This window comes from Rhamphochromis sp. 'chilingali', assembly GCF_963969265.1.
Source record: "Rhamphochromis sp. 'chilingali' genome assembly, chromosome: 4".
Lineage (NCBI taxonomy): Eukaryota > Metazoa > Chordata > Actinopteri > Cichliformes > Cichlidae > Rhamphochromis > Rhamphochromis sp. 'chilingali'.
In genome coordinates, this window is record NC_137948.1 from 23,325,276 (window position 1) to 23,460,918 (window position 135,643).

Sequence of the window (135,643 nt, forward strand, 5' to 3'; positions counted from 1 at the left end):
AAGGGATCCCACTCCCACACTGAGCTTCTGTTGGGCGATATACTTCAAAAAAAAAAATAGCGTGTCTGTTTCCCAAAAAATGAAAATAAGTTTAAAAAAGAACGCTCCAGGGTTCATAACAGATTTTGACAGGTTTCATTTTTGTTACTGAAGATAATTTGCATGCATGTATAGAGGAGTTCAGGAGAGTGGGCAACAGAGTCGACAGCCATCTGTTAAACACTACTCTGTTATGGTTTGGGCAGCATTTCAGCCAGTGGTGTTGGGGATCTTGTAAAAATTTATTTATTTACAAGCACAGAAAAGTGCTGTCAGATTTTTGATCTACCATCCAGTACAATCTGGTTCATTTGTCAGCAAATGATCCCAAAAGCACTACTGCAGTAAAAGCATATCTGTATAGAAAAACATGCTGTAGAACACTGGACATATGGATTGTTCTCCCCAGAACCCAGACCTCAACATTACTGAAGCAGTGTGAGCTCATCCTGACAGAGAACAGAACAAAAGGCAGCCAACATCAAATAAAGAGCTTTGAATGTTCTTCATGAAGCCTGGAGTACTATTCCCAAAGACTGCTTAAAGAAATGACAAGAAAGGTTGTCTAAGAGAGTTTAGGCTCTTTTGAGGAATAAAGAGGGTCAAACCAAATATTGACTTTAAAGCTTTTTAGAATTGTACAGACTCTGTTTTTGCAATGATTTTATCATCTACTGAAAAGCAGCACCAGTACAGGGCTTGGCATGATGCTGATCCTGAGAGAAGGGCTTCATATTCATATGTGTCCTGTCAGTAATGTTTCTTTGTTTGTCAGCTGTATTCATCCTTGATGACATCAGCCAACAGAAAACTCATTATCAAACTCAAACTTCAGATTTCCATATCAGTTAGACAGAAAACCTCAAATCCCTGGTGAATAGACTCAATTAACCAGGGGTGGGGAACTCCAGGCCTTGAGGGCCGATGACCTGCAGGTTTTAGATGTGTCCTTGATCCAACACAGCTGATTTAAACGGCTAAATGACCTCCTCAGCATGTCTTAAAGTTCTCCAGAGGCCTGGTAATAAATTAATCATTTGATTCAGGTGTCTTGACCCAGGGTGATATCTAAAACCTGCAGGACACCGGCCCTTGAGGCCTAGAATCCCCCACCCCTGCAATAAACAAACACGCTTGTTCAGATGTGTAGTATTTCTTCGTTGACACATTTTTGTGTATTACACCGCTATAAAAATAATGAATTCAATTTTATTTATATAGATGTAAATCAAATCAAATGTTTACTTTCAGTTGAATATTTCAGCAATTATTGGAGCATTCATTGTGCTTTCTATTGAATGGATTTTGCACACTTTTGGGTATGCTGTGGAAACAATTGGATTATTTAACAAACAAGTATAAGTGTAACAAAAAATGTACCCCTGATAATGGATGGATAAGCGTCATAATGAACATAATTTCTGGTTACTGTTGTTTGTGAAAATTTGAAAAAGTACTATGGGCAGGTTGTTTATGGCAGAATGAACCCAGTCCAAACCAAAATGACCACATTGTTTTAGGACAGAAACAATACATACTTTTGGCCACTAGATGTCACAAAAACTAAAGTCTGTACTCTTAAAGCGGCTAAGAAACTGCAGTATAATGAGGGTAAATGATGAGAGTAGCAAGGACATGACAAAATCGCTCAAAAACTGCCGTTTTACCTTAATTGATTGATATTCAAAGAATCAACACACCAGCTTTAAACACAAGCCTCTTGATTGAAAAAATACACTGCTTTGTAACACTGTTCATCAAAGCTGGGAAGTACAAGCTTTGATTTATATTACACAATGTTGTAAATCAATCAGTCAATTCCACAAGGCATTGATGGAAATATGCTATCTTATTTTATACAATGCAGAGTAAAAAAAATACACGATGTGGCATCAATCATGGTGTTGGTTTTGGTAAAATCATATTTCACTATTCATCACTAACTTGTATTGTTTTCCCTTAATTAGCAACTAATTCAAACATATTTAGGCAAAAAAAAAATAGAAGAAAATGATTACACTGCACGCAGTCTCAAGGATCACACTGGTGATGCACCAGTCTGACAAATGCCTAGTTTCATTAAGAATATTAATACCACAGATGCATCCAACGCCTGTCTGACAAAGATAATTACATTATTAAACCTTAAGTAACGTTAAGGTGAACGTGCAGACACTGTTGACTGTCTGCGTATCACAACAAGCATCAATCATCTCCTCCTCCACTCCTACCCTGTGGTTTTGGTTGAGAGCGCTGGACTGGTGAACATTCAGTCTAATTACAGGTTTCTTTTGCTTAGCTGAAATCCAAAGTGAGGTTAAACAAGGAATTCTGTAAGCTTATTTTGGGCCTGGCCATATAAGTATATCCAGGAAGCGATTATATACCACAGGATGGAAATATATATAGAAGCCTTTACTTGTACATACTGTACATGCTTAATGTTCCAAAAACACAATTTCCAATAACATCGTTTAGCAGTGAAGGCAAAATATGGTTTGTTTTTGTTTTAATAGACTGAATTAATATTGTACTTTGTCACAGTGTGCGTGTATATGTGTGGGCGTGTGTGTGTATCTGAAGTTAATCCATTTATGTGAAGTTTTTATAAAAGGCAGTGTTTAATTTTCTCAATTTAAACCAACCTTATATTGAAAACTTTATAGCCCTCGCACTTGTACTACTTGTAACCTGTTCCATGTAATCCATCATCTGACAAAAACAAAATTCCAAATAGAAAGGGAAGGAGGGGAAAAGGAAAAGAAAAAAAAGTTTCACCGGAAACAAGCATGAAACTGTCTAGCCCTCTTTTCCTCTCTGAGTGGGTGAGTTTATTTTTTCAACAGGCCACAAACCCTATAGTTTAGCGAGCTAAATTATATTTCACTAAAGACGTGAGAGGGGGTGTAGGAAATTTTGTGACTGGATAAAAGAGCACACAGTATCTATGTGTGTGTGTGTGTGTGTGTGTACAATCATCATCACGCCACTGTGTGTTTTCTGAACTCCCTCTCCGGAACAAATACACCTTCGCATGATGACAAAAAAGACACATCCGGAAGGAAGTGATGCAATCACCTTAAATGAGAATACTTATATACAGTAGTCCTGGGAGTTCCCTCCAGCATATCCACACATCGTGATTTTACTTCAACTGCAAGCTTCCATTCGAGGTTCAGGACAGACTCTGGATTCTCCTGTTTGCTGCCTTATAGACTAAACGAGGAGCACCAGCTGCATCTTTTTTTATTATCTCTGAAACTGAGGTAGAGTAAATGATTATGTAGTATTATTATTATTACTTTTGATCACAACTCTTACTTTAGTGATCACAACTTTGAAAGTTTTGAATTGTCAGTTTGGTTTGTAGTAACTTAACATCTAGAAGTTTAAACCCAAGAGCAAATGGATGTGACCCTATTTTGGGGGGAGTTTCTTTTGCTAATGCACCATAGTAGTTACTCTTACACTGAACTGAACTTAATGAGAATAATAATTACATACTTTTTTTTTTTTTTTTTTTTACAGAATGAAGGTTCCCATCATTACATTTTGCCTGATTGGAGCAGTCTTTTCCAACCCGGTGAGTATGAAAGCAGAAAACAAAAATCAATTATTAAAAAGGTCTCAATTTTGAAAGATTTTTTCACCGTAATTTTTTTTTTACATAACTTTCAGATAGACGAAATATTCTCCCATCTTCCATGCTGTGTATTTTTGTTTATTTGAAAGTATTACTGGGTTCAAGGACACAGTTACAACAAAAATAATAATAATACTAGGTACAAATAAGCATAATATTACTTGCTATTAGTAAAATAACAGGTGACATGGAACTAAAGCATGTCATAACCATATGTATTTTTAGAAATAATAATAATAATAATAATAATAATAATAATAATAATAATAATAATAATAATAATAAAGTGTCCATTAAATAACCATCTGTTCCATTTTCATTCTGACAGATTTTACACACTGTTGTTTCAGTATCAAGCGAGGTTGCATCAAACTCAGTAAGTAGCATTTTCAAAACACAAATCATTTTTTAATATTTTTTCCCAAATGCTAAATCACAGTTGTATTAGACCTTGTTTCTGGTACTAGGAAAGAGAGAGAAAAAAGAAAGCAAATAATTCCATAATAATTCAAAGTTTAACTTAATAATTTAAAATTTCAAGTTTTGTTTTTATTTATAGATGTTTAAATTAGCAAGTTTAAATTTGGCAATGATTTTCTTTTCATATATTTGAGCTTCTGTACGTTTGAGTATATTTCAGGAACTATACATAAACTACTAAACTATATAGTCTGCCTGCAGTAAAGCTGAATTCCTTGAAGACAGTCAGCAGGAAAAGCTAACAATGGGCGTGGGTACTGGAAGTCTCTCTAGACCTCAAGATGATTCCCATTTCAGAAACTATTGTTTACTATACTTTATGTCTGCTTCCATTCCGGCAGTAATAGCTTGCCCAAGCAAGGGTTGACAAGAATGAAATCTAAATGAATGATGATTGTTGATGCGGCAGTTAAAGCATATAATTAAAATACATTTTTCTCTGTGCTTACTTTGTTTTGTTTACCCAGACTGAAAGTGTGTCTGTTTCACAATCGTCTGAAAATGACACCTCAGAGCTTCAGGTAATGTGTACATTTATTTCAGTAATGAGTAAATGGTTATTTTTCCTGACTCTTTCCATCACATTTGATTGCTGAGTTTCATCCACATGACTCTTTGTTCCTGTCTGTGTTGCAGAGCACAGAGGAAAACACCTCAAATCAGGTGAGTTATTTTGGTTCTGAAATGTCTTCAGAAAACCTTCATCCTAACACACAGATCAAAATCATTTTTCTGTTTACTGAAAATGTCTCTGTTTTTTTTTATATACAGAGCTCAGAGTCAGAATCATTAGAATCCACAGACAACACATTGGAGGACACATCAGAGGACACTTCAGAGGACACTTCAGAGGACACTTCAGAGGACACATCAGAGGACACGGTGGGTCCTATTAGCAATCCGTGTAATATTTTACTGTTATCCTTCAACAAGGTTGCTATTTCCATTTCATAATCTTTAAAGCATTAGCAAATTGTTAGGATTTCTGGGTGTAACCTTGGATATCAGATGATACAAATGAATAAACCTGGAATAAATCTGATATTTGCATCCTTAAATGGGTTTCATTTCCACAAACAGACTTCAGAAGAGAGTGACAGTCAGTCGGATGAGGTAAGATGAAGTAAAACAACTTCTTTTACTTAGTGTATTATGTGTAGTACAGAATTACACTGTTTCTTCACCTCTGTTCCACAGATGGACTCCATGCTTGACACCAAAGATGATAGTATGGGCAGTGAAGAGAATGTCAGAAAGGTGCAATAAATCTTTTACGTTATCAAATTATTTCATTTAACCTGCTTAAGTAGAGGTTACAGTTAGTTAACACAGTGCTCTCTTTATTCACCGCTTTAGAGCTGGGTGCGAGTGTTTACAAATACAGTGAAAGCCCTTAGCGCAGAGGACAGCAATGAGCTGCCCGACACAAACCTGCTGGTGAACCCCACAGACAGCAGTGACAGCACCAGTGACAGCATAGAAACCACAACTGCCACCAATGACAGCAATGAAAGCAAAGACAGCTCCAGCAGCGAGAGCAGTGAGAGCAACGAGAGCAACGAGACCAAAGACAGCAGCGACAGCAGTGACACCAGCATGAGTACAGAGGACAGCAATGCCAGCGACAGCACCGAGCTGAAACAACTGAAAGCCAGGGACTGTGTGAATGGCACTCAGAGCTGCGAAAGTGAGGAGCGTTTCTTCCAGAGTGTAGGAGATGATGCTCATTTCTCAGTGGATAATCTGATGGTGCCAGATGAGGATGACAGGGAGTTAATGCTGCGAAGATGATGATGACATGCTCTTGTGCAGCCTCTCATTTCCCTCTATGAACTCTAGCACTATGACTAGCCTGAACACTTCAGGATGATAGATTTTGTTTTATAGATTGCTTTATGTTTATAATGACATAATGCTACATGCAGCTGATTTTTGTGTGAAAATTATCGAGGTGATATTATCCCAAGTGTTTACTTTGTTTTTATAATAATAAATAAATAATATAATCATGGATTTGGGGCTTGTGGTGTGTTGGCATACCATTTTAATCAAGGATTTATCCATCATGCAATTTTATAACAGGCCAATACATAAAACTGTACTCTCTACTTTTTAAAATATTTAGAAAATTATAGTAAAATACATATAATAACTGCCTTGCAAATTCATATTTTGCATGCACATTATGTAGCTTTTAAAATTACTAGAGATGGCACGATACCACTTTTTAATGTCCGATACCGATTCCGATATCATAAATTTGGATATCTGCCGATACCAATATGAATCCGATATAGCATATTTTGTAATCAATAAAATTGTTTTTTATAAATATCTTGCTGCATTTTGTATAAGTTCATACTCAAGTTTTAAAAAATGAGACTGAAGCTATTCTGTTATACCTGTATGCAAAGAATACACTCCACCCAAAACATTTTATAGTTCAGCAACACAGATCAATCTAATAAATTTTAACCTACACCATCCTCCCTATTCTGGTATTTTAAAGTACTTACCTACCTAACTAATAGGGTTGCCAACTCCCAGCAAAAACATTAGGGAACCACCCCCCACCCCCCGCCCTTAATCGATGTAATCAACTTTAATTTAATGCAAGTGTAAAACAAATGCACAGAAATCAATTATTTTTCTACAATAATTAAATAGATTCAACATCTTTCTTCAACAGAATTGCAGACTGCACAGATGGTACCTTCCCAAAGGAAAAAATACTATAGCTTACTAGGGTGTATATTAGACTTATTAGTTACTATATACAATAATGGATTTCTATACATTTAATCAGATGGCCAGTTTTGTTGTAAGATTCAGATAATTATTTATTCAAAGTTTTTAAATGACATAACAAAGAAAAATATTTCTTTGTGCCCCCCTTTCCCTGTTAATGCCCTACCTGGCCCCGACAAAACTTTGCTAGATCCGCCCCTGCACAGTTACCAGCTGTCAGCTACTTAGAAAAGGATCCTGGTCATGCATAGGGCAGTGAAAACCATATGGGCGATATTCTTTTCTGAAGTGACATTATCTAAGCTGCCCAACAAACACACTAAGGGGGAAGTTGGAATGTTACATTTCAGACACTTCGATAAGTCTTCACATATCTCGCGCCAAAACTTCTGAACTGGTGGACAGAACCAAAGAGCGTGGATATAATTGTCCGGTGAATTGGTTCGGCAGTGTGAGCAGTTGTTGGTAGACGTAAAGCCCATCTTGAACATCCGATGACCTGTATAGTGCACTCTATGTAATATTTTGTATTGAATTAATTGAAGACTGGGATTTCTAATTAGATGAAAGGTTTTTAAGCAAATCTGAGACCAGAAGTTTAGGTCTAAGTTAACTGATAAATCCGCTTCCCATTTTGCAATAGGAAGTGATATTGATTCATCTGTTTTAGAAAGCATTCTGTATATTTTGGATAGTAATTTGGGGGTTTTAAGAGTAAGAAATTGAACCACACTTGGTGGTGTTTGTAGTTCAACTTGACCCGGTTTAAATTTCTTTTTTACTATGGATTTAATTTGTTGATATTCTAAAAATCTTTTCTTGTTGATCCCATATTGTGTAACTAGTCTGTCAAATGAAATAAATTCTGTTCCTTCTAGTATATGTTCTAAATATTTGATTCCTTTACCACTCCAATCTGAAAAGTTTATCATATTATTGTTTTGTAATATGTCAGGGTTGTTCCAGATAGGTGTACGTTTGCATGGGATTAATGAAGACGCTGTCAATTTTAGAAACTCCCACCATGCTGTCAGAGAAGCGCTGATGTTGATGCTTTTAAAGCATTCATGTCGTTGGATGTCTGAGCTGATAAATGGTAGGTCTGAGATCTCTAGATTATTGCAGAGTGCTTGTTCTACATCTAGCCAAGGTTCATCTAAGAGGGTGTGTTTTAGCCATCCTGAGATAAACTGAAGCCTGTTGGCTAAGAAGTAGTGCTGAAAGTTAGGCAGTTCTAGTCCTCCTTTATCCTTGGTCTTTTGTAGTGTTTTTAAGCTTATACGTGGGGGTTTATTTTTCCAAAGGAATTTGGACATACATGAATCTAGAGATCTGAACCAATCTTGTGGCGGTTTAGTTGGGATCATTGAGAATAAATAATTTATTTTTGGTAAGACCATCATTTTTATAGCAGCAACCCTTCCCATGAGTGATATGGGTAGACATTTCCATCTAGCCAGATCATCTTCTACCTTCTTTAAAAGTGGGATATGGTTTAATTTAGTTAGATCTGCAAGCTTGGGAGAAACATTAATACCTAAATATTTTATATTTCCCGATTGCAGTGGTGTAGAAGAGGAATTCTGGAGGGAGCAATTAATCGGTAGAACTGTAGATTTTGACCAGTTAATTGAGTAATCTGATATTCTTGCAAAAGAGTTTATCAATTCAATCACCCCAGAGATATTGGTTTGTGAATTTTGGAGAAAGAGTAACACATCATCCGCATAAAGGCTGATTTTATGTTCCACGTTCTTGCATTTTATGCCCTTAATTACTGAATTCTGTCTAATTGCTGCTGCTAGTGGTTCAATAAAAATTGCAAACAGTGAAGGGGAGAGTGGGCATCCCTGCCTGGTGCCCCTCAAGAGACAGAAGCTGGAGGATGTCTGGTCATTTGTTCTAACACAAGCTGTTGGGGAATTATATAATATTTTTAACCAGTTTATGAAAGAGGATCCAAAACCAAATTTGTGTAAAGTTGCAAATAGAAATTTCCAGTTAACTCTGTCGAATGCTTTTTCTGCATCTAAAGAGAATATTGTAGTTTCTAGGTTTTTACTGTATGAGTAGTCTATCAAATTAAGTAAACTACGTGTATTTGTTGATGAGTGCCTACCTTTTATGAAACCAGTTTGGTCAGGATGAATTAAGAGGGGGGTTATTTTCTCTAGTCTCTTTGAGAGAGCTTTGCAGATTATTTTAAGGTCTACATTTATAAGGGATATTGGACGATAGCTTGAGGGATATACAGGGTCTTTGCCTGGTTTTAGCAGGAGATTAATGTTTGCAGAATTCATATTTGATGGAAGTCTGCCCTTTTCTTTAATTTCCAACAACGTTCTGTAGAAAACTGGTGCTAGAATCGACCAGAATTCTTTGTAGAATTCTGCAGGAAAGCCGTCTGGACCTGGAGCCTTATTATTGGGCATACTTATCAGAGCTTCCTGGAGTTCACCTGGTGTCAGTGGTGAATCCAGTGCCATTGCTCGAGTGTCCAATAATTTTGGAAGAGTTATGTTGTCCAAAAACTGATCAATTTCTTTTTTAGATGGGTTTATTTGTGGTGAATACAACGTTTTATAGAAATCCCTGAAAATGTTGTTTATTTGTATCGGTTCATATATTGTGTTCCCAGATGAATCTTGAACAGCACATATAGTTGTTTTTTATTTATTTATTTTTAGCTGGTTTGCTAGAAATTGACCGGATTTATTACCATGTTCATAATTTTGTAGGCGTAGTCTTTGTACTAAGAATTTTGTTTTTTTATCAATTATCTCATTTAATTCTAGTTTTGTTTTGCGTATTTTGTTCAATGTTTCCTGATCTTGGTGGGACGCGTAGGCTTCTTCTAGTGATTTGATGTTTTTTTCTAATTCCTGAATATTTTTGTTTTCTTTTTTCTTTTTATGTGATGAGAAAGAAATTATTTTACCTCTCATCACAGCTTTCCCTGCTTCCCATAGAACAGAAGCTGATGTTTCGGGAGTGTCATTATAGTCCAAATATGAAGTCCACTCTTTTTTAAAATATTTAATAAAGTCTTCATCTTTAAGTAGTGATATATTAAATCTCCAGTTTTTTCTTGGCGTAGTATTATTCTTGTGCATTAGTGTTAAAGATACAGGACCATGATCGCTGACAGCTATAGGGTGAATCTCAGTGTCTGAAATGTCGTTCAGCAGTGAGCTGCTGACCAAAAAATAATCCAGACGAGAGTAGGAGTGATGGACATGTGAGAAAAAAGTATATTCCTTACTGGTGGGGTGAAGGGAGCGCCATGCATTGCAAAGACCAAAGTCGCTCATATACTGTTTGATTATATTTGTGGACTGCCAATTACGCTGAGTTCCCGCTGTATTGAGCCTATCCATGTCTTCATTTAGTCCAAGGTTGAGGTCGCCTCCAAGAACAAGTGTGCCATCTAAGTGTTCAGAGAGTGCACTGAAAAAACCGTGAAAGAATGAGGGATCATCAACATTTGGACCATATACACTTGCAATACATAGCTTTTTATCAAGTATAGATAGTTTAATGATTAAGAATCTGCCCTCTGGATCTATAACTGTATCGAGTACTGTGAAATTAATATTTTTATGTATTAAAATTGCTACTCCCCTTTGTCTAGAATTATAACAAGCTGAGAACACATTAGGAAACTCAGGTGTTTTAAGTTCATTCAAACCTCTAAGAGGTCTGTGGGTCTCTTGTAAAAGGACAACATCTGCCTGTAGTTTTTTGAGTTGGTTAAATATTTTTAACCTCTTTACTCTGGAGCCAGCTCCATTTATATTCCATGTAATGAACCTCAGTGTACCCATAGATGTTTGTGTATAACTAGGGATGTATGCTGTGTGCGTCGCTTAGCCAGGTGGAGAGAATACGTCACTTGTTCATAAATAAAGAGAAGGAGAGAGAGAAAAAATGTGTGGCGAGATGCTCCCTGAGTCTGACTTTGTGTATGCATAGTTACTAATATGAGTAGGCTTGGCTTAAGTGTGTGTATCCTAAACGACTGTGTGCGCTGTCTGACTGATGTAAATGTGCTGCCGTTGAGCGCATGGTGCGTATGTGTCGAAATAAAGGATGTTTGTGGATGAGTGTCGAAGCAGGTGATCGAGGCAGTGAAAGGAATAAAGAAAGAAACCAAGGACAGGGGTGAGCAGCATAAAACCAAGAGGGGGGGAAAGAGAGGGAAAAAAAACGAGAAGAAAAAAAACAAAACAAAACGTAAACATTCCAATTAAATCACTGACGGAGAGTGACGGTGTTAATTCTGCTATGAAATCACACTTTAAGATGCGATTTGATGCTGGTAAGTTAAACAGATGTTAATGCAAGTTAGTGTGAGTGGATAGGGAAATGGTGTGGCTGATTCTTATCTGGTGTGAGGTTAATACAGCCACGGAGTGATGTTGGGGTCGCGGTGGAGCTGTCCGTCCACGTACAGTCGGTCCACAGCGATGACAGCGCGGGAACCCTTCTGGATGAAGCCGCGTCGGATTGGAAAGAGGACCCTGCGTCGTTCCAAGATCTCTTTGGGGAACTGGTCGTTCACGCTGAAGTCCGTTCCTTTTAATTCCCTGCCGCGGCTTTTCACATGTTTCAACAGTCCTCATGAACTGGAAAAATAAAAATAATCTTAATTCTAACCAATATAGAAATTATCTATTAGATTACATTAGCCTTGATACAGCCTCTGCCACCACATCAGATCAATTGCTCTGGGCTCCTTTGATCAGCTCCATCACCTAGTGGGGGTGGGGGGTCATAGTTTGGTCCCGCCTTCACTGTTGTGATTGGTGTGGGGGTAGGGACAGGCTTAGGGCGTCGGGGGGTTCCCCGGAGGCATTTTCCTTGGGGGGCTCAACCCGGGGTAGCGGTCATGTCCGGTTAGGGGCTCTGTTGGCTCTCAGGTGACTGTTTCCTCGCGGCTGCGTGCAGCGGGACTAGGGGAGGGTCTGTGCTGACGGACGTGGGTTACTGACCTGGTAGCCTGGCTGCCCCTGGGTGGGTCCGGGATGGGCGTGAGGTTCTGGGGGCGCTCCGTCTCTGGGCTGGGGCCCGGGCCGGGCCTCGGGGGCTTGGGTCCTGGTTGGTGTGTTGCCGGGGTTGTGGGCGGGTGGGTGCATGGGGGCCCAGCCCTGGAGCAGGGTGCCGCCGGTGCATCGAGCCACCTGGGGGGCTCTTCAACTGGTGGGGAAGATTGTCACATCTTGCAGGAGCTTTCCTCTCCTCAGGGGCTCTCTCTACAGGAGGGGGAGATACAGGAGAGGTGGAGGAAGATCTCAGCCTGGGTGTTTATTGTCTTATGTAGTCTGGAAGAAGAGTGGATGGTGGGGTGGGTGCAGTTTTCTCTGTGGTGGGGTTGGGTGGACTGTCCTGGGCTCTGTGGGGCCGGGAGGCGCTGCTGCACTGGGCCCCGGTCTGGATGGGCCCCCTTTCCCTGGTGGGTCGCGGAGTATGGGGGTGCCTACTGGGGTCAGCGGGGGAGCTGGCCCCAGGGAGGGGTCACTTGCCCCTCCCTTCCTTCCCTCCCCATCTCCAGCTGCCTCCCTCTTCCCGCTCCACCACAACCACCCACACATGCAGGACCTTGGAGTAGGGGTATGTCACCAGGGTGCAGAGGAGGCCCCCCCCCCCCCGTCCGGCTGCCTCTACCTCAATTTTATCCCACAACTTAGACATTCACATTACTCACACTCTCATTACACATACATATAGGATCTTGGGGGTGGGCACGATACACGGAATCCAAAGTACCATCAGGGTGTACACCCCACCCCTGGCGTCGTTGCCCACCTCTCAATGTTAAATACACGTAGACATTGAGGGCCAGCAGGAGGGACCATGCGCTTACCTGCTGCTCTCTGGCAGGTAGCTCCATGCCCTCCTGGGTTTTAAATGCACCTTAGAACACACATGCATCAACACTACAATGAGCGGGTGGAGGGAGGTTTGGAGTCTTCTCTCACCCCCATTCTCTGCGACCTGCTGGAGCGGGGGGGCTAGGAGGAGGAGTGCGGTCTGGAGTGTGGGGCCTCCCTGCTGCTGCAGAGTCGGGGCGGTCTGCCTCCCCCCACCGCAGGGAAAAGGGTAACACCACCTGGGTCTGGGGGCAGTTCCCCCCCTCCAGGAGCAAGGGTACCTAGACCCGGTTTGTAGAGTACGCTTGGGGAGTGTGATCGTGTGTACAGCGTCTCTTTATGTCTGTCTCCACGTTGGTTGAGTGTGGAGTAAGTGTATATGAGAGCATGAGGGTGGGAATGGATGTTTGTATATGTGTGTGCCTGTATTTCTGTGTCTATATGTCAGGTTGGGTGTCAGGCGCCACCTCTCTGGGGACATCTTAGGCCCTCCAAGGTATGGAGGCCTATCTCCCCCTACCACCACTTCCCCTGCCAGTGGCGGACTCCCTCAGACATCGGTGCGTTGGAGGTTCTTTGTGTCCGGGGATGGGCGTCCAGGTACACACCGGCTCACTCCTTGGCGGCCGCTTATCGGGGCCTGGAGCCTGGGGCTTGCTCGGGCCACTTCGGCGGTGGGGTGCCCCCGGCCTCTCGGCCTGGGGCTCGGTCACTCAGGCACGGCTGGCTGCCGGCGGAGCTCACGGGCGCGTCACTGCAACTCCCCCTGGCTTCTGCTCCGCGGCTGCTGAGTGAGCCCTCATCTGGGACTCTCCTCAGCTCTTTCTGGGACAGTGGCGCGGCTGCCCCTCTGTTGGTCTTCCTTGGTCTCTTGTGTTCTGGGGGCCTCTGGATGTCTGGAGTTTTGATCTCCTCCACACCTGCTTCACGCCCTGGAGGACGGGGCTGTGGCCCCCCCACACCCTCTAGCAGATTATTACATGAAGGAACCTTTTAAAAAACAAAAAACAAGCGCGTCCATGCTCACAGATGTACACACGGGTGATCACACCCACAAACTACACCCTTTTTGGCTCCTACCTCAAAGCACACTGTGTTCTGTTGATCTTACGTGCTGCACAATAATGTTTAATATTTAGTATTTACTGTCATATTCCCATATATCATTGTGATGTTGCTTATTCTATTACTCTTGTTCTCTTCTGCTTGTTTTCTTTTTTCTTTCTCAGCAGGTGACCCAGGTGATTGATATATGCATTTTTTTTTCTCTGCCCGTTCTGTTGGTTTTTGTCTTTTGCCCTTCTCCCCCGTCCCTCTTCTCAGCTGTTTCTCTTTCCCTCTTTCTTTCTCCCCTTCTTTCCCCCAGTCAAGTCTGTCCCATATTCAGTAAGTGAAAATAAAATAAACAATAAAAGGTGAATCAAATGGACCATTATGGCAAGGCTGGGATGGTCAATTTGGTAAAGTAAATCCGTTGGGCATCTTTCTTTGCCTTTAGACAACAATTCTGATGGCAAAAGAGCCAAACGGGACAGACAAAAAAAAAAAAAAAAAAAAAAAAGGATCCTGGTGTTATTTGTCTCTCAGAAACAGTTCATAACTTCCCTTCAACTCATTCATGTAACCTCAAAGGTAAGCCTGTTTCTCCATCACCTGCTCAGCTCTGATGATTCAGTAAGGACATCTCGTGGTTTCATCTTCATGTTTCCCTCTCACCGCAAACGGATATCATGACCAGCAGCTTTTACAGCCATGGCTCCAGCAAACCTCAGCTGATACTAGAAAGTAATATTAAATACATTCTAACAACAGCTTATCAGGCAGCGGATAAACAACGTGCTGTTGTTGTTTATCCGCTGGTCTCCTCTTTCTAGCGCAAAGTGGGCGATAAAAAACAAACAAGATGGGACTTGCTGCAGAAAAGCCGATCAGCTGATCATTGATCAGTTTCATGTTTGAAGTAATAACAGGAGAGGAAGGGGGAGTGAATGAGAGAAGTAGATGCAACTGCGCTGCAAAGACAGAATAACTCCAGCTTTGTGTCTATTTTTTAATTCTAGCTGAGGTAAGGGACAAATCGCTTCCTTTTCACCTCAAACTGGAACTCAAATGACCAGTCCAGCTGTGGCTCAATATATCAGTTGTTAAGCTTAACGTGGAAATACTATGCAAACATTCAGGGATGAACTTACATACTTGCTTTACTTCTCTGGGATAGTTTTCGCAGAGATGAAATGCTGCTGTTAGGAAGCATGTAGCAGCTCCAAATGCTCCAACTGACGCTGGCAGGGCATACTGCTCCGATGCGCCGAGCTGGGTTACGCCAAGTAGCGCGTTTTGTGATACTTCGGATGGGATTACATTTTTGATTTCTCTCTGATATCCGATCCAGTAATTTAAGTCAGTATCGGACAGATACCGATAGGTAATATCAGATCGGTCCATCTCTAAAAATTACAATTAGCTACTGAAAAATAGTGGCAGGACAGCTGAATAAACAAAGAATAAAAATTTTAAGCTGAGTGCACCTCTACAATAATACATTTTTAAGCAAAATGCTGTCCTGCATATTAGAGGGGGGGAATTGATCCAAATATTGATAGTATGAAAACAACTTTTTGTGTTTACTATCACGTCTCTTTAATTAATGGTCTATAACACATTTAAACCACAGGATTGTTACAGCCATTTAGAGGTCATTAAAATATGTTCCAAATTTGGCTAATGGATGCTGGTTAGGCTAATCTCACAGCCTAAATCACGAGGTACTGTTCTCCCCTACATAAACTCCCTTTATAGGTTAAAAGTAGGCTATTGTTATTGGTATCGGATCACTAGCAAAGACAGCATTGTCGCAGAGTATTGCTGTTTATTACTGATACTTCTTAAATGAAATACTAGCACATAATACCTGCCTTGTAGTCGAATGTGAAACTACGACGTGTGATATGTATGACTCTCTATATAAATGGTACTTTCTCATTCGCAGACGTGGCCGGTTAGCTCAGTTGGTTAGAGCGTGGTGCTAATAACGCCAAGGTCGCGGGTTCGATCCCCGTACGGGCCAGTCGAGCCTTTTTGTTTAATTTATTTTTACATTTCTGTTGTACTGGTTGATGACGATATTACCCTAAAAATACTGAATATCGTGTGGAGAAGTAGTTCGTCAATAGACAAATCTCGAAAACTGTCGCGGCTTATATGAAAAGTCCCCACTAGATGGTACCAAATCTTCATGTTGTATTGTGTACTAATGCAAATTACGTTTTTATAATCTTTCTTGAGGAAAAGGGCGAAACCGTATACAACAATCTGGAAAAACGCCAGGAAAAACAAATACAATATAAAAGTTGATATACTGCACAGAATCAGTCACAAAGCATAGTGGAGACTAAAGGAAATTTCCAGTTGATTCACATTGTCCACCAGCAAAATATGTCTGCCAATGTCCAGGAGACAATTCACCCATATTTATGGTCTAAATATGTTCTCTCCACCGAGAAGGTCACCAATAATCTGTTTAATGACCATGTCAACATAACTGTCTGATTCAATATCATAGTACACCTGGTTTTCCATAATTTACTGAGATTTATGACAAACTGTGAGGCAAAAAGCGCTTTTGGGTTTTCTGGCAGACAGTTTAATTACAAATTTTATAAGATGGTAGTGAGACCTGCTATTATGTGTGGTTTGGGGGGGAAAAGACAAGAGGTGGAGCTGAAGATGCTGAGATCATCGGACCAGGATGGGTGGGATTAGAAATGATCATCAGAGGGACAGCTCAGGTCGAACAGTCCAGAGAATCAAGGATCAGATGGTTTGGACATGTGCAGAGGAGGGAGATGTATTGTACAAAGCATGTTGAATATGGAGCTTCAAGGCAGGAGAACACGAAGGAAGGCCACAGAAGAGGTTCTTGAATGTAGTGAAGGAGGATATGCAAATGATTGGTGTGACTAGAGATACTGCGAGTGTGTGGGTGTAAAGAGGCTGTGCTCTGGTAATGGTTTAAACAGATTTCTCAATCACATAATTAGAATGAGAATCAAAATACTGAGACGTAGGTATTAGCAGTAGGTGGCTGAGCAAGCTTTAACTGTTATTTGCTAAAGGAGTACTGTAATAGCAGCAAAGAAAAAGTACAAAAAGTTCTCCCAAGTACCAATGTGTTATTTGACTGTCTGCTACTATTTCAACACATCAAAGCAGTACAGTTTTTTTCCAGCAAGCTATTTTTCCTTATATAAAAACCTGTAAGTTCGAAAGGTTTCTTTTATACTTTTTGAAACAAATGTTGATTTCTGTGGCAGCTGTGCCAGCTCTGAAAGCGAGTTAATGCATTCCCAGTACAATACATCGACAGCTTCCTTTGTTTTCTGTAAATCTGCATTAAAAATCAGTCTAAACTTGATGCACTGCAGGACTTAAAAGAGGCAACTTTAATTGAAAAGATATAGGCAGCATTTAGTTCTTAGAAAATATTTATTGCAAAATATTTTAACATGTTTGAAATGGTATTAACACTAAATGAAATCCATGACCTTGCATTACACTGATGGCATTTACCTTGAACGTTTTGTAGCTTGACACTCAATTTCCTATTAAACTGGAAAACCCTAAAAAGCTGAAAAGCAACAAACATTGAAGACCTTTGGAATTTGTAATCAGGCCAATAATTATGGAAGCTACAGGAACTTAACATTGTACAAAAGAATGAATCTATACTATAAAAAAAAGTTAACATGAGATATGTGATCAATGAAAACCCAGAGCATGAGCATGAGTTACAGTCACATTGTTATCTCAGAAATGAGACTTCAGGTGTTCCTTCAGTGCCGGTATAGTGGGAAGCTCATTGCGACACACGTGGCAGCGGAGAGGTAGCTTCAACAACTCACTGGTGCCTTCTTTCACAGTGACTTTTCCATCAGTTTCAAGCATCTGAATGACATCTGCAGGAAGAAAAACACAAAGTATTTTGAGTCCACAGTATAAATGATTTGCTCTAAAGCCAAATTATTTCTAAGCAGGTGTTAAAAATAAACTAGAACTGTTCTTACCCTTAGACTCAATGAAGTAATCTGTTGTAAATGAGTTCCAATGCTTTTTGTTCTTTAAACAAGGTGAGTCAAAGTCTTGGCTGATCACGTGGAGGTGAACATGGCTGAAAGAGAGAAAATTTCAAAGCCACATTAAAAACCTGTTTAAGATTAGAAAGTAAAGTCTGAAGCGTTTACATTTCAGATCTTAGCCACAAGATGGCAGCAGATGTCCAAAACAGCTTCTAGCTTCAAGTTTCGTGGCACTTTTATTCCAAAATAATGTGGGAAGAATCTAGACCTGGGGTCCCCAATCTCAGTCCACGAGGGCCGGTGTCCCTGCAGGTTTTAGGTCTCACCCTGGGTCAACACACCTGAATCACATGATTAGCTCATTACCAGGCCTCTGGAGAACTTCAAGACATGTTGAGGAGGTAATTTATCCATTTAAATCAGCTGTGATGGATCAAGGACACATCTAAAACCTGCAGGGACACCGGCCCTCGTGGACTGGGATTGGGGACCCCTGATCTAGACACTCACACAGTATGTAGTAGTTATTTTAAGGTAATGATTGTTGTTTATGTGTCAGACGTTGGGACCACACCACAATTTATTAGATTCATTTTTCAAATACAATAATACATCTGCATCACATTTCTCTTTAATGGTTTTAAAGATGTTTTACATGTTCATATGAAAAATTAAAGCCAGATCAGAAGAACAGGATGAAACATTAAAAACGCAAATTTGAAAAATCAGAGCCTTTGTAAATGAAAACATAAAAAACAGACAAATAAAAGTAAAGGTTCAATGCGGAAATGATGAGCAATTAAGGTTCATTTAAACTAAGCGTAAACATGAAATGTACTTATTTTAAGCATAGAGAAGTCTGCACAGTTTTTTTTAAATTAACATTTATTCCCAGAAAGTTAGGATTCCCTTTCAAAATTGCTTCCAAATGTATTCTGTTGACGCTTTTGTTTTTTAGCTTTTAACGACCACGTGATTGATTTCACAAGCTTTTGAGTCAGAATGAAAATCCTTAACCCTAACCTCTTAAAAGTCATTAACTTCAGAGCTTCTTTAACCTTGAGTACCACATTAACTGGAGTGTCTACCTGGTAAACAAACAAACAAACAAACAAAAATGCTTACTTTGATTTTTAATTGACTTCGAACTGTCTTTCATTTCCTGAATTTCTCTCTACAATTTATTGGTCTTAATTTTTAGTTTATTCTGCCCTGTACTTCTTTATTTCATTCAGTCTTTGTTTTATTTTGCTGATCTCTGAAGCACTTTTTAAGGTAGATTCTGAAAAATTCTCTATAAAACCAACAATTATTATCATTATTATCACTATTCTTATTCTAATTTAAAACTGTTTTTTGTTGTTTTTAATTGTTTGTTATAGCAGTCTCAATAAACACATCCACTAAAGCCTCATCAGTCAAATTGTAGTAAAAGGACTAAGTCTAAGCATATTACCTCCATATTTTTAGTTTAGTTTAGTTACTCTCCCAAGTTCACAAAATCATTTCATATAGTCTAAATTTTTACCTCATGCTTGGGATGGCGTGGTATCCCGTGCGGAACTGCACCGAACTACAATCTGGGCGCTGTTGAATCATTTGGTCAGCAACTTTCTGCATGTGTTTCACCAGATCACAGTGCTCAGTGCGCAAAGCCTTCAGGCTGGGAATTGACTGCCACGGGAGCACAAGCCAGTGGTGGCGAGCTTTGGGGTATTTATCTTTAATAACGACCACTTTATCATCCTTGTACACCTAGTTTAAAAAAGTTAAAAATTGGATATTAGAGACAAAATCCAGTTCTCCAGTCAACATCACATCGTGAGTCTCTTTTATAGAACGGCTACCTGCATCTTGGGGTCTTGCATTGATGTCTTAAGGCCTTGACTCCAGTGTCCAGCATTTTCCTGCAACCGATATTAGGGGACATGTTTCTTCTGGATAATGTATTCCTTCAAACTCAAAACATGAAAACAATCGAAACATTTTTTTTCTTACATTTGTTTTTGGGGAATCAGCGTGACTGACTGACACTGAGATCCTTTCTGTTTGTTTGTCTGCTTTCATACTCTGAGCGTCCCTCTGGCTCTCTCGGTCCTCTGAAGTGGACTCTCGCTGCCTTTTTGTTCCACTTTGGCTGCCAGTGGGATCCTCTTTGAACTGTACAGTGTAGGGGTAAAGCTGATTGACAATATGAAGGCGCTGTCCAGGCTTTATTTTGACCTCACTGTCTTTACCAACCACCACGGAGTCTACAGAGGTGGGGTTTAAGCCCAGCTTTGGAATAAAAATGGGGATATAAAAGACAGATTGTAAGATTATATAGTAAAAAGTGGAAGATGGGAAAAAGTTTAACCTCTTTATAGATATTCAAATTATGAATGTGTAAGTATCTTACCTGTTTAACTTTGACATAACCTTTGTTGCATTCTGCTTTCAGCTCCACTGGTTGGAAAAGGATAACATTTGCAAAAGTCACACTTTCCACATATTAATGATAAAATCTTTGGGAAATTTATAATAGTTTAGAAAGTCAATTAAAAATGTTGTAAATGGGTTTGGGCTTCCTATGGGTCCTCCAGCTTCCTCCCACAGTCCAAAGATATACATGTTAGTGGTGATTCTAATATACCCATGGATGTGAGGCAGATACACTGTTTGTAGTGTATAGTTTAATGTATGGTTTTGGCTTTGTGTGCTCAGTAAGACGCTTAATAAGTGCTTAACCTCAATATTACAGAAATGCATTCGGCCCTTCAGTTGATCCATCAACTATTAATCAAAGCCTCATCAGAAATGGTCTCACTGGAGAGGTGACAGTCGTGAAAGAAAGAAGGGAAATGGGGAGAAAGGGTTTCAGTTCAGGTTGAGAACTGGAATGAAAAATCAAGGGCGACGGGTATTATGGCGTGTCAAATCCAAATTTAAACATTTTGGTTCAATGTGTTACTAATATGTAAGAAGGAGGTCAGGAGAAACACAACAGTAAATGTCTACAGGCATATGTAAAACACAGTGGAGGCTCGGTCTGCGTTTCAGCCAGTGTTGCTGAGATCTTATCAAAATTGATGGAATTATGAATGCAGAGAAGTACCATCACATTTTGATTCACCTTGCATCTGGAAAGCACCTGATTGGCAACAGCTAAATTTTTCAGCATCAGCTATCATCCTTGTTAAAGCAGTCTGTGATCACCTTGATTGAGAACGAAACAAAAGGCGGCCAACATCTAAAGAAGCGATTTGAATGTCATTCAAGAAGCCTGGAGTTCTCCAGGCTTCTTGAAGATCGCTTAAACAGATTACAAGAACACCTGCCTAAGAGAGCTCAGGCTGTGTTGACGTGGCCATAACCTTAGCGGTCATACAATACATCTCTTTTTTTAATCTTTCTTTTTTATTTTGATAAAAAAAAATACTTCAATAGTTGATCTAATTGTTAACACTGCTAGTGTTTCAGACTGAGATGCTGTTACCTTGCTGCCGAGAGCATTTTTTGTCTTTGATGGTTGTTTCTGGCCCTCGCCCCAACACAACAGTCTGTAAATGAGGGAGCTGGATGGGTTTATGATTCCCCTCCTCGCTAATAAGCCAACAGAGTGGCATTTTATCATCGTTTGCCTTCGGCCTCGCAACCAGGGTTTCTGTTTCCAACAGTTCACGCTTGTTTGGGTGACTGGGGGCTCCGTCGCAGGAAATAAACGTCACCGGACGCGACTTTCATTTACGATAGAGGCGGGTTAGAAGAACCTTCTAGAAGAGTTGCTGTGAACGGAGGTTGTGAGGCGACATCATTGTCTTCATATAAGGTTGGAAAACAGTAATTATCTGTTCACACGGTGTTTATCACAAGTGTCATGTGTATTTTTTGGTCGGTGTTTAAGTTGAGAAAACAACAAAGCTAATCTTTTTTTTTTTCCTTAGCCGGGCTAAGTAGCTCAAATAGCCTCGTAGGGCCCGAGCAGCCCCAGTTTGTGCCCCTCATGTAACAGCATACATTTAACCACTGGATTATGTAAAACCTAAGTAACTGGACATGTCTGAAAAGTACCAAAAGGAGCGTTCGACAACAGTATTGAGTTGTTTTTATTGATTCATAAACACCTCTGAAACCAACTGGATACAAACATCTTGTTCAAATATACTGTGATCTTTTATTCCCACTAATAAAAGATTACAAATAGTTGAGTCGCCAAGTTTTACTATCGCTTCTAAAACAAATATGGCAGCGTTGAGTAAACAAATTACTCAACGCCGGACAGAAAGCGAAGGCACTACTGGTCTTTGCTCCTTTTTACAACGGAAAAGGTCTTGTGTAGGACTTGCTAGTTATCTGTTTTTAAAAGGGCTGGATTGAGGCTGTATTTGTGTGGTGCTGGTAACTGGTAGCTAATTCTTTGAATCCCCACCCACCCCCCGTGAAGGGATTTAGCGACTCTGTTATGATAATGAGGAATAAGTTGCTGGTTTGGATCTACTTCACCCTTTAGAGTAGGGATGCCAGACTCGATTCACATTGTGAACTCCAGTTTGAGCTTGAGTGGGCCAGATTGGTGAAAGTAAAATAATAAAAATGCTGCTGTAGTGAAATGAATCTGTCAGCAGGTCTCTTTAGGCTTAAAGAAATGTGTCAAATTAACAGAAAAGGTAAGTCATTGAGTGTCTGGCAATTATTTTGTTAACAGAAACTGTATTAGATGGTGAAAAAACAGGAACGTTTTTGTCATTTAGTTCGTTACTTACTACTCTGACGTACTATAAATGGCCATGAACGTATGAAAATACAATTAGAAGTCCAAAATTAACGTCTGTGTGCACATTTTCTAAAGCTCTCCGGAGGGCTAGGTTGAAGTCTTTGCTGGGCTGATTGTGGCCCACAAGCTTTATGTTTCAGTCATCACCTCCCATCTAATCACAAAGTATTTCCAGGTTGATAGTTTAGGGTGACAGTGTCCATGCAGATCACATGCAATGTCCTCTATGGTCACAAGATCTGAGCTCAGATTCACAAGAAGCTGAACATTTATGAACTTTATTTTATTTATGAATATTTGATTTATTTATTTCAGTTTCTCAAGGCAAACATGGTCAAAGAAACAGGTTTTTACGACACTTTGGGTGTGCCACCCAGCGCAACTCCAGATGAGCTGAAAAAGGCCTATCGCAAACTGGCTTTGAAATATCACCCCGATAAAAATCCCACAGAAGGAGAGAAGGTGTGTAGTATTTTCTTACTGTCATTAACATCAACAGGTGAGGCACACGTCTTCTGACACGGTCTGTCTTCTCTTTTTTCTTTTCTTCAAGTTCAAGCAGATCTCACAGGCCTATGAGATTTTGTCAGATCCGAAGAAGAGAGAGATTTATGACCGGGGAGGTGAAAAGGCTATAAAAGAAGGAGGAACTGGCGGTGGAGGTGGTGGGGGCTTTGCATCACCCATGGATATCTTTGACTTGTTTTTTGGTGGAGGCAGCCGGATGCATAGAGAGCGAAAAGGTAGGCAAATGTTGAGAGGATATAGCTGTGAAATAATATGTAAAGCCATTTAGTTTGCCTGTGTTAAATATGTTCTCTGATGCAATGCGATATGAAAGAAAACTGGTTCTAAAGACTCAGACACAAAGAGTTTGAATCTGTTAAATCATACTGTGGCTTGGTGCTGTATGATCTTTAATACACCCCCACCCCTAATCGTGATGTAGAGTTTTTGTTTTTTTTTTACAAGTACACTATTTTACACTAGAGGTCAGTCATGAAACAGATAACACAGGTCTGCAACCTAAAAACTGCACGGGATTCTTTGACTGTTTCTTATAGATTTTTACTCACTGAAACCGGGGAAAATATTTTTAAAATTCAATCTCGTCATGTTTTCTTGCAAAACTCGTGTTTTTTAGTGTAATTAAGCATACAATTTCCCTTTTTAAACTGAAATCTGGTATCCTATACTTGAGTCAAAAAAGCGTATCTAATAATGATTTCTTACATTCATTTAATATTACTAAGAGTGAGACTCAAGAGAAATACAAATAGAAAATACAAGGAATTGAGTGAGGTAAGTGGAGGGTTATTTTCTTCATGGCGAAAGGTAGGGAATCTTAAAAAAATATGTTTGGTTAATTGTAATAAAACATTGTTAATTGTTTGTTTGTTTTTTTTTATCACTGTTGTGCTTTTTTTATGTAAACTCCTCATGTTTTGCAAAAAATCTGTACGTGATGGAGGGAAATGGAGATCGTTTTTGGATTCAGCACTCTAAAAACAATAACATTTACCAAAAATATCACATGCAGCTGAAAAATCTTTTTTGTTTTTTTGCAGACTTGTGTAATTGGCAGAGCCAGAGAATGCCAAGCAAACAAAGATTATCTCTGTACTCATAGTTTTAGCTGAAATAAAGTAGAACAGTCTTTAAAGGCTTGAAAGTTCATGCTCATACCGTAAGAGACTTGTTACTCACGGGTACACGTGCCCCTAAAGCATGCCTGATTTATGCTCTGTTTTGCGCTAGATGGCTTTAGAATTTGCTTTAGAATTACAAAGAGACAGTGTGAGAAATGCTTTCTGAAAAAATGTCTCACTCTTCGAACGTAGAGAGTTTGAATGTTTGAGTTTGGGTTTTTTTTTTTCTACTTATTACTGCATTTCAAATGTACAGCAAAATGATTGAATTATTGAAAGCTTGTCTTAGTGGTTTCTCTGGGAGACCTCTCAGGCTTAAGTGTTACTGCTGAAATCTGTGATATAACTAACTGTGCAATATTGTTGCCCCCCAGGGAAGAATATTGTTCATCAGATTACAGTGACGCTAGAAGAGCTTTATAATGGAGCAACAAGAAAACTTGCTGTCCCAAAGAATACCATTTGTGACAGATGTGAAGGTATGTTTCTCTTAAAAAGTTGCTTAGATGTTAGTGAGATGTGCGTCACATCAGTCTGGTGCAAGTTATCTAACCAAACTGTTTCTCCTGCATTATTCATTTGGCAGGTCGTGGAGGTCGTAAAGGAGCGGTACAGGTGTGCATGTCTTGTCATGGCACAGGGATGCAAGTCCGCGTACACCAGTTACTTCCAGGTATGGTACAGCAGATGTCCACAGTGTGCCACAGCTGCCAAGGACAAGGAAAAAGAATCAGCCAAAAGGACCGCTGCAAAGCATGCGGAGGCCGGAAGATCCTACGACAGAAGAAGATCTTGGAGGTCCACATTGACAAAGGTGAGAGAAATGTAAAACTTTTTTTTTGCGTCTGTTTGTGTGCAAACAAGGAAAACGGTAAACCTGTACATATGTTACCCGGTGACATTTACACAGGAATGAGAGATGGCCAGAAAATTGTTTTACATGGAGAGGGAGACCAGGAGCCGGGACTCGAGCCAGGCGACATCATCATTGTTTTAGATCAGCGAGACCATGCACAATTCACCAGGTAAAAAGAAGCTGCTCTTAAGTGTCTTTTTGTTGTTTTGAATGTTAACTAGGATGATAAACCAAGGTTGGTGCTTTACCATCACCCTCTCATCCTTTTGTGCAATAAAAATAAAATTAATTTCCATGTCCATGCTGTAGGCTGACGTTTGACTTTCTTTTTGCTTTTCTTTTTGTTTGTTTTTTTTGGTCTTCATTTTTGTCTAACTAGGAAAGGAGAGGACCTCATCATGTCCATGGAGTTGCAGCTGGTTGAGGCTTTATGTGGTTTCAAGAACCCCATTCAGACACTGGACAACAGAACTCTCCTCATCACATCACATCCAGGTAAATCAAAGTGGGAAATGCTTTTTGGGAGTTACTTTGATTGGCAACCAGATTGGTGTATGAAAATATTCTTATGTATAATGAGGTAGCATCAGCAGGCTCAGGTCCATTTTTGTTTTTTGTTTTTTTTTTATTGTTCTGCTTTAGAGGATATGAATGTATTATTGAAAAATGCATCCAATGAATAACACATATTGAATTTAGAAACTGTCATAGCGCTTTTTAAAATAATTCCAGGTGATTGATGTTTGAAAGATTTCTCTGTGAGATGTGAACCGTGTTTTAGATGTGTTGTGTCATTGTGATGTCCTCCTTTTCCAGAACAGTTAAAATCATTTTTTTTGAAAAATATGAATAAACAGTGATGATTTTATTTTTTTTTTGTTTAGATTGACTTAATGGGCCTAATGTTATTGTCAGCCAAGCAAGCCACATTTGGTGTGGCTTGTACTTCACAGTGAAACTAGGCCACCTTGTCAAGACCACTGGACCTCTACCGTACAGTAGTTAAAATAAACTACAAACTCATTCTTACTCAGTTAATTTATTTTGATGTTGTATATATTTGTTTTTTAAATTACAGGGGAGTTGATCAGGCCTGGCGACACTAAGTGTGTCCTGAATGAAGGGATGCCCACGTATCGCAGGCCGTTTGAGAAGGGGCGTCTCATTATTCACTTCTCGGTAAGAATCTCTTTGGCATTTATTGGGGTTTTTTGTTTTGTTTTTTTTAATGCCTTTGTCTTTTATATTTTTATGACTAAATTACGCATAAGTAAGCAAAGCAGCTGATGAGGCCCATATTTGCAAACATTGACACCATTAAAATAACATAAAGTGTTAGCATTTTTCTGCATTATAATATGCGTGTATGGTCTATTGTGGAGCTGCAACTGAATCTATTTACGGATGTTTCATTAGGTGGTGTTCCCAAAAGCTAATTTCCTCCCCGAACATAAGCTGAAGGAGCTGGAGCGCTATCTCCCAGAAAAGATGGATGCAGAGCAGCCAGACAGTATGGACGATGACCTCTACATCTATGCTGACCTGGAGGACTGTGACTTTGAGAACAGGAGAAGATACAGAAATGAGTGCTACTACATGGACGAAGACGACTACGCCACCACTGGTGGTGTTCAGTGCCAGACGTCTTAAGCAACAGCTGGCCTTTGTCTATTCCAGAAGCTTAGATCCTCATCTCCAATGCAAAGCACCTTTTTTTTTTTTGGTTACCTGTGCACTTTTAACTTTATTTTCCTTAAAAATCAATTCGTCTCTTTAGTTTGTTTGAAGTTGGTTCATAAAACTGTTTCCCAATGCCCTGTGAATGTTAAAATTGCAGGATTTGAACTTAGATGCAGTTCAGTGGAATTCCTTTTCATCTAGGACCCCCTTTTTTTTTCTTTTTTCTTTTTTTTTTTTTTTTTCCTTCTTCTTCTGTCATTCACACTGTGATTAAAGATGAGGGCTGGTATAACAGGCTTCAGGGAAAAGCATGACGGCCTGCTTTTTGTGCAGTTACACTAAAACTGATGACAATAATAGGTAAATAACCTATATATATATAGAGAGAGAGAGAGAAATCTAAATCAGGCGTTGAAAACCACTTTTTGTAGTCTCATCCATTTTTGGTGTCTGTAGCTCTTTCAGACATGAAACTTGTAACGGCGCTGAATCTGTCAGTCTCTTAAAGTAACAACATTCTGTCTTTCAGTCAGTGTTCCTCATGCCTTCATTCAGACATCCCTGTGACTGTGACAGAGATCCACGGTATGTGCACAATATCAGCTTTATTTGTAAAAGTCTTTGTATTTACCGGGACGTGCATTGTCAGTATTGACTCTAGCAAAGTCTAATGACAATTGTCATTAAGAGCAAGGACATCATCCCCAACCCTTTTCACAGAGGCTAGAAAACTTCATCACAGAAGAAATTTTTCTCTCTGAGCAGTTTAGAAACTGAGCTGGTGTTTTGCGTTCTATAGTGAGCTGATCGGCCCACAGAGCTACAACAGAGACGTGCACGCTTGTAATAGTGTGGGTGTCTCTCTGTTGTGACTGCATGCAGTCAGCCAAATACACATATTTTCTGACCTAGTGCGTTTGCTGCTGTAACTTTAACTCTTTACCCTTTAAAGCCTACTAGGAGTAACCCTTGGAGTTCTTTTGTGAAGAGTGGTCACATTTCTGGTTACAGTACAGAATCACAGCGACACTTCAGAAAAACAGGAAACTATTTTAATGGTTGTAAAACCACATCTTAATTGATATACAGTGAGATGTCAAAACTCGTTAAGGGAACATGTGAGGTCATCAGATGTCGTCTTTATGGGGGAAAGAGTTAATGAAAAAGCGATCAGAGTGCTGATTTATACAGCTCAGGCGTGTTTGTCTGAAAGGGGCCCACGAGGACCAGATGGTGGTGGAGGTGCTTGGAAACTTGATTTAAAACATTAAAGCTGTTGTACCCTTTCAAGGGCTATTTTTTCAGACTTTTTATGAAAAAACATGTGACAGGTTTGAAATCAGTGTAGTCATGATTAAAACAGGGAAACGGGAAGTTCAAGCCACTTAATTTCCAACTAATGTTTGAGTTTAGCGTTTTGTTTAGTTTTTTCCTGAGCTGCAGTCAGTTGTCTGTGACGATGCCGCGCACGTCTAGTATAGTGTAAGTGTGAGAGTGTGCAAAGGTATGTGCAATCACCTTATATTTTGAAAGGCTATTTATGATTCTTGTTATACTCATTTACATTTCATAATTCTTTTTTTTTTTTTTTTAATTAGAATAGGTTTACATGCTAATATTAAAAAAACTAAACACAACGTATTCTTCCGTGCCCCGCTCCATATTGCCGCTATGCCACAGTTCATCCTCTTCCTGAAATGCTCATCCTGAAAGGTCCAGCCTGCTCTGATTGGTCAGAAAAAGCTGTCTGTGGATTAAGTCTCAAGTTTCTCAGGAGCTGGGAGTGCATGAAGACTCCTACATTCAATCATTGTGACAGTAACAGAACATTTTGTGTGCTTTGCCTATGGCTGAGACATTTTAGAGACATTTCTTTCTGTGGAAAGAAGAGAATAACTTCCTTTTTGTCCTTCTCTTTCTTACCCATGTGTGTTCCCTGACATTTTTTCCCTATCACTGGACCCGTTTTCATTTTATAAAACAAAGCATAAGCAGGGCTATTTTGAATAGGTATGATTTTTCTTTGGAAACAATGGCATGGTTGTGGCAACATTGTACTCGAAAAGGTTTCTAATGTCTGCCTGTTTAGTTTTGTTGTGAGTTTAAAATCATTGGAAGACAATGAGATCAGACTCCAAAATCTAGAGTTTAAATGACAAATGAAACCAGATATTAATATTTTTCCATATTCCTTGTGAACCTTGTAAAAGCCAAAATGAGTAATGGGAGTTTATGGGTGGGCTTTTAAAATAGATAAACCTGCAAACTTTATACCTCATTAAAGTGTCTGCCTGTTTGAAAGCCTTTTCATAACTTAACTTGAAGTTACTTGATAATGCAGTTTTATTTTTCTTTCTTTTATCTCAATGGTGTTTGCCTTGGATGTTGTAAAACGGTCATGCTCACAGAAGCAAGGGTCTCCTTAAATAATGTAAGTAGTTCTTGAATGCAGATGTGAATTTGAGCGCTCATAATGTAAGGGGATTTCAATGCAAAGAGTAATTCAAGTAAATGTTGCCAAGGTTTTAAATTAACTTGATGCATGTTTGGACCAGTGGTCTACTTGTTTGTGTTCATGTTTTCTAAATAAATGTGATTTAATGGTCTTTCTAAGTTTCTGTGTAACAGTGCTTGATATCTTTTAGAAAATCTGTCTCTGCTGTTTTTCATTAAACTGGATTTTTATACCCAGATATTAAAATTCAGACACCCTGTTACAATCTAAACCACTGGCTCAAAGTATTTTTTTTTCCCTCTTTCTCTGTACATCTCACACTCTAGTCATTATTCAGTTGGATGGGAATTAATATAAAAATAGGTTTGTTTGTTTCTTCTAAAATTGAATATTTGCTGTGTTTTAATCTACAGTGACCACATATCGGGTACAGTTGCGATAGCATGCCCTTTTTTTTTTTTTTTTTCTCCCCATTTGAAGATTTTACATATGAGGGTTTTTTGTTTGTTTTTTTTAATCTCCTGGTCCTTAACGGGTTCTGAAATTAGGTAAATACAACCTTAAAATTCCAAAATATTTAACAAAAACTAAGACAAAACACAAAAATGGTGTGTGAAAGATGAGGTATACGCCATGATTCAGTAGTTTGTACAACCACATGTTGCAGCTTTGAGTCATTTGTTTATGCACAGCAGTCTCAATCAGGTTTTTATCCCTTCTGTTGTAGATTTGCTGCTGTGTTTAGGATCATTGTCCTGTTGCATGAAGTAATCTGAGGCAAGTTTGAGCTGCCTCACATTTGAATCTAGATATACAGAGGAGTTTATGGTTGACTCATTGACTGCAAGGTCCTGTACCATTATGTTGTTCATCATTTGTAGTTAATGTTAGAATGATTGTTATTATGTTTTGATATGCAAAACATTAGAACTGAAAGAGAATGTACTCTCTTTTTACTATATATATATATATAATTAAACAGGGGAAAAAATGGATGATATTCTTTTGGGCTTTGAAAATATTTTTTTCATCCGTTTCACAAAAATTTTGACTACAAGAACATGGCAACAAAAAGTGGCTTAGGAAGATATAATAGTTCATACTTTGTAATACAACTTACAAACCCGTTGGGTTCGATAACCAATCCTGTTACTTCCAGTTTTATTAATTCTTCCACATCTGGAAACTTGTTAGTGCCGAGCAGCAAAAGATTCAAATTGACTGTCCTTTTAAAAAAAAAAAAATGTTGCACATACAGTACTTGGATAAATTGCCACGTTGGGAACAAATCTAGCACTAAAGCGTATTATTATGAAATAACACAAACACCAGGTTTTTAATTTTATTATCATTTGTCATGTGGTTGGAGATGTTATGTACAGCATAATGAATATACCAAAAATAAATAATTCAGTTGCTAAACAATATCTCGCAGTGATAAATGACGACAGTACCAGGTAGTACGAACAGTTACCGCTAGAGGAAGTCTGTTGCAGGTACATGTACCTTATCTATGCACAGGAACATCAGACACAGGACAATAAATGTGTAAAATACATTTGTTGTTTACGCACAGGATACAGAATGTGTCACTGGAGCTCTGTACAGGGTTATCAGTCATCATGCATATTTTAAAGGACTACAAAAATTACTGTAGTGCACTGAGGTAGCATGCAGGGAACGCAGAGAACAAATAAATCATGACATCAGAATCGTTATTTGGATAAAATCTAAAAATTAAGAATAAAAAAACATTATTATAAACCAAAGCAAATCAATCATATACCTGATATTGTTTGTTTATGCCCAAACAAGAGGCGATCTCTATTATAACTATTTTCACAACAGTTCACCATCATGCATTTTCATGTCTAATAAAGACAGAAGAGATGAAAATGGGGATTCAAACTGGTGAAGTTGGATTCATGAGGAAGAAGGTGTAAGGTATGGAGGACCTAAACAGCGTTGCAAATGCTAATGAATTACAAATAAATTACTCAAAATCAAAATATGGAAGGAAAAAACATGTTTAAAGTGCAGCTACTTTAGATTATTTTTTTGTTGAGAATTTGCTGACTTAAAGAAAACATAAATATTGGCATTCTTACCTTAAATTTTCCACAAGGAATTTAAAAAAAAAAAAGAAACCAACATACAGAATCTTTTAAAGTGGGGGGTAAAACTTTGATTGGTAAATTTATTTATAATTTAAAGGTGGTTTTTCATATTCATTGATTGTTTTTTCAAAGCATTTTCATGGCACAAATAGATTTTAATACACCATGTCAACAGCTGTGTAGGTCCTCCACAATATAATGCAGGTGACACTTTAAGGCTTCCATAGCCTCAGCAGACCGTCTTCACTGTACGTGGCAATCAGATTCTCATGTGGGTGGTGAGTGATGCCAATTACGTCTTTCTCGTGAACCTGTGAGTGCAGGGAAGACAGATCAGTACACATTCTCCATCACCCATCAGTTGCTCCCACCCACCCCTTACCCTGTTATTGTTACTCAGCAGCAGTGACATAGCTAAACAATAACAACACTTAAAAAAAAATGCTGCGAAGATCGTGGAAATCATTTACAGTAATATAATGTCACTTTGATGCTACAGATGGGCAATTTTACACATTACTAGGTGATTTCTAGACATCAGTGTGCCAGGCCTGGTTGGAAACTAACAGAGATTTTGTGTATTAAGGTAAGATTGTGTGTTTAGACTGTGATTGATATGGATGTGTAATGGGTTTTTTCCTCTAGTGGATTGCCTAGGAACACCTTTAAAGTTTAGCCAGCATGGTGATTTATTACATCTGGCCAGCATTCACCTTAGACTAGTTGTGAAAATCCATTTCTCTAAATGTGCAGTAAGAAGAGTAAGTAATATGCAACAGAGCTGAATGCTTGTAACACCTCAAGAAAGGCAAAAAATATTTGTTAACAACTTGCAACAAGATGCATTGGCAAAGATATGCAGCTATAATTTACGGTGATAAACTGTTTTAGGAGGTCACAGTAGAAACACTGAAATAACAGTGATAACTGGTTGAGACCAACAGCTGACAGTAGAGCAGGGCGATATGACCAAAAATATTTATCACGATATACATTTGAAAATTTGCGATAACGATATAACTGAGCCACCATCAATGTATTTTCACTTAAACAAGCAGCTGTTTTTTATGTGCATTAAAGTTATATAAAAATGTAACAGTGCAAATGCAAAATCCTTGCTGACAGTTTAACCAAAAGGCATTTCCAGTGGAAATTGGCCGGCATGTCCTCAGCATAACCATGTATAATATCCACAAAACTTAAAAAGAGGTTATACACACACAATACGGTAATATTATGTTGAAGCACAGTACGTATCACCCCGCGAGGCTCCTGCCTACGATAGCCGTAATGCTCCGACAATCCATCAAGCGGTGCGGGTTCGTAGCTTAGCAAAGTGGTACTGAAACATTTGACAGATTTTCGAGCGTCGTGTATGACATAAAATCGTTTCGAGGTCAGTAAACACAACCAGAATTCATACATAAGGCACACGGGATCATAAGGGGCGCTGACGATTTTCAGAAAAATCAAAGGATTGATTTTAAGTGTGCCGTATTTTCCAAAAAACACGGTAATAACGACGGCCTGCTAGCATGCTCTACCAAAAATAGTGCTTTGTTGTGTATCTGACGGCCAAAAACTAAACCAGTTCCACACCACTGAAGTTGCAGCATTTTTACAAACCAATTCTGATTCATCCTTTTCATTCAATGTTCCAATTTCGACCTTCTCATTCTCTGTCGCCGCCATGCTTTTTCCGCCATGTGCGTATGAAAACAAAGGCACTGCGCATGCGCGTTTTACCCATATTCTATGGCGATATTTCATTTTCTTATCGTTGCCCAACAATATACCGGTATTACCGTGAAAGGTATGATATGGCCCAGCCCTAGCTGACAGTATGCAGTAAAGCTCATTTTCTACACAGCATGTTTTGGACAGTAAGTAAATAAAAGTTTCAAGCTGCCAAATCTACTTTTTTGTAACCTAACATGGAAGCTTATTAGAATGTAGACGAAAACACTAGCAGCCCAAATTTTAATAGATGCAAAACAGTTTTAATAATAAGTGAATATTAGCAGCAGCACTTACAGTCAGCGTTTTCTCCAGCCTTCCTGTTGTATAGCTGAAGCAGTAGAGCACTAAGTCCTCCCCCACACAGTAAATCCACTCCCCGCGGGGTGACAGGGTGCAACACACAAAGTCTGCTCTTTTTCTGTCTGAACTGAAGGTCTTCACAGTCTGAGGAGATGAGAGAGAGAGAGATGTTAAGCTTCCACAAATATATTCAAGTGTGAATCTAAAACACCAATAAAAGGTTGAGATAAACAATACATTGTAAGTAACTTTGAAAATGCATTGTCTTTTCAGTTCAAAGAACCATTTGGGGGTGATTGTTTTTGGGGGAACAAAACAATCACCTTCAACTTTACCTTCAATTCAGATTTGCTCATTCATTTTAAGGAGCTAATATGCAGGTTTTGTTACATTTTGACAAAGACTAGAGAGTTTTTCTTGCATTTCCTGTCATAGACTAGTGGATTTGTCCACTAGCGATGTTATTCACTTTTTGCAAACTACTTTTCTGAAGTCTTCAATTGAGTGTGTAAGCCATCATCTGCTGTTTTATAGTATATTTTACAGCTAAAAGTACCACAAATTACAAAATGAGATGTATTTGAAGCAAACTTAAAACTGCTAACGAAGATCATAAACGGATTAGGAAAGTGTTTACTGAGACCGAATAAGTCACCCCACACTGGCCATTAGAGAAAATGTAGGTTTATGACATCTCCACAGAGGAGCAGCATTTTTGTACTGTAAGTCAAACAACTATTGATAAGTCATCACCTTTAGTCATACAATTTTTTTTTACAATTTTCTGATGACTAATTGAAAATTAATTAGTAGATGAAACAGTAATAATAACACTGTGTAATGCAGCTGTAATTGCATTAATAATAGCATAGCAAAGTCTCGTTCTTTAGATTTAAATGAGGTTCTATGAGAAGAGTAAGTTGCTCTCACCTGGCCACGCATGCTCATGACGACCACAGCGTTGGAGTGGTTACAAACCACAAAGTGCTCTGGATTCTGGGGGAGAGGGATCACGTTGTTGACGGGGACATCCAGTGTCCTCGACAGACATTTAAAAGTGTGGATGCACTCACAGGATTTTGTGTTCCAAATCTGAACAATACAGGAGAAAAATCTCAGATTTTAGAGTAGCTCAGCACTTTCTCAGCTGTCGTGTGTAATGACACCAATCAGAACAGATCTGAATGACTTTCTAGAGTCTTCTGATGTGGCGCCACGCTGTTAATGCAAATTGTACCTTCACAGTGCCATCTGATGAGGCGCTGATGATGTGAAATCCATCTTGAGTGAAGAACACATCGTTTACAAATGATGAATGGCCATTTAACTCCTTTAGCGTCTTGCCTGACTTCAGCTCATGGACTCTGGAGATGACATTGTTGAGGAATTGATTGAGATAAAGGACACTGAAATGAATTAAAAGGGCATTGCTGAGTCATTTTAACAATCCCCTCTTCAACTCAAAGAGGGGATTTTACTCGACAGCGGATGAAATGTGCCACTGAGCTGCTGATGTGCTATTTTTAGCTCCTCTGTGTGGCTGGGTGCAGATTTACTTAAACCGTGACAAAACCCATAATGCCTACTGATTCGCTTCCTGTCCTGCAGGACGATATATCATTTGTAAACAATCCACCCCGCGTGTGGAATTTCAAGCAGAGGAACACGTTGCAGCTTTGTGCCTGAGCACATGGTTCCTCGGCTACACCCACACAGCACATGTGCTTCCAACACTGCGGAGAGGCTCAGCCCACACCCCCAGGAGTCAGAAATAACATTCAGCTCCACAACGGTGATGAGGATTCAGTGCGTGCATGAGGGTGGGAGCGAAAGGAAGACATCTTTGTGCTTTGTAGGCACTGCGTATTTACAGGTGCACAATGTATGTGAACAACTGGCATCTTGCACTTTTAGTTGAGCATGTTTTTTATGGCTTTTGGGGGGAAAAGTATGATTTCCAAACCCAGATTTTGCAGCTAAAGTGGAAAAATGCAGAGTCACTGTAGGCACAATTTCCAAAATGTGCTCTAGCAGACAGTTTAGAAAGCATTAAAGGATTTAAACTGCCAAATCTACTTTTCAGTTTTTTGCTAATCAGCTGTGGGATGCAGAAAGAGACCGCTGCTTTCCTCCTGCTGAAGCGACGCCCATGTGTGCACCTTCAAAACTTTTGTGAATCATGTCTGAGGGCAGTCAGATCTCTCGCTTGCCTCCCACGGTAGACGAGGCAACTCTTGTCACAAGGCTCTCAATTTAAATGGTTTCCTCTTTGCTTTTGATATGTCTCTAAATGTTTTTTTGTTAATGAGAGCAGATTTTCTTTTTCATTTCATTTTTAAATTAGTACAATTTTAAGCTATTTGTGTGGAGGGCTTTACATCAACCGCAAATATATTTTTAAATGTGAATATATTACTTATGTGAATACAGTCAGTGTTAACCCTGCAAATTTAAACTTATAATTTTAACAATGTTACATGTAAGTTATGTTAATAATGTAATAAAATATAAACACACACACACACAAATTCTCTACATTATGTTGTGCAAGAGGAATAGCTGCAGTCTGCAGCGTGTTCACTACACAGAAACCATGACAACATCGAATCCCACCTGATGGTGTGGTCGAAGGAGGCACTGAGGATCTGGTTGCCGTCTTTGGAAAAGCCCAGACAGGCCACGCCTTTGTTGTGAGCATGCTCAAACCTACGCATACACAAGCCGCTCTGGATCTTCCACACCTTCCCCAACAACACACACATTTCAAAAGAAAAATCAAAAGATAGATTACGTCAGCAATATATTCATAAATCGTATGGATACAGTTATTGATCGTTTATTTTATCTGGAAAGTACACACACAAATATGAACCCATCCAACCTTTATTTTGCCATTCTGCGCTCCAGTAGCCAGTAGATCTGTATCCTGACTGAAGCACATGCACAGCACAGCATCATCCATCATCATGAAGCTGTCTTGGGCCTGATATTTTAAATCCTGGTTCATTCATTCAGCAATGAAAACACAAAATTAGGAAAATGTGGTATTACACAGTATGTAGGAGGTGATGTGTTTAAAAATAAATCTTAGTATTTTTAGTTTCCTGATATGAAATATATTCACCTTGCTAATTTTTCCACTGTTGAAGTTCCAGACCTCAATAAAGCCATCTACTGACCCCGTAATTAAATACTTTCCATCGGGTGAGAAACGGGCACATTCCACGTGTGACCGCCGCCCAAACTGCACACACAGAAAAGCTTATTAATGCTTGCAGCACACGTGCTTTCCTGTTTGATTTGCAGCCTGAGATTCACACTCAGACAAGGAAATAAGGCACTAATTAATATTAGGAGACTCCAGGGAGACGTAAAGTTTTTCAATAGCCTGCTGTTGTGTGGGCTGACTATTCTCACTTAATGACCTTGGGCAGAGAATAAGCATGGATGAGCAACTCAGGCTGCTCCATCTGGATAGAAGTGATGAGAGCACAGCTAGAGACTAGATGAAGTGCCTTCAGGTGCACAAAGTAATTAGTTTGCAGTGTTTTTGTGTGTATGTATTGGGATAATAACCAAGGAAATAACAACCTCTTCTTTAACCTTCAAATGATGGACAATAATTTGATATATTCAATCATACAATCATACAAATGTGTCCTGTTATTCATTTTTCTGCCTACTTCTCCAACCACTTGTTGTGAAGCTGTTTTTTTTATTATAGGTGTTAATTTTATTTGAATTCTCCATTTTTAATCAGTATATTGTAATGTTTTGCAGTGAAAGATCCAATTCAGTTAGTACACGTTGTTTAACAACAGCCAAATAGACAAGTAGGTTTCAGGGATATTTGGACAATGTCTGTAGGCTTGTTGCCCAGATAATATATTGCTGGAGGTGATCTTTGTGTGGATAAACAGCTGCGTGCAGAGGCAGGTGCACTTTCATGCAGTACATCCCCTCTAAACCAACCAAGCATAAAGATCTGGTGAAGCTGTGATGCCAAAATTCCTTTGGAATGGATGATTAGGAGTAATGAGTTTTGGTGTCTTTTAGAATTCTGAAAAAAGTCACATTTCTGGCAAAATCAGTCAGTATTCTGAAAAAAGAATTCAGCTTTTGAGAACAATTTGAAATTATCAGAAGAAAGTCTGTATTTTGATTTTAAAAAAGTCAGAATTTGGGTGCAGAGGGGGTTTCAGAATTCTGAGAAAAAAGTCCAAATTATGATTCTCCCCTCCCCCCAGAATTAAAAAAAGCCATGACCTCACGTTTTTTTTTTCCAGTGGCCCTAATCAACTTCCATGATTTTTGCCTAGAAAATACTGAAAATTGTCACTAATTATAGTATAACATGTTAGAGTATCTGCACATAAAGGATGATAAACACAAAAAGAGCCATAAAAAAGTTCTCCTGTATAAAATGTAACAGTGTGATAAATCACCCCAATGGATCATTTAGTTGTTAAAATAAATTTGGTCACTTGAGTGCTCTGCTAGAAAACAAAATCATTTTCCAAGTGCCATTACAGACCTTGATGTGGCGGTACAGCTGGTTTGGAAAGGTCTCTTTCTCCACATATTTCTCTTTGCAGGCAGATGTATCAATGGTCATATCAGGGGAGAGGTGATCTGTATACTGCTGTAGTTTCATAGACTGCAAGACAGTGAAAAAGAGTCAGCAGAAAAAATAAAACAGTGAAAATCTCAATAAAATCAAGAATACTAAGAACTACCAAATTATTTTTTTTATTTTCATGCTGTGTACAATAATGTAATGCAACTTCTGGCAGCAAGAACACAAGTTTCCCACTTTGAAATATTGTCCAAGTCCAGTTTCTTTCTTGTTTTTTCCCTTATTTTTAACATGACTGTTATTAGCCTCCTGGATTAGACAAGTTATAACTTAAAGTGAATGAAGGCTATTCAGAACTTTGCTGTAGCTGGCAGCACTTGTGTAACAGCTCACTAACAAAAATAGCATCTTGCACAGGAGGATGTACAGTACAGTATGTCTCTGAGAATGTAGAAATTCAGTCTTGAGAAACTCACTATGTTGCCACGTCAATCATTCAAATTAAAGAATATAACTGAGCTTGTTAACATGTCAGGGATGAAATTGCTAAAGAAAATGTAAAAGAAAAAAATGTTAAATATAAATACAAATGAGGGTCTTGCTCTTGTTTTATGATTGGTGTACTGTTCTTTTGTTGTTGTTTTTGTAGCTTACCTGCATCCTTTAAACTTTAAATCTCTCAAAAAATGGTTTCAAATTTACATTACTTTTTGACTAAATGTGCAGAATTTGGAGGTATAAAAACGTTAATACATTTTTCAGTATTTCACACAGAAAGAACTCTGTTAAAGGTCCTGATCAAAAGACACAAAAGTGTGTGTGAGATCTATTTCACCTGGAAAGCAAACAGCCCAGTGACTGTTATGTTTTACTGGGATTTAACCAAAACTGTCTGTTTAAAGTGAAATTCTGTGTCCAAGTAAGACACTCAGAAAGTTGGAAGGACTGCAGAAAAGTGTTTGTTGCCCTCAGGAAACCCTAATTAAAGTGGTGCTGTTGTATAAAAAAATACATAAAACTGAGGTATTTGTTTGGTATCTTTGACAAACTATCGCACAGTGTTGTCTCCATCGATTAAGAAGTGTTACTTGCCCTGTAATTAGAGCGGGTTTTTCAGAAGGATATCGATCAGTGCACTTACACCAACTTGTTCCAGGAGTCCTATGAGGCGGGAGGGGGGCACCACACTGACCTCCCTCACCAGAGCCTCAGCTATGGCTCTGCGCCGCTTCTCCTTGCTGCTTCCTTTTGGGTACGCCTGCAGTGGGATTGAAAGGATGTTAGCTATACCTATGAAGCGCTCTCTGACGCAGCTGTCCGAGCACTTTGCTTTCTTACCTCACGAGGGTCAAAGTAGGAACAGGTTAGCAGGTTCTCCAGGTGGCTGTACCTTTCTGGCTGGGTCTGCTTCAGCATGATCATCGGGTCGGTTTGCCTGAGGAGCGAGCGAGCTGCGCCCACCTCCCTCATTTCAATGAGCTCCATAACAACCTGTTGAAGAGAACGTGATCAATTACAAATAAACAAATGAAGCCAAGGAAAGCATTAGCTGAACATCCAAAGACTTACCTGCTCATAAAGGTCAATAAGTATGTTGTCAGGCAACTTGAGAGATTCAATAGCCAGCAGGACAGAGTCCCAGTGACCCTTGTTTATATCTGCAATAAAGCTTTCGATGCTTTCCACTGTGTTGAGGGAGACGGTGGTTTCCTCCTGTAATGTGGTCAGCGTCCGGTAGAGGTTGTTCTCTTTGAGGTACTGCATTATCAGACGGATCACACTACGGAGACAAAGGGGAAATGTTCAACAATATCTGATTTGGGATGGTGCCACACGTGGGCACAGCCTTAAAAGGAAAAGGTCGCAGCACAAAAGGCCTGTCTCATGTGGACTTTTGTTCCACTTTAGAGCCACCTGCTGGGCATAAAGCTGTCCTATCCACAATCAGAATCAGGATATTTGATCAATCCCAGAGGAAACTATGTGGTCACAGTTGCTCCAAGACAGTAAGAACAGTAACTAAGTAAACTAAATTAATTAATACAATATACAACAAAGCTACAAAACAAATATACTAACTACAAATAACTCTAATTATAAATATGCCAGTATATTACAAATTTAAATTTATACAATTGACAGTCAAGGTGCCCCTTTTATCTTCCTCTCTGCTGGACGTTCATTTTTATGGTTTCACGTGCACCAGTGGCACCTGCAGATTAAACGAACCTCACCCACTGATTCTACGAGCCAGTGCTTTCGTACTAAATTAACTCCACTTTAAGCAACACAAAAATGTGACATTCCTGCAGTTGTCTATTCCTGCACTCCCCACAGGAATGACTAACCACCACCACCACCACCAACAACAACAACAAAAAGCACACCCACGCCTTTACCAGGGGGGCGGAGATCGTCTTAGATCAACAGGCACATGTGGAGGAAGGAGCCCCTGACTGCAAAACAGTCCGAACCCCCCTCACACACACACACGCCTCACACACACACACGCACACAGCACGACTACAACCATTTGAGCAGCCTCACGTGTCAAATTAACCATACTGGTCGCATTAAACTGGGTATCAATAACACAGGAGGTTTCACAGCAGACAGGACAGCAAAAACAGCGCAGTTTCGAACACAAACTGTAAAGGCTCCGTTTACGCGGCTTATTTTAAAAGGGGAATATGCAACGATCCCACACACCGACGCAAAGATATGTCACCTAATAAGCGATGGAGCGCATGACAGCAGATAAACCTTATTATTTTCTCTTAAAGTCAAACAGGTGGCAGAGTCCGATCACTTTTTTGTGCACACAAACAAAGGCAAACAGAGAGCGCACTTACTCCGCGGGCTCCATCTCCAAAGCCATACTGATGCTGATGTTGTCTCTCTGCTGCTGCAGCACCGGACTGACTGTTGTGACGGCTCAGCTCTCCCCTGTAAGCCACGTGAAAGCTGTGTGCTGAGGACCACCCACTCCACGTGCTTCTCCTGTGTCTCCCAGTATTTTATTTTATTATTATTTATTTTTGCGTTAGGGTAGGCACCATTCCCAAACCCTGTGATACCCCCCCCCCACACACACACTCCCTCCCTAGGAGTTGGGGGGACTGAAAAAAAAACGGTTTCGGAGCACGTCGCGTGCAGGAGACGCGTCTGCCGCAGCCACAGCAGCAGCAGCGCTACAGACAGAGCCTCGTGGCTCAGAGCGTGCTCCTCTGTGGGGGCCAAAACATCACTCTTCATCACTCTGGCCGTCCTCTAACGGAAACCGCCTTTTTGTCCTCAACTCATCGGTATGCGCGCACAGACCTGAGTGCGCATACGAGCATCTTTACAGTACCAGTACCAATGATTAACTTGCCTTCCCTATAATTAGGCGCTACGGTTATAAAGCTTTTCCCTGGCAGTGGGTGTAAATCAACCGCGACATTTTCTTTGTTTAAACGTTTAGTTTTTTACAGCCTGCTTTTCGGCATATAGGCACACATTGCACAGATCTGCGAAACAAACTCGTCGGAAAGCCTCGTTAATCCATAATTGGGTGTTTACCCTCATTAATTCAGCGGCGCATTGGGAAAACTAATAACCTCCCAGAGCTCGATTATCAAACAAGCAATCTGTGGCAGCTCACAAGTAAAGAAAAATACCTAATTCTTCTCACATTTACGTAATATTGTAAGTATTTAGGCCTTTATTTCACTCTCTTATTTTGACAGCAGGCCTGAGGTGATTAAAGCAATAAATGAATCCCATAATATGATTGTTGGCTAATATTTAGAGTTAGGTATGAACATGCGGCTACTGCTGACTCCTGTTGTCTGCCCCATGTGGTATTCTTCTTCTTCCTGTTAATTGGTTGACGTTTTTGCTGACACATAGCTGTGATGGCCGAGTGGTTAAGGCGTTGGACTCGAAATCCAATGGGGTTTCCCCGCGCAGGTTCAAATCCTGCTCACAGCGTTCGGGTCCTCCACCGGACAGGTGAAGTATTGCAAAGTCAACCTTTAATGTCGGAGATCAATGAAAAAGAAGCGGCATTTAAAAAAAGCGTCTGTATTATTATTATCTGTATTCTCTGTAACAACATTAATTAAAAGTCCTGCGGGTGATTCTCACAATTGTGGAGCTTACGCCAGTATGGCTATCGTGAGCAGACGTTTAATTTGTGACCTTATTCTTGCTATGAAATCACGCGAGATTACAAGGAGAGTTAAGAACAGGTGGGCCACTAATTGACTCTCCCAAGCTATTTGAGCGGAGGTTTTCGCTCTGGTTGCTTTATTTCATTTTAGCCTTTACACTGAATATGTGAAGTTTCCGAAAAAGATTTACATTTTAAATTGTTTTTGTTCTTGTTTTCTCAAAGTGTACAAAGGATGACTGTAAACACCAACCAGGTGAGTACAATCAAACACCCTAAGTCCCTTAGTCCTATACTTTTACCGAAACTCCAAGTGTTTTTTATGCTCATTTGGCATTTAAACGCGAAAGAAATGAAAACACTTCTTTCACCATGGCTTTCACACCAACTTGGCTTTCCAACGCTCTTCTGTCTCTTTTGCAGAAAGCACCCAGTGCAGCTGCCAGGCTGGCGAATCTGCCCGTCGTTCGTTCGGCTTGTGCCAGACTATCGGTCTTGTACACGGGCACAAAATCCAGGCATCCCGGCCTGAAGTCTGCGTGTGAAGTGCTGGAGAGCAGCGTGACAGCTGTAGGCAGAGCAGCCTGTTACAGAGCGTCACCTGTCATTGTTAAACTGGAGCCCCAGAGTAAGTAGCTACTGTTAGGGCTCTTCCATAAAGATGTAGGAAATGACATTAGAGCATCTGGTTTTCTCCATCTTTCAACTACCTTAATCTGTACAGAAAATGGTGTAAACACCCAGATCCTTCTGCAATGCAAAGGGTTTTTGTGAACATTTTAAAAAAGTTTTATTCGGATTTTCTCGCACAACGAGCTGTCTAAAGTCGGGATTGGAGTTGGAGAAATTTTAACCAGCACTCACTGCCACTTTATTAAGTACTGCTGTGGCCCAGCTGCTTCAAGGTCCAAGGTAGTGTATTTCAGATGATCGTTTGCATATTTTGATTGTAACAAGCGGTTATTTGTGTTACTGTCCTCTTCCTGTGGCATTAACAAGGCATTTTCATCCAGAGTTTTCTTTTTTCTATTCACTGTTGTGTGGGGAAAAAATCCCAGTAGTTCAGCAGTTTCTGAAATACTCAGACCAGCCCGCCAGGCACTACCATCATGCCATGTTCAAAGTAATTTCAATCATCTCTTGTGCTGGGTTTGAACTTCAGCAGATCGTACTGACATCCCTACATGCTTGAATTTGTTTTGCTGCCATGTTGGGCAGCAAAACAAATCAATCAATAAAGATTGATTAATTAGGTATTTGTTTACAAGCAGTTGAACAAGTTAACCTGACAGATTGCAGCATCAGGATACAATGCATTACATTAGAGATGAGACTGAAATGACATTTTTCATTGACCATCAGGTCAAAGTTGCTTTCTGGATAAACACCAACACTGTTCATGGGTATGTTTCAGTTTCCTATGCAAATGATGTTGCCTGCAAGAGTCTCGACTGGCTGGAGGCTTCATTCTCTGTAATTGTGTCATCCACAGAACAGGTAACATTTCCTTTCCTCGTTTAAGTCCTTATAACTCACAACAGGTCTATAAAGTCTGGATTAATAAATAAAATATTTTATGTTGCGATTTAATGTTCTTTGCTCAGATTGTTATCCCTGCCAAAACCAAAATGAATGAGATTCAGGCTGGGATGAGCATTGCAGCCAATCAAACCATTGACTGGGTGATGAGGAGGATGAATGATGGCATTAACCGATCACCTCTGAAGACGGTCGTTGGTATGACAACTGTGGGACTGGACACAGCTCTGAGCTTGTCAGAGGCTCTGGTGGACCAAATGCTTCCCCCAACACAAGAAGGTAACCTAAAATTCATTTATTAGCTTTCTATGTGATTTTTGCCATTTGGTTCAATTTAGATGCCTTTCTTTTCTTTGTATCTCTAGAAGAAGCTCGCTTGATGCAAGGTTTTGAAGTGGTCATGCTCAGGGGCCATTACCCTGAGCGACTGTGCTCACTCACTGCTAAAATGTGTAGAAGGCTTTACCATGAAGCTGGGTCCAAGATTCAAGCTGTTCAGGTGTGCTGTGAGCTGTTCTTGATGTGTTTAGCACAGAAAATGCAAATAAAACATTAACCCAAGTATCTGTACCTCCCACTCTGGGAAGTAAAAACATACATGCAATGTCTCCAAAGTGCTTGCTCGTAGGGGGTTGTCTGATTGTTAGGGTTTTCTCTCTATTATTGTAGGGCCTCTACCTTACAATATAAAGTGCCTTGAGGCGACTGTTATTGTGATGTGGCTCTGTACAAATAAAATCTAATTGAACTTGTTGAAATTTGTTTCTTACTCAGGAGATAATGAGGAGTTCACCTGGGCCTTCAGCTCTGGTTCAGAACTTGCAGACCAGCTGGCTGAGTGTCCAACGGCTGCCTCAGTACCTGCAGAATCAGGCGTTCTCTGGGTTTTTCTTCGTCATTCAGATGTACAACTTAAACTCCTTGCCAACCCAGAAGAAGCAATCTAATCAAGGCAGAGGTTATCTTCGTACCTCCATGCCTCAAAGGGGTGTAGCCCAGAAGGGGAGGGCTACCAAGAGGTCTGGATTTGACAGCTAATGTAACATTAAGTAATGCATGTGTCATTGATGTCATTTACTGTAACTTTTTGATATATGTGAGCTGAATTTGTCATCTTACTGGTCTAAAATAAATATCTGAAGATTCATAGACTTTGATCTTGTCCTTTCAGTTGGATAGCTGCTCTGCAAACAATCACTGTGGCAGCTTCTCCAGCTAAGCTTATAAATGACTCTGTTCTTGGCATTTAATGTGCTTATAAACTAAGGCACCTTAATTGGCACAGACTGAGACCATAATTAACTGGAGGACATCCTCCCAAAGCCCTGTTCATACAAACCAGCTGACTACCAATTTGGGAGGCAGTCGGATATATTTCTAATCTTTCCAACTTTCTTGCTGAGTAAAGACAATAATAGTAAAAGGAAGCTGAAGTTTGTTATTATGGCTGCACGCAATAGTCCTTATATACTCATGTAGTCTGTTATTTCTGCTGCTGTTCTGTCTGGTAGCAGTCTTTGGGTTTCAGTAGGGATGCATCCATAGACTGGCACACTTGATTTAGCCCATATCTGACAATTCCAGCTTTTTTTTTTTTTTTTTTTTTTTTTTTTTTAAAAGCAAGTTATGACACTTGCTGTGTCACTTCATTTTCTCTTGTGCAATATTTTTTTTTTTTTTTTAAAAACAAATAGCTGGCGACCCTCCCCCCTTTCTCAAAACATACTGAAGTTTCATTTTCTTTGTAGTTTTGATGATCACCAAAATCTGAAATGTTTTGACAGGGTGTAACTTTTACTGATGGAGACATACTAACCTCATTTGACTATATTGAAAAGCTTTCCTTCACATACACTGAATAAAACCAGACTCCAGAAAAGAGTGTCTCCTGCAGAGCCAGTGAAAATGTGGGACAGTTGGTAAGGAATATGAATTGTGTGCAGAACACACCATCGCAGCATGTGCAAATGTACTAAGCCAGGCATAGACATTAAATCTGTTGTCTATGCCTATACTCATTAAAGAGATGTAAAATAAACTACACACTAAAAGTGATTGTGAGCAACAATAATGATACAGTTGTTGTTTACTGACACCTCTCAGCATTTGGCTGATTGTTTTGTTTTTTTTTCTGTCCCTCTCTGCTACACATTTACTTTTTATCTGGTCTGCGTGTCTGATAATACTGCTTTCCTGTCAAAAGAGAAGGGCTACATGGCTGCTTCTTTACTCGCCATGGAGACTGGAGAGGCAGGAAGTAGCCTGTGATGAGTCGTGCCAGGCTCAGGTCCTTTGGGGTGTGGAGAACCTTACATGTCACAGTGATGGCGTGAGCAATCTTTTGTTTGTGTCCACTGTAAAGGTGGTAACACAGAGAGAGACAAAAAGCAGTTTTAATAGAAGGTGAAGAAGGCCAGCTCTCCCCCTACACCCATAGAAGAGTTTAGTGAGAGGGGGATGTTAGCCAAGCACATGTCCATTATGGACAGTACCGCTCACCCACTGCATGAAACTGTAGAGCAGGGGTGGGCAACTCCAGGCCTCAAGAGCCAGTATCCTGCAGGTTTTAGATGTGTCCTTGAACCAACACAGCTGATTTAAATGGCTAAATTAGCTCCTCAACATGTCCTGAAGTTCTCCAGAGGCCTGGTAACGAACTAATCATGTGATTCAGGTGTGTTGACCCAAGGTGAGATCTAAAACCTGCAGGACACCGGCCCTCGAGGCCTGGAATTGCCCACCCCTGCCATAGAGGCTGGGAGCAGCTCCTTCAGCATTACTGTCCTTCATCCAGACTGTATGTATGTATTATCAGTCCCACTGAACTTTATGTGCACAGAGAAAAAAAATCATAACTGGAATTTCCCCAGTGAGAGATTAATAAAGTCTACATCAGGGCTGCCCAATCCCAGTCCTCGAGAGCTACTATCCTGCAGCTTTTAGATGCATCCCTACTCCAACACAGCTGAATCAAATGGTTTGATTACCTCTTCAGCATGCCATCGTGTTTGGCAAAGGCCTGATAACAAGCCATTCATTTGATTCGGGTGTGTGGGAACAAGGATGCATTTAAAAGCTGCAGGACAGTAGCTCTCGAGGACCGGGATTGGGCACCCCTGGTCTACATCATGTCGTAAGTGACAATTTAGCACATGACCCAGTTTAATTATTGAAGAGGTTAAACTTTTTCTACCCAGCATGAAACAAAACATTACTGGCAGTAACATTACTTATTTTGATCCAGCTTGTTAAAACACAAGACAGCGTTGCAGACAGCCTAATTTCAATCCAGCCCCTACACACCTTTACCCTGTTTGCAGGCAGTCTCTAGTGGGGGTAGGGTATGAAGCCCTCCACCACAGTGAGCCTGCATCAGTGTAAACTTTACCCACAGTCAATGAGGGTTCAGCACTGACACACACACTGCAGATATTCTGAAAATATTGTTTATTCATTTGAGATTCTTAAGTTTAGATATTTAAGATACACAATTCTTCCCCTGATTTACAGAATGAGCTTTCAATATTCATTCAGATGTGTTCTAGTTCTAATTGTTTTTATTATTAGACAGTTTTTCTTATGTAACTTTTCAAGATGTTCAGTATCTTGAATATCTGAGAAAAATATTAGAGATTTGCAGACATTCAGAAGTAGGTTCTTCATTGCGAGGATCAAACAATGATGAAGGTTCTTCATTTGGAAGAACATCTGACATTGGCAGACTTGAAGATCTTATATATGTGGTTCTTTGCTACATCAGAAACTGTCTTGAGCAGCACTGGTGCAAAGTTTGCAATGTTGTTAAGTAGAATTTCTTGAGGATATTTCCCTCTGATTTCTGTCAGGATGCTCTGGACTATATCATCTCTGATGGAACGGAAGAAGACAGCCTGAAATTTCCATCACTGAGTTTTGGAGACGCAAAAGTGGCCTTGGTAACACTTTTTGGAGAGTATGCTCAAACTCTGGGAGGGCATGTTCAAGACCAGTGGGGTCAGGAGTAAATTTACTACCAGAAAAAGACAAATGGTAGTAATACTTTTTAAAACACCTAATGACCAAAATCAGGTCACTTAGGTACCTGCTTAACTTCAACTTAAAGTGGGTCACGAAATGGCCTCTGTGCGATGAAGTATTAAGTTCTAATAGTGACTAGCAGAAAACCACCACACTCACACTGAAAATAGGGTACACAAGATTTGGTTTACCTCCAAAGCAGACTAGAGGCAGAAGACATTTCTGTCCTGCAATCCAAGGCCCAAAGCCACCACATTCAGAACTGTTAGTCTCGTCAGGCCTCGTGTTGTTAGGGAGTGGGTTTCCACACCAGATCCTAGGACTTAAATTTCTCAAGCTCTTCCTCTTGAAGTTGAGAGCAATTTCCTCTCATTGATTACCTCCTTTTTTGTTTCGGGAGTTGTCAAGCAATGATGGTGCATTACTACCAACTGGCTTGGGGTGTGGACAATTCACTCACACCAAATAATACTTTTGCAGTACAGTATAATAGCAACCACTAAACTGAGGCTGTATCATGCACGACTGTAGACTCAGTGTTGACCAATTTCTAATTTCCACACAGTTCATTCATCAAACTTTAAGCATGGTAAACTCCTCTCCCCATAGTTGTCACACTGCTAAATCAAGGCCTTGATAGTTGTTTGATCTCCAGTGAGGGCAGTAACACAAATAACCACAGTGTTTGAGCTCCAGTGTCTACTTTTCTAAATTGTTCCATTTAAATTGTTTCGTACTTTCATATACTTTTGTTAGTACTTCTGTGTAGTTTCCTTGACTAAAAAACAAAACAGGTATTTATACATTTGACTTCCATATAGTCTAACTCAAGAGTTAAAACTCTTCAGGCCAGATTATCCACCACTAACTTAAATTTCTTGTTGCATCCGCATGCATGTAGGTACGCAAGGGACTGACAAAAATAGTCTAATGCGTCACTTCATAGGCAGATATCTGGAAGAGAAAATAAGTGACAACTGCACAACACCGTTTCAGCAAAACATGACTTTATTTGATTCCATTTTACTTCTGGCTGGACTCTGACTTGGATGTGGATGCCCTCAGAGAGGAAAGACGGCGCCTCTTGGCAATCTGTTCCTGGCGCTTCTCCTTGGCCTCCTGTTTACAACAAATGTGTGTCAATTTCCACATGTCCTACTTTATGTCTTTTTAACATTTCACCATCACATGCTCGAATGTTTTTCAGAGGCAAACCATAATCTGCTGAATGCCATTACAGCTATATCATGTAAGGCAACTCAAAATGATAACGATAAAAAACAAACACAATCCTATACTTTAAATTTCAAGTGAATAAAGATTCAATCATAACTTAAAGTGTATTTAAGGAAATTTATTACAATATGTTGTTAAGGCACAATGTAGCTGATGTAATACAGCCACTCCAACACTAGTGGAAATATCACACCTGCCAGAAATTATTTGTCACATTATATTCATTGATCTAAACCACTAGAACATTATTTTGTGTTCAGCTACACGACAAAAGCAGAGTAGTGTGATCTTTGATGCTGGTTAAGGATAATAAAGGCCTAGATTAACGCATACCTTCATCCTCTTGGCCAGCAGCTTTGCGTACTCTGAGGCCTCCTCCTTGTTCTTCTGGGTGCGCTGTCTCTTCAGTGCAATGCGGCGGCGCTTGTGCTGCAGCACACGAGGAGTCACCAGTCTCTGGATCTTGGGAGCCTTAGTTCTGGGCTTCTTACCTACCAAAGCGAGAGGATTGAAAGAGTCAGTGCTGACACAGTTCAAGGTCAAGTGTGGTAATGAGAAAGAAGCTTAATGTACCTAATTTCTATGTCTGTACACACAACTCGTACTGTACTACCTCAAAGGAAGCACATTCCTTACTTTCCAACTGTACAAAAAACAGTAACTTTGATCTGTCTGCATGCTGGCACCCTGCATTAATCAAAGCCTTGCTGATGATTCATTACTAGGCAGAACACAATTCACACAAACAGCACACCTGGGACTTACCTGCAGTCTCCACTTCTGCTGAATCAAGTTTATTATCATAAAATTCATTTTTCATCTTGTTCCTGATCTCAGCTCTTTCACCCTAAATTTGAATAACCATGTGCTCATCAAGAAGACTATATTTAACGGCACTCTCTTTTTAGTGATGAGTTGAAATGGCTTTACCACAAACACAATCTTACAAGCACAGACATCACACAAACTCCAGAACAAACAAATGCTTACACAAGGAAATTAATGTTTATTACTTCTTTACATACACCGGTCAGAATCCATACAGAAACTTCCACAACTCAGTTTTAATCTGCCTCACGCTTATTACATACAACATGTCTATCTTCTTCATCTCACCAAGGTTGTGTTTACATAATGGAGTCCTAAAAAAGTCTACAGATGCCCTCACTGGCAGATGAGCATCAAAGATCTGTTGTAACTATTCCCGCTCTTAAACTTCAAAAAAAGGAAGGAATTAAAAAGGACCTCCTACTGCACAACTGTCGAGTTTGTCCAGAGTTAAACCAACTCTACAAGAAAACAAGACATTGTACTGACCACCCTAGTTAAACCCCACCTCCATAAATTTTAGTCAAAAGACATTTATGTGGGACCTTAAGCCCACTTTTAGTTTATTCTGAATGCTACAGTAATCGCCAAAATAGACGTGCCGTTGCAATTTTCTGGAAAACCTTTAACATTCAAGATGTGCTCCATACTATCATTATCATTAGACTGGTCAATATTTACATACACAGTCAGCATTATAGTGCCACCTGCTGCTCTGGCATGCTTCTGACAGCGCTTTACATCATAATTTTCTTTCCACATGGAGGGAGACATTTCTCAAAATGAAAAAAGTGTCTTACCTTCTTTAGTCAGGGGTCTCCTCACAACATACTGCCTAACATCATCCTCCTTGGACAAGTTGAAGAGCTTGCGGATCTTGCTGGCCCTCTTGGGACCAAGGCGGCGAGGGACAGTGCTGTCGGTCAGCCCGGGAATGTCCTTCTCACCTGTGAGTAACAAAGACGAGGATGGTCAATCAAGTCTGAAGAATTCTTAAAAGTATTTCTAGCACCAACAGAACAGGATTGTAACAGTCCTAAATACTACGAGTGTCAAATGGCTGAACTTACTATCCAGTTCACCGTTTAACAAACTAATACTTGAAAAGCAGTGAAGCTTAGTTTTAACAGAACGAGAGAAAAGCCACAACAATTTGGGCAGTGTTGAGGCATAAAATGCTCAAAGTAAACACGTCAGATTTTCCTACCATGTACCAGAATTTGGGTGTCTTAGCAGTTACAGGAAGATATGAGGTTTTATCAAAATAAATGACAAATGATTTGTCCACCAATACAGAAGAACAGAGACAGCAAACCTTGTCAGTCAGATTATGGAAAACCCTCCTGGCCAAATTTAATGAAGCTTAATGTAGCATTGGTGAAAAAAAACAACCCACTTAAATTGAATTACTTTAAAATGATCACTTGAAGTTTATGCATTTGTTTAGTTTTGTCTTGTCTTCTGAGCATCACACCAAACCAAAAGTTAACTTATGACAGTTAAAGAGACTCAAATAGATAAAGCTTAAAATACTATATCTGTATATGTTCTCAGTCATCAAGGTCATGGTAGTCTAAGAAGCTTGGAAAGGAAGTGACAGGAGTTCTTTATGCTTCACCTCATCCAAGACACTTGTAATTCTGCATTTTAAGAAACCTCTTTAAGTCAAGTCGCTTTCTTTCCAAGCTTTAAAAATACAAGTTTCATTTTTACCATATTATTATGGCAGCAGTTAAAACAATGGGAGAGCATTGCAGTTCAACCATCCACTGTTACTAGGACTGGTCGCATCTGGTGAGCAGCTTCACAGTTACTCTGGCAACACACACTGTCCCCCCTTAATGAATACAGGAAAATCCAAAAGGGTCTGCTGGCGTGCCATCATGCATCATTTACACGTGACTCCAAAGAGATAATCAAAATTATGTGACATATAATGCGCGCACACTAAGCATGTTACCTTTCTTGACGATGACCAAGTTGAGAACGCTGAGGTTGGCATCAACAATGCAGCCACGCACAGACTTGCGCTTGCGTTCACCAGTCCTGCGGGGACGGTAGCAGGAGTGGCCCTTGCTGAGGAGCAGGCGCACACGGCCGGTGGTCAGCACACCTTGCTTCATGGGGAAACCCTGCTTGTCGTTTCCTCCGCTGATGCGCACTACATAGCCCTGCAAAAGCACAGATATGTTGCTTCACATCCTTTCTAGGAATTTCATTTCATTGCAAATCTGCCAGGATGATTAAGGTCAAATTCTCATTGACTACACAAGCAAACTACACTTTTGGCAGGGTCATATCTTGCTTTTCTTTCCACATAATCACTCACATATAATCCAAGTTATCTTCATTAAAAATTGAGGGAGCACAGCTGTTTCAATCAGCCATGGTTATATGGGCTGGTTGCATCTGAAAGCAGCTCCACTGTTCCTCTGGCAACACGCCGTCCCCCCTTAACGACTACGGGTCAGTCAGAAAGGGTCTGCTGGTGTGCCACGCCACGTATTTACCAAACGTCACACAAAAACTCACCTTCCACTCATCTCCCAGAGGGTCAGCAGACACCTCAGTGGCCATTCGCTTCTCATAGAAGGTACGCAGCTTTCGCTCATCATCAACTTCAAGCAGCTTCTGGCAGCCAGTAGCGGGAAATGAGATGTTCAGCTGAAAAAGAGGAGCAGTTACCACGTTACTGGATGTGCACACAGGTAACAGCGAGTCAAGGTGCATCTGCATGTTGCGAACTGAGCTGCTAAAGCTTTTAATTATTTTAATGTCGCTAAAAACAAAACAAACAAAAACATTGCTGACTAGAAGCAGCGGTTACCAACATCGTGAGCCTGTCTGCCGTGAGCTAATGTTTGAATCAGGGGGTAGTTAGAAGGTGGCTCGGGGGCCTGTTAGCTTCTCTGCCGGCTCAAAGCTCAGAAAACTCCGGCTTTAACTATTTGACACAGCCGGCTCAGTTGGTAACATTATCACAGTGCAGGGGAGAGGACTCAAAGGTATAACTACGTTTCATTTGAGTAAAACGAGACTTAAACTGCACCCACATTTCGCTCAGAGTGCGGCCATGTTTCCACAGCGTTCTCCGACAAACTCGTCAGCTAGCTCCCATTTTCATAATCAAAGCTCATCCTGAGCGGCCGAGCCACCATTCCTGCTTTAAATCAGCCCGCATTAAAGTTTACATGGTCAGCTTTCACCATATCGTAATATTTAACAGAAAGCAACAACACGACGAGAAACACAGTTAAAGGATTACGTTACCTTCATTTTGCCAAACCGACCCTCCGACGGTCCGCCACGAAAAAGAGACCGGATATCCGCCTCGTGGTCTCACATAGACCTGAAATGCTATCGCGATAACTGGTTCGCTGAAAAATTTAGGGTTATTAAAATGTCCTACTATTAACTTATGTTATACAAGAATTTATATGTTATACTATAACATATAATTTATATGTTATACTATAAAGTATAACACATATATATATATATGTTATACTATAAAGTATAACACACACACACACACATATATATATATATATATATATATATATATATATATATATATATATATATATATATATATATATATATATATAAAAACACATAAATGACAAAGAATAGAATATGTATTAATCCTAGTTACAGTGGAGGTGTTGTGGATTTAAAACAATCTGCATTGGGGATTATTATTGAGCCACGGAGCATGCGTCGGCCAGAGGGTGCCAGAGAGTGCATAAGGAGCTGAGATATTAAGATCATTCCCATCCCAGTCTGGTGAGAGATACATTCTTTGAATACTGGCCTAATCAGCTTCAAAATAAACACACTGTATCTCTTTGAAAAACACGTAGCCAGTTTGATAAAAATTAACTGCTCACTTGTACAACACCCTTAGAAAAATACTGATAAAAATAGGCATTAAGCTATGTTAGCTGTTCATGCAGCTTCTGAACAAAGTTACTCATTTTTATTGTGCGATGACAGGCCTTTATTACCCTTTACTGAAAACTTGATATTATCAATTAATACAGCAAAGGTGTTTTTTTTTTTTTTTTTTTTAAAGAAGTGCAATCTAAAGGCAAGTCAAGATAGTCCTCCACAATGTCAACACTCAATCCAGGGGGTCAGTGTTGACATTGTGGAGGACTATAAATACCTTGGAGTACACATTGACAATAAACTGGACTGGGCTAAAAACACCACAGCACTTTACAGGAAGGGCCAGAGTCGTCTCTATTTTTTGAGGCGACTGAGGTCCTTCAACATCTGCCAGAAAATGCTGAGGATTTTCTATGAGTCTGTTGTGGCCAGTGCGATCCTCTATGCTGTTGCATGCTGGGGGAGCAGGCTGAGGGTAGCAGATGCCAACAGACTTAATAAACTAATTCGTAAGGCCAGTACTGTTGTGGGGATGGAGCTGGACTCCCTCAAGGTGGTGTCGGAGAAGCGGATGCTGTCCAAGATAAAGACAATGTTGGATAACACCTCCCACCCACTCCATGACATGCTGGTCAGTCACAGGAGCTCGTTCAGTGAGAGACTGAGATTACCGAAAAGCACCACTGAACGACATAGGAAATCTTTCCTGCCTGTGGCTATCTCCCTGTACAACGCATCCACTTAACACACTGGTTACTGCTACAACTACACATGTTTCTTTTCCAGCTATTTATTAATGAGTGTGCACAATAATAGGGCTGTCCCACACAAAATTGAGCAGACAGAATAGACCAGGAGTGTCAAACATATTGCACAGAGGTTGGACAGGGCCTGCTAATTTACTCAGTCATAGCTTTTGATAGCTTGACTGAGTAAATTATGTGTGTACATTTTGGATTTGTAACTGTATTTAGATCAGTTTTAAAGTCTTACAAAGACATCACCCACCTTTCACACCAAATGTATAAAGTAATATTTATGTCATTTTTGTTAGTATTCTGTTATTTTTATTTATTTAACAGGGACAGCGCATATGAATGGACACTAGTAGATGAAAATACAACATGTAAACATTACATTTTAGCAAAACGTCTAATTTCCAGGCACATTACATAAAATTTACACAAAAAACATACAGATATAGAAAATATAGCATATCATGAAAACACTAGTTATTTTATTGTATTTTTTATTTTGTTTTTCTTACTTTGGTCTATTTTTAAAGAACAATAAAGCTGTGGATTTGGTTCAGTTTGGTATGGAAGCTTGTTGCTAATAAAAAACAAAACAGATAGAAATAAGTCAAAATAAAAAAAAAATAGGAAAAAAAAGGAAAGCTCGATTTGTTTATGGAAGGGAAAAGGGTAGAAATGTATTATTGTCATTCAGTATTCTCGAGAAAATCGAAATTTGGAGATCTTAACTGTAATTCTGTTTTAGAGACAGCAAAAACAAAAGAAAGAAAGAAAGAAAGAAAGAAAGAAAGAAAGAAAGAAAGAAAGAAAGAAAGAAAGAAAGGAAAAAGCATTCTTTGCTGACTTGAACATACAAACTTTAAGTATCCCCCCCCCCACTACTCTTTTTTTTTAAATTACCGTGACAAAAATAAGTAAACTCTTCCTTCCTGACCTACGTTTGACCGAAGAAGGAAGCAGGCAGGAGTGACTTCTCTTGCAGCCTGAGCACTCTTTGAGTCGCGGACTGAGCAGCTGTCAGTGGACGAAGCAGAGCGTCACGACGAGCAGGAGGCTTTGTGGACGAAGGACGTTCTCAAAATGCAGCTCCATAACGATTTCCCCAGTGTGTCACAGGCTCGAGTGGCCGATACGTGCCACGACTCGGACGTTAGGATCTAGCGTGCAGCCAGCGAGCCGACGGATAGCGACTTTCCCCCCCTCGGTTGTTTTATGTGCTGTCTGCTCGGCGCTGTCCATCCGACAGAACTAGTTCAGACATGAGTAACGTTAATGTGATGTTTTGGGACCAGTTGCAGGCTGGTAGCTCCGAGGTGGACTGGTGTGAAGGCAATTACCTTATTTACCCCAGCATCGCTGAGTTTTACAACACGGTCGGTTCTGAGAATGGGGCTTGTTGTTGTTTTTCTCGCTATTTTGCACATTACAGTTTTGTTTACAGTCAAAGCCTTTCTGCATTTCCTCTTCTTGCTGTTGTCTCCGTTGCACTGCTTGTTTTGTTTTACTCCCCTTTCCTTTCTTTCTTTTGTAGTTTAATGGCTTCTTTGCGCTATACAAATACAGGCCATTTACCATTTACTTCCCAGGTTAACGACTGCTTAGCTGAGCATTCTGGCTGCTTTTCAGCTTCAGCATCATGATATGTATTGTTAGTAGCAGTTTACAGGTTTTGCATGCCAGTTTCTGCACAGCCACCGAGGCCCGCACACTGATCAACTTTTGACGGGCATTGCTGGCTCTTTGCTGCGGGATCAGTGACAAAGACTTTTCTGTTGTTTATCATTTCAGATCAGCAACATTTTGTTTTTTGTTTTGCCGCCGATACTAATGTGCCTGTTCCGCCAATATGCAAAACATTTCAACAGTGGGATTTACCTCATATGGATACTGCTAGTTGTGGTCGGTAAGTTGGCTGCTGACCTCTCTTAACCCTTCATTTTTATTTATTTATTTTTCATTTCTCATCTATACACGTGGTACATAAAGCAAGCGTCAGATAGGGAGGCTTCAAATAAATAAATAAAATAGTGGATGTCATACAGATCACCAGTTGTCAGGCATCTTGGGAAGATTTGCCAGTTTTCTGTTGTTTAGTCTGTCTCTTCCTTAATCTCAAACTCTGAGATGTTGAGATCAAGGATCTGCGTGGGGGCCTGACCATCTGTTGCAGGGCTCCTTGTTTGATCGTTGCCATTTTTTGGCTTTATATGTGGGTTTGTTGATAGAGGTAGTGCACTGCACTTTTTGCATACATAAGGAGACTCACTAGAAAAGCACATCAGCATAATTCAGTTGAGTACATAAGTGCCACTAACACTGCTATGACTGTAAAAAGAAAAGGATCATTATAGGATTCATAAAGGAGGCCTTTATAGCTGGGCTGCTACATCAGATTGCATTAGATTAAGTGCTAAGTTGTTAACCCTAACATACTCTTCATATTCACCTTCTTCATAGTATACATATAGTATTTGGCATTTATAAATGTATGCCTGATCCTTACTTTGTGTATTAGAGAGCAGACAGTGTTTTGTTATTTTTGTTTATTAATTTTTGTTTAGGTTTTACAACATTTGTTTATGGAAAAAAATATCCAATATCTCACACTCATGTCAAGTTTTACCCAAGACACAAAAATGTAACAGCCATATTCATCTAAATATATTTGAACTGAGTTGATCATCGTTACTATCATTGTGCAGATGCCAAAAGTTATCAAATTTGAAGGTAAATAAGGCCATTTGAGGTATTTTTACTGCTGTCAAAACGGGTCAAATGAATGTGTAAGTAAAGGGACTGAGTAAATAGTCCTTACATAAACCAATTTCAAAAAGAATTGTGTATTCCTGTAGGACTTTATTCACAGCAAAAAAATATTATTTTTTTCCTTTATTTTTTATGAGAGTAAGCAAAGTATCTGAGGGGTTTGCACTGTTAACTAGTACAAACCAGAAGGTTAAAGTATGTCGACTTGGTCTCTAGGCAGTTACGATGGACATTTAATTTGAACTAGTTTCCAGGTTTTAGACCAAAGGAGTGATCTGTATACACTTGTACTGCAGTGGCACTGTTGGGGTGCACAGTTTCTCAGCTGTGGCCTCTATCACCATCTTTAGATTGATTTTGAATTCATTATGTCCCATTCAATATTTAGGCCTTTAATGGTGCTTCTTCATCTACACAGTTCAATAGAGAGCCTTTCCCCATCGATGCTGTTTTGCAAACGCTCGGATTGCCCTGTCAGCAAAGATAACCCGAGAGCAACCCCACCTCTGTTCCAAGGAGGTGACCTTGGTGGGTGTCCGGAAAAAAAAAGTAGTTGAAAAAGATTTGCATAACTGTCAGATTTAAAGAACTCGAGCTGGGTGTTTTCCTCTGTGGCCCATGTGTGGTCCAATGTAAAGGGAAATAAACGCAGTCTCCTGGCTTTGTTGGAGCCTCTTAGACAGTTGAACATTCTTGGTCCATACATGTTGCCATACCATAAATCCTTATCTGTGTATCTTGGACTGCATCCATTTTCTTTTCTTTGATTCTGGAGGCTTTTTAAAACAAAGCCAGTGCCAGCAACGGGTCACATGGTTTCATGCCGTTTCCTCTGTTTCAGCAGTTATGATGAACTTTGACTCGAATAGAAAAGCAAGCCTATAGTTTCTAGTTCAAAAACAACATCCAGCTCCTTTTTATTTCACCTTAGCCTCAGCAGTGTGTGCAAATATAGTTTGGCTACTTTGCATCCATATTTTGACCTGTCAGCAGATCAAAAATAAGAACGTGTAAATTAAGGCTTTGAATGAAGAAATTACACTCCTCACTAGGGCTGTTCGATTCATTTTACGCTATCGTTTGTTTCGTGGTGTTGCAAAATAAACTGTTTACGGCAATATTTTTTCATTGTTCTGATGGTCACTGTAGTGGCTATATTAATTTCTTAAAGTTCTCTCTTTCTCTTATATTTTATATAACCACACTACTGACGGACAAGCGCCTGTTTTTATGCGTTGTGGTTAGCAACAACGACGGTAACACCATCGTGTGTCCGCTTGTTTATGTTCCACATAAACCTTTCACAATAAAGCTCAAGATCCTGTTGAGACTTTTCAAAATAAACTGAATCACGTGAAAGAGCAGATTATTTACAGATGAGTATTAAAAAAGAGCCGCCAGGTTCTAATAAATAGACCTTAGACTCAAACGTTAGAACAGGCGTTTCCCCGCAGCACGCCGTGTAATAAATACTCACAAAGAAAACGGCGGCCTTCACAACTTGTGTCTAAAAATGTATAGTTTCATACATCGGTTAAAACACTCGACTCCAGCTACATGACGCGCAGCTAGAAACACTTCCGGCAAGACGAGCTGCCAGAGATTCACAGAATTGACAGAAAATGTTACATTTTTGTGATTTATATCGTTATCGGACGGTAGAATTCTTATATCGGGATATGAGATTTTGGTCATATCGCACAGCCCTACCCCTCACTGAGCTGAAGGCAACATATTCATATCCTGTCAAGTCACAAAGAACCTGGATTCTACTTTTAGTTTTAATGGAAAAAAGGACCAGTCTTAAAAAAAAAGAGCTATTTTTGCTTTTTTTAATCATTTCATCTTTATGCAAATATCTGTTATATCCAATTAACACTCCTCAGTTAGCCATTTTTTTCTTTGCTTGACTGATTATGAAGTAGCTGCTGATTCATTTACATGAATGCTTCTTTAAGTCTTTTGTTGAATGGCTCATTCTCATGCCTAGGTTGAGAACCATGGCAGGTTTTCACGATTAGTAACAACTGAGTGGGAGCAACATTTGATAAGAAGTCTGCTGAAATGTTGCACCTGATAATAAAAAGTCTGTTCTACCGTGATAAACAAGGAGGGGAAAGTGACTGCTGCATGTCTCTGCAGCATTTCAAGGCTTCATTTCTAAATAACTTTGCAAATTAAAGGCCAACAAAAGAGGCCTTTACATTCACTGTTACACAATGACTGCCTTTCCTCATAAAACATTTGGCAAACATTTGCACAATAACTTGAAACCCACATGTTTAAGCAGCTTGAAAACGGCTTTCAAAGTTCCCATCGTAGATAACAGCCGGTCCTGTTCGATGTGTGATGATTGTGGCGTTCCAACTGTGCTCCGTTTTTCGGTTATTGTTTTGAACACGTCGTTTTAGAGGGGGAATATTTTAACTCTACGTTTGCTATTCTCAGTTATGTTCTGATGTTATAAAAGAGAGAGGGAGCACGTAACAAAACACAGACTGTCTCATTTATCCTGCCCTTTGAATACAAAACTTAAACATCTATCACTGTCCTTCTGTGTCTCTTCCTTTCTCCAAGGTATTGGATCGACTTATTTTCATGCCACCCTCAGCTTTCTTGGCCAAATGCTGGACGAGCTAGCCATATTATGGGTGCTCATGTGTGCCATAGCCATGTGGTTTCCAAAGAGGTATTTACCCAGGATATTCAGGAGGGATCGGTATGTTGATAACAACAATTATTATTATTTATTATTATTATTGTAAAAAAAGAGCTTAAACTATGTGCATGTGTAGATATGTAGTCCTGTGAAAAACTATTTACTCCTTTCCTAATTGGGTTTTCTTTTTCTGCAATATTTGGCACAATAAAATGTTTCCCATCATCAAACAAAGTTACAGTCTTTTACATCACTTTGGAGGAATTTTGGCCCTCTCGTCTTTGCAGAATTGTTTTAATTCAGTCACACTGGAGGATTTTCGAGCATGGTTTAAGGTCATGTCAAAGCAACTCAATCAGATTTAAGGTGCAGCCCTTGTCTAGGCCACTCCAAAACCTTCATTTTGGGGTTGTTTGAGACATTCAGAGGTGAACTTGCTGGTGTGTTTTAGATTATTGTCCTGCTGCTTTTGAGCTTGTTTAGCCTACCAGTACTTCATTTTGTCAGACAGGTTCTGTTTAAGTGATTTCTTAATTCAGAAGCTCTACCAGTAATCAGGCCTGAGGCCTATCCTTCATGCTCTTAACTCTTAATTATCATTCAAGCAGCTAAAAGTGTTTAGCTCTGACTGGAATTACTCACAGCTGGTGGCATCTGATGGTAGTGGCAATAATTAAGAATAAACACTAAAGCAGATACAGTGTAGGTTTGTCCCGTGCAAGGCAGGGCAAACATTTTTTTTCCCACATGGTCAAATATGTAGCATATGCATTTAGTACATTTAGCTCACTGTTGTCACATGATATCTCAGCTGCTGTGACACTCCTGTTTAATAATAGTCCTTTCTAAGATAGCTGACACCAGTAAAAGCTGCATCACATGTCTTTACTTCTCCTTGCATTGTCACCAAGCTGTCACAGTTGCTTGCTCTCACTTCAGGCTGCTACTTGTTTTGCCCAGCCTTTTGATTAGAGCTGAGCGTGTTTGTTATGTGCACCTTAAGTGGGTCATAATAATTTCTGGAGCACATCTGAGTCATCCAAACACTCCCTCTGTATCTTACAATCATGTTCATGGAGTATTGCAGCAATATCTGTCTGTTTTGTTCATTAATCCATCTAGGTCGAGATTCAAAGTGGTCATCGGCATCTTATCAGGGATCACCACGGGGCTGGCCTTTGTGAAACCTGTTGTCAACTCGCTGTCACTGATGACTCTGGGAATCCCATGTACCGTGCTGCTCATTACTGAGCTGAAAAGGTAAGACGGAAGAGTATGACTGTGTGTGTGTTTGTTTAAACAGCATAGATGAGTGTAAGTAGCCGAGTAGGTCTGAGCCAGAAGTGGCACACTGAGTAAACTACATGGACTATGTATCAAATGTGGACATGCTCTGAGCATCAAAAGAGGGAAGACGATGCAGAAAATTTTAAACCTAAAGTAAGTAAAGTAAAAGTTTATTTTTATAAACCCCTTACAGGAAGCAGGTGGTGAATCTGTTGGGTGATTTATAAAAAGATGTGTGATTGTGCAGAAGTCTGTGAGAAAATGATCTTACTGCTCACACAACTTATGACCACATGTTCCTAATGGGTTTGTGGTCTCAGCCACTAGTTTGAAGTCTCCTTTAACACAGCTTGATGGTTATTTAGCAAATTATGGTGCCTTCCTGAGTGTCTCTCATGATAAAGCAGAGTATCTCTAAGGGCCTAGTTATGTGTGCAATGTCATAGTCTTATTCTCAATCAAATCTAACCCTTACTAGTCATGTCCAGTTGAAAAACACTTAAAAACATGCACTCACACACAAAAGATCACTGCCAAAAGGCTTAAAATGTCACTAAGGGCCATATTTGCTCAGTGGGGATAGTATCACAAAAACAAACCCCTGGAAGTGGAAAGCTTTGCTCTCTCTCTCTCCACTTTGAAATCCTGTCTCAGGCTACGTCCACACTAATGCGTTTAGTTTTCTCTCCGTTTTGGCCTCCTGTCCACACTGAGACAGCGTTTTGGCTCATGGGAAAACATTTGAAAACGGTGCTTTCGCGTCGCAGTGTGGACAGCCAAAATGGAGACTTTCTAAAATGATGAGCATGTTAGTCATGTGATGCAGTCGTGTGACCAATTAAACTAAGATAGTGTAGGGCATTGTTGTTTTGTTTGCTCTCAAGCCCTATTAAAGATTAATATCAGTCTGTACATGCTCCAGATAACTTTTCTTCAAATTTTTTAACTCTCACTCGCAGTTGCAACTTTATGCTTTTGTGTTACTCGCAGCAACAACTCCACCTCATTGTTAGTCCATTTAAAAAACTCGGTGCTTTTCCTCAACATTTTGCCGCGACGTTTCAAAGAGCCGGAAAGTAAATAAGTAGCAGACAGAGGCAGGTCGAATCTTGTTGCGCTTCACGCATCCGCAGTACTGGAACGTAAGCGTTTTCAGCCGTTTCAATGTAGGCACGCAACTCTGTGAAAATGACTGAAAACGCTAGTGTGGACGCGGAGTGTTTTCAGATGAAAACGCCGTTTTCAATTCTATCCGGGCTAGTGTGGACGTAGCCTGAATCTCAAAACCTCCTGAAATATACTCACTCTGATTGTCTTCCAGCTTAATAGGTATTTTGGTTTATTCTTATTGTTTTTATTCTTTTATTCTTCTTGTAACCAACATAATTTCCTTAAGAATTATTAAAGTATTCTGATAACTGTTCTGTTTGGGTGGTTTCGAGTGTACACTACTTCAGCTGCAGGAAAGTTGATAGAATTTCACTATACAGGCTAACTTTTCTGTTAGGAATTTATGGGGATTTCTAAAATATGTGTGTTAAAAGCTGAAACCTGCTCTGCGTTGCTGGAAAACGTAACTGCCTGTGGCATGCGCTGTATGCGTCTTGTACTAGGCAGCTATTGTCCCCCTCCCTCTGACAGCCTGCTTTGTTAGTGAAAGTTACAGTTTTATTCTAACAGAAATATGAGTGGCTCGGCTCTAAAGCAGCTTTCTGTGGTGATGAAGACTCTTTTTTTTTCCGTGAAAGTCAACGCAAACCATGTGAAGTCAATGATTTAGTTCTCGTTCCCCAACATAACTGAGTCTCACTTAAAAGTGAGAAAGTCCAGCAGTGCTGAAACTTTGGATTGTTTTATATGTTTTGGTTTTATGCAATCACGTTACTTAGCACCCACCTAAATGTTGTCGTCTTCTATCCGGTTGTTCAGTCTGACGTCACTAGCAGTGTCTGGACCTAAACTCCGCTGCAGGTCCATATATCAAACGATCACTGTGGCATTACTGAGAGTTGAAAAACTGTCTAAAGTCTTTCATCTTTAATAAAATGATCAGCGTTCTGCTCTACCAGGTGTAACAATTGAGTTTAGCATCCAGGCATCCATGAAAACGGAATTTATGACATTTAATGGAGTTAGAAGTTAGCAGGGAGTTAGCTCGCTAGCTTCTATCTAAATACAATATAGCATGTCCTGACTGCGGAGTTTTGGAAACAAATTAAAACGTTCAGCTCTGCTATCACTTCCAACATAAATGAAGACGGAAAACTAAGGCAAGGCAAGGCAAGTTTATTTGTATAGCACAATTCAACAACAAGGTGATTCAAAGTGCTTTACAGAGACATTAGAAACAAGAACAAATAAAAAGCATGATTTAAAATAGATTAAAACAAGCAAATAAACTAACTAACTAATTAACAAACAAACAAACAAACAACAGTATATAAAATCAAAACAGATAAAATCAGAACAGTAGATAAAATCAGTAGTTAAATGTAAGTTTTGACATTTAAGCTTAAAGTGTGGATTTGGTGCTTTATTCAAATGCAGCTGAGAACAGGTGAGTCTTCAACCTGGATTTAAATAAACTGAGTGTTTCAGCTGATCTGAGGCTTTCTGGGAGTTTGTTCCAGATATAAGGAGCATAAAAGCTGAATGCAGCTTCTCCGTGTCTGGTTCTGACTCTGGGAACTGATAAAAGACCGGATCCAGATGACCTGAGGGATCTGGATGGTTCATACTGGGTCAGGAGGTCATTGATGTATTTTGGTCCTAAACCATTCAGAGCTTTATAGGCCAGCATCAGAACTTTAAAGTCTATCCTCTGACGGACAGGCAGCCAGTGTAAGGACCTCAGAGCTGGACTGATGTGGTCCACTTTTTTGGTCTTAGTGAGGACTCGAGCAGCAGAGTTCTGAATGAGCTGTAGTTGTCTGACTGATTTTTTTAGGTAGACCTGTAAAGATGCTGTTACAGTAATCAAGCCTACTTAGAGCTGGGCGATAGAACGATAACGATATGTATCGCGATATAACTTTTACTCGATAGAGAAATTAAGCTATCGCGATAGACCTCGCCGCTCTTGTCCTCTTTTAAAAAAAAGGAAAAAAAAAAAGAAAAGGTCAGCCAATCCAAATTAAGTAGCGCAGAGCCGAACCAATCACAGCCGCAGCGTCACGTCGCGTGACTTGTTACGTACAGCACAAGTGCCAAGCCGCACGTGTGTTTGTTTGGGAAGCAGCCAGCGGGTAATGGAGGAAATGAGTGTGCCGACTAGAAAAATCAACCGAGCGTGACCGAAGAGAAAACAGATGATGGTTCCAACGCCGGAGAGATTGTCGAACGGAAGAGCCATAGAAGTTCCGTAGTGTGAAGGTATTTCGGCTATTTCAAGTCTGACAAAAAACAGAGTAGCGTGCACTGTAAATTGTGCCGAAAGCAAGACTGGAAATACAATAAACTGGTGCATGCGTCACACTGTGCGCCACGTTATTGTTTCGGTGAAATGAATTTCTACAATACTGTTACTGTTAATTCTACTCTCTGCAGTGTTTAAATGCTTACATATACACACAGTTACTGTCCCTCCACACATACGACTCGGTTCTGCTTCTATGCCCCAGCTTTGTTTACTTTTTCCCACCGAGGCTTCTAGACTTCTGATTGGCCAACATTTCGGCACGGTTAGGAATCTAGCGCCACCTGCTGCTTTGGCATGTTCATAGCAGCGTTTTCCTTCATTTCTGCCTTTATGTGTGGACGGGATTATTTTTTAAAACGAAAACGGAAAATCTCCGTTTTCAAAAATACCCGTGTACGTGTGGACGTAGCCTCAGTCTCTGACTGGAAGCGCTAATTCGTCATTCGGCTTTTGTCAGACTAAAGTAACTGTTAAAACTGTTTGAAAAGCTCAGCTATACAACAAGGAGAGATTGAGAATTTCCTTTTAGTTCTCAGTTTATTTGATATTGACAAAAGTTAGTCAATTTTGTCTGTTCTTCTGTAAAACAAACTAAGATTTATTTTTAGAATTAATATTTTGTTTCTAAGTGGAATTGACAATTTAGTCTGTTTCGTTTGTTCTATTTTGAAACTTAAACGCTTTAGCGGCTGCCTTTTGTGTAGTTTGCAATATTTGCCTTTATTTATCTGAAAAAGTCTCATGTTCCTTAAGTACATCTACCATGTTGAACTTATTATGGGAAATAAATATTTAAATCAAAACAAGCTGCTGATTATTTCACATTTTACTTGTGAGCAACGGCACATTTAAATCTTACAAATATAGTTATTTGGCTTATATCGTGATAGATATCGTTATCGCCTGAAATGAAAAAAACATATCGTGATATGAAAAAATCTCATATCGCCCAGCTCTAAGCCTACTAAAGATGAATGCATGGACTAGTTTTTCCAGGTCCTGTTGAGACATCAGATCTTTTATCCTTGATATATTCTTGAGGTGATGGTAAGCTGACTTTGTTATTGTCTTAATGTGTTTTTCTAAGTTTAGGTCTGCATCCATCACTACACCCAAATTTCTCGCCTGGTTTGTGGTTTTTAGATGTATAGATTGAAGTTCTCTGGTGACCTGTAATCGTTTTTCTTTGGCGCCAAAGACTATTACCTCAGTTTTGTTTTTGTTTAGCTGGAGAAAATTGTGGCACAACCAGTCATTGATTTCCTCAATGCATTTACCAAGAGCCTGTACAGGGCCTCGGTCTCCTGGTGACATTGTGATATATATTTGTGTGTCATCTGCATAGCTGTGATAGTTTATTTTGTTGTTGTTTATAATCTGTGCCAGTGGGAGCATGTAAATGTTAAACAGAAGGGGTCCCAAGATGGAACCTTGGGGAACTCCACATGTGATACTTGTCTGCTCAGATGTGAAGTTACCTATTGATACAAAGTATTTCCTGTTTTCTACGTATGTTTTGAACCAGTTTAGTACAGTTCCTGAGAGACCTGTCCAGTTCTCCAGTCGTTTGAGTAATATGTTGTGGTCAACTGTATCAAATGCTGCACTGAGATCCAGTAAAACTAGGACTGACATTTTTCCACTGTCTGTATTCAGACATATGTCATTAAACACTTTGGTCAGAGCGGTTTCAGTGCTGTGGTTCTGTCTAAAACCTGACTGGAAGGCATCGTAGCAATTATTCTGTTTTAAGAAGTAACTGAGCTGTTGAGAAACTGCTTTTTCAATGATCTTACTTAAAAACGGGAGATTTGAGATCGGCCTGTAGTTGTTCATTTGTGTCTTGTCAAGATTGTCCTTTTTCAGTATAGGTTTGATTACAGCAGTTTTTAGTGATTCTGGAAACACACCTGATAATAAAGAAAAGTTGACGATCTGTAACAGGTCTGACTCTAAAGTCTTTGAGACCTTTTTGAAAAAACTTGTTGGCAGGACATCTAAACAGCAGGAGGAGGAGTTCAGTTTACCTAAGATGTCCTCCAGGTCTTTGCTGTTAATAGGTTGAAACTGTTTCATGGTGTTTAAACAGTTTTTTGGTGGACACAGTACATATCCTGGATCTGCTGTTGATGTACCAATTGCTTGTCTAATTTTTTGGATTTTTTCAGTGAAGAATTTGGCAAAGTCATTGCAGGCCATGGTCGAATGAAGTTCAGCTGCCACTGACACAGGAGGGTTTGTTAGCCTGTCAACTGTAGAAAATAAGACCCGAGCATTATGGCTGTTTTTCATTTCCACACAGTCCATTTACCTCCACGTTTACTTCTAAGCGATGAATTTTTGTCTCCAGTACTGCAATCTTCTGCAGGAGGCTGTGGTAGTCATCTGTGGAGAGGGAAGGCATCTTGTTGCTAGTTAGCCTAGCGGTTAGCACCTTTCCAGGCTATTGAGGCTGCTCGGTGCCCAGACGCTGTAATCAGGCTTCAGCTGTGTCTAGGCCACAGACACACGGAGCGCTGAGGACAAGGTAACCATAAAATGTTGCTGTTTCTGTTAAGAACACTCTAGTCCTAATGATCTACAAGTGTCCAGAAGTTATCGCAGGTAAGCTCACACGGAAAAAAGGGAAAAAATCAGCATAAAAATCAATATAAGAAGCAAAGCATTCAAGAGCAAAGAGATGAAGCGTCCACACTCACAAAGGGGAGGAGCTAAACAGCAGTGACGTTTGTAGGGTTACTGAAGTTGGGCTAGCTGGTATATAATGATGTGCTACGTGACCGCTAGCAACACAGCTATGTTAGCATAATATAAACAAGCTAACTTTTTTCCCACTCGATAAAAGTTAACATGAGTGTTCTCGGTGGTCAGGAACAAATGTAATCGCATGGCAGGATGCTGTAAAAGGACCAAACTTCAGCCAGGAGAACAACTGAGATAATCCATCCACAATACGAGGTTAGTCATTCATATACTGCTGCATGGGCTGGGCTGTAGTTACATCCTAAGGTTTTAAAAACTGAGCTTAAATAAATGATTAGTGGTAATAAAAGCCGAGGGAGGTCAACAGTGATCACTGACTGTTTTAGGAGCTTTTTGAGATCAAATAGAAGAAAATACATAACATTAAACATGTTAACAACACAAAAGCCATATTAAACGCAGACTACTTTAGGCCCGGAAGTAGGATTCGTCACGTCATCACTGAACAATCGGATAGTGACTCACAGGATGGCTGTAGATCAGGCTATTGGCAGAGGTTTGTTTGGCGGAAACGCCTGGTATGTGCCCAACTGGAAATAACATTGGCGGTAAATAAGAAGCGACTGCAGCATCAAAGGATGTAGCATAAATCACAAAAAATTAATTTTTATCAGCCCCAAATAATGTAAACCAGCAGTCCTCTATGAAGTCTCTGGCTTTGTTTCAGTCATGCCTTTATAGGCAGGGAAATGTTCCAGAGTTGATGCATGGGAAGTATGATAACCTGACTTATCAACAATGTGCTTTATCACCTCTTTAAGTCTTGAACTGTTTAAATAACAGAAATCAAATAGTGAAGTCGGTGCATTGTTAACATGCCACCTTTCACCTTTTTGTACTGTCTGGTGTGTCTGTTCCAAACTTATTATGTGGAAGAAAGTTCCTGAAAGCACAACAAGCCTTTCACTCTGTTTTTCTGCGTGTTTGTGTCCTTAATGCTTCCTAGCCGTCACAGTAACGTGGACGTATGTTCCGTTGCTTCCGTTTCCCATAACCCTTACTCAACACCATCAGTCCCCAAAATTCATCTATTGTTCAACCTGTTAGTAATTCTTCACATTACTGCCAGTGCCAGTCATCCATTGAAACTGCTTGTTTTTGTTGTTCCAAGTGTGAGAGAGTTCCTGTTGCCCCGACTGATGGACTTTTGCCCTCAGAAAGGACAGAAAACTTAGTTGTTGGTTTCAATCCAAGTCAACTTTCAGGCCAGCAAGAACAACATGTTCTGTGAGTCAACTGTGAGCATGCAGAGGAAGTATATAAAATTACAAAACTGGATACTTTAATACTATTATAACTAGCCTGCAGCGTTTTTTTAAAGTGGGGTGTAGAAGAAAATTCCATCATGGACACAATTTTTAGTGACTGCAAAGTTACGTATGCAATGTACACTGAGCGTGATGGAGAACATTGTTAGTATTATAGTAAGTTTTAAGATCTTATTATGAATTTGATGTATGTGAAACAGCTCATGGAACATATCACAGATAATAAGGTTAAATAGTAACATGCTTGGGGGAGGAAATAAAAGCATCCTGTTTCTGTTACAAGATGGATGTAGGCACCGTGAAGTCACCCACTGGTGTTTTGACTCCACATATTGAAGCTTCAGTGTTATTTATGACCACTTTATTAGGTATACCTTTCTACTAACCGTTTTCTTTCAAGCAGAGGTTCCGCCCTGTACTAGAGAGGTTTTATCTTTATTTATTTAACCTTTAGTCCCATTGAGACTGAACGTCTCATTAACAAGAAAGACCTATTTTATTTGTGGCAAAGAGTCAACAAGGTTCAGCCAAGTAATTTTGGTCCATATTTAGGAAAAAAAAAAGTTGTTCATCAGCTTTGAAACGATCCACAGGAATGGGAGTCGCTGAAACTTGAGTGATAAATTTAATTAGTGTCCAGCTTTGTGTCACGTATGCTACAGACCTCTGTTTTGTACAGTCGAGTGCGAGGAGAGTCACATCAGGGCTCCACCCTTATCTTTGCCTCCCACAATTATACTCCTCAGATTCCCCAGCACTTTCTCTCAAAGCAGAAGCACTAATCTAATGTCATGTATCTTATCTCACATCCTTCTATAATCTCCTGGCTGATGGGAGCAGTTTTCCAGATATCCGGCTATGTGGTGACGTTTTTGTCAACATATATTTGCTGGCAGGAAAGGGCGTTTGCTCGATAAGAGTAATTTATGTAAAATATTTCAGGCCAACTGACTTGATGTATAAGGTTTACAACAGAAGTGAGCATAGTTCTGTCCATATGATGAAGTAAGTAGTTCAATATTTACTCTTTCTTTTCTTTTTTCTACTAAAAAAGTGTTTATTGGGGATTTCTTAGAGATGATTCTCATAGCTGCTCTTTGCTGCTGCTTTATTGCTCCATGTTTATGATTAAAATGCCACATTTTTTTTACTTGTTTACTGAAGCATATTCTAAGTAAAGTTATATAATGGGCATGGACATAATGTGTAGACTCACAGCTTTCATTTGAGGGTATCCACATTCAGATTGGATGTAGGGTTTAAGAGTTTCAGCTCCTCAACATGTGCCACCCCTTTTTTTTTTTTTTTTTTTAAAGGGGCCAAATGTAATTGGACAATTGACTCAATTTCATTGGGAGGTGTGGGCAGTTGATTTGAGGTGTAGTTCTTGTATTTAGAAGATTTTGCTGTGACCAGACAGTAGAAACTGGAGAGCTACTTGGCCTTGTTTTCAAAGGAGCTCTCCATGGAGGTGAAACAAGCCATCCTTACGCTGCGAAAACAGAAAAAAACCCCATCTCAGAAATTGCTACAATAGTAGAACATTGGTGAATGATCACAGAATCATTCCCATGGTGAAGAGAAACTCCTTCACAACAGCCAACCAGGTGTACAATACTCTTCGGGAGATTGACCTTTTGATATCCAAGAGGACTGTGTGAAAGTAAATACAGAGGGTTCACTGCAAGGTGCAAGCCACTCATCTCCCCCAGAAAGGCCAGATTGGACATTGCTAAAAATCATCTAAAAAGCCAGCACAGTTCTGAAAAAACATTCTTCGGACAGATGAAACCAAGATCAGAATAGAGTGGTGAGAATGATGACAAGAAAAAATTATGGAGAAGGCGTGGAACAGCTCATGATCCAAAGCATACCACATCATCTGTAAAACACAGCGGAGGCAGTGTGATGGCATTGGGGTGCATGGCTGCCAGCTGCACTGGGACTCTAGTGTTTATTGATGATGTGACACAGGACAGAAGCAGCCAAATGAATTCTGGGGTGTTAAGAGACAAGCTGTCTGCTCAAATCCAGCTAAATCCAGTCAAATTGGTTGGTCCATACAGATGGACCATGACCTAAAACATATAGCCAAAGAAACCCAGGAGTTTATTCAAGCAAAGAAGTGGAATATTTTTGAAGATCCAAGTCAGTCACCTGATCTTAACACAGTCGAGCATGCATTTCACTTGTTGCAGATTAAATTTTAGACAGAAAGGGCCACAAACAAACAGCAACAAGCAGCAAGTTGCTGCAGTAAAGGCCTGCCAGAGCATTAAAACGGAGGGAACCAACATCTGGCGATGTCCATGATTTCAAGACTTCAGGCTGTCATTGCCAGCAAAGGGTTTTCAACTAAGTATTAGAAATAAACATTTTATTTTCAGTTATTTAATTTGTCAAGGGAATGTGTTAATAATGTATGTCATTTGAAAGCACTTTCCCCCATTGTTCAGTAAATTTCTTCTTGTGTTTTTGTTTTTTATCTTGCTAGACAGAAAGTAAGTTTGTTTGTTTGTTTGCTTTTTAAATGATGCTATCCACAGAGGTTGTTGTTGGGTTTTTTTGCACTGCATGTCATAATCTCTAATCTGCCAAGTCTGAAGGGCACGCCTGTCTGTCTTTCAGAGGCTTGTTATTCAACTGAAGCACTATGTGCAGCATAATTTCCATTAGGACGTCACAGTGGCTCTAATAGCAGTGTTGTGTCTCCCCCTGTACTTCCTGATTACTAGCCCATCTGTGCTTTAATCGGTTTTAATCGGTTACTGATCTTCCTGTAGCTCATTTTTCATCATTACAAAGTCTCAGAATAAAATTTCTTATATTCCTTTGGTAATTCTTTTCCATAGGGAACCAAATCGTGCAGATATACGAATAGAAACCCCTGTTCTATGGTCATTTTATGAACAAATTCATGCAGCTGAAGAGAAATAATCATTTTCCCCCAGTTTTGATTTAATGAATCAGAAGGTTTTTTTCTACCTTTGCCAGCAGTGCTCTCAGGTGTTTTTCTAGTCTGTTTCATTGACTTACTGTTTTGAGGCCTGTGCATTTTTAATGCATAAGCCCCATATTAAGCTTTCTTTTCTTGCTTTCACATATCTTGTCGTCACATCTTCACAGTTATCGATTAGTTAATATTTTTTAAGCACTTTGACACTTAAATTGTAATATAAAGACGTATAGCCACTCTTTTTGTGTTCTGTGATTAACTGGAACAATCAGTTTTTACAGTATTGATGACAATTTAATGACCCACTTCCCAGTGGGAAGATGCATCACTGGCCATCTATTTTTGTACTTCCTGTTGGCGGTTCATAGCTGTGACACCCTTTTTTCCTGCCTCTTTCTGGGCAAGTTATGTAATAGAGGCTGTTTACCAGTTCAGGTCACCAGCGCACTTACTTTAAAATAAGAAATCTTTAATTCTGGTGTGATGGGTAAATTTTGCAATTTCTGTAGCTGTTATTATTTTTAAATAAAAGATGTAGAAAAATAAAAATGTAGCACCATTTCTCACTGCTTCCAGGGAGTCATCCACTTCTGAACATACAGTATGCAGATAAATGTACGGGTCCACCGACGTGTTACATCTACAGGAATTGCTCGGCCATGGAGCTCCCAGCACACAGTTTTTGGGCTGATGTTAATGCCAGAAAAAGTCTGGAGCGCTGCACTTAATGAGTCAGCAGAGCGTTTGCGACTTTTGTGCTCTATGCCCCCTAGCACTCGTCAGCCGTGCTCCGTAACTGAGTTGACTTAATCCAGTGGTGGCATCCTATTACAGTTTCATGCTGAAATACAGTGAGTTATTTAGAATAACCCATTCTTTCACCAATCTTTACAAAGTGTAAAGGCAGATTGAATGGCCAGGTGCTTGATTTTATACACCTATGACAGTGGGACTGAATGAAATGCCTGAATTCAAAGGTTAAGAGGTGTGGTCTAGTACTTTTGTCCAATGCTGGCAACCTTAGTATTCCTTACTGGCCAAATTCCACATTTCCACAGGCTTATGATTACAGTGTAAATTAATTAAATAGGAAAAGTGTCTTTTTGTTTAAATAAAAATAAGTGTTCTCCACATGGTTTTGGGGCTCTGAAGGTCAGTGACAAATGTTACATTCATGGTGTCAGAGCTTTCGGAGCTTTTTCGCTTGAATGACTCCCACATTCCCTGAGACCAGACCACCTTTATCAGTCAGTGTGATTGCAACTGACTGCTAATTAATCTAATCTCTGCTTTCACTGTCAGTGTAAAGTCTGCTTACAAAGATTCCTGAGCCTCTGCGTGAGAGTGATGTTTGCCGTTTAGCTCAATCCGGTTATGTTGCTGAGCTGGAAAGGTTCTGTGTCATCCATGGATTCGTGTCACCTTGAAACAATGGTGACTCAAAGGTAGAGGCTTCTTAAATGGTTTGACTTCATCAAATGGGCGACCGTGGCTCAGGGGGTTGGGAATCACATCTGTAACCGGAAGGTCGCCGGTTCGATCCCTGGGCTCTCTGTCCTGGTCGTTGTGTCCTTAGGCAAGACACTTTACCCTACTTGCCTACTGGTGTTGGCCAGAAGGGCCGATGGCGCGATATGGCAGCCTCGCTTCTGTCAGTCTGCCCCAGGGCAGCTGTGGCTACAACTGTAGCTGCCTCCACCAGTGTGTGAATGTGAGAGTGAATGAATAGTGGCATTGTAAAGCGCTTTGGGTGCCTTGAAAAGCGCTATATAAATCCAATCCATTAAATGCACTGACCTAAGGGCAGGTGACAAACTGCCAGTCCTGTATCGTCAGCACCGTTTAATCACAGTCAGGCTTCTGTGTCCCCCTCTTTGTCTCTGCACTCTGTTTGGCCTGGCTCTGACTGGTGTGCCTAAGGAGGGCAAGACTAAGAATAGTTTGGCAGTGGCACTCTGGATTAGCACATCTCTCTAGGTCAGAGGGGTATCCATGAGGATATTTGCAGATAAATCTAGCTGGAGCAATCATCATTGCCATTAAAATTGCTAAAATCCTCCTGCTTTTAGAGCACCAAAATTGGGCAAAAAGGCCAGTACATCCTGGAAGTGACCGCGTGAGGAGGCCCAGAGGTTTAAGATTCTTTAGGCAAGAAATAAGATTTTCAGAAGTATTTTATTGATAAAAAGAAATGTAAACATGAGGATCAGTATTTTAATGTTAGTTTGCTAAAACTGAGAAAATTTCCACTATGATTTTGTAGTATTTTTATATTACAGTGGATTAAATGATTATGTAAGTGAATGTCATTGGGAGAGTTGGCAGCTGAAGAGCTAGATATTAGATAATGGAGTTATTTTAAGACAAAAATGCAAACGTGTGCCTCAAAATAAATGTGGTAAAATAAATGTTAATGTTTGTCTGTATAGTCTGGATGTGAAAGAGGAAGAGGAATAAATGATGAATATATATGCTGCCCACAAGTGGCCAACGTGGGTTTAGCAGCAATGTACTTTACATATATGATTAATTGCATTTATTTAGTAAATATTTCAGATTGTTTTGAGAAAATCAATATAATCTGTAATTCTAGGAAATGTATTGCTATTTTAACAAAATTGAACTGTTTCTATTTATATGCTGAATAAATCATCAAGTTGGCTGCATTTGTATTTTCACGGCTCACATTGTTCTTCACTGTGTCATCGCAGGTGTGAAAACCCACGTGTGTTCAAGCTGGGCCTGATCTCAGGGATCTGGTGGGCGCTGGCTCTGCTTTGCTGGATCAGTGACAGGATATTCTGCGAAGTGTGGTCATCTGTCAACTTTCCCTACCTACACTGTGCTTGGTAAGCTCAAAGTCGACTCAAAGTCAAACTCAGTGCTGTATAAGGTGTTAATGGTATCATTTATTCACAATGTGTATTTTATCCTGTGAGACTAAAAGGCAAAATAAGTGTTACAAGACAGTTACAGTTGCACTGTATACTTTTTTTCTTAAAACAAATGAATAAAAAATGTCAACCAGTTTTCATTTCAGGTGATTTATGTGTTTTATATGAGGAGGAACAGGCAGGGGAACTAGGCAGTAGCTTCAATAGACTGAAGGTAAATCAAACAGAAAAGAGGAATTTGAGAAATTAAGTCACGTGAAATATAAATTTGTAAAAACCACCTTTCAGCATTAACTTGAATAACTTGTTTTCCGTATGACTTTATCAGCCTCTCACATCATTGTGGGGGAACTTTGGCCTAGCGTTCTTTACAGTGTGCCTTTATTTAATTGAGGTTTGTGGGTATTTATGCACAGCTCTCTTAAGATCATGCCACAGCATGCTGTCATGGACTTTTTTGAGATACGGGACTTTCTGCTTCACAGAGTGAATGGGTTAAATGCAGAGAGGAATTTCCCCACGGGGATCAATAAAGTATACGTTATTATTATTATTATAATTATTATTATAATGTCTTGAACTTTAACATGTGATATGCTAAATGCGGTTCTGAGATGTAGCTGTTGTTATTTTGCAATTTCTCTGCATGGTCTCAGGTGAATTGGCTGTCATTGTGAGAACCAATACCTGAATGTTTTAGACCAGCAAACTGTCAAAACTTCTGGTTTTATAGAAGTGTTCACACTTACTGGTAATTAGTTAATCAAGTGCAATTGTTTACCAGAACCTGACTGTTACTTACCCTCTGAATTCCTATGAAAGCCATACAAGTTTGCTTATTTTAATGTTTTATTTTTCAAACTGCATAGAGTCCTGCGAAAACTTTCTTTTTTCACATGGCTGCAGAAGTAGTTGGAAAAATCCCAAAAAGTTGATTCTGTTCATCTGGATGTAGCGTTTTCAGTGGGAGAAACCTTTTGTCACTCATTCAAGTGACTTCTTCAGTCTGAGCTGACTGCAGGTTTCCCCAGATTTGTTTCAGGGAAAACAAGACACTGTTAAACTTTTACAGCTGTGCCTGTAAATCATTTCAGAGGTTAGGCTTATTCGTGATCATTTTGCTCTTACAGGCACATCCTCATCTGTCTGGCTTCCTATTTGGGTTGCGTTTGCTTCGCCTACTTTGATGTTGCTACCGAGGCACCGGAGCGAGGTCCCGTCATCATGTTCTGGCCCAGTGAGAAATGGGCCTTCATTGGTGTGCCATATGTCTCCCTACTCTGCGTCCATAAGTCTACTATAAAGGTGACTTAAAGCAACGCTGATGTGTTCACACCGAGACACAGCATCTGTGACTCATCTTGCATCAACTGGTGCTCTTGTGACTTGAGGATATACGTGATGCACGTCTTGAAAGGATTTTGTATTTGGCTCATGTTTATGCAACTCGGTCAAAGAACAACAGGTTGTTTTAGACGATACACAACTACTCTTAAATATCAAAGCCAAGAAACCTTTACAGTGTTACAAACGTATCTCAGGCTTTGCATAAGACGTATTTAAAATCTCTTAAGAGTTTAAGTGTTAGTATTTTACATTTCATACTTCTTTAAAGAGAAGATTTTCTACATTTTCTGGGAACTGAGAAAACCTCACTGTAAAGAGTTATGTTGCCTTTACAAGAGTGAAAAACATAGCACCTCATGAGTGCAGTCATGAAACCATGTTTAGAAACAATAAAGCACTGAATTTATTAACTGTGATTAATGCGTCACGCATTAAAGCGTCACGTTGCTAATGCACTCAGCAAATCAACAGCAAGCTTTATTGGTTCATAAAATGTTACTAAAGCGTTACACAAAGGTCATTTATGCAAAGCCTTTGTGCTGTACGTCTGCCCGCCCGTGCTTTCAGGCTTTTTGCTGAACAACATCAGAAACACATGGGACATTTCTGCTACAGATCTGTTCAGTTTTACTTTAAGGATGCTACTGTAATTTTTCTTTTTTTTTAGAATAGTAAATGAGGAAAGTGTTTAATATATACCTGTATATATTTCCTAATTAAATAGGCAATAATACTCTCAAGAAAATAATACCATTCATATATTAGTGAATGACCAGGTACCTTTTTAATATTGGCACCCAATGTAGAAACCCAAAAATCTGAATGTGACGTGAACGTAGCATTTTAAGATATAATATCTACATTTATTTAATCAAACAATTAGCTTGCTTGTGTTTAGCCTCTAATCCCGAATGTTTTTGCTTTCAACCCAGACTTCTCAACTGATTTTCAGGGCTATTATTATTTCAAACTTTGTTTGGCCTTAAACACTAAATAATGGATTCCAAAGAAGAATGAAGGTGATTGTGCTTTGCAATTTTAGAAAATGTTTGGAAAGAAGATGCCAAACCATCCGGTATCTGCTAGCAGTTGTAGTCTTTGGAGGTATGATTTGTTAATTTCTCCGTCCAAAAGCTAAAACTTTAATTTTCTTTTTATTTGGCAAAAAAGGAAAAAAAATGCATACAGGATACAAAAGGGATGTATTTTGAATGCTGCAGACCAAATCCCTGAAACACAAAGCTCTCCAAAGCATTTTTTTCTTTTTTACTTTGTTGGACATGCTCCTGAAATCTGCCTCTAGCCTTTTAACTAATATCATTTTACCCCTGTCCTCCCACAGAGGACTCTGGGAACTCAAACAACCAAAATAACTTGTGCAATCATGAAAGGTCAAATGAATCATGTTTTACAAAGAAAACAAGTATTTTGGTGATATTCTGAAGCAATAGTTTTGTAACAACATGATGTATTTTCTTATTATAAACCGTTTATATTTTTCTACGTGAAGTGCAGCCAAAGGTGAAGGTGAATAATTTTGATATAGCATTATTACTAACTTTGTTGATAAACATTTTTAATGTATCTTCATGAGAAGCCTTTTGGGTGGAATGGAAAATGTTAACAATGCAATGAGTACATAAAACTGTGCTGCAAATTATACAGGGAAACGATGATGGTGGGTTTGTTGAGTGATGATACTTGGGAAGTAAGTCAGTGAATTAGTATCAGATCAAGGACTTTGAAAGCAGCAGCCTCTTTCTGTCTGCATCATGAAGGTTGTCTTGGCTGTGACTTAATGTGTTTTTATTAACCTACATGTATATAGATCTCAGCATTTCTCTGCCTGCTTTGACAGTGCAAATAAACTGCACAGAAATATTTATTTTCATTAATGATCCTTTTTTTGTAAATGAATATGTGTAATAGATTAGATAATTAATATATTATTTTATGCAATAAAACTCAATAAATCCCCCAAATGACTGTTTGTGTCTATTCCGTGTTTATCTTGGAATAAATACTTGATCAGAAGTGCTTGTTTCACTGTACACTTTTGCCACTCTTGTAGGTTTTCAGCAGGCTGACTTACAGTGATGCAGAACACAATTTTAGTCACTAGGGGGCGAAATTTTCCCACATCTAATTAAATAAATCTATAGAACTGTCACTTTTCAATATAAGTGAATAAAATAAATAATAAAATTGTCATTGAATTAATCAAATATTTCTTCAACTTCATACCAAAAGTAGTACATGTGAACAGATTTTCTTTTTAAAATGACAAATCCAATAATATGCATGGCAATATAAAGTCATGTGAACAACTAACAGCATTCTTACTTGTTCAACAACATTAGCCAGGTGCTGCTAATCAAATCCACTTGATTAAATAAATTAACAATTGCGAGCGCCTCTATAAAAGCAGGCCTCATTTAGCATGTTAAATCATAGTAAAAAGGGGTGGGGGTCTGGCATTGTTTGAAAGGGTTGCCTCTTCTCTATAATACGGTAGAATGGTTTAGGTTTGCAAATTCAAGAATGCCGATTCTGTTCATTCTATCCCTTTCTCTGTGAAAGAAACATTTTGTCACTCATCCAGGTGACTTCAAGTTTTCTTCAGACTGAAGAATTCACTTGGATGAGTGATGAGACATTTCTCCAGCTGAAAACATAATGTTCAGATGAACAGCTTTCTGGGATTTCCTTACCTGGATGATCGAGCATACATCTAGAGATTAGACTTGCAGGTTTGCAAGTTTCATCTAAGAAAAGTGCAAGACTTCTCCTTTGGATAGAGGAGGCTAGCTAGTTAAAGCTTGGTCCAAATTGTGCCACACAACAGCACAATGATCCTGAGCGCAGCAGCAAATCTATAACAGAATAGCTGAAAAGGAAAAGAATCAAGGTCCAGTCAAAGCTCAGACCTCAGGCTGACTGTAACAGTGAGGTGGGACCTTAAGTGAGTGCTGCACAAGTCGATGCCTGCAAATTTCCATGAACTGAAGCAACGCTGTAAAGAAGAGTGGGACACAATTCCTCCACAATGCTGTGAGAGACTGAAGTCACATTTATTGCTGCTGCAGGTGGTTGTACAAGCTACTGAATCATGAGGATGCTTATTTTTTCACATGTATATTTGCCCTAATCCACATGTACATTATAATAAAGGCCAAATGTATTTTAACAGTATGCCACACTGATCTACTGTAAAGTTAAATGTAATTTCTAAGAAGGTACCGATGTTTAAAACAGCAAAATTACAAGTTCAAAAGAACACTGTAAATAAAATATAAAGCAGGGACAGTTACACCCTCCAAAAGGCGTAAACATCACATCCACCTTATAAAGATTAAGCCTAAGAAAGTAGGAAATTTAAGTGCGTTTTGAAAATAAACAATAAAGAAGCATCGCGTCTAGGCAGTTTGTGTCTCATTAAACTGGAACTTTATTTTGTTTTTCTTTGCTGACATTTAAACACAAGAGTGAAACATGAGATCCAGCCTGCTTTATTTCGGTGTTCTCTGGAATTCTTTCTTCATCGGGACTAAACAAGTCTTTGGAAAAGACAATGTGAGGTAATGTGTTAAAAACATGAAATCTTAAATATTCAATAAAAACATTCAAGTAACTAAAGGAAACACATAATTTATATTTTCTGTAACTACACTTGTAATTATACTCTTTATACTTTCTATTTCAATTCTTTCTGATAAAAGCATAAAGTTCGCATTACAAAATGACCTGTAATCAAGTCTGGTGAAGCAACTCAATCCTGTTTCTGTCTCAAAAATATATTAATTTTAATATTTAACATCAACTAAGATGTCCATGTTTATTAGTCTTTAACTTATTGATTGATTTAATACCCAGCAGCCTCAAAAAACTGCATGAATGAATTATTATTTATTCCACTACAACTTGAATTACTATTTCAAGCCTTATACCCTTATTATTGCCTAATAGCCTGATGGCTGTGATGAAGTTTACTTGAATATGAATGAATGAATGAATGAATGAATATTCTTTATTGTCATTGTCACAGGTACAATGAAATTGAAAGATGTCTTATGTATTCCTGTCGTGTATCATACACGTATTTAGTTAATGGGTAATAAATTCCGCTATAAATGATTAATTACCTCGTAACCAGTACTATCTGCCACTGTAATGGGGCTAGAGACCCTCTCATGGAGGAAGTCCCGCCTTCTCAGATCACTAAAAGAAATCATTGGTTCCTAGACATGGCAATCAAATAACAGCCATGTCTAGATTACGGGTCAGATAGGAGACCGTCGGTTTTAATCTGGTTGACTTTCACTGTGGTTTATTTCAGCGTTACACCTCTGAGGATCTACGCAGGGTAAAAGCTGAGATCTGTAGAGGGACGCCGACGGACTGTGAACGCTCCCCGACGGCTTCATCTGCGACTTTTATCCGCACAAAATCAAGATGGTGTTAATAATTAGACGCTAGAAAGGGCGGCATGTGTTGAGCCCTTAAAAAAAATTATTAAAGGGTGTTTCCAGAGGATCCCGACTGCCAAACACAGAACAGCTGCAAATGTGATTCCTGCTTGTTGCAGAGGCGGCGAAGGAAAACAAAATCCATCCAGATGATGTCAGGAAAGCATTTCAAGGCTCACGAAGTGAGCTGCTGCATCAAGTATTTCATTTTCGGATTCAACATTATATTCTGGGTAAGTCCCCCGTCTGCGACTTCAGGCCTGCCATCGTCAGTTTAACACACTGACACGCTCTTTGTTCCCAATCAGCAGCTGTGAGGTGCATTTATGTGTGCGTATGTGTTTGTTGTTGTGTCTATGTTGTCCTGGGTTTCGATTCGCTTCCACTTTCTCTTTTGCTCCTGTGCACTTGCTCCCTGTCACCCATCAGCCGCTTTGTTTTCGTGTGTCCTCCATCAGAGTGAGAACAGCTCTCTCTCTCGGCATCATCGCGTGTTTACATGACCGTAGCCTTCAGCTGAGGCCTTTTTTTTCTTCTTTTTTCGTGGTGATGTTTAGGTTGAGAAAACAGCCGTCACCTTTTCTATGCATGAGTGAAACCGCAGGGGAAAAAAAACAAACATTCCGTCTTTTAAACCCACAGTCACCGTGGGCCGCCACTTCCTGGCTTGAAACAATAACCCGCATGGGTGCTTTTTTCACAGGTTGTTGATGAGGGAAGGTGGGGTAGGCTTTACTAATGGTTAGTTAAGTTATTAACAGAGCGATGCTCTCGTAGAACCGCAGCGATTAATCGATTTAAACAGTGACTGTTTTGATCGATTCATTGTTTTATCTCATTTAAAGCAAAAACGCTGTCAGTGAGTCCAAGTGTTAATTGTTTGATATTGGCTGCCTCTCCAGTACTTGCATTAAAGTAAGTAGAATAATCAGTGGATTTAGAGGATTGGTCGCAGAAAACAATGCCTAACTTATAAGTGATGTATGAAATAGTGTGGCCTGGTTTGAATAAGAGACAGCAGGGACATTATGCTCATCATTGATTGTTCTGTCATATTTTTTTTAATCGTCCGTCAGTCAATAAACAGTTTGGCTGAAATAGCAGAATAAAACTTCACATAATGTAGTGATCCAAGACGCTCAAGAAAACGTTGAGAGTAATAATTTTGTTTTTGAGGGTGTATCGGCAGAGCTATGCAGCATTAACCTTTTTGGATAACAGGAGCTCCTTTGTAAAACATGCACAGGCCACTCAGAAGGGTCATACCTGCGTTTGAAACCAGGATTGTCTGGCCTTGAGGCCATAGTGCTAACCACTGAGCCTGGTGCTGCCTGAGACATTTGTTCATTATCATATTTGGTGCCAACAAATGAACTGCTTGCTCCACAGCATCATATACAGCATGTTCTTTGGATGGATTAAATATGGGCATATCTACTTTTGTCTACATACGAATACAAATACAGATACAGTAAATTGCAGCAGTCCTACTGATAGGCACCGTTGGCCATATAAGGCCTTTTTAACAGCAGGGATTTTGTCTTGTTATTGTGGGGAAAACACAGATGCTGACAACATCTCTGATGATATTAGTAACAGTTCAAGTGTCCTGGTAAGTCATTGCGGTGTGGGAGTGTGGGACTTTCGGCCAAAGCCCCTATCTTTTTTTATTCACTTATTTATATCAGTAATTTTGACTTGTGCTAACTGACATAAAAAAATTAAATAAAACAAAGAAGCTAAAAAATACACTAAATTCAGCACATGCTACTTAAGCCATGAATGGCATTGGTGTGCCCAGTGGTTCTTCACGTATCGGGGACTGATAGAGACAAAGGCCTTTGGGCTGTGGAAAAGCTCTCAGCCAACTGTACAGCAATCGGCCCCTTTGAGCTTTGTGTCATTCAGGTATCAGCTGCTTATGTCACAAACAACTGTTCCCCTGCCTTAACAGCTGTCTCACAAACAAATACTTGAGATGGTCTGTAAAGTTCATTATCTTTAATCTAAAAAAAGTCCTTAGTGCTTCTATCTGGTGAATAAATGTGTCTAATTCAAAAAAAGACTTCAGTTAAAATCAGTTATTCAAAAACCTATTATTTCTCATCTTTATTTTAGTGCTTGTTAAAGTCCTGGTAAGTTAGTGGGGTTTTAATTTTAATAGTGAAGGTGTTCTTGGATAAAAGCATATCCAACAACAATAATTGTTGTTGAAATCCTCACAAATTAAGTGGCTTATAAAGTATACTGTTTTTCTCAAGTTTCTCTTGTCATGGTTTGTCAGTGAAGATGTATCACAGTAGACACTGAAGCATAAATATTTTTTACCGAGTTTGTCTCTATGCTTTTTTTTTTAAGTGCATTGTGGTGAGTAGGATGTAAAAAAGTTATTTCAAATAGAAAACCAAAACTCATTGCAAGTGAATGTGAAAGTAACAAAAGGCATGGAAATGTGACAATTAAATAAGGTGTTTATTAAAAACATATTAAAGTAATTAGCACAAGATTTAAAAAGTCTTGTAAACACAAACTACCATAAAATATTAAATCATAATACTGTCATAGTAATGGGTCTGTCTGTCAGACATCAGCAGCGTTCTGACGTATGGATTTCTAGTGTGGTTCCCCAGCTGCACCAAGGCCGATCAGCAAGCACTCCAGCGGGTGGTGAAGGAAGCTGGCAGAATTATTGGAACAAGTCTGCCAGAGATCAGTAATATCTTCCCCACTCGCTGTCTGAGGAGGGTGCACAGTATCCTGCAGGACCAACATCACCCTGCGCGCCACCTTTTCCATCTGCTGCCCTCAGGGAGAAGGTACAGGTCTATACAGGCCAGAACATCCAGACTGGCCAACAGCCTGTATCCACAGGCTGTGAGGCTCCTGAACTCTCTGCCCCCCTCTCACGGACAATAACCATATCCAACTTCTTAATAGCAATGAACTGGTCTGCATTGGTGCATCATATCTTTATTCTCTTCCCCCTCCTGCCCCCCCCCCCCCCCCTTTCTTAAATAGATAACTATCATATCTGATATCATATCTCACAGTACAATAATATTGAATGGGTTGCATTGTTGTATTTTGTCATGTTTCTCAGGTCTTTGTCTGAATTTCTACGAACATTATTGCTAAGGATTGTCTTATTGCATTGGAGTCACACTGGGTTAAATATGTACACTTGGGTTTTAAGGGGTATTTATTATTTTCTTCTTTTTTTTTGGGTTGTATGGAAGCCCCAAACGCAATTTCATTGTTCTTGACAATGACAATAAATAAATAAATACTAAATACTAAATACTAAATACTAAGTAATAATATTCCCGATTACTGCTTCTACACTGCGGCGTACAGTTATGTACAGTCAAGCTGTTTAAAGATGCTTTCTAATGTGGAAGCCTCCTGCTGATCCTGCAGACTGGGATGAGAAATATTTAGTAATGGACCACTGCCAGGAAAATCTCTCTGTAGTTTCTGTCAGTGTGCGTCTGTGTGATGACTACATGTAGCAGTCACAGCAAAATAATCCTGTTCTCTTGTTTCTCTCTTTTCTCCCTCTGTCAGTTCCTTGGAGTAGCATTTCTTGCCATTGGTTTGTGGGCATGGAGTGAAAAGGTTAGTCGTATATTAATGTGTAATAACAAGTTGCAGGACTTATTTCTGTGAAGCTTTTTACTTACAGGTATCTGCAAATATTCCACAAACCGGCATATCGTTGTGGTTTATACTCGACTGCGTGCAAGGAATGGTCACCATGGCTTTACTGAATCAGAAAGGAATGCTGTGCTTTCCTGTGGGACTCATGAACAATGGGCTATGAATTGATCTGATGCATTTCACAGATTTGTTCATTGTGTACTGAGAGTGCAAAAAGCAGACAATCTACTGAGAGCACTTTTTCACCAAAGTACATTTGAAGATCTTGATTGTTATCTCATCCTACATACGTGACTACAACTAATATTATTTAATTATTTGTTAATTGCTAAATTATTATAATGGGTTGATTAACTTTAAGATTAATATAATGTCAAATGTATGGTGTAAAAAGTGTGGGTTAAATTAGACTGTTAGCTTTGGACAAAAACAAACAGCTAGCCAGGCTCTATCTAGAGGTAAGAAAATCTACATACAGCATCATGGGCTTGAATGTGTTCTTTTTCCAGCACAGAATTATTGTACAGTATGTACCTTTAATCTTCAGAAAAAAATAATGGCACAGGTTTAAATTTTATTTTGGATTTTCTCTAATCCACACAGGGTCGAAAGTATAAATGCAGGTTCAAATATATACATATTTATAATATCTGGTCAAATGTCCCTTAGTTGCACCTTGGTAGCCATCAACAAGCTTCTGCCATAATTCTGCCTGAATATTTGACCATTCACCTTGGCAGAATTGGTAAAGTTCCTGGCATGGACCTGGCTTTTAAGCTTAGTCCATAAATACCCAAAAGGGTTGAGGTCAGGCTTTGGGAAGGCCACTCCAGAAGCTTAATGTTAGCCTGCTTTATCTATCCCAAAACCACTTTTGACGTGTATTTGGATCATTGCCCTTTTGACTTGTCAAAAGCTGCAAATTTCAATTGAGCTTGAAAGTGTTGATTTTGGACCAGGGGCTTCTTTCTGTGGTGAAACACTCGCTTGACTGGAGACAGTGACGCTGGTGTTTCAGCAGTTTCCAGTCCATAGCATAATTTTTGAACATCCTAACCAACTACCGTTCATCCGAGTGTGACGGCTTGGATCTTCTACCAGACTTTAGCTGGAACTGGTGGATGTGGTGACACATTCAAATAACTTATACTTACATAGAATTGTTTGAACTGATAGTCTTGAAATGTGAAGTTGTTTAGAAATGACTTCAAGAGATCTACCCAATTTGAATTCCTTAGATTTTTACGCTGTTGTATTGAAGAATTCAGTGAGTGCTGTCAAACAAATCATTTGTATGCTGATAAAGTTGTGATCTAGTTGTGGTCAGTCATGATCACTACCAAGTTAATAGGCCTAGACTTTGCTATACAATCATTCTACCCTGGTAAAAGAGCAGTTCAAAGAAAACAATACCAACACTACCATGGCATTCATGCTAATGATAGGTGCATGTCAACTTCTGACACAACTTTAATAGCATATCTATAGCTCACTGGTTTACATGCTAGAGCTTGTTTGTTTCGTCACTGCAGAAATTGAAAAATCAAATTAGGTTGGTTAGCTTTGTACAGATCCAGGAAGCTAATCGTAGCTAATATATGATAAGCTAAGTCAATTAAAACATATTTACATTTGCTTGCTCTGAGCAAGAGTAAATTAGCTTGTTCCCAAAAATCAAAAACAATTGACAATTTTATTATTAAATTCTTTTAAATAATTGCTTACATTGGTTTGGATTGTACTTTATGAAATTTGGGTGTTAAACATGCTTACAAAATGATTACTTTACCTGGGAAGAATGTTAGCAATGTGATGATATTTCAGTGGTTTTTCAGTTGAGTTTGACCTCACGTGCTTTGCTCCCAGGGTGTTCTGTCCAACATCTCATCCATCACTGACCTGGGGGGCTTTGACCCTGTCTGGCTCTTCCTTGTCGTGGGTGGTGTGATGTTCATTCTCGGGTTTGCTGGTTGCATTGGAGCGCTGCGGGAAAACTCTTTCCTGCTCAAGTTTGTATGTTTGTTAAAGGCTTTCTCAGAAATCTATAATTCTTTATATTTCTTGTTTTCATAGCAGTTATTATATTCAGAAAATTCTCATGTCTTTCAGTTCTCCGTGTTCCTGGGCATCATTTTCTTTCTTGAGCTGACTGCTGGAGTCCTGGCCTTTGTCTTCAAAGACTGGATCAAGGACCAGCTCAATTTTTTCATTAATAACAACATTCGGGCCTACAGAGATGACATTGATCTGCAGAACCTGATCGACTTCACCCAGGAATATGTAAGCAACGTTTCTTTATTTGTGGCACCGATTTCTTTCTAGTATTTTTACCTTGTATTTTATATGTTATTGCAGTGGGAGTGTTGTGGAGCTTTTGGGGCTGATGACTGGAATTTGAACATCTACTTCAACTGTACTGATTCAAACCCGAGTCGTGAGAAATGTGGAGTGCCCTTTTCCTGCTGCACCAAAGATCCAGCGGTATGTCTCTCTATCACAAGATAACGTTGTGGCTGTTGGTGTTTTTGTGTCCTTTGTTAGAGTTTAAAATAATTTTTAACATGCTGAAACTACAAGACTTGAGGGGAAGTTTTGAAGGGCTTTCTTGTCACAGACAGCTTGTTATCTATGTTCTCCAGAAGAAGCAGTGACGCTATCAGCGACGATGGCTTGCATCCAACAGGACGCTCAGGACGCTGTGTTTAGTCGTGTCAGGCCCTGACTGCAAGTCAGAGTCTGAAAGCGGATGGGTGGGACTCTGGACCGAGGCATTTTTTGGCAGAAAAATACTCTTAACTGCTGCTTACTGTGCGCAGCAGTGACAGCATTTTTCTTCAGAAAAACAGACTCAGGAAGGGTTTTATTTGACAATCCAAGGACACGCTGTCCCACCAAGGTCATTCTCTATAGGGGAAAAAAAAGGAAACACTTGGATTTAAAAAAGTTGTTTTTCAAAGGCACCGTGTGCTCTTAATGTGTATACCATATCAAAAATTTTCATTTTTTTAATTTTAATTGTTTAGTTGGGTTGTGCAGCAGGTGTCTTTTGTGGTTATATTTCAGGTCAGGTCTTTATCAGCCAGTTTCAAGTCAGTTGAAAGTTGTTGTTTTTTTTGCTGCTAGCTTTCCATCAAAAAGTATTAATTTAAAATAAAAGGTGACATTTAAAATTAGTTTTGTTAGCTACCGTGGCTCAGGGGGTTGGGAATCGCATCTGTAACCAGAAGGTCGCCGGTTCGATCCCTGGGCTCTCTGTCCTGGTCGTTGTGTCCTTGGGCAAGACACTTTACCCTACTTGCCTACTGGTGTTGGCCAGAGGGGCCGATGGCGCAATATGGCAGCCTCGCTTCTGTCAGTCTGCCCCAGGACAGCTGTAGCTACAACTGTGGCTGCCTCCACCAGTGTATGAATGTGAGAGTGGTATTGAAAAGCGCTATATAAATCCAATCCATTATTATTATTATTATTTAAATGCCATAAAAATGACATCCAAAAGCTGAAATGCTTTTAGTGTTTTTTTTTTACATTGCTACAAATGCTGCTGGAAGTTTGACTTCTTTTAAACTTTTTCCTCTGCTCTATGGATCTAAGGAAAAGGCAAAGGTTTGCCAGAAACCTCTGCCAAGCAATCCCTCTGTCTGTGACGCCACATCCAGTGAAGCCATTTCATTTTGGCTGACCATTAAGGAAAAGATTTCCACCAGACTTTATTCTCAAACATTGCCCTTTGTCAGCGGTGTTTTACACATTTTATTTTAATGATCTGCCCACTAAAGTTTTTATTTGTTGTTTTCAGAAGTCTAAGAGAACAAAATTTGACTTCTGGGAGTTAAATGTTACTGTAGCCCAAGTTTCTGCAGCTGTGGTCCCACACAGTCTTATAAAGGTTAACCTGACCAGAAAGGCAGATGCATCCTTGCACACAAAACGTTGGAGTCGTTTAATCTTCACAAGTAGAATATAATAGGCAAGCAAACATAAACAAATCCTTGGTTTATATGCAAAAATCTTCACAGTAACTGTATAACCATGGATTGGTGAGTTTTACTCATGATCATCTAGTTTTACAGTTTTTAATGTGTATGCATGTTTTATTGTTTTTCACTGTAAAGGCCAGTCTAGAATCTCTAGCTAATCTAAAAATGCATGTGTGTCTTCTCTTCGCAGGAGGACGTCATTAACACTCAGTGTGGATACGACATCCGAGCAAAACCGGTGAGCTACAAACGGAAACTTAAATTTATCACCGAGACTGAGACCCTGATGTAAAAAGTAAAAGGAATAGAAAAGAGTAGAAAGCATGAATTGTTCTGGCTTATTTTGCCTCAGGGAGGTTTATATGGCTATATGAGGTCGTCAGTTGCTCCACCCTGGACACAATATTCCTCTTTCAGTATGTTTCTCAACTCCTCACTCGTGAAAATACAGCAGCTGGCTCTCCATCAACACTTTGGGCCTTGTGGCATTACTCATGCAGCAGCAATGCAATGGGAATTGAAATCCCCTCCCCCACCTGTCATTAGCTTTGGCCTTACTGCACGGCCAGCGTAATGTAAGGAAAAAAGGCTCTGTTTGTTTTCTTGACTTTAAATGTGAGCCAGAGTGAAGCAGTTTTAACAAGAGTCAGAGGAAAACAGTGAGCCGAGTGTGTGTTAACGACTACGTAACACTGGATCAGAGGCATTTTGCTGTGGAGGGCTTTAGGGGAAACCGCAAAATGAAAAGGGGAATCATGTGCTATTAAAAATAACTGTGTTGTTAAGTGTCGTGGAGCAAAATAAAACCAAATATATTTCAGATGAACTTGACTATCACGCTGTAGTATTGGTTTGACTTGTAATTGTTTTGACAGGACTCTGACCAGAGGTCATTCATCTATATCAAAGGCTGCGTACCACAGTTTGAGAAGTGGCTTCAAGATAACCTGACAGTGGTGGCAGGCATATTTATTGGGATTGCATTACTGCAGGTGGGGATCAGTTTGTCCTAAACATCTGAGCTTTTGTCATTTTTTTCCATTACCTAACAATTTGTTTTCCTTTTTTTTAATTTTTTTTTTTAGATTTTTGGCATCTGTTTAGCGCAAAATCTCGTGAGCGACATCGAGGCTGTGAGAGAGAGTTGGTAGGTAGCAAGGGTCATCAGGGTGACGCGTCAAATTTTGTGTCTGAGTGCATAATTTTTGTAAATCAGTTCACGGCTTGTAGGGGTTTATTTTGTAATTTAACTTAACATAACTACATGAGTTAAATTTAGCGGCTCCATATTTAAGAGAGCATTAAAAACCTCTTCAGGCAGCCATAAAGACCTGATGGGCAGGGCTGCTTGTGTATTATGAAATATCCTTTTGACTATTATTACTTTTGTATGTAAACCTTCATAATAAAAGTCTCACGATTATGGTTGCAACACCCTGACATGGAAGAACATACAAATTATTGGACAGTTGCACAAAAGCTTTAATTATTTGAAAAGCTTTACAACTATTGGTATTTATAAATTTGGACTATATTAACACTTAAAAATTTAAAAAAAGCACAACAGAGTATTTTTCTTTAAACTACACTATAATTCTTTTGTTTAGTATCGTTTCAATTTTTCTTAGTCCTCTTTAAAATGACAGTTACACCTGACTATAATGATCATAGCGTATCTTTGCTTTTATGTGTCATGTTCAACATACGTAACTCAGTGGTGACGAAAATTTGTATCGGCAACGAAATTTTATTTAGTCACAACTAAATATGGAAAGATGAATCGCACAAAGTGCAGCAAGCCTGGCAAAAGCGTTCCGTCTCTGTTTTTACTAGATATTGTAATGCACCGAAAATGTTTTGGAACTAAAAAAAAGGTTTAACAGAATAAACTCCTACTGTCATGAATTATTTTAATCTAAAATGATGCATTATGTGTGTCACGTCAATAACTTATAAGCATGATTTCGTTGTTAAAAATTAGTTGGCGGCTGTAGAGTTGGCTTTGGGTGTATTATGGTTCAGAATGAAATAAACATGTAATATGATAATAAATGTAACAACGTTTTGAAAATACATTCCAGGTCCACAAATGAAGTCCTGAATTTGAAATTGCCTGAGTTTCCCTGTATTAACACCAGCAGGTTGATATCTTTGCTTCCAAGTGAGATAATTGTGTGAATTGTCACATACTGAGTTGCTTTGTGGTAACTTTGGTTATTCAGGGACTTTCTGCAAAGCACCACCGTCAGGCTAGAAAGGCGCCCTGATGAAAAAATTAAACGTTGTTGCAAACATCTTGAACTTAAAAACAAAAAGAATCACAAACAGCTTCATCGGTATTACATCATTAGTGTTAATGGCAAGTGTAATGTAAGGAAACAAGCTGCCCCAGTTATTCTAAAACTTAAAAAACATCCACCCAATTGGAAACTTGAAAATGTGCTGCAGCACACACAAACCTCTAAATACCACCATCACCCGCTGCTTTGCAAAGTCCTGCTTTGAAGGTTGACTATTTAGTCAGCGTTTTCCTGTCGCCATCTTGGTTATTTATTTCATTCTATATGGGATCATAATTCACAAAATAAGCATGTTGTATTAACTAACCCTCTGCTTCTCAGTGTTGCAAACAAAGCTTATTTTGCTTGTGCTTTTTATTGTCTTGGTTGTTTTATTGTTCCGATTCATAAATCTGCTTCCTGTTTTTGTGCAGTTTGTTTACCTAAGACCTCCTGAGAGTTTTCAAAGGCAAGAAAGATGTACAAGGTAAGCGCTTTGAGATCAATATAGCAGTATAAATTATCGATCTCCTCCGATGTTTTTTATTTTTTATTTTTATTTAATTTTTACAGGACTGCGGCTCGGATGCCAGCGTTGAAGGGAAGTACTTTAGTCACCTAAAATGTGCAGTATGAAGAGTCTCGCTCATATGTAAATAGTAAATTTAGAATTATTTTTAGAGTTACTGTATTTTAAATGAAGCACCCCCCCTCTGAAATATACTACTATACACACAAAAACAATGGAAAATAATATTTCAGTAAAAGCTAGAGTTACAGTAAAGGCTGTGTTGAAGAAGCCAGGAAGATAATGTGTTTTGCCCAGATAACAAGCGGAGACGGCGTTTCTCTGAGGTAGTGCTTCATTTAGAATATGGTCTGTGGTTTTATATGTCTCACAGCTGCAGTTTTTTAACAGCTGCATGTAAAGGGTGTGTAAGAAGATAAAAGTGATTCTGGAAATGCACTGCATGCCTTTTGTCTCTTGATAGGACATCGGCTTCTAACTGTGTTAAGTATTTTAAAGTATTTGTAAAATAGTAATTTCGATTGAATCGGCTGGTTAGCACTTTGTTGAATGTTTGATGGAGTCTACTTAAGAGAACGAACTTTAGATGTGGACACTGTTACAGATTGCAGTTTGACTTATGGGGGATGTAGTCACCGTGTAGTTTCACGAAGAGACGTGATGGATGTGTTCAGCTTTGTAAACTTGCTTTTCTTGGAAAGAATGACAAAATAATGTAATACATGTACTGAGAGAAACCCAACGATGTGGCATCTAATCAAAACTCAGCCTTAAGCACTTTAATCTTCACAGAGGACAGAGGATAATGAAGTTCATTTCAGCTGTTCGGCTTTTTGTCATGACAGACTGTTATCTGGTCAAGCAGCAGCCACTGGAGGGGGAACTTTCCATAATATGCTTATGTAACATCCTGGTACTTCATAAGTGTCACCTTGAAAATGGGTTTGGGGACTTTTTTAGTGTAGTCACCTTCTTTGCACACAATCTTTTTGTCCATTAGTGTTCTGTCATACCTTCATTAATTTGCCTTTATTTTTAGTTGTGGCCAGTGTGTTGAAATCGTGAAAACCCTTATTTGTTAGATTTTTACTTTTTTTTACTGCTTGTTGGCACTTAATTGAACATAGAAGTAAATTATTTAATTTACAAATGCACAGTACTTGAAAGTAGAGCGCGCAAGCTCTGTCATCAGCATTTATTAAAAATTCAGTGATATTAAACACACAAAGTTTTCTCTTAACAGAGTGAAAAAAGCCATTTAATGTAAAGGACATGTGAACCTGTGAACTTTTCCTCTGCAGCTGATGACAATATGATATTAATCAATGTGTTTCTGGTTTCTACCACATGTATAATCTTATACTGAGAAAATGTTAGAATGCCAAAATGGTGTCAGATATCTGTTTACCTGCCACTTAGTGCCATATTTGCGATTTCTACATACTCCCGATTATAACCACACTTTTCTTTCACGTGTACTCCTGATTCTTGTAAATAACTGGATTGTGATAAGATGTAGATACATCTGAATAAATGTTGTTCTTTGTATTATTTTGTCTATTTCTGTGTATACTTTGTCTGGATAATATGTTACACTGATACCGCACTTACCTCAGACTAAAATTAATGGTAGCGCTGCAGAGGAATTGTACTCCAGTGTGACTGGGTGAATGACAACTCACTACCTCCATCTTGTGTTTAAAACAATATATATGTTGGACCTTTTTTTCACTGTAACCCTCCAACTGGTCTCCAGCTGTGGGTATCACATATTTTTAGGTTTAATTTGCGTACGGTTTTCATATACTGAAACTAAAGGCGTGGTACACTCAAGCAATAATAATAATATTATTAAAACATATGCTGGGGTCGACAACCCTGGGATTATGACCTCACTGAGGTCAAAATGTTAGCAGAGAAGTGAGCCTGTGATGGGTGGGAAAGAAAAAATAGGAAAAGCACTGCTGTGGCTTGTGTCAAGAAAATGACTCCCCAGTTACTTCATTAGTCAGACTTTGCTCGTACCAGGTTGGACCTTCAGCTCCTTTAATTCTTTGTGGCACAGAATCAGTAAGGTGCTCAGAGGTTTTAGTCCATATTAACATGATAGCATCACACAGTTGATGCAGATTTGTCAGCTGTATACATGATGTAAAGTTCCTGTCCCTCCACCTTCCAAAGGTACTCTTTCGGATTGAGCTCTGTTGACTATGAAGGCCGTTTGAGTACAGTGAACTCATTGTCATGTTCAGCGAACCAGTTTGAGATGACCTGAGCTTTGTGAAAATGTGTGTTATCTTGCTGGAAGAGCCACCAGAAGATGGGAACAATGTGGTCATAAAGAGATGGACATGGTCAGCAACAACACTCAGGTAGGCTGTGGGGTTTAAAATATATTTAGCTGATACTAAAAGGCCAAACGTGTGTCAAGAAATTCTGATCCAAATCTTTCAGTAGAAATCAAAACTGCTTTTTAACTCATCTGTTGTTCAATTTTGGTGAATCTGTGAATTGTAGCCTCAGTTTTCTGATGTTTGCTGACAGGAGTGGCACCTGGTGTGGTCTTCTGCTGCAGTAGCTGCTTCAAGATTTAAAAGGTTATGTGTTCAGAGATGTTCTTCTGCAGACCTTGGTTGCAACAAGGGGTTATTTGAGCTACTGTTACCTTCCTATCAGCTAAAAGCAGTTGGGTCATTCTCCTCCAACAAGGCATCTTCACGCAGAGAACTGCCGCTCATTTTCTCTGTTTCAGACCATTCTCTGTAAACCCCTAGAGATGGTTGTGTGGAGAAATTTCAGTATATCAACAGTTTCTGAAATACTGAGATCAGCCTGTCTGACACCATCAACCATGCCACGTTCAGAATCACTTAAATCACTTTTTTGTCCCCATTCTGATGATGTTGAAGCTTAAAAAATGCATCATAAAGTATTAAAGTGTTGCTGTAGCTTCAGCCTCGTTAGAATATTGATCTTTTTCACACAGCTTTGAAGTAGGTGAAGTCGAGCCAGAAATTTAACTTTTGGTTCCCCATTCTGATGCTCAGTTTGAACTTCGGCAGGTCATCTTGACCAATGTCAACGTGCCTAACGAGAAGCTGAAAAGGGCTGCCTAATAAGGTAGCTGGTGAGTATGACAACACAGCATGGCAAGTTTCAGGCTTTGCTGGAATTAAACAGTTAAGTATTCATCTTTTAAATGACCTTAAAGAAAATTTGAGTTCATGGTAGATGAGATCCTTTCAGTGTTTTAGCTCAGTCAGTTCAACATGTAGTTGATAATCCATTACGTCAACACATGGAGGTAACAACATACCATTTAAAATTCAATTTAAAGTTTGATTTTGGATGATATCTGAAAAATAAAGTTTAACTATGAGATATGGATTTTAAAAATAAAAGTTTTGGATCCTGTAACACTTGTTGGATGTAACTTGATTTAACTTTCATATAAAGTACACATACACTCCAATGTGGCTTAGCTGCTGCCATTGTTGTTCACTAGCCAGCAATCACCAGTACATTATGTGTTCTCAGTTGTGCTACTCAGTAATTATTTATGATTACATTTTAGCTATTACAAATGCTAAAATTAGGTGTGTATTCAGATATGATGTTAGCCTTCAGATGAGTTAGTGAGAGCAATGGTACATGTGTTAATTAGATTAGAACCACACACACATACACTTATTTTCCTATCAACATATCGCAGATAACCAGCATGCAGTATCTGTTTTCTGAGTTATCAGGAACTGACCTTTGGCATACATTGGGTGTTATCTGCCTCAGTGTGAGTTTTGATCCTTTTCAGGCTGTAAAGAGAAAGAAAAGTTGACACGTGCCCACTAATCAGTTAATAGTAATCAGTTTTCCTCTCAAACGTGTCCACTCCTCTGTACTTTGATTATGAGTGCCAATCTAATGGCATTGTTTGGAGTTTGTTTCTTGTTTTTTTAAATCCAGATTTCCAAGAAGCACACTGAGAAAGCAAATCTCCACCAAGGCAGCTCAGACACTGGGCAGTATTTACTTTTACTTGAATGTTGTTTGATATTTTAGCTAAATGTTATGTAGGAGTAGGTGATGGAAAAGAGGTACTGACTTGTAAATAACTGGACGTGAATAACTTATATAAAGATTATAGGGTGTTTATTTTGTGAAAGTTTGACCTTATTTAACCTTGAAGAAAAGGTCAGAGCTCCAGAGTAATGTGACATTTAGAATCCCCATATATCGTTCCTATAAGCCTGGAAATTATCACTATAAACAATGGCAGTAAGGAACGTAGCTTTAAATAACTCTGTATCGTATCATCATTTTGACCTTGAAGTAGAGGTCAGATGTCAAATGACATGACAATTTAAATCTTTATATGGTACTTTCTGTATATTGACAATACACACCACACTTGTAGCAATAATACTTTTTATGTTATAAGACTTTTTTTGTCAGTTTTCGACCAATAAATCGTTAAACTAATCTTGGTGGATGGAAACATGCTAAGGCTATAATTCTTCTTCTATGAATAACATAATCGTAACTCCTTTTTGCAGTGTGGGGACACCAGCATCTGCAATTTGTTTGCATGTGAAAGAAGTCACTGAATAATTAAAACTCATGTCTATGTCATAAAAATGCAGCAACTGACAGAAACTATAAACTCCACAACTATAAATGGAATGGCTGTTTGTTATTAACTCATTCACTGCCATTGACGTCTATAGCCGTCAATTGCAGTGAATGAGTCAATGGGTTTAACTCATTCACTGCCAATGGCTGGCAGTGAATGAGTTAATAAAAATATTTTGCATCAATCAGAGTTTGCATGTTCTCATTTTCTCTGTGTGGGTGTCCCTCTGGGTACGCTGCTCCCTACCACAGGGTAAAGACATGCTTGTTAGGTTTACTCGTGATTCCCATACATGTGATGGATGTATTTGAATCCACCAGTTTGCTGGGGCCTTTCTGAGTGGAGTTTATATGTTCTCCCCATCCTAAAACACACACAGGTTAGGTTAACTGGCAAGTCAAAATTCAGAGGTGTGAATATTAGCATGAAGGGTCTGTCAGTAGACTGGTGACCAGTACAAGGTTTTTCCCTTTCTCTTGCCCTGTAACTGCTGGGATAACCATCCCCACAACACTGAACTGGATAAGTTGAAGAAAATAGGTGGATTCTTATGGCAAGACATCATTTTTTTTCACTTGGAAAACAAGCCAATACATTTAAATAATATGTAGGTTTAAATTTTAACAATGAATATGTATGCAATATTAAGATATATTAAGACATTAGTAAAATCTGTGTCTCAAAGAGCCACCTTATTTGGTCTTGTTATTGTAATTTTTCTGCTTTATCTAAGGTATCCAAACTCGTTTTTTTTGTTCTGTACCTGTGTTTGTACTGTTACTTTTAGTCAGTATGCCACAGGCCATAACACACATCCTTCTCTCTTATCTGCAGATAATCTGTGACAGATGTTGAGTCCACCAGAAAAGCCTAACAGCTTTTTTGGCTGCTGACTATAGTTCACAGTATTTACTTTCCAGTTGTTGGAGTTTGTTATCAGTAAATTATGAAAAAAAGAGGTCGTTTTTAAATCTAATTTTATAGAAATCATACATCATACTGATCATCATCACCATCATCCCCACTGCTACACTGGAACTGCTGCATCCAGCGTTGATGCATCAGGATTCACTTGTTTACTTGAAAATAGCCATGAGATATTTTATTATTACTGGTTAAAAAAATACATTTTTGGGGTCATCTCAGTAAGGCTACTTCCAGCTGCTCCCTTATTCACAAGAGGTCACCACAGCAGGTAGCTCTGCATGATTTTATTTTATTTTTTATGAATAAAATAAATATGGGTCACTGTGCACCCAGCTCCTGCTGATGTGTGTCTCCAGAATTAAACCTGGAATCTTTGACTTGTGAGCAGATGTGTAAACCACTACCAATGGAGCCACGTGGTAAATGTTAAAACAATGGCATGGCTTGTTTCACAGCATGATTTTCTACAAGGACATTTTCCATACTTACATTATCTCTCCACAACCACACATCTGCCTAGCTACAGGGCTAGGACAACAAGGCTGTAAAATTAAAAGAAAAAAAACCCTTTACAGTCACAAAGTGGCAGATGTGTTTTCATACATGACTAGAAACTATTTTTTTAAAATTCAACCGATATGTTTTTTTTGTGTGTGTTCAGGCTCTGCTAAGAAACAAACAGCCAAATAGACAGTAAATATCTAAACGGATCTCAGTTGAAACACAGTCTGGCCTACAGGAGCCATTCCAATTGGTAGGTCCTTAATCAACAGCGGCTTTCATTAAACAGACTGAGTTTTGCAGGAATTAATGCATCTGCACGAGGGAAACTACACATCTACAGTTTTATATATCGCGGTAATAACCCACACACTAAATATTCGGGCCCACGGTAGAAATTTTCGTTTTTACAGCCCACACTGAGATGCTGTAATCTGAGCTACGGGGCTGGTTTCTCCGACAGACTGCCCATTTCCTCCAAACCAAGACTCGACGACAAAGTCTCGACTGTTCACTGCAGATGAAATAAGGCGAAAGTTGTTTCTCTCTCTTAAACTCATTCATTCTGATATTTTCGCACTTTTATTTTTAAAGTAACTTTACTCTGCTGATCAGTCGAGGGGAATAACCTGGGGAGCTGAAATAAATCAGACGGCTTGTCTCACTTACTTGATGACTTGAGTCAATCAGATAACCCGGTCTCATTGATTAAGCCCTCGCGCAGACTCAGACGCTACACCGCCGCATTAAAAAGGGGACACATGGCTGCATATGTGGATAGCAGATGTTCCTGTCAAACCTGTGCTGCTGAGGTTAATGATTTGCTGGTTATCTCGTACTTAGTACTTGAGCGTGGAGTTTGGAGTCTGCCCTCCGCTCCGATAAAACAAAGCAGAAGAAGCTTGGAGCTGCTTTGCCTTTCCTTTTTTTGGCCCTGTGGTGCCACTTCATCCATTGACTGATTTTTAAATTCATCTGGCCGCAGAGAGAGGACGCACAATGCTGACTTTTGTTGTGTTCTTGATTTGTGCAGCCATATCTGTCTCAGCTTCTGCCAAAGGTGAGTTGATGAGTCTTTCTGAGGGGACTTTGGGGATGTTTAGAGGAAAGCTGTCAGTTATAGCGAAGCCTGATTGAGTTTATTTGGGACTAGAAGATTGATATCTTGATTTGTAGGTATTGGTCAAAACTCTGGCACTTTGCTGTTTTCTTGAGGCGTTTACAGAAAAGAAATGTTTGTTAGTTACTGATGGGCTTGTTGTTCCTTGCTTCTTGCTTCTGAGACACTGAAACTTTCAAAGGCACAAATGAATGAATGCTGGCAGGAAAACAACCATCACATTCAATGTCAGTGGAGTGGCTTCCCATATAGTGCTGTTTGATGAAATCACCAGCTTATAAGAGGTAAAGGAGACCTAACATAAAAGCACGTAATATGTGCCATTTGTAATGATGACTGGCTTCAGATCTCTCTGAAATATCCTTTGAGGTTTCCCAGGGAGCAAAAAGATCCACAAACTGATCAAATAGGCTTCAGGGTGCACAGTGACCCATGATGAAATCAAATACTGACACGTCAGTCTGTCTTCCCCTGTGGAGTAATCTCATAAAGGGTGTCACTAATAGAGCCCGGGAGAGAGTTTTATCTTCTCTCACTTGGAGCACACCCAGTTAAATGACCGCTGATTGAATCACAACAGCTCTACAAACGTACCCACTATGCAGTTTGTCCATTTATATCAGGGAATTTGTTGCAAAATATATGTTTTTAATATGAACAAGTTACTTTGATATAACTGGCAGTGTATGCGGCACCTCAGTTCATCTCAGCATTGCTCTGAAGTTAAATTAAAAGCTCTAAACTTTCAAATCTGCACATCACTTCCTCTAAGTGTTTTAATAATCAGTCTAAAAGCTATTTATTTGATGGCATTTAAAGTTTTCTACTAAGCAGAAACTTTTCAAATGAAATAAATGACCAAATTATGTCTTAGACTTTCTACAAACCTGAGCTGTTGTGTTATTGATGTGATTTTCTGAGAAACACTATCAGCTTATCAGCAACTATTCCTCAAATGTAAGAATTTGGAGCCTCAATGATTTAACTACACATAACATTATTCTCTTAAAAATGACAAACACTTGCTTTTTGAAGTGGTGGATTACTATTTCACTCTCATGATAATAATAGTAATCATAATCATAATAATGATGCATTGTCTGAGCTAAAAGTCTTTTCATAGATGATTGTAACCCGATGTTTGTTCACAAGCTGTGCTTCCTGTGTTTCTTCAGGTGCTGCTGCTGGACCCCGGCTGAACAACAACCAGCTGTACAAATTCAGCTACACCACTGAGGTTCTGGTAGACAGAGCCAGGGGGTCAAAAGAGGGCAGTGCTGGCTACAAGTTCTCAAGTGATGTGAACGTTAATCTGGTTTGGAGAGATCAGAGCAACAAGGATGACCAGCTGATTCAACTGGCGGTATGTGGACCCGAATCTATGCTGAGAGAGGACATAATGAGATTATATCGTACATTAATTTAATGTTAACTCTAAATTCATTTGAATGAAACGTTTTACTCAAGCTAGCTTGTGATAGAAAAAGAAGAAAACAAGCTTTTTGTTATAATTAATCAATCTCTCTTTAACAGATCTCAAATTTGAGGATAGAGCCTGTGTCGCCCAGATCAGAGAAAAAGAACATCCTACATGGATCCACAACCGAAAGTATTTTGGGAAAAAATAAACTAGCAGCTCTAACAAAGCCTTTCTTGGTGCATCTAAAAAATGGAAAGGTAAGAAAACCACTGTTGTAGCTTCAAAGGAATCTCTGACCTAATGTAATTGTCAGCTTTTTTGGAATGACAGTCATTATTTTCTTCTTCTCTTTTAAATGGAAGGCATGCTGATATAGGTAGTGATAGAAAGTCAGTACTGTCCTTGCAGAACTCACAGCACTGTTGCTGTCATCAGAGAGTTAATGAGTGTACTTTCATTATACTGAAGTGATGATGCTGGCAGCGGAAATACCAGACAGATGTGTGCATGCATGTGCAAAGGTCAGCTGGTTCAAAGGGTCAATAAATGAATGAATGAATGATGGAGTCTGACTAAAAGAGGGACTTTGGGCTTAAAACTTTAATAATTATTTAATAATTATTTAATAATTAAATATAATAATTATTATATGGTCTGTTTCAAAGCTTTATACTTTAGACGAGCATGAAGCGTGATGAGACTGAACTTTCATGTTGGCAGCTTGTTAAAACAAATCTAATAAGACTTTGTAACCAGTTTTCATTCAATAATTGTCACATTTAAAAATGTATCCATCCATCCATCCATCCATCCATCTTCATCCGCTTTATCTGGGGCCGGGTCGCGGGGGCAGCAGCCTAAGCAAAGAGGCCCAGACCTCCCTCTCCCCAGCCACCTCCTCCAGCTTATCCGGGGGAATACCAAGGCGTTCCCAGGCCAGCCGAGAGATATAATCTCTCCAGCGTGTCCTGGGTCTGCCCCGGGGCCTCCTCCTGGTGGGACATGCCTGGAACACCTCACCCAGGAGGCGCCCAGGGGGCATCCTTGTCAGATGCCCGAACCACCTCAGCTGGCTCCTTTCGATGTGGAGCAGCAGCGGCTCTACTCTGAGCCCCTCCCGGATGGCCGAACTTCTCACCCTATCTCTAAGGGAGAGGCCAGCCACCCTTCGGAGGAAGCTCATTTCTGCCGCTTGTATCCGCGATCTCGTTCTTTCGGTCACTACCCACAGCTCGTGGCCATAGTTGAGGGTAGGGACGTAGATCGACCGGTACATTGAGAGCTTCGCTTTTACACTCAGCTCCCTCTTCACCACGACGGACCGGTGCAGCGTCTGCATTACTGCAGCTGCAGCCCCAATCCGTCTGTCGATCTCCGGCTCCCTTCTCCCATCACTCGCGAACAAGACCCCGAGATACTTGAACTCCTCCACTTGGGGCAGGAACTCATCCCCGACCCGGAGTGGGCACTCCACCCTTTTCTGGCTGAGAACCATGGCCTCAGATTTGGAAGTGCTGATCCTCATTCCCGCTGCTTCACACTCGGCTGCGAACCGTTCCAGTGCGAGCTGGAGGCCCTCACCCGATGAAGCCAACAGAACCACATCATCCGCGAAAAGCAGAGATGAGATTTTGAGGCCACCAAAGTGAAAGCCCTCCGCCACTTGGCTGCGCCTAGAAATCCTGTCCATAACAATTATGAACAGAACCGGAGACAAAGGGCAGCCCTGGCGGAGCCCATCACCCACCGGGAACGAGTCCGACTTATTGCCGGCAATGCAAACCAAGCTCTTGCAACGGTTGTATAGGGATCGAATGGCCCGTAGCAATGGGCCAGACACCCCATACTCCCACAACACCTCCCACAGGACACCCCGAGGGACACGGTCGAATGCCTTCTCCAAGTCCACAAAACACATGTAGACTGGTTGGGCAAACTCCCATGCACCCTCAAGTATCCTCGAGAGGATAAAGAGCTGGTCCAGTGTTCCGCGACCAGGACGAAAACCGCATTGTTCCTCCTGTATCCGAGGTTCGACTAGCGGACGAACTCTCCTTTCCAGCACCCTGGCATAGACTTTCCCAGGGAGGCTGAGGAGTGTGATCCCCCTGTAGTTGGAACACACCCTCCGGTCCCCCTTCTTAAAGATGGGGACCACCACCCCGGTCTGCCAGTCCACAGGTACTGCCCCTGATCTCCACGCAACATTGCAGAGGCGTGTCAACCAAGACAGCCCTACAACCTCCAGAGCCTTCAGGAACTCGGGGCGGACCTCATCAACACCAGGGGCTCTGTCACCAAGGAGTTGTTTAACTGCCTCAGTGACCTCGCCCCCGGAAATTGGTGGGTCATCCCCCTCATCCCCAGACTCTGCTTCCTCCTCGGAAGACGTGTTAGTGGGATTAAGGAGTTCCTCGAAGTATTCCTTTCACCGCCTGACAATTTTCTCAGTCGAAGTCAGCAGCGCTCCGCCAGCACTATACACAGTGCAGGTAGAGCACCGCTTTCCCCTCCTGAGACGCCTGACGGTTTGCCAGAATCTCTTTGAGGCAGTCCGAAAGTCTTTTTCCATGGCCTCTCCGAACTCCTCCCACACCCGAGTTTTTGCTTCAGCCACTGCCTGAGCCGCATTCCGCTTGGCCTGTCGATACCTGTCGGCTGCCTCCGGAGTCCCACAGGCTAACCAAGCCCGATAGGACTCCTTCTTCAGCCTGGTGGCTCCCTTCACCTCTGGTGTCCACCATTTGGTTCGGGGATTACCACCACGGCAGGCACCAACCACCTTGCGGCCGCAGCTCAATGCAGCAGCTTCAACAATGGAGACGCTGAACATGGTCCATTCGGACTCAATGTCCCCAGTCTCCCTCGGAATGCTGTTGAAGCTCTGCCGGAGGTGTGCGTTGAAGATCTCACGGACTGGGGCCTCTGCTAGACGTTCCCAGCACACCCTCACTACGCGTTTAGGTGCACCAGGTCTGTCCAGCGTCCTCCCCCGCCACCTGATCCAACTCACCACCAGGTGGTGATCAGTTGACAGCTCAGCCCCTCAATGTATACATTGTAATGCAATACAGTATAATACAAAGACCTGCAATAACTTGTTTGAAGCAGTGTGTTCTATGAAGAGAGCACAACCTGCAAAAAAAGGGTTGAAAGTTAAATAAATGTCATTGAAATAAATTATAAAAAATATATAAAAACTGCTCATCTAGAAAATCCTGACTAGATAGAAAAGCTAGACGATAATATAATAAAAAAATTATTTTTGTGGGTTTTTTTTTTTCTATTTTTCAAATTTTTGAATTTTGATTTGTTTTTAAACACATTTTTAATATGTGAAAACTGAGACAATCAAATATATAAGATTAGCAGAGAAAACAAAACAAAAAGGTTTTTTTTTTAAATGTAACTATCTGGCATAATTTGCTCTTTTCAATATGTTTTATATCTTTTTTTTAACTTTTACATTTTAAATTTAAAATTTTTAAAATATGTTCATATTTATTTTTTGGGTTTTTTGCTGATAATAATTTTTAACAATTCTTTTAACTTTTCATATATTTTAACACATTTGTAATAATTTATTTTTTAAATTCTAGTATTTTTGCTTTTTTCATCTTGAAAAAAATTACACTATTAACACATTAAAACCTTTTTGAAGGAAAAAAGTGATGCAGTTATTTCTCACACCCAGTGTGTGGTGCAGTCAGTGAAGAGTTTTTTGTGTGTTGTTCAGACTTGTTTCAGACATCGCCTTCACTGGTAGATATGGATGCCACACTTCATCCAAACCTATTTAAATTTGTGTCTTGTACTGATCTGTAACTTCTGTAACAGGATTCAAGAAAGTCTCACACATTTTAGCTAAAATATCATCTTAGATCCAGTTTGGAGAAAAGTTTTGAGTGTATGTGAAATACGATAGAAGAGTGTCTCCCTTGGTGTTGTTAGTTTATTTTTACCGATGGCAAGCTGTGGCAGGAAAAATACACAGAGTAGCAGTGGAGCGTCTATTTATGGTGGTCCTATCTGATATTGTGGTTGGGGGGCCACGAATAAATTACATACTGTAAAGGAGACACTGTAGGGTGATGTAACTGGCTGATCCCTAAACTCATGACTGAGAGTCAAAGTCCATTATTGAGCCAAACTGAAGCCTCATTGGAGAAATTTGTGGTGTGATAAATTTAAATATATGGTCAGTCTGATCTGAATCATTTCAAGTCTGTTTACCAAAAAGCCTGAGAGTGATACAGCCGCATGATTCACAATATATCTGAGAGCACCATTTGCCATGTGTTGCATGTGTCTACAACATCAATAATACATTTGAGGTGATTTAAAAACACCCTGGATCTCTCAGTGTGCTCCTCAAAGAACTGACATGTTTCTTTTTCAATTGTTTCAACATACTCAACTCTTAAGTTACTTAAGTAACTTCCAGACTTCTAGTGTGTTTGTTTGTGTTGAAAGTAGAAGTGTGATGTCTTATATATTTTAAACTAGAATGATTTGAAAATATATTATAACATTGCATTATACTATTTCTCCTTCAGGTCTTTTATTTTATGTGCTAATGCTAAAGTCATTCTAAGTTTTTAACATTTTTTTTATCTGCACTTCAAAGAACAGCGCTAATGCCTGCACGTAATGCAAATAGTCCCTGATGTCACAACTATGCACACATGTTTCTGTACACAAGTGCGCAAAGGAAAACTGACACCTGTAAAGCCATTGTCAGTTACAGCATGCACAAAACGGAAGGTTGTTTGCCTCAGTTGCTATTTTAACTGCTGGTGCAGTTTGATATGCATTGTTTGAGAGCATAAAATTCTGCTCTGACATGTTGCTTTCTTTTTACATCTACACTGTAGGCAAAAGCATTTTATTCCTACCGGTCAGAACCTGCAACAGTCAAGAATCTAAAACGAGGCCTGGCCAGCTTGCTGCAAGTGCAGCTCAGTACTGGGAAGGTTGTAGAGGTTAGTGACAAACGAATCATTTCACAATCATTTTTAACATACATCCATGTACGTTACTAATAAAAACAAGCTGTCTGTTTAAACAGAATGATGTGTCTGGGAGGTGTACTGTTGAGTACAAGGCAGTAAAAGGTCAAGTAACAAGAACCAAGAATCTAGAGACATGTAAGACAGAAGAGGCTGGATTTACCACTCACAGTAAGGTCAGTCAACATCCAGAACAACTCCAACTCTAACCATACTAAACACTAACTTTTGCAAGCTGATTTCTGAAGTATTTCTGAATCCCGCCCCCTCCAGGTCCTGGGTGTGAGTAGGAAGTCCAGTTCTGTTACAGTGTTCACACTTGAAAATGGTTTCATCCGCTCAGCTGAGGCTGAAGAAACACACTCCCTGGCTGTTAATGCTCGCAGATCTGTTGCAGCTAAAGTCTCGTCCAGGTAAGTACCCTGACTGGGAATTCATCTGAGATTCCGTGTTTTATAACTGCACACTTCAAATTGTACTTCCTTCTATCCTAGGCAAAGCCTGAAATTGGTTGGTACAGAGGCAGGACCACTGGAGGCTGCCGGGAAAGATGCTGCTGCAGTTGTCAAGTCAATAGATGCCAAACTGGCAGCTGTTGGTATTGCGGCTGAGAAGGTCAAATCTGAGTGCAAAGGCTGCCCATCGGTGAGTAACTGTTTACTTACAAATCTTCACTGTCACACAGCTTTGTTCTCATGGATGCTATGGCTGCTCCTCCCTGACCCTGGTTCTGCCAGAGGTTTCTTCCTGTCAAAAGGCAGTTATTCCTTCCTCTCCCCTTATAAGGGGAGTTGCCTGATTGTTGGGGATCCCTCCCTACTATAGAGATGTGTAGAACGCCTTCAGGCAACTGTTGTTTTGATTTGGTGCAATATACTGTAAATAAAATGTAATTGATCTGAATATTTCACTATCTTTTCTTTTCTTTTGTTATGGTATTATCACCCATGTATAGCTAACATAGCTTATCTGGCTCTGAGAATTAATTCTCTATTATGTATTTCTATTCACATAAATAACACATCTCTTTAAATTTGTATTAACAGGACAGGGAAAGGTCTTGTACTTGTGTTTCCTCTCCAGGAGCACTTTTCATGCATTTAAACCTTGTTCTGAATAGGAAAAGTGGTTTCAAGTTGAGCTGTTCAAGTCATTAAAACAAAATGACTTGTAATAGTACAGTCTTGGTAAACAGATACAGTTTATTTTTGTACTTTGATTACTAAGTGAAGATGATCTGTGTTCTAATCCCCTCTCCCCTGTGTTCTTCCTCTTAGCTTTTTGAACATTGGCAGGCTGAGAAGAAGCAGCTGGAGCCAGAGAGCCTGTCCAAAACCAGGGCTCCTCGGAGCTTCCTGGCCCTCATCCAGACCATTAGGAAGGCGCCCAAGGACGAGATCCTCAAAGTGCTGAGGAGTGCCAGCAAGACGTCTCTGTAAGTGAGAGCCTTGCTCCATAAATAAATAAATAAATAAATAAATAAATAAATAAATAAATAAATATATCTGTCTGTCTGTCTGTCTGTCTGTCATATTTCCTCTTTACTGCTCTGCCCTGTTTAACTTCTTTCTGCTGGTATCAGACCTCAGGTTGTTGATGCTGTAACATCCTCCCAGACCTCTGAATCCCTGGATGCCATGCTTGAATTCCTTAACTTCACTGATGCCAAAGGTTTGGTTCTGCAGGAGAGGTTTCTCTATGCATGTGGCTTTGCTTCACATCCCAATGAGAGAATGCTCCAGGCCCTGCTGGTGAGTTAAAGGAAAGTTTAAGAATTTCTCCCACTTAGAAGGTATCGTAAGAAACTGGTGCCCTCTAGGTAATAAGATAATAATGCAGGATTCACTCCCAGTTGGTTGTAAACAAAGAATAATTTTGCTTAAGTTACCTGCCAGCAGTCAGTGTTTTCAGCAAATTGTTATAAGGAACATTTTCCTTTCAGGATATTTCTAAAGGGAAGATCGGCAGTACTGACATCAAAGAATCTGTGGTGATCATTATGGGAGCCCTGGTCCACAAACTGTGTCAGAAAGGAGGCTGCAACTTACCTGTGAGTCATCTAAAGAAGAAGTGACACTGAACAAAGCCCAGCATTTCTTAAGGGCCAGAAAGTGTACCCTACATACTGGAATATACTAGAAATGCAATAAAAATGACCAACAGTTAACTGATGATTTTTCTGCTTCATGTTTGTCTCTCAGATCGTGGAGCAGGTCAAGAAGATGATATTGAACGCTCCCGACAGCACAACGGTTGAGTCGGAGGTCCAGATGTACCTTTTGGCCCTAAAAAACTCTCTCCTGCCCGAGGCCATTCCTATTTTCACCAAATATGCAGAATCAGAAGTGGGAGCCTACAACACCATTGCCCTCACTGCCCTGCAGAGATACGATGTGAATCTCATGACCAGTGAGGTATGTATCGAATATTACTCTGTGGTTAAACAATTACACACAAATACTTTCCTGCCAGCTAATCTTTTTTTTTTTTTTTTTTTTTTTTTTTTTAGGTCAAGCAAACAGTGAACAGGGTTTACCACCAGAATCGCCGCATCTATGAGAAAAATGTGAGAGCCGCCGCTGCTGACGTCATCCTCAGTAGCAACCCCACATACATGGAGGTGAAGAATCTGCTTCTGTCCATCGGAAACTTGCCACATGAAATGAACAAGTACATGCTGTCAAAGATCCAGGACATCCTACGCTTCCAGATGCCTGCCAGGTGTGTTACAGGAAAATAACCTGTCTCTGCATCATAGCTCAGAAGGACTTGACAGTTATATGATGACAATATATTAAAACTGTTAAATAGGTTTCCCTTTTTTTTTTTTCAGCAAAGTGCTAGGGCAAGCTATGAAGGACATGATTTCTTGTAACTATAACCGCTTTGCAAAGGTTGGATCATCATCTGCATTTTCAGGATTCATGGCTCGTAAGTGACAAAAGAATGACATTTTTTTTAATTGTGATGAAATATTAAAAGTAAGTCAGCTTAATTAAAGAAAATATCAATCTTTGACTATATAAGCAAACACAGTTACATGCATACTAACTGAGTACTTCTAATGTCTTGCTCCCTACAGAGTCCCCCGATCTGACCTCCACATACAGTTTGGACATCTTGTATTCAGGCTCTGGGATCCTCAGAAGAAGCAACATGAATATTTTTGGTGCTACTAACGAAGCAATGCTACATGGATTACAGGTGAACTTAAAGAGTTTCATAAAATCACTGAATCCTCAAAAATAGAGCGAATTACTGAAATAAATGGGAACATTTCTCTTCCAGGTGGCGATCGAGGCCCAGGGTCTGGAGACTCTGATTGCTGCCACACCTGATGAGGGGGAGGAAGACCTGGAGTCCTTTGCCGGGATGTCGGCTCTGCTTTTCGACATCCAGCTGCGTCCTGTCACCTTCTTCAAGGGTTACAGTGACCTCATGTCTAAAATGTTCTCCATGACTGGAGACCCCATCAATGTCGTGAAGGGTCTCATCCTGCTCTCGGATCATTCTGAGGTAAGATCCCAATCACAGTTATCAGCTGTTCCCAGAAGCCTTTCCACTCCTTCAAAAACAGTGTCAGATTTGCAGATTGTAGTTCACTCTGTTCAAGGAAAAGCAGCACACACTTAAAAACATACACGTGTACACTCTGTGTGAAGTCAGAAGTGCCGTCATTGTTGCTACATCACGTTGCCACGTGGATGACTAAGAGTGCAATAAGCAGACTTTGACACTGGAGACGGAGGCTGAAGAGGCTTAACGCTGAAGTCAAACTTAGCATAAATGTCAAGAAAGCGTAGAGGAGGCAGGGCAGAAAAAGCTCACATGAGTCATGCTGGGCAACACACCTATTTCACTTGGTCAGATGCAACGACTATGTGTACACAGACACAGAGAGGACGGGGTCACACTTAATAACTCCAGCTGTCGAGGTGAATGACGCAAGTGTGAGTAGGGTCTAAATGTGTGAAGCTGAAACAAGGATGAGGTATTGTGAAACAGGTGCTATTTTAAAAACAGTGCTTTTTTTAAATTTTGCTTTCATATGATATTCTATCCCTTTTGTATTGGCTTTTCGGTGGAAATACATGGAATCGGTTCTGACTTCAGTGTATCCATAGAAAAGGGTTACTTCCTGTCTGTGACTGTGACAAGCTCATTATTTCCTACAAAAGCAGATTTCAATCTAGAATCATTCTGTGTATACAAAAGCCAAGTTGATCATTGTTATTTTCTATTTTGGACTGAATTCAGACATTGATCATTTTATTTTTTGTCAGCTTGTGAGTATTTATGTTGTCGACTTAATAAACTATTGTTAGTTTGGGTAGTAGAAGTGATTCATTCTCATTCATGACTGATATATAATTATGTTTGTCAGAGTGTGATGAAGACTTAGAGTTAATATGGTCTGGTGTGTTTTTTTTTTTTTTTTTTTCTCATTTTCTGGCCTAATATACACAAAGAATAAATGTGATATGAAGTTTAAACTAGAAAAGAAGTTTCTTGTTTTCCTAGGGTTAATTTCCACATGCTTACAGCACTTAATATCTAGAAAGACTCACATTTCTTTCTTTTTCTTTTTTTGCAAACTATCTTAATTTCAATTAAGCATCCATTGTGGGATTTCTTCTTATTTGCTGTCTTTCAGGTCATCCAGCTCCAGTCTGGTCTGAAGGCAAGTGCGGAGTTTCAAGGAGGTCTCGCCATTGACATTTCTGGAGGCATGGAGATCAGTCTGTGGTACAGAGAGTCCAAGACCAGTGTTAACAACAGGTACATTGAAATAAACAACTTTTACCATAAAACAGCGTACAACACAGCACAAAAAGCCTTTTGATAGACAGACAGTTCTTAGAAAACACTCTCTGCGACTGAACGTCGATTCTAAACCCCATCACTCCACTGCAAATAGATTTCTGTTGATGTTGGATTTACGTGAACTTTAGACAGTCTATAAGTGTTGTCTGATTCATTTGTTCCATCTGCACTTTGGATTTGCTCCAGTATTGTGCTTCACTCCTGTCTCACTGGTAGGGTTGTGTGGCTATGACATCAGGTCTGTCTGGTTCTCTATTTTAAAAACATTACAGTCAATGCACAACAGTAACTCAATATCAGTTAGCTGTCGGCATCCGGTGATGAAAGAGTAATGCTACAGATTTTTAATATTCATATGTGGTTTGATGGACTGCACATCAGTGCTCATGTCCTGCATCTAGAATGTTTAAACTTGAGTCCCGGAGCTGGTTAATTAATTAAGTGATTAAAGAGAAGCTTCAGAATGATTCACTGTGATGATGATGTTAGAAACAATGCCTTGGTTTGTAGACCATTGTTTGGAGGGGTGTTCGCAACTTGAAGTTGGACTTCAGGACTGTTTGTGTGCAGGGGAATGGCAGAGGCAGGTGAATGGATCAGCATAGCTGTACCTCTTCCACTCTGATAATAGAGTGGCAGACTATCTATAGAAGCAGAACAAACCACATTGGTATCTCACCATGTCTACATGAGCAAAGTTTTGACTATTTAGTGCTCAGGCATTAGGGTAGACATTGGGATTGGGCTTATATATGTACCTTTCCCTCTGTGAGTGTCTTCTTAACTGAAACTTGCTTGACTTCTGTTCACTTTATCCTCATTCATGTGATAAACCCCACCAAGAAGTAGGCTTATACTGGTGGTATCACCAGTACGTTGATAGCATATTAGAAGGAGAAGCACATTATAGTCAGTGGTGGTTCTATAGTCTGTTCATAGGGTTCACCTCCAACAAGCATTCATCACCACTGTGTTATAAATAATCTGACATGAAGAAAACAATTCTTACTTGACTGTGACGTGTCATGACCAACAGAGGAGGCAAATTTAACGAGTAGAGAAAAGAAAATATTGAGATGCTAGCGGAAGTTATGTAATAAAAGCACCTCTGCCAAACAGTAAATGATAGACTAGACAGCTTTTAGTTATTTAGCATTATATTTAATTATCAGCTACACTCACCAAGTTTTGCTATTTTTTTTTTTTTCATTCTCAGAAGGTTAACGGCTTTTTTTTTTTTTTTTTTTTTACTGAGTGGCTGTCCTCGCTGTCATTAGGTTTGTTTAAACAGAATCATGCACTCCACCTGCAGTGTCAGGGAGTGGAGTCAGGTGGGGGCCCCAGTAAATTAGGTCAGGTCTCTCCTACTGTCACTGCAAACTTTGCACATTGCAACTACTGTGGTTGCTCACTCACCAGACCAAAGCACAGATTTCAAACGGTCTAATGTCCATTCCTTGTGTTTCTTGGCCCAAACAAATCTGTTCTACTTGTTGCTTTTCCTTAGTAGTGGTTTCTTAACAGCTATTTGATCATAAAACCCTGACTCCTCTGAACAGCTGATGTAGAGATGGGGTGCAGTGACTGCGCCTGAGGACACATTCAAAGTTTTGGCAATTTTCTGGACTGACTGACCTTCAGTTCTTAAAGTAATGATGGACTGTCATTTCTCTTTACTTAGCTGATTGGTTCTTGCCATAATATGAATTCTAAAAGTTGTCAAATTGGGACAATCAGTTGTATACCAACCTGACTTCTGCACAACACAACTAATTGTCCCAACCCCATTTAAGAAAGCAAACTCCACAAATGAACGAGGCACACCTGTGAAGTGAAAACATTTCAGGTGACTACATCCTGAAGCTCACTGAGAGAAGGCCAAGGGTTTGCAGTGCTTTCAACAAAGCAGGGGGTGGCTATTTCCAGGATCTAAAATATTAAACACATTTAGTTATATTTTTTTCCTTTGCTTCATAATTCTATATATCTTGTTTCATATATTTGATGTCTTCAGTATGTATCTACAATGTAGAAAGTAGTAAAAAAAAGTGCATCCAAACTTTTGACTGGTAGTGTATTCCAACTTCAGACCTACAAAGCCAAGAGTCCCAGCATTGTCTGTTGAACACATTGTTTTGATTTGGCTGTGTTTTCAGAGCAGCATTAGTAGTCACTGGCAACGTTACTGTGGACATGGACTTTTTAAGAGCGGGTGTGGAGGTCAGCTTTGATACAGAAGCATCACTGGACTTCATTACCACTGTCCAGTTCTCAGAATACCCCTTCCTGGTGTGCCTGCAGATGGACAAATCTACCTTCCCAGTCAGGTACTAAATAATAAAAAAAATGTTGCCATCTTTGAATAATCTCTTATATTACTTAACTTTTTATTTGTAATGCTCTTCCTTCAGTGAATACCTGACCAAGTATGAGAGCCTGCCATCAGGGAAGAGTGTTGTATCTCGCAAAGGCAGAAAGACACTCATTCCTGGTTCCGAATTCCCTCTTCACCAGGAGAACTCGAACATGTGCAAGAGGGTTTTCGACTCCAACTGGTAGAAAAGAAACCGTCGGTTTTCCACACGCCCAAGTGCTTCACTGCATTCAGGGACAGCAGCCACACCTCTGGTGTGACACAGCAGGTTGTGAAAAAGCAGTAAAAGACCATAAGAAAAGAAAAGTGGTGCATTTTTTTTATTATTAACAACACATGCAATGTTTACATTCCTGTGAGTATTTAAGTAATTGTAATTCAAGCTTTGTTTCCAATCAGGGATCCTTTCTTTGTGTTTTTATGGATTTATTTGAAAATATATTTATGATGGGCACATACAAGATGTATGTTTTATATGATGTGAAATACTCAGCATGAATAGTGCCACTGTAATCTTCTCCAACACAGTTACAGCAAAGAGAAACATGTAAATATCAGACTTCAGAGCGCAGGTTAACTCAGAACACATGTGCTCTTTTCCCGAACCAATTCTTCTTCTTTCTTTTTTTTTTTTTTTTTTTTAATTAAATGTATTTTAAAGAGGAGTAGTTTATTGTTTTACATCACTGTATAACCCTTGACAAGCTTGAAATCACTTCAGGGTAATGTTCTCAATTAATTCAGTCTTTTACAATCTTATTGATAAGAAGACTGAGATTGTGGTGTTCAACAGTAAAATCCCTCGTGCCCAACTCTGTGCTGCCCTGGGTTCCTTTGCTAGTTTTTCTTGTGACTATGTCAGTAACTTGGGTGTACTGCTGGATAGCTCGCTCAAACTCGATAAGCAAGTGTCTGCTGTAGTGAGATCTAGCTTCCACCAACTGCGCCTTATCTCTAAGGCTAGGCATTATATTCCGCATGAGGACCTGGAGAAGCTTATTCACGCTTTTGTGACCTCCAGGTTGGATTATTGTAACTCCTTGTACTATGGTCTTCCCTCTTCTCTTCTTCTTAAACTGCAAACAGTCCAAAATACAGCAGCCCGCCTTTTGACTGGTACCAGGAAATTTTGCCATATTACCCCTGTCCTAGCTAGCCTGCATTGGCTGCCCATAAAGTACCGTATTCAATTTAAAATATTACTCCTTACTTTCAAAACTATTAATAAATTAGCGCCAAGTTATCTTAGTGAACTTCTCAAACCACATACTCCTGCTAGAACACTCAGATCTGCCACTCAACTACTTCTGACCCAACCCAGATCTCGACTGAAGTCCCGGGGTGACCGTGCGTTTGCTCTGGCTGCCCCGGTACTGTGGAATACCCTTCCTCTCGACCTCCGCGCATCTGATTCCATTGCACTGTTCAAATCACGATTAAAAACCCACTTATTCAATCTTGCCTTTCCCTCTAGTTAATATTTCTTTTATGATTTTATATCATGCACTTTTATGCTCATTTAAATTCTTGTTTGCTCTGTACCTGTTGCTTTCCTATGTATTAGTGACAGTTATCTGCTTGCATATTTAGTACTTGCTTTGGTCCTATTTCTATTATCCTCCTCCTATACTCTATTTTACTTGTTAAGCACCTTGGCATACCCTTGGTTTTTAAGTGTGCTTTATAAATAAAGTTTATTATTATTATTATTATTATTGAAGATTTAAGTTGCTCCTACAAAGTTAACAGATTTGTTAGCTTTGTCATTACTTTATGAATTATCAGATGAAAGCTGAATCAATAAAAGTGAATCCATTACCATAATTTATTTTTATTTTTTTGTATAGGAATATAATTGGTGTTTGTCTGAAAATGTTTGGGCACAACATGAACTTCATTCCATGTTAAGGAAACAGATTGGTTGACAAAAAGTGTACACTAAAAAATAAAGTTTTACATGTCAAAGTCGCTATATTTGTCTATTTACCCCATGAAAGCGATTGAATGTATGCATGTACAGTGCTGCGCAAACATTTTAGAGACAAAAATAAACTCAGGATGCTTCTAAAAACTATTTTATGTTTTAATTTTTGTCCTTATGTTCATGGAAAGTAACACGAATAGAAACAAATTAGGACTGTCTTGTGATGTGATTGCACCAATTACAACACCCGGCAACATGTTGGTGGATTCGGTTAGGATGCTTTGTTTGAATTTGGCTTTCAACTAGATCTTAATCACACACCTGCAAAGTTTTGTGATGGAGTCAAGTTGAAATCACAATCTAAAATAATATTGCAACTTTGACATAAATTAACCTTAGCTTCCTTGAGTATTTGGCAAGTATGTAGTTCCAGGTATCTTGGAGAACAAGCAGCAGTTAGTGAATTTAAATAGTCTTCTGTTTCTTTATGCTATCCAATACTGACTCAGAGTTCAAGACGTTAATCTGTATTCAAAATCCAGTGCTCTTTGGGAGCTGTAACGTCTGCAGCACTCCCAGTTTTCTGTTTCTGCGGTTGCTTCAGAATAAATGTGGGACTGCTTCATTTCCTCTGTTGGTACTGCATGATAAATAAAAATCTAACTTACACAAAATGTGGCTAAATTTGATAAAGACCCTCAAGTAACATCATCTACTTATATTTTCAGAAAGCCTACATGTTAACACCACTGAGCTTGCATAACAAAAACCGAGCTCAGTATTGACTGTTCTCCTCCTCATTACAAACATGAAGACAACACTGGCCCATTGTCATGATCCTGGGTCTGCTGACCCAGCGTTTTGTGTTTAGTTTATGTAGCCTTCAGGTTTCCTAAGTTCATCGTTTTCATGCCTAGGTGTTTCTAGTTATTTTCCCCTCGTGTTTCCACCATGTTAAGTCTCCCCTGCTTTTCATGTATTTCATGTCTGTGGCTTATGTTGTCAAGTTCAGGTTGTCATGTCTATGTCTCACTCTGTTTCCTGTTTTATTGTGAAGAGGTCTGGCGTTTCTGTGTTCATCGTGTTCAGTTTTACTCTCCCACTGTGACGTCATTATGTTCATGTGTGCCAGCTGTTTCCCCAGGTGTTGCCACTTCCCTCATTATCTTCCTGTGTCCATTTAGTCTGTGTGTTCTCAGTCATTCTTTGTCAGGTCGTCCTTTGTATTCACCCGTTGTACTCGTCCGTTGTTTCCTATGTCTCCGCTCCAGGGGCCCGTTCTTCGTACCTCGCTAAGTAGGTTAGCCGGATTAGATTGTTGACGATTTCGCGTGATCCTGGATCAGTCGGTTCCCCGAAGCTCATCCGGGACTTGCTGTCATAGCAACAGAGCCGTAAGCGTAAACCTGCTCGGGAGCAGGTTTACTTTATGTAAACAGGATTAGATCGCGGCCACGCAGGTATGTCCGCTTCATTTATACGAAAGCAACAGCGATAAATAAATAACATCAATGTAACTGAAGATAATGCAGCACTTGATCCTTTTATTGATGTCACACAGATACATACAGGTCATTTCCTAAAAAAGGGAAATGTACTATTAACATTCTATTACATGTATGTGATTATTACAGATGTAATTCATATTTCAGAGTAGCAATTGTAAATTACTTCGTGTAATCAAGATGAGAGACCACGGCTATAAAAGCCAAGGTGGATTTGGGAAGTCTGTCGCAGCCATGTCCTGTCCGTTTACGCGAGCAACCCATTGCGGAAGGTGCAAGATTGATAAGGAGAGTCCTCAGAATTCAGCGTATATTGCGGGACAGACAGGATCCTTTAGCTCAGCGCGACAGTGTGCTCATTGAGAGATATCGATTTTCCCGTGAGGGTATTATTTACTTAACCAACTTGTTGACGAGGGGGTGCAGGACCACCACCTGTCTTTTTTTGCTCTGCCCTTTTCTTGGTTGCTGTTATAAACAAACAAACAGATTATTTCAGGCTCTCTTTCCAAGAGACGAAAAGCAATATAAGTGATAAATATTACCATTCTGTAGAATATTCTTATATTTCACTTTTACTTGTTCCCATGTGCTAGTGGGTCCTGTTGTGGCTCTAATGTGAAAGAGGATATAATATAACAATATAATATAATGTAATATAATATTGGATAATATAGTGTAATATAATAAATCTACCCTACCGCCTACTGGTGTTGGCCAGAGGGGCCGATGGCGCAATATGGCAGCCTCGCTTCTGTCAGTCTGCCCCAGGGCAGCTGTGGCTACAACCGTAGCTGCCTCCACCAGTGTGTGAATGTGAGAGTGAATGAATAGTGGCATTGTAAAGCGCTTTGGGTGCCTTGAAAAGCGCTATATAAATCCAATATATTATTATTATTATTATTAAATTACTTACGAGTTTGATTTGTCAGCAACTTTCTGCCAGCCCTCTCTCCTTGCTTTTGCAGCCTTTGCAGTGTTCCCTTGCGTTCTGATTAAACTCTGAAACTCCTGAAATCCCTCACTCAAGAGTTCTTGCTCTGCTGCCGAAAAATACCGAGCCGAGCGCGCTCCTTCGACATTTTCGCCGACCAATCAGAGGGTTGCCGATCAATGTTTCTACTATCGATGCGTAGCCCCTTTTATGACACCCAGTGATGTCACATTACTGCGTCCAGCTGTACTAATCGTCAACAGCAGGTGTGTTCGGGGAACCGGATTAGCGAGCTCACGGTTAGCGCGATGATTTGATCTTGGATGTGTCATTTGATCTTGGATGTAGTAAGCGACGTACGAAGAACGGGCCCCAGGTATCCCTGTCAGTTTGTTATGTTTAGAGTTTTCTATGTTTTGTTTTAGTTCACCCAGTTTAGGTCATTGTTTAGTTTTCATCGATTCCCTATTATTTTGTACCCTCGTTTCTTTCCTTAATAAACGGCTTGTTTTGTTATTCACATCTCATTTCGGTCTGCGCTTGAGTCCTTCCCTGCAACATACGGTCTGCCCTAGCCAGACCGTGACACCCATGGCTTGTCATCAAGTTTGCTGCCACCTGATTAAACACACCTTTAGAGTTATGCTACTTTTTTAAAAAATCTATTTATATATCTGTTTTTTTAAATTAGATAAGCAGAATGAAATTGATTCATAGATGTTAAATGAGGAGGAATGTAGCTATAGTCCTGGGCTAACGACACTAGAATTTAAAACTTGATACTGACACCCAGGAAAATATTTGTAGTTTTAGATACCACAAGGAAATATTTGACTCTAGTAAGAGGCATAATTTTGTTAAAATAAAGATTATAGCAATTCTGGTTCATCTAGATGTATTCAGCCAAAGACCAATTTATTTCCTGTGCTTCTGGTGACTTGGCACCATGTTTTTATTGCTGATTAGATAGAGTTGGTGAGTATGGAAGCCTGTTTCCACCACTAAAGAAAAAAAAAAGGATCCATCACTCAAATTTTCCACTTATTTACTCAAAATTTTGAGAAAAGTAACTTGAAATTTCGAGTTAGCGCTGCCAATCAGTAATCTACGTGAATGATGTCATTTCCTTTTTACCCGGAAGCTGAAGCCCTCAGGTATAAATGCTACAGCTAAGCTACCAGTATTACATCCAGTCATGAATGCACAGATTGCTGAGTATTTTCAGCGTGGCTTCAAAAATGATGAAATCCTTGTGTTATTAGCTGAATCACATGGCGTTACTATCAGTAAAGGTACTCACGAAAGCGAGTGTGTTGTACGGTGGCCCCTAGAGACAAAGCACGTACAAACTCCAAAACACTTGCAAACTCCAAAACACATGCAAACTCCAAAACACGTGCAAACTCCAAAACACTTGCAAAATCCAAAACACGTACAAATTCCAAAACACGTACAAAATCCAAAACACTTGCAAAATCCAAAACACTTGCAAACTAAAAAACACATGCAAATTCCAAAACACGTACAAATTCCAAAACACTTGCAAAATCCAAAACACGTACAAATTCCAAAACACTTGCAAAATCCAAAACACTTGCAAACTCAAAAACACATGCAAATTCCAAAACACAACGGAAGTGCTCCAGGACGCTAGGAGCAGTGTTGAGCTTTTGTTACCTAGTAACTACACAAGCCAGGAAGTACCAATGACCGGATTTGGGGTTTGCAGCCTTAAAGGCCGCATTTTAAGGCCGATTACGTCACAGCGACAAGAGAAGGCTTTCCCAATTCAAAGGCTGCTCGAAATGCGGCCCTCAAATGCGTCCATAATTTCCCTTCATGGCCCAACATATCCCAGACTTCATAGTGCGGTGGTGGTGTGGATAATTTTGCCGAAAAAAAAAACGGTGGAAGCAGAGCGGAGGAAGAGTAAACTTTCAGAAGTAAGTACTGAATATTATGTCACTTATTTATGCGCAAATATTTTTTTAATGAAGAACATTAAACCATTATTGTTGGCCACATGTAGGGAAAGTTATGTGACATCAGTCATGTCTGTACTTTCAGAATTAACTTGGTTTTAAAGCCTTTACTTTAAAAAATATATATATAGTCGACCTTAATCTTACAGAGATTGTGATGATTTTGTGGATAATTAAAGTCAGTCATATATCCACAAACACAACAAGCTGAAAGTCAGTGATGCTGCTCGGTTTGCAGTCCTGAATATCACAGCACAAGGAAGATTCACTGCACTGTTAATGTTAGCTATGTTATATTGCTGCCTCTGTTCGGTGGTGTCGAGCCAAACGGACTTTAACGTGTGTTTGAACGAGCTGACGGTTCACTCGTTAAGCTGAAAGAAAGATGCTTTAATCACAGGAGTCACACATGTGTGTCCACTGTACCATCTGGGAACTCCTCTTGTTTCGTAATAACACAAACACTAAATCCTCCTTCTTTTGTGCTGTTTTGTAGCAGTGTATACACCTGAGACTGTCACCTGTCTGTCTGTCCTGCACTCTCTCTCTGTTTCTTTCTCTCTGATTGTGTAATAAAAGTATGAACATGTGTTTATAAGTCACACTTGTGTTTGAATCCTGCAGCTTATCACACATTTGATTTCCATGTGTGACAACTGCAAGTGTCCAGAGTGAGGACACACTGAGGGACCCACTGCTGCACATCATCTGTGAGGCTTTGCACTAGAGCAGGGCGATATGGCCAAAAATATTTATCACGATATATATTTGAAAATTTGCGATAACGATATAACCGACGATATAATTGATGCGAGACAAAATACAACTCCACAACATTACTAGCGCAAAAAGACAACCTTCCATTTATATTCACTTAAACAAGAAGCTGGTTTTTATGTACATTAAAGCTTTATAAAAATGTAACAGTACAAATGCAAATTGCTTGCTGAAAGTTTAACCAAAAGGCATTTCCACTAGAAATGGGCTGACATGTCCTGAGCATAACCATGTATAATATCCACTGAAGTTAAAAAGAGGTGCTTTGCAACATTAAACTGCAGTGTGCAGTACGCATTTTTCGGACCATAAGGTGCACGGGATTATAAGGCACATTAAGCGAAACAAAGCAGTCAGATAAATCAAACTTTATTAAACTCATTCTTCTTGCTTCCTCCACTTCTGTACCATTGATTCATTAGTGTTGAATTCTCTGGCAGCTGCTCTATTCCCATGTTGTTGCAGTATATTAATAACTAACCTCGTATTGTGGATGGATTATCTCAGTTGTTCTCCTGACTGAAGTTTGGTCCGTTTACAGCATCCTGCCATGCGATTGCATTTGTCTCTAACCATGAAGAACCTTCACGTTAACTTTTATAAGTGGAAAAGTGTTAGTGTTCGTCCTCCAGCTTCACTGTTTATGTTATGCTAACATAGCTGTGTCGCTAGCGATCACGTAGCACATCATTATATACCAGCTAGCCCAACTTCAGTAACCCTACAAACGTCACTGCTGTTTAGTTTCCTGTCTTCATTTATGTTGCAAGTGATAGCAGAGGTGTACGTTTGATTTTTTTCAGAAATCTCTCAGTCAGAACATGCAATATCATGCTTAGGTAACTAGCGAAACTAGCGAGCTAACTTCCGCTAGCTTCCTGCTAACTTCTAACTCCGTTAAATGTAATAACTTTTGTTTTCATGGATGCCTGGAAGTTAAACTTCATAGTTACACCTGGTAAAGCAGCAATGCTGATCGTTTTATTAAAGATGAAAGAATTTAGACAGTTTTTAACTCTAAGTGATGCTGCAGTGTTGTTTGACCTGAAGCATACGGAGTTTAGGACCCAGATTACTCCCAGATTTAAGAGCATCTTAGTCCGACAAATACGACAATAACAACGGCCGCTTGCATGTTCTGCAAAAAAATGTGCTTTGTTGTGTATCTGACGGACAAACACCAAACCAGTTCCACATCACGGAAGTTGCACCATTTTTACAAACCAATTCTGGATCATCTGTTTCACTCAACAATCGGCCATGTGCGTATGAAAACAAAGGCACTGCGCATGCGCGTTTTACTCCCATTCTATCGCGATATTTCATTTTCCTATCGTTGCCTAACATTATACCGGTATTACCGTGAACGGTATAATATGGCCCAGCCCTACTTTGCACCCCTGATGATCCACCAGGACAAACTCAGCAGTGTGTGAGGAAGAGTAGGAGGAAGAGCCAGCAGCAGCTGACAGATGGAGAGAAGAGACAGACTGTTCCCTGTTTGTGAAGGACTGCTAGAAAAGTTTAAAATAACTAATTGTCTGTCCTGAATCAGTCTTATTAGGTAATGTTCAAATAATTTTATCATTCCAGTGTTTTCAGTGTGGGAGAAAGTACTCAGGGCCTTCAAGTTACACACTATGAAAGGCAGCAACAAGTGTAATATTCAGAAACCTAAAGTATGTATCAGCAGCAGAATGGAGCTAAAAATAAATGTTTGTTTCAGTTCTATGAAGCTTTGAGTATTTTGGATCAGTAGCACTGCTGTGTTTGTTGCATCATATTGCTGTAATTGTTTATATGCTTTATATATTCTGAGGTAAGTTGATCTATAGTGTTACATCATATTCTATAAGGATGTTATGTGTTTGTAGACTTTCTGCCCAGTTTGACCCATTTAGCAGAAGCCAGCCTGTTTAAGGCTCTGATATCTATTCTGTATGACTTAAAGCAGTTATGACATGGTCTGATTTTCTCACCCAATAAAGGAATATTTCATATATCAGTCTACTCTTCATTTGATCAGAAACAGTTATCACAGCTTGTACATTTTCTTTTTATAAATATATGTAAGCAATGAGCCAAATTTAGTAATGCCAACATGAAGGAACAACATTTGTCTCTTATATATGATACACCTATATATGCACTGTCAAAGATACTTGTCTTTGAGTGAAGATTTAAGGTGATAAGACATGTAAATAACTGCAACTTGAATCTGTACTGAGGCTCAGTATTTGACACAGAGTTCATGTTCACTGCTGTAATAGCTAATAATGATTAATATAATAACTAGAATATTGGCCATATTATATTTACATTACCAAAGTGATATGACTTTAGTCTCATGAACAACATCAGCTAATTCTTATTTACTAATTAATCTTGAAATGACTGTTCAGTACAGAAATGAAGCCCAAAAATCATGTTTTACTGTCCTGTGGTCTCAGCCTCAGATACTTATCAAATCACACAAAGCTCATGTAGAAACAAACAAACAAATGAACAAAATATGTTCTCCCTCATTTCTGTCAAACCAAGTTGTATGACACGTTTCCAGCGGTTAGTATCACGGTTGCTAGGCAACCTGGGAAGCGCGACGGAGACTAGACCGTCCCATACAGACAAACTTGCCGTTTATTTTGCAAATCGAGCTCAACACTGCCCCTAGCGTCCTGGAGCACTTCCGTTGTGTTTTGGAATTTGCATGTGTTTTTGAGTTTGCAAGTGTTTTGGATTTTGCAAGTGTTTTGGAATTTGTACGTGTTTTGGAATTTGCATGTGTTTTTTAGTTTGCAAGTGTTTTGGATTTTGCAAGTGTTTTGGAATTTGCATGTGTTTTTTAGTTTGCAAGTGTTTTGGAGTTTGTACGTGTTTTGGAATTTGCATGTGTTTTGGAATTTGCATGTGTTTTTTAGTTTGCAAGTGTTTTGGATTTTGCAAGTGTTTTTGAGTTTGTACGTGTTTTGGAATTTGTACGTGTTTTGGAATTTGCATGTGTTTTTTAGTTTGCAAGTGTTTTGGGTTTTGCAAGTGTTTTGGAGTTTGTACGTGTTTTGGATTTTGCAAGTGTTTTGGAGTTTGTACGTGTTTTGGAGTTTGCATGTGTTCTTTAGTTTGCAAGTGTTTTGGAGTTTGCATGTGTTTTGGAATTTGCATGTGTTTTGGAGTTTGTACGTGCTTTGTCTCTAGGGGCCACCGTAGCCAACAGCACATAAGGTACAGAATAAAGAACTAAATTCATTCATCAGTTCAAGACAGCATACTCTTCATATAACATTATTTGATCCTTTAGAGGATCAAGGATAAAGGATTGATGTTTATAGGGGTAGCAACCCCTAACAGCCCTTACACACCAAGAGCACTGCAAAAAAGCAACACAAAATTCCAAACTTAATCTGTAAAATATATAAGCACTGAACATGCGGCGTTTTTCTGGAAAATTTGTCCTCAAGAAAATGTGCTGTAAAAAAATGAGTTAGATATTAAGGGATGATGAGCTGGTTCTTATGTTTCTAAACAAGAAAGAGACGAAATGTAAACTCTGGGTTCATTCAGGGAGAATTTCATGGTTTTCATGGATCTGTCTGGGGGGTATCTTTGTTTCTTTTGCTGCTTCCTGGAAAAAGCTTTTACTCTACCGTGATCTTTCATGACTTTGTGTAAGTTGGAGGTACAGCCACAGTACAAACACGGATCGTAGTTTGCAGTGTTTTCATTTACAGCTGTAAAGTACCTCTGCCTTCCCACTCACTGAGCAGATAGTTATTAGCAGCAGTAATTAGCATATGCATATCTGGGTGTTTTGTACTCACACTGTTCATGGGTGCATTATGTAAAGACAGCATGCTAGTCTTAGCTGACAATAGTTGTACAAACAGGGTCCCTTCTGGTTCCCAAACAGCTGAGCAATCAAAAATGATGATGTTAAGGCTTTAAAATGAGGAGTCCAGTCTATGTTCCTGTCTGTGAAGGCTGTACCAGCATTAGCATGGACTTTTGATAGATCATTGTTTTGCAATGATGATATACCTTAGTGGCTTAAGTGCAACTCACACTTGGTGATCCAGGTGAGCTAATAAATCTTGTGTTTTCCCGTGGTACAACTGTGCCATCAGAGTACCTGCTGGCATCCGAGGACAACAACTGGTCCTTAATGTAGATTCTTTAGAAACCACTGAGAGCAGCTGGGGCAAACCAGTGTCTGCCAGTCTCCCTGCATCCATGGCAACCAAGTAAACACAGCAGCAAACTGTCAGGTTAAACTTAAGCCTGGCCGGGTGATGTTTCAGTGTCACCCGAAAGCTAACCTCGCACGCTGCTAGATGCCAAATGTGTACTTATGTTAGCATAAATCTGTTTGACTGCCTTTCACCCTCGTTTTTTTCTTTTCCTTTCTTTTCTTTTTTTTTTTTTTGCTCAGTTGTGAAACTACAGTAATTAGGTCAGTGAAACTGAGTGTACAGCTATGGTAAACGCACAGGGAAGATAAAAGAAAGTAAAACAAAAAGTATATATATATATATATATATATATATATATATATATATATATATATATATATATATATATATATATTTGATGTGGCACATTTTTTTATTGCTCCTGTTTACCTTATTTACTTTTCAATAACAGTCAGAAGGAAAATACAAGTTCCAATCATGATAGCCTTCATTTGATTTATTTATTATTAATCATGTTCAGATCAGTTATTGCCATTGCTATGCTCACTTCTACATGCACTGACTGTCTAACTAGGCACATGGATTTCACACAACATGATATCCTAACAGTGTTTTGGTAGTGGATGAAAGCATTAATGAATTAGTAATTATTCACTAATAAAGCTGCTTCTTGCAAAAAAACATGTATTGGGTTTCACTTTAGAGTATCTTGATGAATAAGCACAGCTTCTGTTTATTCACATCATTTCCTTGTTGATGATACCACCTATCAAAGATTAATTGAATAAACATTAATTTTATTTAGTTAAACAAATGTTTGATATTAGCGCAGCTGTTTTGAAAGTGGCAGTAAATGCATGTCATTCAAACACAAGGAGGCCTTAAAATGATTAAAATGGACACACACATGTTCAGTAGCTTGCATTTTGAATTTATTGCAAACATATGTAGGCTTGTCAGTCTACATAACAGTCACTAATCATGTTCTTATACTTTCCAAGTTGTAAGTGCAAACACAGCACTCACTTCTCTTTTCAAGGTATCTCTCAGCTGTCGTACTGACCTCTTCCTGTTCCTGGGCCAGCCTCGCAACACAGTTGACATCATGCATAGAAAAGGCTGTGGGTAATACACAGCTGTATCTCATTAGAGGACATTTCATTGAAACATGTGCCCCTTTCCTTTAACCGTTCATACAGCCTTTGCACTTATCTCGAACCACCGTCACCTCACCGTATCCCTCTTGTTTAATACAAAATCAAGCACTGATGCAATCACTTTCTTACATTAAACCTCAAAATCAGCAGGTGTTGTATTTGTTTGTTATTTGACAAACATTTTCAAGAAAGTTTTCAAAGAAATTACATTATCTCTACGTTACAGTGCAATATTGGGCAAAGTTCACCTGAAAACATGAAAAATGTTATTTTCAAATGAAATCAGATTTTAACAAAATTAAACAAATCTACATTGTGCTGCTACCACCAGTGTTTACAGCCATTCATTGCTGACAATGTTGATGACAGGTGCATTAAGTACATTATTATTATTCACAGATAAAAATCATACATGGTGTTCATAAAATGCATGGGAGAAATTATGCTTTACATTCATAACAACATTAGAATAGCTGGTTTACTGGAGCCTGCAATTTGTAATATATTACTTAATTAAATTTCACAGGGTTTAAAAATGATATGTTAATGTGATAAAAATAAAATCATCTAGACTTAGGAAAATATCACCTTGGACACCTGGGGAAACACATAAAAGTTCAAAACTGGGAGGCAGTGTTATCGTTTTTGTACTTCAAAATAAAAAAATGTGTCATTCATTTATTTAAAATTGTTTTTTTTTTCATCTCTTAGGTCATTTCTGCCATTTTGTACAAATTTTAAATAAATAAATGTTCAGTAGCATCAGTTGCTTTATTTGCACTGCTCTCATTTTACAATGGAGTAAACTGATTTCATTCAATAGCAAACCTACAATTTTAAAGGAAGTGTTATTAGTTACAGTTACATATCTCAGTTACATTTACCTCAAAATGAATTAAATTTGGCAACATTAACATGCTCCAAAGAGCAGCTCGTGCACATGAATCCGTTATAATGAAATCAATTCATAAGAATAAAAGTTGCAAAAATTGCATTTTACATTAAGGTACATAGACTGTCCAGCATGTCCAGATACCTTTAATCCGTGTAACTAGGAAATGTGATAAAAATAGCAAACTACATGTTGCAGTATTACTACATGTATGCTTGTATAACTGAGTAAAATCAAGCACAATGACACATGATGCCCCTGCATATTCAAATGGAAACAGGTAAGAAAAAAGAAAAAAAAGTATTCAAATAAAAATATTTGAATGTATTTGCTCAGTGATTTAGATTTAAACTGGCATTTCTCCGTATGCTATGCAAAATCACTCAAACCAAACACATGACCAGTCTATGCTCACGTCTGCAGCGAAGTAACATAACTCCTCGTTGTACTCACATAATGCTCAAATGCCACACATAACTCACAGGCACAAACACAGACACACATCAGCCCCCATCTCAGTACACAAAAGTGTAAACTGAACCAAAGCAAATAGAGGAAGTCATCCTCTAAATGTCCCAGCTGGCTCTGACGCATTAAGCCCAGCGCTACTTAGTTACCTAAGTAAACTAATAAACCACAGTCCCAGCTTTGTTTCATCTGGCATACACACATAGTGTATTACTTTTCTCCTGAGCATGCTTTAAAAATATAAATGCAGACCACTTCATACAATATATCAGTTATGCAGCAGGTTTGAGCATCATTTCGTGAGTCATGACAGGACGGTTATATAGACTTCAGGACAAGCATGGGCATGGACTGCTCAAAAACATGGAAATGCTGCTGCTGTGCATGTGAAAAATATGTTGGTGAGTTGTAACACAGCACATAGTAATGCCAGCCGATTATTCTTTAACATATATTTGGTAGGGAATTCTTTACAATATATTTATTTTAAATCCAACAATAAATGATTTCCTTTTTTGACTGAACTGACTGTAAAAGAATAAAAATATATACAGATAGTGAGGTCTTAATCTGTCGTGTTCATTTTTAATTAAGTGCAGACAAATGGTCCCTGTGCAAAATGTGGATCATATGATGTACAGCAAAAATGTTTTATTTAAAACCAAGACTATGCAACTCCCACTGAACAGCAACCACTGTGGCACAAACATCAAATGGAGGAAAGCAGTACTTGAATGAAAGATACCATTATCATTACACCCATCTGGCTATTTTTCTTGGTTAAATAAGATTACATACCTAAACCTTTAAGTGTGAAAATGAATAATATGTGATACAGAATCGACTTGCTTGGTATCTATGTTATCTTGTTTATTATTTTACTGGAGCCCATACATTCATTTTCTGTGGCTGATCTTGGTGACAGCAGGCTAAACAAAGTTGCCCATATGTCTTTCTCCCTAGCCACATCCTATGTAATCCCTCCAGGGTATTCTGACTCTGTGCTGTGATCTCTTTCCAGTTGGATCTGTCTGGAATACCTCCAGAGAAATCAGATGTCTGAAGAGCAGCGTCTCTTTCAAATGTCTCAGATCACCCTCTCTTTGCATCACCCAGCGAATGAAACTTGTTTCAGATGCTTGCATCTACAACCTCATTCTTCCAATGACTAATGGGTAGGGTTAGAAAGCAGATCCACCGGTAAGTCGAGAAGTTTGATGCCAGGCTCAGCTTTCACTTCAGCGCTTCCACTCCACTCTGCATTACTGCTGATGTGGTACTAATATCTGCTATCAACCTCTCTGTCCATCCTCTCATGGATGAATTCACTTGGAGTATTAATTCACTCAGAATTCCAAAAAAGATCTGTGTACTGTGGTCTTGGGATCTTCTACATGTTACCTGGCTACTAAGGATCCCAGTGTCCACAGGAAGACAGAGCCTTTGCTGTGGCTAGAAGTTGCTCAGTGTCCACTGAGCATGGTTGACCTCTTTAAAATGGCCCTGATCCACTACCAGGAAGGATCTAATGTTAGAAGCTTTAATGCAAAATGATGTAAACTTTATGTAGGAAGTTGAGCAATGTGATACCCCAAAAATAAATAAAAATGGGACCCACCACTTGCTACCTGCACTGTCCCCAACATTCACATGGCATTCAGGATTGCCAGTCAAATAAGCCCTACAATGCCCCGGACCTGAATAAGACATCCTCTGTCCTACCGAGCAACTGATGTGTGCAGATGAAAACAGCAAATGCAAAGCACCTCTTTTGATACCTGCTGATACACCAGAATCTCATATTTGTCTCTAATACCGTACTGCATTTGCCCACTGGGATAAACAAGACCGCAATGCCTAGCTGTTAGCTTAGAATAAGTGTGACCAAGCATCAACCGCAGCAGACAACCAACATGTGCTCTTGTCAGGTACATCTTTACTTTTTGTTTTACTTTTCTGATAAAACCATAGGGACCTGTGACATCCTTACACAGTAGTGTTAATGAATTGCACACACACTCAGTAAGGTCAGGTACAGCGTAATGATCACAAGAGGTTATAGAAAACAAATCTTGGGTATGCGGACTTTAATAAAGTTGAATTTTATTTTGCACATATTAAACCTTTTTTAGGTTAAATATGTTTTTTCAAAAGTTACATAGTCTTGCTTAAAATACTTGGCGACAGTAAAATATCAGTAAACCAGTTGCTTTTGGCCAGTAATGAATAACACTGAGCAGGAAGCGAAGACTTGCCTTTTTTCCTTTTGAATAAGCATGCTGCAGGGCACAAACAGCATTTCAACAGATCTTGACAGCAGCTGAATGGAAAGTATTATAAGCCTATTCACATCAGAACTTCAGCAGGACAGCGTGGCAAAAATGTTGAGTTGACCCTATGTAGCACTGCAATGCGTATACAGTAATGTCTGCTGCAAGTTTAAACAACACAGAACTGGGGGCAGATGATGGTGGTGGAGGTTGTCCTGGGAGTAGATCACGGGGTGGGTGACAGGTGAAAACTGAACTTACAGTGACTGAAGCCAGAATCCTCAGCAGAAACATCTAAAGGTGATAAAGAAGACAAAACATGGGTGTTAAAGTCAGATGGATGCTGTGAAAACAAGTTGAAAACATAAAGGAGAAAAGTTACTGTGTGGTGCAGTTTGTGAAAGAGCTACTTTCACCAGCCACTGAAACGCATTCACTCTTCAGATTTCCTCAACCTTAGCCAGCTGATCAGATTTAGCCAAATCACTGCTGAGGGCACGCTACTAGATTTGTTTACATAGAAGGACAGCAGTGCCCTCCACCTCCCTCTCCCCATTTAGGAATAGGCAGAGGGGGAGGGGGCTATAAAAAGTTGACCCCATCAGAGTCCCGCAGAATCGCCTCCAAGCTGGAGCTGCAACAGCATCTGATCTCTCCGAGCAGCTGTCCTCTCCCTGCATCAGCACAACAAATACTTTGCATTGCCTGACCTTTTCCTCCTGCATCACTATCCCAGCAATCCCCCCCCCCCCCCCCCCAACACACACACACACACACACACACACACACACACACACACACACACACACACATGTCCCTCTGCCCCACCGACACGAGTTACACACACACACGTACGCAGACACACATGCACACGCCCTGGTTTCCCTTCACACAACTACTCAACCCTGCGCTAGGCCTCTGCCTGACACGCACCCAGCTGACATGAATCCCTCATGCTCATGGGGATGTATTATTGCTCTGACACATTAGCTGAGAATGGACTGTGGTTAGTTGTAAATGTGTATATGTGTATATCTAAAAGAAAAGAAAGAATATGACACTAAAAAGATTTCTTTTTATAATTTTGCATTTATATTTGGTTTGTTTTGCTGGTGGTTTTATTTTATGCCCTTCTTAATTGTTCATTTGCAGAACTGCTGTTGATGTTTGTCAACTCAGATCATTGCCTTGGTAACCTGTCAACCTGTGTTCATATAAACATCTGCTGATAAAACAAGCATAGCACAAACATAACACATTGTGGGCCACACACACCCCAATTTGATGCTGAGAGGACCAATCCAGTAAACAGAAATGTTTAAAATACACAAAAGTGTCATTTTATTTATTTGTTTGTTTGATGTTTGTGTGGGCCTACTATAAAAGTAAACCAAACAAACAAAAAAGACACCCGATAAAATGTTACAGTATATAGGCATTTCTGTGTTATCGATTGGAATTTGTTTTTAATATATGTAATTTAATGGTTTATCTTTTAGGCTGCTTACCTTTGGTACTGTTGGACAATAACAAGACTGTAAAATAAATGAAAATGAAAAATGAAAAAATGCAGTTAAAAATCCAAACTTTCTGGCCTTCTTCTGCTTTTACTTTTTCCAAAGCCATCCAGTGAGCCAGATTTAACCTTTTGACAAGCTGTTTATACGTTACTGCAAAACCTCTGTTGTAGAGCTCTTTAGGATTTTCTTAAAAAGTGTCAATCAACCAAATTTAAAAAAAAAAATGCTTCCTGGATTTACATCACTTTGATCTTACTTACTATTGTTAACTTTTTCTGACTATATTAAAATGCATGTATTCAATTTTAATTCATAGCTACAAAAGCATCATTAGTAATTAGTAAGTTCCAATGGCTAAAATTTAGATCAGTATTTAGGTCCATGATTCAACTGTACAAAGTCATAGCTGGTGTTACAGGTCAAAATGTATGCAGTTTAAAATGGCCTGAGAAGTAAGGTTGGAATGTAAGTTAGACACAAAACAATGTGAAATATAACTCCTTATTATTCTATTACTGTAAAACTTTTGGAGTGAAAACTTTAAAACCAGTGCAAATAAAACTTGTGCTGCAGTACCATTTACCACCACAAAGATCTCTTGTTTAAATTTTATTTCCACAGTACTGTAAACTCAGGTTTTTGTTTATTATATAAAATTATTTAAAATTATTTCCTGATTTGCGTAAGCTCTACATTTAAACTACACAGTCAATTATTCTGTAAAATTAGTGATCAGATTATTTTAGCCCTCTGAACCCACTGCTTGTATTACTTGGTTAAATTAAATTAACATTATATTGGCTACATTGTGTCCACCTTCACTGCACAATAAACATATTGCACCTAGGAGTTAATTATTTTGCAATCTGTGAACTGATTATTTCTCAAGATATTTGTTGGATTTGTGAAATGTCACAAGCAAGGAACGAACACACTAATAAACTGTAAAGTTATACAAGTAATTAAAACATTTATAACGGATTAAGAATAACTTGATGTGAGGTGTCACTAACTGGAATAGTTTCCTGTGACACTTTCCAACCCTGAGAATAAACCATGTAAACAAAGTCGTCTCACACTATCAAAATAGCCCGACGATGTGTAATGCAGAGAAAAGCTCTGGGCCATGGCTGAAAATCCAATCTCACTGCAAGTCCAGCCGAGCTCAGTGGAGTCGGGTTACCTGTCATGAAGCTGCTGCATGTCTATTAACATGTCACTGTTATAGCATCCAAGCTGGACTGCTGCTTTGACCACATTTATGGCACAAAATAATGAAAAAACACGAGTCGGTGAGGTCATCTGAATGTAACACACGAGCAGCCTCGGAATGTGAATCTCTATAAGTTTTGGTACGGACTTCAGGAGATTCCTTGAAAGTAACAGCATTAAATTCTGTTGAGATTTTATGTACTGAATTTGGCTAGCACATTTGTAAAGAGGCACTTGCAAAACGTACAGCGCTTTAGAAATGTATTATTCACATGCAATAAAAACAACAAAACACAAATATTTTAGCTATCTGTCAAAACCTTGCTTAAGACTAAAGATTACTGAATTCACTGAACTGAATTAATGTTTTTATATCCAGATTCGAGCACACTGGAATTCTCTTTCTTTTGCTGCCTGAATAAAAAAAAAATAGTAATGTGCTTTTTAATGTGTATTTTTTCAGCTTTTCTGTAAAACAGCACCTTTGAAAAGTCGTAATTAAACAACAATATTTAGATTTGAGCATTAAAGTTATCATTTTATATAAAGACCTTAAATATGCTGGCAGATTAACCACTACAGTAACCTAAGAAAGATCTTGGTGATTACCCTAACCCTCTATTTAATGTAGCTGTTGCATAAACCTTATATTATTTGGTGGTGGTGTAATTAGGTTAAGCGCTGCAGATATAGCCAATTATAACCAGAACAAATTGGTTCACAATGATATCTTTATTAGTTTGAAATAAGTGCAGAGGCACCTTATCATATATTAAAACCGAAAAGTTTGTTTTAAATAGTGCTTATTTTGAATATGATGCCAGCAACATGCTTCTGAAATGTTGGTTCAGGGCATATCTCTCACTGTCTTCTATGGTATCTTCTTTTAACAGATGCTTAAAAAGTGCTGAAAGCAATTTCTGCAGTTTTGAAAGCCAAACCTTTCCCCAATCTTGCTTGTTACAAAATTCCATCTCCTCAATTAGTTTCTAAATATGTGCACAGCCTGGTTTACAATTATTAATGAAATGAACAAAGCCTTCCTAAAAAAAAAAAAGACTATCCATATGACAGCATATGTTGCTTGAAGATCTGTATGTATCAGTTAGCATTAATTGGGCCTTTATAGGTGCCAAAGCCAACTCCTCACCCAACCTCTGACACCACCAATACCATCAAGAATATCTGTTGTTTAACTGTGTCCTGTCAACACTTTAGATGATTAAAACCCTCTTACTAATTAGGCAATTTAATTTGGAGGTAATTTTATTTTAGCCTTTGTACAACTTTTCCAGTCTTTTACCCCTGCCCAAATCCAAGGTGGGGCTTTGTACATCAAAAAGCGCTATAGATGAGCAATGCATGTATATCAAAAAATATTATAGATCATGATCAGGACAAATCTTAATGAGAATTTGCCTGAAAAGCTAGATTTATGTGCTGAGTGTGCTGAGCAATTATTTTTCCATATGTCAGAAAAAAAATATTGTTCTACAGAAATTTCAAATCCCAGTGTTTTTGCTTTTTATCTCTATTTAAAAAACAAACAAACTAAAATTTCAGATTGGGGAAAAAATTTTGCTTTTTGTTTGTGTGTGTGTGTTTTCTGTTTTTAAATGCTATTTGTTTAAATGCACTATTATTCCTTCCATCCTTTGTGTCTAATCAGAAATTGACTGCAAATATACATCATGACATCACACACAGGAGATTTTGAGCAGTCATATTGATATTAAGATTCTGAGCAAGATTTACAAAAAAATAAATGTCTTTTATCTGCTTCCAACAGAATAGATTCAAAATTTAAGAGCGGTTGGAGTGAGGTGAAATCAGGTAAATACTGAGTCATACAAGTTGCCAGTCTGAATGAGCAGGTGAAAAACTTACATCACTTATGACGAGACGTTCTCTTGGTCACCGATGCTCCACTACGAAGCTCATCGTTGTGCCATCGAAGGAGGGAGGGGCAATGATTCTTGGACCTTGCTGCGTTGTGATGCTGATAACTGGCTTTCTCTCTGAGCTCCTGCCACTTCCCCTGGTGGTCAGAAGTCCCAAACTCACAGGTAACTGCAGCTGCGCCTGGGAAGTTTCTCCTGTTGCGCTGTAATATGTACTCTCTGTGCCTGCTGTCTTACTTTCTGGCTGAGGACTAATATTCTTTTTGATATTTTCTCCACCTGCATCTTCAGAATAACATGGGGACTGTGGCAATACCGTCTGGGCTGCTATAGCGGGTGAGGAGATGAAGCCTGGGTAGATCATGTAGGTGGGGGCATATCCTCTTGGGTTAAGTGCCAGGGGAGACACAGAAAGAGGCACCGGGGTTACAGGTGCCGCAGGTGAATGAGGCATGGGTACATCCACGTACTGACCTGTTTCAGGGTCAAACAGTCTCTTAGAGGTCGCTTTAATGGGAGTGTCCACCAAGTAATAATGTCCAGTTGTGGGGTCCACAAGCATCTTGCGCTGGGTTTGTTGCGCTGGCTCTCCAGTAGAAGGTGTAGGCGACACATTTGGGAGGTAGGGAGAGAAACAGAGCACCTGCTGCTGTTTCTGAGGCCCTGTTGCTGCTGTTGAGTGATGGTAGATGCTCGTGCCTGGGTACTCCATGATTAACGGAGAAGTTTTCTGCTCAGGTGCCTTGAGGTCAGCTGCATTGACTTTACTGTTATTTGAATTGCCCTCCTTCGAATCGTGTTCTGGGTTTGAAAGTTTGATTTCATTTGTGTAGGCCATCCCTGGTATGGTTAAATAGTTCTCAGAGTCCGAGCAGCCCTGTGTAACCGAAGGATTAGTGGGGCTGATTTTGACCTTTCCAGTCTCCACCTGGCAATGTCTTGGCTCCTCTATTTTCACAGACAGTGGAGCCGCTGGAGTTGTGGAGCTTTTCACAGTTGGTGGCAGTGGAAATGCAGAGCTGCTGTCTGAGTTAACACTGACGCAAGCCTTGCTGCCAAAATGGAGGACGCTTTTGTTAGTAAATGTTTTGCTTTGTTGTGTTTTAAAAGCATCACTGTCATATGGAACATGAATGACGTTGAGGGCTCTTTTGTCTTCGTGCGGCCTCCCCATTTCTGACTGAGGAGTGCTGTCGGTGCTTGCCGCCTCGGGCACCTCTGCTCCCTGCTCTTCCCTGGCAATAAGCGACAGCACATGGCTGCCTGTGATGGGGCGTGGAGCCTGACTCTTGCGCTTCCACTCATTTTTGTCAAAAAAATAAAGCTGCTCCATCGTTTTGACAGCAGCTTTTATTTTCTCCACTGCATCTTGTTTTGGAGCTGCCGCCTCATTTCTCCTTTCCACCGTCTCACCTGCAAACTTCTCCTGCCTCTGTTTCACCAGTTGAGTCGTTTGAATGTCTGATTGGTCAGGGCACCCCTGCTTGGTTATGACTGGTGGTGCCCTGTTAGCCACAGAAGCAGAAGGTCCACTTTCACTCTGGGGATTTTCAGATGTCACTGCTTGTTTCTGTGCTGCAGTTTTCTCTGACTTGACATTTGTTTTAACAGAGTTGCATTTGATTACAATAGGAGACGGTAATAAATGTTTAACATACTCTGTTTTTGCCTTTTCCTCAGGTTTATCAGCTGCTGTGGAACATTTACTGCCACTATTATTCAAGGAAACAAAGCGATATGAGCTTTTTACCAACTTGCGTACATCCCTTACGTGATATATTGGTGTTTGAAGCTTGCATTTGGTGTCTCTTATGTCTCTAACAGTGAAATTTGGAACCCTGTCGGCTGCTGACAAAATGGGGACTCTGGTATCATCTGCTGTCCTGAACGTGTTGACATTGTAACTTATTTTAGGGGTTAGGAGATTGGCAATATTCAGCGTGCAGCCTTTATTTTCTTTCACGCTTCTCAGACATATTTTTATCTCGGGTTTCTTCCCTCCCTTCCCATTTTCTTCTTTGTTTCCGTTATTACTCGCTTTCAGCTCCTTTTCACTTTTCTGTGAAGCAGCAGGTGTGACAGAGTCAGGTGTGTGTCTTAGTAAATCTGAAAAGTTCTTCTCCTTTGAGTGTAGCTGGCAACTTGGAACAAAAAGAAGTTTTGACAGCATGCTGCTGGTGTCTAATCCTTCCTTTGCTGCAGTCTGTGTGCCGGTTACAGATGGAGGTTCGACCTGTTTTACAGGTTCTGGATCATCTTCTTTTAATGAATTAGATGAAGTACTTTGACTGTGGATGGTTGAATCCTTTTGGAGTTCATCCTGTCCCTTGTCTGAATCATCTGGTGCTTTGCTGCCTTTTGTTTCCTCTCCATCACCACAGGAACTCTGTTTGCCAACCTCGGGACACTGATCATCAGCAGAATTCACAGTGAATCCTGAGCCCGATTCTGATGTTTGCCTTTGTAGGCCTCGTCCCGGACTCCTTTCTCTCATCACCTCTGGATCTTTTATCTGAAAACAGGGGGATGTGTCACAGATTTCACCCCTCTCCATTTTGCGCTCCTGCTCAAATTGCATCTTTTTGGAAATCACATTTTTCAAAAGACTTGATGCAAAAATTGCCCTTTTGTGAGTATCTCCTAGGTTATCTGTGTGATGATACTGCATCTCATACCCAGACCTGGCCAGCACAGCCCCGGTAGCCCCATTGGGTCGTGCCTTTTTGAGGCATTTTGAATCAGCTGTTTCATGTGATTCAACATTATAGCGGAAATTCAACGTGACACCGCGCTGCACTGGCTGAACGTGATCTTTCACTTGGATCTTTTTGCTGGAAGATGATGCTTGCTGTGAAGTTATTCTTTTATTTAGCGCGCATGTTTTGTTTTGCGGGGTTTTCGTGCCGGTAACAGACTTACCATGCTTCTTACTTTCCACGTTCTTATTCATTTCCAGCGTTGCCCTGGAAGTCTTGTGCGCAATTACGCTGCGCTCTCCGCCTCGCGTTATGTTTCCATAATTCCAGTCTACATAAGCCGACCACTTATTGAGGCCGTATTCCGAGACAGAAGATTCACTAGATGTGCTAAGATTAATAGCATCGAAGTACGGACATGCCAGGCTCCTAAAAGACTTGGCGGTTAAATTACGCACCTCTTTATCAGCGTCGTCCAGCTCACTGATCGAGCTGGACGCTCCGCTGGAATACTCATTAATATCTTTCCGTCTCAGTTTGGTTGCAAGGTGCTGACGGCCCGGAGCAGGGATGAAATATGGGGCTCTGTCGCACAGGGGCCCCGCGCTGGCGCCAGGGCTCACAAAAGAGAAATTGCTCTTGTCTCCACAGTGTTTCTTGTACTCAGAGAAGTTGTTGTCAAATGCATTAACTGGGTCGTTAACTGCTCTAGAGGAGGTTTTTATCGACAGGTGGATTTTCCCCTCACTA

General features: G+C 39.6%; 9 protein-coding genes across 11 annotated transcripts in view; 5 read left to right on the plus strand and 4 right to left on the minus strand.

Annotated features, from left to right (window-relative positions):
- Positions 1–17,246: 17,246 nt before the first annotated feature.
- Positions 17,247–21,560, minus strand: aptx (aprataxin). 3 transcript variants are annotated; one of them, XM_080881457.1, is made up of 7 exons: positions 21,331–21,560; positions 20,254–20,300; positions 19,854–20,015; positions 19,703–19,762; positions 19,384–19,610; positions 17,844–17,947; positions 17,247–17,735 (listed from the first exon to the last, which is right to left on the minus strand). In XM_080881457.1, exons 1-7 carry the CDS (start codon positions 21,458–21,460, stop codon positions 17,587–17,589), a joined length of 879 nt encoding a protein of 292 aa, XP_080737583.1. In that variant the 5' UTR covers positions 21,461–21,560; the 3' UTR covers positions 17,247–17,586. The 3 variants fall into 3 exon arrangements, with proteins under 3 accessions (XP_080737583.1, XP_080737582.1, XP_080737584.1); XM_080881456.1 differs by having other exon boundaries at positions 19,854–20,132; XM_080881458.1 differs by lacking the exon at positions 20,254–20,300.
- On the plus strand, positions 21,533–27,353 carry dnaja1 (DnaJ heat shock protein family (Hsp40) member A1). Its single transcript, XM_080881455.1, has 9 exons — positions 21,533–21,663; positions 22,924–23,070; positions 23,162–23,351; positions 24,632–24,736; positions 24,844–25,071; positions 25,168–25,282; positions 25,493–25,608; positions 26,192–26,292; positions 26,530–27,353. The coding sequence occupies exons 2-9, from the start codon at positions 22,939–22,941 to the stop codon at positions 26,761–26,763; spliced, it is 1,221 nt and encodes a 406-aa protein (XP_080737581.1). The 5' UTR covers positions 21,533–21,663; positions 22,924–22,938; the 3' UTR covers positions 26,764–27,353.
- A 3,229-nt stretch (positions 27,354–30,582) lies between these two features.
- LOC308395804 (WD40 repeat-containing protein SMU1-like) lies at positions 30,583–41,015 on the minus strand. The gene is made up of 12 exons (XM_080880796.1): positions 40,834–41,015; positions 39,551–39,761; positions 39,320–39,472; positions 39,123–39,239; positions 37,940–38,062; positions 36,530–36,649; positions 36,287–36,403; positions 36,019–36,146; positions 34,643–34,769; positions 34,336–34,497; positions 33,400–33,549; positions 30,583–31,676 (listed from the first exon to the last, which is right to left on the minus strand). Exons 1-12 carry the CDS (start codon positions 40,857–40,859, stop codon positions 31,578–31,580), a joined length of 1,533 nt encoding a protein of 510 aa, XP_080736922.1. The 5' UTR covers positions 40,860–41,015; the 3' UTR covers positions 30,583–31,577.
- Positions 41,016–41,223: 208 nt separating this feature from the next.
- LOC308395786 (perilipin-2-like) lies at positions 41,224–44,784 on the plus strand. The gene is made up of 7 exons (XM_080880770.1): positions 41,224–41,286; positions 42,360–42,390; positions 42,558–42,762; positions 43,549–43,631; positions 43,739–43,952; positions 44,039–44,172; positions 44,448–44,784. The coding sequence occupies exons 2-7, from the start codon at positions 42,370–42,372 to the stop codon at positions 44,709–44,711; spliced, it is 921 nt and encodes a 306-aa protein (XP_080736896.1). The 5' UTR covers positions 41,224–41,286; positions 42,360–42,369; the 3' UTR covers positions 44,712–44,784.
- A 3,896-nt stretch (positions 44,785–48,680) lies between these two features.
- On the minus strand, positions 48,681–53,145 carry rps6 (ribosomal protein S6). The gene is made up of 6 exons (XM_080880677.1): positions 53,025–53,145; positions 52,287–52,418; positions 51,715–51,925; positions 50,555–50,701; positions 49,260–49,417; positions 48,681–48,809 (listed from the first exon to the last, which is right to left on the minus strand). The coding sequence occupies exons 1-6, from the start codon at positions 53,028–53,030 to the stop codon at positions 48,714–48,716; spliced, it is 750 nt and encodes a 249-aa protein (XP_080736803.1). The 5' UTR covers positions 53,031–53,145; the 3' UTR covers positions 48,681–48,713.
- Positions 53,146–55,386: 2,241 nt separating this feature from the next.
- On the plus strand, positions 55,387–77,744 carry acer2 (alkaline ceramidase 2). The gene is made up of 6 exons (XM_080880676.1): positions 55,387–55,773; positions 56,189–56,303; positions 59,744–59,885; positions 60,948–61,085; positions 74,229–74,366; positions 75,542–77,744. Exons 1-6 carry the CDS (start codon positions 55,660–55,662, stop codon positions 75,723–75,725), a joined length of 831 nt encoding a protein of 276 aa, XP_080736802.1. The 5' UTR covers positions 55,387–55,659; the 3' UTR covers positions 75,726–77,744.
- Positions 77,745–80,036: 2,292 nt separating this feature from the next.
- On the plus strand, positions 80,037–92,181 carry LOC308395163 (tetraspanin-5). The gene is made up of 10 exons (XM_080879872.1): positions 80,037–80,457; positions 83,789–83,839; positions 85,748–85,894; positions 85,991–86,161; positions 86,237–86,362; positions 88,049–88,096; positions 88,734–88,850; positions 88,944–89,005; positions 90,572–90,624; positions 90,711–92,181. The coding sequence occupies exons 1-9, from the start codon at positions 80,374–80,376 to the stop codon at positions 90,582–90,584; spliced, it is 819 nt and encodes a 272-aa protein (XP_080735998.1). The 5' UTR covers positions 80,037–80,373; the 3' UTR covers positions 90,585–90,624; positions 90,711–92,181.
- Positions 92,182–97,237: 5,056 nt separating this feature from the next.
- Positions 97,238–113,539, plus strand: mttp (microsomal triglyceride transfer protein). Its single transcript, XM_080880299.1, has 18 exons — positions 97,238–97,784; positions 99,020–99,207; positions 99,378–99,521; positions 104,139–104,246; positions 104,333–104,449; positions 104,547–104,686; positions 104,768–104,918; positions 105,551–105,708; positions 105,856–106,024; positions 106,216–106,323; positions 106,475–106,687; positions 106,783–106,994; positions 107,107–107,204; positions 107,356–107,477; positions 107,562–107,789; positions 108,928–109,052; positions 111,254–111,424; positions 111,509–113,539. The coding sequence occupies exons 1-18, from the start codon at positions 97,724–97,726 to the stop codon at positions 111,654–111,656; spliced, it is 2,661 nt and encodes an 886-aa protein (XP_080736425.1). The 5' UTR covers positions 97,238–97,723; the 3' UTR covers positions 111,657–113,539.
- A 10,207-nt stretch (positions 113,540–123,746) lies between these two features.
- LOC308395110 (uncharacterized protein C4orf54 homolog) overlaps positions 123,747–135,643 on the minus strand; it is a 12,800-nt gene continuing 903 nt past the window's right edge. The window contains exons 1-2 of the mRNA XM_080879784.1: positions 132,184–135,643; positions 123,747–127,858 (exon numbers count right to left, since the gene is read on the minus strand). The exon at positions 132,184–135,643 is cut by the window's right edge and continues 903 nt beyond it. Coding sequence (XP_080735910.1) covers positions 132,211–135,643 — 3,433 coding nt within the window. The 3' untranslated portion in view covers positions 123,747–127,858; positions 132,184–132,210. The remainder of the gene's footprint in view (positions 127,859–132,183) is intronic.

Excerpts from the sequence above, each read along its gene's own strand:
- acer2 (XM_080880676.1), top strand. The coding sequence starts at position 55,660 with ATGAGTAACGTTAATGTGATGTTTTGGGACCAGTTGCAGGCTGGTAGC. Across the intron at positions 55,774-56,188 it reads TCGCTGAGTTTTACAACACG|ATCAGCAACATTTTGTTTTT; the intron begins GTCGGTTCTGAG and ends TTATCATTTCAG. Across the intron at positions 56,304-59,743 it reads GATACTGCTAGTTGTGGTCG|GTATTGGATCGACTTATTTT; the intron begins GTAAGTTGGCTG and ends CCTTTCTCCAAG.
- rps6 (XM_080880677.1), bottom strand. Across the intron at positions 51,926-52,286 it reads CTCTGGGAGATGAGTGGAAG|GGCTATGTAGTGCGCATCAG; the intron begins GTGAGTTTTTGT and ends GTGCTTTTGCAG. Across the intron at positions 49,418-50,554 it reads GAGACCCCTGACTAAAGAAG|GTAAGAAGCCCAGAACTAAG; the intron begins GTAAGACACTTT and ends TCGCTTTGGTAG.
- LOC308395804 (XM_080880796.1), bottom strand. The coding sequence starts at position 40,859 with ATGGCTTTGGAGATGGAGCCCGCGGA. Across the intron at positions 36,650-37,939 it reads AGCTGTACCGCCACATCAAG|TTTGGGCGGCGGTCACACGT; the intron begins GTCTGTAATGGC and ends CTGTGTGTGCAG. Across the intron at positions 36,404-36,529 it reads ACAGTGGAAAAATTAGCAAG|GATTTAAAATATCAGGCCCA; the intron begins GTGAATATATTT and ends TGAATGAACCAG.
- LOC308395786 (XM_080880770.1), top strand. The coding sequence starts at position 42,370 with ATGACTGTAAACACCAACCAG. Across the intron at positions 42,763-43,548 it reads TGTTAAACTGGAGCCCCAGA|TTTCCTATGCAAATGATGTT; the intron begins GTAAGTAGCTAC and ends GGTATGTTTCAG. Across the intron at positions 44,173-44,447 it reads CCAAGATTCAAGCTGTTCAG|GAGATAATGAGGAGTTCACC; the intron begins GTGTGCTGTGAG and ends TTTCTTACTCAG.
- aptx (XM_080881456.1), bottom strand. The coding sequence starts at position 21,460 with ATGCCACTCTGTTGGCTTATTAGCGAGGAGGGGAATCATAAACCCATC. Across the intron at positions 19,611-19,702 it reads TGCAAGACCCCAAGATGCAG|GTGTACAAGGATGATAAAGT; the intron begins GTAGCCGTTCTA and ends TTTTTAAACTAG. Across the intron at positions 17,736-17,843 it reads TTACTTCATTGAGTCTAAGG|ATGTCATTCAGATGCTTGAA; the intron begins GTAAGAACAGTT and ends TTCTTCCTGCAG.
- dnaja1 (XM_080881455.1), top strand. The coding sequence starts at position 22,939 with ATGGTCAAAGAAACAGGTTTTTACGACACTTTGGGTGTGCCACCCAGC. Across the intron at positions 23,071-23,161 it reads ATCCCACAGAAGGAGAGAAG|TTCAAGCAGATCTCACAGGC; the intron begins GTGTGTAGTATT and ends CTTTTCTTCAAG. Across the intron at positions 25,283-25,492 it reads GACCATGCACAATTCACCAG|GAAAGGAGAGGACCTCATCA; the intron begins GTAAAAAGAAGC and ends TTGTCTAACTAG.
- LOC308395163 (XM_080879872.1), top strand. The coding sequence starts at position 80,374 with ATGATGTCAGGAAAGCATTTCAAGGCTCACGAAGTGAGCTGCTGCATC. Across the intron at positions 80,458-83,788 it reads GATTCAACATTATATTCTGG|TTCCTTGGAGTAGCATTTCT; the intron begins GTAAGTCCCCCG and ends TCCCTCTGTCAG. Across the intron at positions 88,097-88,733 it reads ACGACATCCGAGCAAAACCG|GACTCTGACCAGAGGTCATT; the intron begins GTGAGCTACAAA and ends TTGTTTTGACAG.
- mttp (XM_080880299.1), top strand. The coding sequence starts at position 97,724 with ATGCTGACTTTTGTTGTGTTCTTGATTTGTGCAGCCATATCTGTCTCA. Across the intron at positions 105,709-105,855 it reads AGTGCCAGCAAGACGTCTCT|ACCTCAGGTTGTTGATGCTG; the intron begins GTAAGTGAGAGC and ends TGCTGGTATCAG. Across the intron at positions 106,688-106,782 it reads TGAATCTCATGACCAGTGAG|GTCAAGCAAACAGTGAACAG; the intron begins GTATGTATCGAA and ends TTTTTTTTTTAG.